We start from the raw sequence: 137,217 nt of genomic DNA, 5'->3' as shown, positions 1-137,217 counted from the left end.
CTGGGAGCTCAGCCGCAGGTTGTAGAGGGAGAAGGAGCCATGGACTTTTTAGCATCTACAAATCACAACTGATGGTTTTATTTATGTGCTTAGTGCTTTACCTATTAAGGAGTGTCGAGCATGAAAGTCCTGCTAATAACATTCAGTCTGGTTTTTAATATCTAATCCATCATGGCCAGTTAAGTGGGGAAGCAATAATCCTTGCCTGCACTTGATGAATAGCACAGTCTAAACAAGGACTGACATGCTAGTGAGGAGCTTAAACAGCTGGGATACAGAAAACCAAAAATTAACTTGAAATGACATGTACATTCTCCCAGTAAAAACGAAGCCTGCAGTGAGTTTTCTGTGCCCGTGCATGGATCTGTGCTTTGCTTCAAAAAGCCAGAGTGCCAGAGCACTCATGGCTCTTGTGCGGCATATTGAATTACTGAAATTCAAGAAGAAAAACCACCTGAGCCACAGTGTCACTGACTGCTCTCTGTATATCACATATATCAAATATTTTTGGCTTTTGATATCACAGAGTTCTCATACGAGAATTTGGAAACAGTCATGATTTCTTCTGGTTTTCCAGTTTCAAGTGGAAAAGGAGAAAAGTAATATTACCAATAGCCTCAAAACCATAATATGAAGGGTGTAGGTACAAAAATGCTGTTAGTGAGGATCTTCTTGTTATTTTTCTAAGCCCGTGAGAGACTTCTCTCTCACAGAAGAGGTAGCAGGGAATGTAAACAACCAAGCCACCTGCAACCTTGGAAAGTCTTGTTTATGGTATAGTAGAAAATATTTTGATAGTGGATGTTTTAGGATTTTGGCCAGTCACCCCCAAGGGGTGGCTGGTCCTTTGTCCAATTAGACTATGAAGAAAAAAGTCTATAAAGAGTTTGTAAAATAATTAAATAAAGCAATCTTGCTGCACAATTCCTGCCTGCTGGATCTTCTCCTCCTCCTCCTCCCCATGGCTGCGGGACACGGTGATATACCATAGGAACCAGGCCCGCAGTAATATTTGGTGCTGCCCGACGTGATTCTGCACTCTCTGATGTGTCCTGCTGCTGCAAGTCAAATCGAATTCCTGTAGAGGTATGCTGTTCCTCTTCCCCCCTGGGACCGGGAGGTCCGACAGGACTGAGAAATGGCGAACAGCGGCTCACAGAACGACGCTGTGGTACTGGTCTGGAAAGGTGTGTTTAGCATATTGTGCACCTCCATTCCTGAAAACTCAGTTCGGGAATTATTAGACTGGGCTGCTTTAAAAGGGATTTCCATGGGACAGAGATACTGCCCTGGACTTTTCCTTATGGCAGGAGCTCGGATGCACTGTCCGACACGAGCTCCCGACTGGGGAGCCGGCAGCGTTAGAATTATACAAAACCTGGCGGTCATTATTTATCCTGCTGACAGCCCTTGACTGTGATAGCGGGGCTGGATCGCCTGTCTCGGTGATGAGTGACGGAGGAATGTCCGAGGGGGGCCTCGCTGACTGGGCTTCCGGGGCAAGTGATGGTGGATTTGGAATAACCCCCCCGGCTCCACAGGCAGAGCCTGCGCCGGCTCACCCTGCACAGTCTCAGGACTCCGCAGCCCCCAGGGACCCCGCGCCGCCAGAGGCAGGGGGGTCAGGGCAGAGGCAGGGTGCACAGCCTGCCTTGCCGTTCGGTTGGATGGCGGCCACGGCTTATCCAGGGCCGCAGATCAGCGGCTTAGCAACTTGGACGCCCAGAGAGCCTCCTAGTTCGGTTCCGTATGCACCTGGATCTAACTTAGCGGGCGTAGCGCCAGGCGTGCCCTTCCCGGGACTGCCTGGCTATGGCCCGCTGCCCTCCCTGGCACTGGACTGTTCTGCGCAGTTGCAGAACTGAGCCATGGACCTTTTTTATGCAGCATCTGCCCAGCCATAAATTACTGCAGCTGGCAAAATCGACCGTACTTTCCTTGTGGCCGAGAAATAGCCGAGTGCCGGTGCAAGGACCCATCGTCTTTACGGATGGTTCAGGGAAAACTGGGAAAGCCATTGTTACCTGGAAGGAGGGATCGGAATGGCAGGTGCTGAAGGAACACGAGTCAGGCTCTGCTCAGTTAGTTGAATTAAGGGCTGTTACCATGTCTTTTCAGCAATTCTCACAGGAACCTTTGAATTTGGTTACTGACTCTGCTTATGTAGCAGATATAACCCAACGCTTAGATTGTTCACTTCTGAAGGAGGTGAACAATGCGGCTCTGTTTTCACTGTTGCAAACCTTGTGGTCTGCGATTCAGGCTCGAGTGCATCCGTATTACATTCTGCACATTCGAAGCCACACCAATTTACCAGGGTTTCTAACAGAAGGCAATGCCAGGGCTGACATGCTGGCCAATCCTGCGTTGGTAGGGCCTCAGCCTGACAAAATGGCACAAGCCAAGGCATCGCATGGTTTCTTCCATCAAAGTGCACATACCCTGCAGAAGCAGTTCCATTTAACGCCAACCGAGGCGCGCGACATTGTCAGCGCTTGTGCTGACTGTCACGGACTCGCTGCGCCTTTGCCAGCGGGGGTAAACCCCAGAGGGCTAAAAGCCTTGCAGATTTGGCAAACAGATGTAACTCACATCCCTGAATTTGGTCGGCTGAAATATGTGCACGTGTCTATTGACACTTTCTCCTCGGCTACGTGGGCTACTGCTCACACTGGAGAGAAGGGCCGTGATGTCATTGCCCATTGGAAATTGGCTTTCTCAGTCCTGGGCGTGCCAGCTTCTGTGAAAACCGATAATGGTCCTGCCTACGCCTCGGAGAAGACGCGGCAGTTCTTACACCTATGGGGTGTAGACCATACCTTTGGTATCCCACATTCTCCTACTGGCCAAGCCATTGTCGAACGCGCTCATGGTACCTTGAAGCGTGTTTTGGACAAACAGAAAAGGGGAATGCATGGAGAAACCCCACAGAGCCGACTAGCAAAAGCTTTGTATACAATTAATCACCTTACAGTACCACAAAATTCAAATAATCCTGTTATTCTGAATCATTTTCTCTCATTGCAGTCTGCAGGCGACAGACAGCTGCCCCGGGCAAAAGTCTGGGTGTGGAATTTACTCACTAACCAGTGGGAAGGCCCTCATGAGCTTATCGTTTGGGATCGTGGGTATGCTTGCATTTCCACAGATGCTGGAATACGGTGGCTACCTTCAAAATGCGTTCGCCCTGACCTATGGCACCAGAGGCAGAACAGGCAACCTCCAAATGATGACCAGAACGCCAACCATCCAAATGGCGACCAGAATGTACATCATCAGCCTAATGACTCTTCTGATGATGACCAGGATGTCAACCATCAGGCAGATGGTCCTTCTACAAGCAGAGACTGAATTTTAAATTTCTTGCTATGGAGTCAGATAGTTAAAGCCTTAAGGACATATTTAGAATTAATAACTGATGTAGATTTCTATTTAGGATTAATAGTAGGGTTGTTATCTTATAAAACAAAAAGGGGGAATTGTAGGTACAAAAATGCTGTTAGTGAGGATCTTCTTGTTATTTTTCTAAGTCCGTGAGAGACTTTTCTCTCTCACAGAAGAGGTAGCAGGGAATGTAAACAACCAAGCCACCTTCAACCTTGGAAAGTCTTGTTTATGGTATAGTAGAAAATATTTTGATAATGGATGTTTTAGGATTTTGGCCAATCACCCCCAAGGGGTGGCTGGTCCTTTGTCCAATTAGACTATGAAGAAAAAAGTCTATAAAAGAGTTTGTAAAATAATTAAATAAAGCAATCTTGCTGCACAATTCCTGCCTGCTGGATCTTCTCCTCCTCCTCCTCCCTATGGCTGTGGGACACGGTGATATACCATAGGAACCAGGCCTGCGGTAATCACTTGACAGTGATGTGAATTTTTATCTTGCAAATTAGCATTGCAATTCGCTAACTGATCTCTTTTTTCTGCCTCCAAATCAAGAGTGAGGAGTGCCAGCCAAAGGAAAGCTAATGTCACAGGTACAACTTCACCAAGGTGAGTGGCTTAGCATGAAAGATCATGAGGCTTTATTCATGTCTGAAAGCCAAAGTTTGAGATGACCCCTCTAAATCTGGAACTGGTCTGCTCACTCGGAGCTTTGATGTGAAGAGATCTGGAAATTGCTGCCTGGAAGCAGTTTGTCAGTTCAAACATTGTCTGTCATAAATGTCTTATTTGAAACAGATTTGTCACTGAATTCCTGTTCTCTGTATTCCAGCAGCACAGTATTTTTTGCCTAGGTAATAGCTAACAAACTTTCCTCTGCTGTTTATTTTCTCACTGAAAGTTTTTAATCCCATTAAAAGCCCTGGGGAACTTAACAGTTCTCTATCATTTGCTGAGAACCATTAATCAGGACTGTGTTGAGCTACAGTTCATAAAGGTAAATTAGAAGAGAACATAATACTAAGGCCCAATAATAATGTGTTTAGTTAACAGGGATAAGTTTACAGCCTCATATTCCCCTGGGAAAATGACCTAATGGTCTGCACTGTACCACTTACTAAAGCCACATTCAAATTACATTGCTTTAATGGAGGGTCTGTAGGAAAATCTTTCGCCTCACAGGGAAGAGTTGAGCAATTACAAAAAAAGGCAAAGGTAAAGCTTCCAATTTCAGAGCGGTCTATAAATCTGCCCCGCCCTGTTTCCTGCAGTCAGTTCCTTTTGCAGAGAGGTTTTAGATACCAGGACTGTATTACAGAATTTCAAGTTTTCCTCCTGCCATCTGCGAAGAGATGTTCAGAAAGACTATACTGAAATATACATGAAGAACTGGGTTTTTTTCCATAACTACTGGTTTCACACACATCTCAACTCCGGACCTATAGTCAATGCCTGATGTGTATTTCCTCACTTTTCCTCTTACCTTCTACTAAAGGAATTAATAGCCACCTGGGTGTTTTGGCACAAAGGGGAGTAAGAGTTGTCTCAACTGCATATCAGTGCACTTTCCAAAGGAGGCAAGTACAAGAAAATCTCCATTATGGTGAGCAGAAAGAATAATAATATCAATATAAAAAGTCATGTGGCTCTATTGCTATATTGGTGGCCCAAAATTCCTACCTATGGACGGAGAACAGAAAGCCAAAGGTCCAGTCATAAACCATAGAATCACGGAGTGGTTTGGGTTGGAAGGGACCTTAAAGATCATTCCATTCCACCCCCCTGCCATGGGCATGGACACCTTCCATGACCAGGTTGCTGAAAGCCCTGTCCAACCTGGCCTTGCGATGTCCTACCTAGCCCTACCAGTCCTGAAAAAAACTGTGGTAGGTGGTACCCAGGAGTTTAGGAAGGATTCCAAGGAGGAAGGAAAACTACCTCAAGTGTTGGTTGTTTGGTTTGGGGGATTTCGTTCGTTTGTTTTGATGATGTTGCTTGTTGTAAAGCATCTTAGAAGGTATACATCTCTCAGTGTATAATTCTAGCAGAACAACCACTTTGGTTGTTACTCATTTTGTGCTCAGCTGCTCAGTTGTTTGACAAATAGATAGGACCAAAATTCTTTGAAGGAGTTTGAGTATCATATAACCCAGATCACCATTTCATGGTGGGTTTATTGAGGGGTTAATTCTATGCTTTCCTACACAGGGACTTTGCCTCATTCCATGCACTGGTAAGTGACCTTCCTGAAGAATTTTTCTACATCTGTTTTCTGCTTGTCCTCTACTTTTCACCCCTTTGCTCTGCAGTCCTGAGGTGTTCTGGGATTTGGTAGAAAGAAAGTATTTGAGTATTACTGTATCTCCCAGCCGTAGGAAGGAGAGGAGAGAGATCCAGCAGGCAGGAATTGTGCAGCAAGATTTATTTATTTATTTATTTTACAAATGCTTTTATAGACTTTTTTCTTCATAGTCTAAAAGGATCAGCCGCCCCCCTGGGCTGGGGTGATTGGCTAGAATTCTAAAACATCCATTGTCAAAATATTTTTCTACCGTACCATAAACAAGGCTTTGCAAGGTTGCAGGTATTCATAGTTTATAGAACTCTACTACTGTCTTTGTGAGAGAGAAAAGTATTTCACAGGCTTAGAAAGAAGCAAGAAAAATTCTTGCTAACAGCATTTTTGTATCCACATTTGAGGAGTTCGGATGATCCAAAATCTGCACGGTGGGAACTGTGCAGACATGTACAGGCATGGCCTGCTGGATGGTCTCAGAGCAGAAAACTTCTGTGAGAAACTCCCAGTGATGTCATGTTTTCCAAGGCACCATTATAAACTTGAATTTTTTTAAAATCTTTGAATGACTCAGAAATCTGGCACTGTCTGAATTATAAGCTTGGCTGGTATGGGATGAGCATCCCCAGTGGGAGGGAAGGTAGGCTTTGACATTAGGAGTTCTACTAGTCCAGCTGAAGATGAATTTAAGGCACCAAGGTGAAAAAAAGAATCCATAAATACCAGGTGCTGGATCAGAGCTCAGAAGTCTCAGGCCAACTAATGGTCAGGGATATAAAAGTTATGACTAAACCACAGTATGTTATCTAGTACAAGGACATACTGTGGTAAAAAGCAAAAAACCCTTTATTACACTGTGCCAGCCACTAAATAGAGTATTTTTCCCAATATATTTCTGCCCCACAACCCCTCTTAAAATATAAAGTGCTTCTGGTACATACTCAAGTCATAATTAAGGAATTGATATACTCATTTATGTGAGAGAAGAGATTTTTCTCCTTGATACTGTCACATTTCCCATGTAATTCCCAACAGATTTAATCCAATTTCCCAATAATTGTACATCGTTTATATTTCATTCGCAATATGCAAGTCACCTGCGTGTTATCCCATGGATATGCAGGCAAGGAAAACTGCAGTTTCAGAGTACTTAGCAACTACTAAATAACCTGGAAAACAAGGCCCAGGCTATTCAACAGGGACAATCTTCTTTTCCCATGGAACAATCTTCTTTTCCCATGGAACAATTTTTACCTTAATCCTTATCTCTAAAATCATGGCAAAAGCACCCTTCTCACTATAAGTGGTAGAATGATACATTTTACTTTCATCTGAAAACTACTCAGAGATGATGCTGGAATTGTTAATTATATGTAGTATTGGATTGAATGTAAGATTTATTTATGGAAAATAAGTGAGGATGCTAGTAAACCAGTGGAGCTTCAGTGGGTACCATGCAGGCTCTGTGTTAAACAAAGCAGACATCTGATTAAAAATATGCGATTTTTTAATAGATCTGGGTACTTGCTAGCAAAAAGTCAGTTTTGAAGCATAACAAGTGTCAAATGTACCTTGGAATTTTTATTTTTTTTTCTTCCTATTTTTCCCTTAAATTTTCAGGTAGCTGATGACTCTGAAGGATTACCAGAGACATAGTTCCTCCACATCTTTAGCAGTTCAGAGACCCTGACTAGGTCACTTTTTCCCGTATTTATCATCTTCTCCAGCTGCAAGTTCTTCCTTAACATTACTTTGATAATTAATCTGCTCCAAACACAAGATCTTATATGTTTCCAGATTTTTTTTAACATGGGACCTGCTGCAGCATGAGGAGTTCCTCAACCTGAGCTGACTATTTCAAATTCCATCGCCATCTCAGCCCCCCCAAATAATGTCACTGAAGAATGCAAAGGGTATCATGGATATCATTGCATTGTGGTAAGGGGATGCAACAACCATAGGGAGCAGGAAAAAGTTGTATTTTTTTTTAACTGACATATAAAAGTTTGCAAATATTTTTTCTAATATGCAAAGACTGCAAAAAAATATAATGAGATGAGATAAAATCCTGGCATAATTATCATTCATGGGGGAAAGGGAAGAGAAGAAGCATTCCAGGACAGTAAAACTTACCTGTTCTACTACAGAACACAGTCTGCAGTTGCACACAAAATAAGCAAAACTCCAATAAAGAGAAGAATTTCAGATCCAGTCGCATTATTGGCTGTTCCAAGGCATCTCCTGAATACGCCGCTGCAGAGATAAAGCTGAAGGAAGTGAGAACATGTAAACACTCTGCAAAGACCGCTGTGAAAGCAGAAGGAAAGACCTACTAAACTCATAATACAAAAATTAAGCACAGCAATGGAAGCTGCCTGGTTTTGTTCTTAGGAGAAGCCAAATGAGAAGTTTTCTAGTACATCCCTGAATGTGAGACAACTTTAGACCTTTAGATATTTATAATCTCCTGGAATGCCCTTATGCCTATAAATGAAGAAGCCCAAAAGCCCTGGGCCTTGCATGGAATTATGCAGGAAAGGCAGAATGTGTTTTTTCAGACAAAAGTTTTCAAGTGTTACAGGTCTTGAGACCCATCTCCAGTAGAATAACCAGTCTCCCACTAAATAGAACAAACGCAAATTAATGAACTAAATTTTGCTAATTCTCTAATTTGTAATGTGAATCTCACAAAGCCAGGAGAGAGCTTTGAACCACTGGCTCTCATGCAAACCACGCACACACCCAAGCTGCTTGGATCACTGGGAGAGCAGATGAGTAGCAGTGCTGGTGTTTACTCCGTGACCTTTTACAGCTGCCATAAAATGGTTCATCTCCCTCCCTTAGGGCTAGTGCAGACATTTGCTTTGGCTAGTGGAGCTGGCAAGCTGCTCATGGGAGGCTCAGCAATGCTTTAAGAATGGAATTTGTCTTCGCTCATCCTTTGGGCGTGGCAGCAGTCTGCCACAAGAGGAGAGAGAGAGAAGAGGAGATAAAAAATACCACACCTGTGTCTGCAGAGGCCAGTTCTGGTGCAGTTATATGGGAGAGAGTCTTGTGTGAGTCCAGCAGAAGCACAGTGGCCCTGCTGTGCTGGTAAAGATGAGCAAGGGCAATGAAGTAAAGATGGGCTAAGCCATGCTGACCAAAAAGAACAGACCAAAAATAGACAGCAGTGGGTCAGCATCTTCATCCTGCACCAATCCTGCCCACAGCAGAGACAAACAGTGCTTTTCCAAGGGCTTGCTAAGGAACTTGAAATTTTTCTATCCCAGCAGAGGCACTGGAGAGGCTGCCAGCCTCAGGAACATCTCTAGTGCATCACTTATGGAAGGACAACTTTGCTCCCAAAGACTTTTCCTTGTTTTCAATAGGAATGCCCATGTTGTACGATCATGCTGGTAATGGTTCACAGAGCATCTACACCAGGACATCGATATTAGGTAAAAGTTTAATGTGCAACACACATTGATTTTGGTTTGATGTAAATTAGGATAAATCATGCAGGAAGATGTTCCTCTGCACGTGCTAATGACTGCTAAGGATCACCATCATCACCAGACAATGGGAGATTCAGAGCAAGTCTCTATATCAGTTTGTCCCCAAAACAGGAACACCTCTCTATTAAATAGATGAATAGAGGGTGCTGTAGGGCCCTCACCTGCTCTGCTGTGAGGTTTTGCAATTTTTTAATCTGGCTGTAACATATAACAAAGAGAGAAAAACAAAGCCAAACTGTGAGCAGAAACGGCTTATGAGTTGCAGGCTGCTGTTTGATAATGTAAATGGTTTGTAAATGTAATGATCTTTGTCAGGAAAGCAAATTTAGTAAAACCACATCTGCAGAAAGCATTCTCTGAAGAGGGCTTAAAAATCATTGTAAATAAATAAGGGAAGAAAAAGACCTGAACACATAGTGGCTGCAAAGACATTTGTATAAAAACATTTCTATTATTTCTGTGGATCCTAATGAAAAGATTACTTCTAAATTGTACCCAAATCTGACATCCAGAATTTTTACATTGTTAAAAATTTGGAGAGAGTTCAAATTTGTCACAAAGTATCTAAATTGGCAATCCCCACCACAGGATACAAGGAGAGTAACACACTGGGAGAACATCTGCCATCCCAACTGCGACCTGGAAGGGAATGTGAGTGAGAGTACTTTGGTTAAATATGAGAAAAATGCTGAATGTCTGCTGTATACTACAAGGGACTAACAAAGTCATGTGCCATCTGTTTGTGCTTCATTGTTCATTCTGTTTTCTCTCTTTGGAAAGCCATATGTTGCAAACTGGGACCTGGCCACGTGGCTTCCAGTGAGGTTGTTGTTGCCTCTTGTCCTGAGAAATGGAATTTGTTAAAACTGGGGGTACCTGTACTTGTCCACAGGTCAGCTGGAGATGAGGTGAAAATGAGTAAAAGCTTCCAGCTTGAGTTCTACAGATTAACAAACCAGGAAAGTCTGCTGCCTGCCTCCCTTGGGACTTGTGGCCTCACATCCAGGAAGAGCAAAGAATGGCTGGAAGACATAAAAAAAAGGTGGGGCAAAAAAATAAAGAAAACTTAAAATATTGTAATAGAATCATAGAATCCCAGAATGGTTTGGGCTGGAAAGGCCCTTAAAGCTCATGTTGTTCCACCCTCTGCCATGGGCAGGGACTCCTTCTAGTAGACCAGTGTCTCGGTTTGAAAGACAGGTGTCTGCTAAGGAAGGCAGAAGCCTCCCTTGGAATGGCAGATGTAACCCCTTTCCCTCCGAGTTATTATAATTTTGAAATCAAGGGCTTTTAGGCAAAGATGTGGGAAATAGGAATAACAGTTCTTTACTATTATATATCTATATGTGTATAACCAGTCAAACAAACAACAACAACTATGACAGTAACAGCACACACAAACCCAGTGCCAGCCTTCTCGGCTGTCGGGCCCTTTCCCCTCGGGTGCAGTTCCGCTCGCAGCCGGCAGGGGCGCTGGCGGCTCCCGGTGAGCAGGGCAGGTGCGATGGTTCCCCCGCGGCTGCAGGGGGCGCTCCGGAGCGAGCTCGGGGAGCACGCGGCACCGGTGCCCTGGGATCCCAGGGGAGGGATGGAACAAAAAAGCTTCACAAACCCCTGGGCAGCCGACCCCGGTGTCCGGCTGGCCCTTCGGGAATGGCAGGCTGGAACAGCAGGCTGGAGCGGCAGGGACAAACACAAATCCCGGGTGGCAGGGGCGATGTATCCAAGCGGGGAAACCCCCGGAGGTCTGGTCAGGCAGGGTGAGCACGGCTACAACACAGCGAAGGCTCGAAGCAACGGCGGGGGCAGGGCAGCCACAGCCCGGCCTCCAGCAGGGCAGGGAAGGTGGGCCGGGGATCCTGGGATCTTTCTCCGCAGAAAGGAAAGAACAGCCGAAAAGAGCCAGCAGCTTCTCTCTCTCCGAATGAGACCGACTGCCCACACACCCAGGTGAAACAAAAAGAGCAGCCAGGTCCTTTTGTTCTTCCTTAAGCACAGCCATTTGTCCCGTAGCAACATGCATATGGGAAAAAAATCCTTTAACAGGAAAAAAAAAACTAGGACTAAACTAAAACCCCAGCGACCAGGTTGCTCCAAGCCCATCCAGCCTGGCCTTGCACACTTCCCAAATTTAGGTGGGCTGAAAAGAACTCTTGGTGATTACTTGGAAGCTTATGATGCTTCCAAGTACTGTGTGGGGAATTACATCTATATTTGTGTAAATTAATTGGAAGGGAGCAACCCTGAGAGTGGTGCTGGCAAAACTCATTAAATCAAATTTACCCGTTGTGCGACCAACTTCGTTGTAAGAAAAAACACAGGTAGTTCAGGAAAATGAGGGAGAAGCTGAATATTTCTGTGGATTTGTAAAGCCCTCAAACAAGGGTATAAAATTAATACAATTGTTATCTGGTGGTGTCAGCTAAATCAGTAACATTCAATAAGGCAGCCTTCCCTGCTCCTGGGCACACCCAGCGGTATTTCTTAATTTTAACTATAGGAAAATGCAAGGACAAGCATGTATAAAGTTTCCAATACGATATTGGAGCTCTGGGAGTCACACCAAAGCATTACTGGCAATGGTATGTTTATATATTGGTGGCAGTAGTATGATATGTATTACTGCATAAAGATGTTTATGTTCTGGAGCCTTTTTGTTTTCTTAACCTTTGAAGTTAAACAGTTCAGGTGGCAAAAACTTGGCTCCCACAAGCCAGTGGCTGATGGGGAGGTGTGAAATGTGCTTTGAGAATGACTCAAGTCAAAAAGTAGTCCAACAAAAACTATATTCTAGGTTAAAAAAACACTGGGCAGTCACAGTGAGATGCTATTTTAAAGAGCATTCTGTGATTTAAAATAGTATCCAAGTCTCCAATGTTGATTTAATGCTACTTAAAATACCCTTTGCTGACAGGAATCTGAATCTTTGTGAGAAAACAGGAGCAGAAGAGATTGACATTGTCATCCTATAAAGATGTAGATTCTCCTCTGCAAACTCTCCTGGTGTTTATTTTAAGTTAACTCCATTACAAACAATTACAATTCATTGTTTAATAAATCAACATGCTAAATCTTGATTTTGCTTCTTCATGTGATTTTAAAATAACAGGCTTATATTTGGAGGTAATTTACTGTATCAAAGATGAATGTTGCAGTTGATCTACTTGGATAAATGCTTTTAATACAATAAATATAATGTTTTTAATATAATTAAACACATGATGTAAAAATTTTCCTGAGCTTCAGAATGGAAGAAATTAATAACAATTGCAGAAGCGATAGATTTCCTATTCTTTAAAGATCTGACAAGTAAAAGAATAGGAAACAGGGTATAGAATTTCCCATCCCTTCACAATCACTCAATTTTGCTGAACACTTGACTTTGTTCCTCTGATCCATCATCTGAGTGTCAGGGATGAAAATGTGGGTAGTACGCTGAGGTTCCCAGAAAGCAAAATGCAGCTTACAGGTATAAAACCTGTGTTTTTTCTTGCCTACTGAGTTCTTATTTTAATAATAATAATAATTTTTAAATCTCCTTCTTAGGTAGTTTGCTAGTGGAACTTCAAAAAGAAAAAAAATGACACTTTATCAGGAAACAGTCTATTTATAAAGTATTTTATACATTTCCCCATTGTTTATGGTATGCAGTGATAAGTTTAAAAATATCATTTCCTTTCCAAAAATGTTGATTTTCCTCTTTGCTTTGATGATCTGTAAGTAGCTGTGTGGGTGTTTACAGAGAATTTTGCATGCTTCAAACCAGCAGGATAAATTCTCTTATTATTAAAATAATTATGGGTACAGAAGGAAACAGGAATTCATTTCCTCCCAATGAATGAGGTTCCAACACTGCCTTATGGATCAGGATTAATTCTAAATTAAGTGCTTTCTTTTATTTTGCACATGCAGTTTATATCAAAGCCACTGTATGTATTTCCCAGTGACTCTGTTTGTTCTGAACAGAAATTTGACATGCGGGTGGTATTGATGCTAAAAATAAGCTTTCAGTGTTCTTGCAAGCATCTATCTAAGGATGGCTGAGTTAGAAACCTCTGAAAATTGCAGTTCATGTATGCTCTGTAGCTTTGCAGAGACTCTTTAGAGCAAATAGCTGTATTTTCAGAAGATTGTGTTAATTCCAAGTAATTTTTTTTTTTATTATTTTGGTTCTTGCCTACAGAGCCCTCAATGGCTTCTTTTGTCTATTTAGTCTTTGGTGGTGGGGGGCTTTGAGTTCAGAGAATGTCTCTTCTGTCCTCTCAACTGGTAATTGTCTGACCATCAACAGAGCGATGCAGGGAAGGATGTAATGAGCTGGGGATACCAAGACTAGAGCTGGGACATGCCGACAGACAGCCAGGGACATGGGTATGTGTCCCAAAAGCAGCCCTGTAGGACAGATTCCTTGAAGCTGCTCACCCTTCACTGTATTCTCCCTGTCATGTGTCAGGGAAGCAGCTCTGCCTAAAGTCCATGTGGGAGCAGAGACAAGTTGTTGAGATGGGTGGGAAGGGACAAGCAGCTGGGGCAGATCAGTGATCTCCAGATCCCAAAATTACATGGTAGTGTTCCCAGCCTCCAGCTGGTCATCTAGGTTTGACTCTTCTGGCATAACAACAAACCAAACTGCAGCTTGCTTGTCAAGACAAACTATTTATTTAGCAGGAGAAACAGGAGCTCTGCTCATTCAAAGTCCGTCATTGAAAAGACTGGCCTTCTCAATCAACTCTCAGAGAAGCACAGGGTGGTTTGAGCTGGAAAAGAACTTTAAAGCCATCTAGTCCAACCCCCCTGCAGTGAGCAGGGACACTGTCCACTAGATCAAGTGCTTCAGAGCCCTGTCCAGACTGACCTTGAATGTCTCCTTGAATGCCTCCTCCATTAGATGGTTGAGCTGACCTTGGCTGAGTCCAATGGCTAAGAGAGACCTTAGGCTAAGTGCATGAAGTATACAAGGCATTACAGGCTTTTTATAGGAAAAAGAAAGCTCTAAAAGAAGATCGAGTTTCTCAGAGACTGCTTTTTTCTTTTATTTTTGAAAAGCAAAGGAAAGTTCATGAAAACTAGGCTTAAAGAACATCAGGCTGACAAAGGTGAGCTCTTGTAATGAGGGAGACACTTGAACCAAGGTTGCTCTCAGTAGTCATCATGTATGAAGAAACTAAGGGTTTTACAAATGATAGAACATCACAATTCACTGCTAATGAAATTATAGTCATGGCAAGACGGTGCCAGGAAAAGACAGGCTGAGACCATAAATTATAAAGAACTGACTGGGATGAAAATTTCATCCCTGTTGTTACTCGGCAAAACAAGTTAGCCAGCTTTCTGTTGAAGCAATCTTGGGAATTCTGCTGGAAAGCCAGGAAGTTGTTAAACAGCTTCATTGTGGTCATGCACCCTACATGGTGAGATACCCATGACCACCTCCAATACACACACTACTTTCTGGGATGCATTTTATCAGGCTTGGAAGATAGCTTCACTGAGAATGTTTTGGTGTAGTGTAAACAGCTCCAGCTCATGCAGGCGAAGGATTTGTGTAGCCAAGCAAGTCGGTGAAGAACAGGACTTGGGCATTATCCAAATGGATTTGGGTAAATGAGTCCTGTTCTTTACAAAGAAAACTTAATTGTCATGTTGGAAACGTAAATATTGCTGGAATTTTTTGGTGGCAGAGAATCCACCAGTGGACCCTGTAGTACAAGGATGATGGTGGCTAAATTATCAGAGAATTTAGTGTCTTTATACTATAAATTTAATACCACATAGAAATAAATCTAATCAATTCCCCTGATGCGCTTTCATCCATGCAGTGCCGGTATACTGTCTGAGAATGGGAGGGAGAAGGGAAGGGAAAAGAAATGCTGAGGAAAATCTCTTCTCCAAGAGATCCATTGGATGTTTCAAGGCTGAACACACCTATCCATGCATGTCTCTTTCTCCATGGGAAAGGTATGGGACAGGAAAGGGGAGGGCTCAGAGAGGGGAAGGGAGTATAGTTTGGGTTGGCCTGGGTCCTGATGTTACCGCCACAGTCTAATGTATACTGTAAGATGTGTTTGATTAAATTCCGCACAGGGCTGCATGGCAGAATAAAAGCAGGGAGTAAAGATAAATTATATAAATCTTATCTGCTAGGAATAAAAGGTTATGAATTTAGTTTATATACATTAAAAAGTTAAAAGGATGGGCTGTGTTTGAATCCATAATAGGAAGATGAAAAGCTGCACAGGCCTTTCATGTTTTATTTTTGTTTTAGCACCTTTTTTCCCAACATTACCAGTATTAAGAAGAGAAAATGAGGCTACATCCCAGACCCACTTGAGAAAAGAGATAAAATAATCCACTTACATCTTTCATTTCTCCAGGGTTTGCAGAAACTTGTAAAGAAGCAGCTTACCTCACATGAACAGATTCAGAGATACATTTTTACTCACCTTTACAGCAACTACCCACAGTTGCTGTACAAGATTTTTTAGGACATTCTGCAAAAGAGTGATGAAGAAAGTAAAACCTAAATAAGCCATTTTATGAAACACCTTCTGCTTTCATGGCTAATACTTCTGTTTTTCAGTTCTATTAATGAGATTACAGTAACTTTCTGCTTCCATAAAATCATGATGCGATACGAATATTTAGTAACTAGTATGGTTGTTTGACTTATTCTGTATTTATACTGATTGTGAATACCTCAGGCCATTTACCAAACAATTTCCCATTCCTTTCACACCTGTCCTTGATTGTAGAAGAATTTCTCCTAAGCAGGATGGCTTTCAGCCCTATTTTAATACAAAATTGCATATCTCATACATTGTGACATCAATCCTACGCTGTGTTAGTCCCCAGTGCACTACTGGAAACTGCAGAGGGTTTTTTTCACATCCACCTGTAAAATCATCTGAATTTTGTCACCCAGCCTTTCTGAATTTTGACTCTTCTGCACTGACTCTTTGGTGGATCTGCTGACTCACTTTCTTTTAAGTCTTTTTGGCTGTTTGGTGGCTGTGGGGTGGATGTCTGCTGCGATTACTGTTGTTTTGATCGTGTCTGCTGAGAAAAGCAGTGGGGCCAGCAGGAAGCCCCTGCATGACAGAGAGCAGGGCAGGAAGCTGCTGGAAACTTCTTATATTGCCCAAACCAGCCAGATTATGACAAGTGACATTTCCTAAGCTTACTTGGGTGGCTCCTCTGCAGGCTGATAACTCTATGAGGCTGATGGTGAGCATGGGGCTTTTCTGTCCTTCATTTTTTAGTGTAAACTGACATCTATGTACTGGTAATGAAACGTTGGGGTGTACAACAGTTTTAATTTGGGGATCCTAAAACTATCTCTTTATGTTTATTAGCAAAAGCAGAGATTTTTTCTCTGTGGGTGTTACTTTTATCTGTTTTAATAATTGACACACATGGAGCAACCAAGGTCTGCTATCACAGTCTGAAATTTCTGAGTTTTCCTTAACATTTTCCTTTCCTATATGCACACGTATTGTCCTTGAAGAAATGCTGATGCTAAATCAGTATGGGAAGACTGAAAATTAAAATGAGTGCTGCCCCGTGACTCTTGTGAAAAACATTCTGGACCTCCTAAGCCCCAAATGGGCCAAATATCTTGGTACATAGGTGTGCTAGCACTTGTTTTGAGCTGCTGTAGAAGGACAGAGGCCAACAGTGCTCCTAATGAATTATTTCAACTTGCTTGTGGGCACACACAGCACTGTTGTTGTCATAGGTTATTAAATTTTTTTTTTCCCTAAAAGAGGTCTATTCTAAGAGTGAGACTGCCAGCCTTGGGAGTTCTGGCCTTCTGAGAGCCGACAGAATTTCCTGTAAGAGTTGCTTTTGTAAAAGCTGTTTCCTATCAGGTTTTTATGTTGTTTTTCCTTTTTGCAATTCTTCTCTTTGTTCTTAGTCTCTCCCTACTTGTTCTCAATCATTTAACCCAATCTGTGTATGTCAAAAAAAACTGAAGTAAGAACATACCCATCCCAACAGCTAACTTACAGTAACAATTAACTTACAGTCAATATGTGTGTCTGAGCCCAGCACAATCATGAACCTTATCCACAAATACCCTTATTTTACAGCTGGTTAACTGTAGGTGTCTATCCTATCAAATAGCCTGTCCTTCCTTTCAGGGCACTCCTGCCACACAGGATGACTCACTCTGCATCAGGGGAGTTACCACGTGTAACTATTTACCAATGTATTTTTATTGTTATTCCCCCTGTAAGCATTGCAAAGTCAGAGAAGTTCTCCAGGTTCTGTGCTTTTAAGGCACAGTTATTTTACACAAGGATACTTTTTTCTGTGTTGGGAAGAAAATGGGTGTAAGGGGAGTATGTGTTAATGCTTTGATAGATTATTTCAGTAGGTAAAAAAGGAAAAGGAAAGCACAAATCATGTCTTCACAGGGATATGAGATTTAATTCTGGTTTCAGTTAAATGAATGTAGGTTTACTGAATGAAATATAATTGCATCACTTGATTTGTCAGTGTTTTAAATATGTATGTTAAGGTGAAATTGCATTAAGAGTAGGGAGTGGATTTTGATAGCAAATAGTAAATATCAGCAAATATATCTTTGTTAGGATTTATTAGAATCAGTACCATGAAAATGTCAGGGAGGACTTTAAATAAACTGTGGAGCATGGTCCTATATAGGTACTTTAAAATGTTGGAAACTGAATAGTTACAAAACTCAAGTAAATTATTTGGATTAGGTACTAAGACTGTCTTTTAACCCAAGAATGTTGCATGAAGCTGAATTTTTTCCATTATGTATGGATACCTCCCACATATGGACAGATGATCTCATTGCGTCACTGATAGGGATTTGTGGCAACACCCTTTGATCCTGCTTGGAGTCCCTGCCCCCTTCTCACCTCTATACTGATCCTCACCTTCTTCACATCGAGCTGTTCCATGTGCCTTCCTTGCTGCCTGTCCTGCCATGTCCACTCTCAGCTGCAGGCACCAGGGCTGTTGCTGAACCTAAGAAGCTCCAACAGCATGTTGTTTTCAGAGCTTCTGCCCTGATGGCATCAGCTCAGCACTGCTTTCACAACAGATGGCTTGTTTTCAGAAAAGGAGGAAAAGTGGGGGAAGCAGCGGAAATCCAACTTTCCTCTGGAGATGTGTCATCCGAGCCTGAACAATAGTGAGGCAGCGGTGACTCTGTCCTTCTGCTGGCATCCCTTCTGCTGGCGCTGGGGGTGCTTGGAGAACCCTCGGCGCAGACATTCTCACCATGACCAGCTTAATGCTCTGTGGGGAGGTAAAAAAAGGAATCACCACACTGATGTTTAGTAACAACCACAAATGTAATAACAGCATCTCCCAGCAGCAGGATAATTTCTGGGCTTGCTGACCAGTATGTGCTGTGCAGACCTTGTGAACAGTCTGGCTCAGGCTCTTAAATGCAAGGACTTCTGTAGGATACATGTGTTTACTTTAAAACAACAATGTGCATTTTTTTCCCAGAACAGACTGTATTTTTTCAGTTCTTTCAGCCACAGGCTGCATTCAGGCTTTCTCGGGATATAACCAAGTTTACAAAGCCTTTCCTTGACTTCCCTATCAATTTTGTCTTGAGGAGTAGTTTCCTACTGAGAAGGCTTATGGAGGCACTTTCTCCTGTAAAAGGAGTTTTAGAGATTCATAGAATGGTTTGGTTTGGAAGGGACTTTTAAGGGTCATCAAGTCCAACTTCCTGCCATGGGCAGAGACATTTTGGCTTTACAGGATTCCTGGATTTTACACAATCTTTACACAATTCCTCAACCTGAAAAGTCACAGAGAGATCTTAGGATAGCTAAAAGCTGTCATGCAGTCTATGGCCAGGTCTGACGGAGCTGATGCCTCTAGGCAACAGAGAGATCTGGGTTAAGGTAGGGAAATAACCAAAAGTTCATTAGTAATTACAGTAGCTGAGGTGGGTCCCCTCAGATCTGCTTAGGATCATGCCCTTGGATGGCACAAACCATCCAGGTTTGGTATAGCCTAGCTGGCAACCTGCAACCAATTTTCTCGCATTTCTCGAGGAACTATTTTTTTTTTTCCCCTATGAAAAGCCTTTAAATGAAAAAAGGACCTGGTGGTGGTGGTCGACAGCCAGCTGAACATGAGCCAGTGTGTGCCTAGGTGGGCAAGAAGGCTAGTGGCACCTGCAATCAGAAATAGTGTGACCATCAGAACCAGGGAAGCGATTCTTCTCCTATACCCGGCACTGCTGAGGTACCTTGAGTGCTGTGTCCAGTTTTGGGCCCCTCAATTCAGGAAGGACATTGAGGGGCTGGAGTGTGTCCAAAGAAGGCAACAGAGCTGGGGAAGAGTCTGGAGCATTAGGAGCAGCTGAAGGAGCTGGTGGGGCTCAGCCTGGAGAAAAGGAGGCTCAGGGGGGACCTTCTAGCTCTCCTCAACTCCCTGACAGGAGGGGCAGCCGGGGGAATCGGCGTCTTATGCCAGTGAAAAAGTGACAGGACAAGAGCACAAGCTGAGCAGGGGAGGTCTAGGTTGAACGTTAGGAAAAATTTCTTCATAGAAAGGGTGATTAGACAGTGGAAGGGGCTGCCCAGGGAGGTGTTGGAGTCCCCATCCCTCAAGGCGTCCAAGCAACAACTCAACGTGGCACTCAGGCTTCTGGTCTGGTTGACAAGGCAGGGATCGGTTGCACTCGATGACCCTGGAGGTCTTTTCCAACCTGAATGATTCTGTGATTGTGTGAAAGGGGCAGCTTTGCCGGTTGTGCCGGTGCGGAGGCGCTGATAAGCCCGGCGCTCTGCCGTGGTCACTCGCGTGGCGATTCCTACACTGCCCTGAGGCTAACGGCAAGAAACCTGCCCATCCGCTAGGAGCGGCCCCACAGCTGTCATCGCCGCTTTAAGCCGGCACATTCCGCGAGGCGGGGGCGGCTTTAGCTCCGCTCCGCTGTGGGACTCCGCTCCCGGCCTGCTCCGCGCTCACGCCGCCCTGCCCCGCCCCGCCTCGCCGGGCCTCGCCTCGCCGGGCCTCGCCCGTCCAAGCCCGCGGCCGGCGCGGAGCGGCGGCACCTGGCTGGCGAGCGACGTCCCCCGTGCCCCCGCAGCCCCGCCATGGGGGGCGGCGGCGAGCGCCGGGCGCTGTGGCTCTTGGTACTGTGGCTGTGGGTGCCCGCGCGGTGCGGCGGCGCCATGGACGAGTGCGCGGAGGAGCGGAGCGGGCGGGCGCAGCGCTGCATGCCCGAGTTCGTGAACGCGGCGTTCAACGCTACGGTGCTGGCCACGCACACGTGCGGGACGCCGGCCGAGGAGTACTGCGTGCAGACCGGGGTCACCGGTGTCACCCAGTCCTGCCACCTCTGCGACGCCGCCCAGCCGCACCTGAGCCACGGTGCCGCCTTCCTCACCGACTACAACAGCCCGGCTGACGCGACCTGGTGGCAGAGCCGCACCATGCTGGCCGGCGTGCAGCACCCCACCGCCGTCAACCTCACCCTGCACCTGGGTAAGGGTGGGGAGGGGACGAGGGCACCAGGGGATGAGTAAGCCCGGGCACCAGCCCAGGCTGGGGGTGACCTGCTGGAGAGCAGCTCTGCAGAGAAGAGCTGGGGGTCCTGGTGTCAGCGAGCTGTCCATGAGCCAGGAGCATGCCCGGGGCGCACTGGTGTCCTCGGGTGCATTAGGACAAATATTGTTACCTCTTCCAGGGCTGATCCCGCCCCTGTCCTCAGGCCTAGTGAGGCACATCAGGAATGCTGTGTCCAGGTCTGGGCTCCTCAGGAAAAGAGAGATGTGGAGCTCCTGAAGCAGGTCCAGCGGAGGCTGTGGAGATGATGGAGGGATCTGAGCATCTCTCTCACAAGGAAAGGCTGAAGGAGGTTGGACTATTCAGCTTAGAGAGGAGATGGTTGAGAGGGGCCCTCATCCCTGTCTGTCCCTGTCTGCAGGTAGGGCTCAGAGGCTGGACGAGGCTCTGCTCCCTGAGATCCAGCAATGGGACAAGAGACCACGGGCAGAAACGGATGCCCAGGAAGTTCCACCCGAACATTATAAAGAACTACTTTCCTGGGCAGTGACCAAGTACTGGAACAGAGACCAGAGAGGGCGTGGAGTCTCCTTCACTGGAGATATTCCAGACCTGTCTGGACACAGTCCTGTGCCATGTGATCTGGGATGACCCTGCTTGAGCAGGGAGGTGGAACCTGATGACCCACTATGGTCTCTTCCAACCTGCCCTATTCTGTGATTCTGCAGGCTGCCTGCACACCGGCGTTGTGGGGCCTTGCCTGGGTGAGTGCCAATAAATAGGCCCCAGGTGGTCTGGTGTTCAGGGGGTGTCAGCAAATCCCTGCTCTGCAGGTCCCCAGCCATGTTCACCAGGTCTAAATCAATGCTGGCTGCACCCCTCAGTTGTGTTGGGATGTCCTCAGCCAGGGGCCTGGCCCTGCTCTGGTTCTTCACCCCTCAGGTGATGGTTTACTCACATCTGCCCAATAGTGCTTGGTATACTTGATTTTCAGCATTCTCCAGTGAATATTGCAGGGGTTGCTCCATTGCAGTCTGCATTGGTGGTGCTGTTGGTTTGCGAGAGGAGAAGCTGTGCTGCCAGAGGCAGCTGGAAGTGGAGCAGGTTGCAGTGATCATGTCCCACCCTGTGCACCAGCAATAATAGAGTCATTTAGATTGGAAAAGTACTAGGAAGAAATTCTTGTCTGTGAGGGTGGTGAGGCACTGGCACAGGCTGCCCAGAGAAGCTGTGGATGCCTCATCCCTGAAAGTGTCCAAGACCAGGTTGGACGGGGCTTGGAGCAACCTGGGATAGGTAGGAAGGTGTCCCTGCCCATGGCAGGGGGTGGAATGAGATGAGCCTAAAGTCCCTTCCAACTCAAGCCATTCTATGATTCTGTGAAAAGACCTTTAAGATCAAGTCCAAGCGGTAACCCAACGCAGCCAAGCTCAGGATTGGATTGTGGAGTTTTCCAGATAACAAGCTTGGGGGATCCAGGTGGGAGATGTTGGTTTGAAAAGTGGCAGGCACGCTGCGAAATCACGGTGTGCAAGGGCACATCTGCCGTGTATCCTCTTACCCCCGGGGCAGCGTTGTCCTTTAATTGCTGGGTGGGTTAGGTGTATCCACAGCCAGCGTTGCTGCTGAACTGTAACAGCCAGTCAAAAAAAGAAGGGGAATTTTCTGATTAGTTGTCAGTTCTAGAGGTTCCTTTGGTATAAAGTATTTTAGCCTTCACTTTGGTTTGTGGGCAAGCTTTTCTTTTCTGTTCATTCACTTATTCAAGCTGTCATGACATGGAGGAAGGGTAATCATTTAGAACTGGAAGACAAGCCAGCCAACAGAAAGTTGAAAACACAATTTGTATCCTCATGTCATTAAATCAAGTAAATATTAAAGAAAGCCCCATTTCAGCCATTCACAGCTTCTAATCAAGAGCAGCTGTTTAGCATCAATAACAGTGTAATTCAGCGGAAAAATTGTCAGGGCTTGGAGAGCTGGATCTTGTGAGAGCTCCCACCTGCATTGGTGAGATGGTGTTGATGGCATGGAGTCCTGTGCCAGTGGTCACCTGATGAGCACATCCATGTGCCCCAGAAGCCTGGAGTGCCTCTCTGCCCTAAAGTGTTTCTTTGTGTTTGAAGCTTCAACATAAATATATCACATAAGTGTATCTAATTGTCCCAATAAAGAGAGGTAGTTACTAAGGCCTCTTTATCTTCTTTTCTTTGTACATTTGGAATTTTTATACAGGGCTCCTGGAAAGCTAAGGTTTGATCTCAACTTCTTTTTTAATAAGAATCATTGTAATTCTCATTATCAAGGCAAAACTTATAGACCCATCTGTATTACTGCTATCCTTGGCTTTGCACACTCATATGTATATGGCTGTTCTTTGAAAAACTGTGTTTCTGAAGTAACTGGGAGCAGTGTGCTGTGTCCTGGGTTTTGAAGAAATGCACACATTTCTTTGCTGAAAACAACTGCATCTTTGAAATACTGTAGCATTGCAACACTTTCACCTGTGTTCTGGGTTTGTTTGCAGGCTCTTGGAGCTTTGGGAATTTGCTTTGCCATGGTTTTCGAGTGGAGTACAACTTGAAAGCAGAAGCTGCCTGGCAGAATTTGATATATTTGAGGGTTTTTTTTGGTCTGATTTTGCCTAGTTAGGTTTTTGGGTGGGGTATTTTTAGTATAAAGCCTATCAGAAGCTTGTTCTGGGCATGGTGGTGGTGGAGAAGTTGGTTTTAAGATGACCAACAGCGAAGCATTAAGCTCTCTGCATGTCTGCTGTGTGACTCTCTGTGTTGCTGAGTTCATGGCAGGTGGAAGAGCTGTTGAGTACTGACAATGCCTTTTTAGCCTGAAATGCCCCAAATTACTCTGCAGCATTGCTCTTGCCTACTTTTGTGAGGTCTTCAAACTCTATCTTTGAGTGAGCTGCTGGGTGCTGCGTTTGGGTTCTGTGTGCCTGCAGGCACTATGGTCTGTGGGACACTTAATTATTGACATCACTAAGAGAAAGAGGCAAAGAGCTTGACAAATATTTATGTACTCGGTAGGACATAAAGGCATTCTGGGTCACAAAGCCATTTCATGCAGTTAGTTCTGTGTGGTCTTTGAGGATTAAGCTCTGTGCTCACACCCGTATCCTTATTTGATGCTGCAATTGCCTTCATTTCTGAAAGCACTGGTGTCCTGAATGGTTGGTGCTGCTTTGCACCTGGTCAGGACCAGCTGCATCAACTCCGGATTTCATGCGCATGCTGCCCTGTGCTGAGTTTTTTGGCAGTTTGAGATGTCTTGATTAACATCCAGTGATGTTCAGTCCATGTAGAACAGCGTTAACATTTCAGAAGGGCCTGCAAAAGGTCAATAAGAACTGCAGGTCTGTTGCCAACATGTGAATTTCTTTGAATTTTCTTACAATTTGCGGTTCAAAACAAGTTTAAAAACCTTTAGTTTTGGGACTAGGTGCTGGCACAAAGCCTGATACAGAAAAATACAGCAGAGATCTCTACTACTGAGTTAAAGGCTCAGATCCTGGGAGTGTTTGGAGATGAGATCTGTGTCCAGAAGTTAGGGTGCTCCCTGCGGAGAGGGGTATTGGGGTAATTACCACTCCCTGCACCAGGAACATATGGAGGCTATTTTCCTTTGTATGAGCAGGTATTAAGACCCCCTAAGTAAGAGGCTTGGAGACATTAATTTGCAGCTGTAAATCAGGAGAAGGGGGAGCTGAACCTGTTCACAGGGTGGTGTCTGGATAGTTAGGTTAGTGAGTGAGAGGAGGGGAGAGCACTGCTGTGTCTTTTCTACCACTTTTCTTAGAAGTATCACTTGGCTTCCCCCATTTTCCATTTCCTCAGAATTATTACTGATTTAGACTTGACCCAGCCAGTCTTCTTTTTTTTCTTCCAACACTTCTCTCCCGCTATGTTCCCATATATTCCCAAAATAAGGAACTTTGGGGCAGCAGTGCCAGCTTTCAAATAGAAGATGGAAGCCAAGGCCTTGCAGTGTGTTGTTTTTTGAAGCTAGGGTGTCGCATTATTTTTACAGTGTTGTACAGTATTTTTACTGTGCTGTTTGCTTGTCCTGGGAGCATTGGGATAGTTCTGGCATCTCCCCAGTGCTTTGTGTACATACGCTTGAGCACAGCATTGCTGTTCACACCCCTGACACACAGAAACAACGCTGTGTGTTAAAGATGCTCCCTTGGACACTGGAAGAAGGGGAAAAGAGACAGCATGGAGGTACATGGAGTATTTTTGGTGCTGGGTGCTCTTGCTGGGGCAAAGGTTTGCATTTTTTCAGATGTCATAATTTTTCAGAGCAGATTCTCACCTTTTCTTCTGCAGCTCTAATTTCCTTGTGCTTTCTGTTGTTTCTACACCTTTTTTATCCACTTCTACATGTGCCTTTGCATTCCCTTCCCAAGCAGCTTTGATAGAGCCACCTCTCATTTTTCCCCACCACTTTTACTTTCTGGTCAGATCTGCTTGATTTCAGCTATTATGATCCCAGTGTTTTGTTCCTCAGACAAAGAGGCAGCCTCCTCAGCATGCTGGTGGCTGTTCTGTGGTGGGGTGACTCCATCTCCAGTGAGAGCAGCTGTACTTCTATCAGCAGCCTGTGAGCTCAGAACAGTCCAGTCTGGCGTTCCTGGAGTGGGAGACTGTCCGCTGCATCTCAGCAGGGATGGTGTCCAGATGTGCTTGACTGATGATGCTGGTGGCCTCAGCTATGAATTTAGGACTATCTGGAAGGCAGAAAAGACCAATTCCTCCCTCTTCTGTCATTGCCTCAGAAGAGGAGGCGGTGTTCAGTACTGGAAGCAGCCCTCTTGTAGGCTGCCTTTCAGCGAGAGATAAAATTGCTGGTTGCCTTGGTTAAAAACATGTTGGCTCCTGAAATCCTTGCTATAGATGGGCCTGGAAACTCATGTCACCAAGCTGGATGGTGTCTTGTGTATATAAAATAAAGAAAAACTTGCAAAAGCTGTTGGTTGCTAAAGAAATTAATTGCCCTTCTCCCTCACCTCCCCCTTTTCTACCCACTCAGTCCTTTATTTGGCTCTGAGGAGAGCGATGATGCTTGGTTATATATACTTTGCTGGCAAAGTGTGGTTTGGGGCATCACTGCCATTTGAAGGCATTTACAAGGAAACCCAGGCGAGTTGCCAGTTCTTGTGCTCAGCCCTGGCTTCATTAGCCTGTTGTTTTTAGCAGACAAGGTTTTTTTGAGTTAGTACAGAAAACCAGTGGCTTTTTTTCAGAAGGGAGAGCTATAAAATGTGACTTAAATCAAGTAGGTAGTTTATACCACTGGGATGCAGTTGCTCTGTTTTATTCAGTGCAGTGATGCCCTCAGTTTGCCAGTTATCCCATTAAAACTTTATGAGGCTGCGGTTTGCTGCTTTCCTTAGGGACCCACTGTGGTAAAACCAAGTGCAAGCAAGCAGGGTGTATGCACATGAAGCTTTGCCTAGCATAGCTGCAATTTAAAAACTCAGAGAGTGGTAATTAAGGCTTTGGGAGAGCATTTCCGGCTCCAAGGCCAGTGTTCAGGGTGTGTCGGGAGCCTGGGCTTTGCTGTGGTATTTGTGGAGCCCTGGGGGAGATGTTATTTTAGTTGGTCTCACAAAGGCTTGATTTACATTTTGCAGGTTTCAACACGAGTACTGAAGAGATCAGGGCTTTTAATGGCCAGCAGTTGTTCCATGCAGTTATATAAACGTATCACTTCCTGTGTACACTTTAAATTCCCAGTTTTTTCTCCTACTCTGTCTTGGGATGCTGATGCCACTGTATGATGCCTTTGGGAATACTGTACATGGCAGAGCACTTATTTTGGGGGGTGGGAAGAGCTGGAACTGTGTGGTATTTTGCTGCAAAACCAACTGCTATTTGTGGTGCTTGCCCTGAGTTGGTAGAAGAATTAATCGCAGGTTTTCACACACTTAAACAGTTCCTTTTGTAGGTTTAAACCTTCGAAACTGCTGCTCAGAATTGTTAGCATGGTGAAAAGCTTCTGGCTTATTAGGTGGCATTTCTCTTGCAGCCCAAGGCTTTGGAAGGCTCTTGTGGCCTCTCTGAGTCTGCAAGTGAAAATCCCAGGCTGCCACTTCCCATGGAAATGAAAAATGGGATTGCTCTGCAAACACTTAGAGAATTTCCAGTGCAGATGGATGGGATGGGATGGGAAACTTGGATCTTGGGTTCAGTATAATTCTTAAAAACTGGACTGTGAGCACTATCCTTAATCTTACCACCTTTGTTTGGCTGAGACCTCCTACTTGTGTCCTGGGACCCTAATTCAATGCTCACCGTCACTGGTGAGGCCATGCTGAGTGATTTTACTGTCTGGCTCCATGTTCTTCCCATAGATTAACTGGGATATGGGGTCTGGCATGTTAAACGTCACATCTAAAGTCACCATCTCTGGTCCGTAATAACTGTTGGAGGCTCAGCCTCAGCTGCTGTTCCCCATGTAAGCTCCAGCCTGCGAAGAACCATTCCAGCCTGCCGTTACACATCTCTTAACCATAAGATCTTGCTTATTGGTGGCTACTATGGTATGTTTTGATCGGAAAATAACGTGAGTTTCATAGTTTTCCAATAAATTGCAGAAATCTTGCTGGGTCTGTTGTCCCACCACACAGAAAGGAATATGTTTTTCCCCCTCCAGATACAGCATAGCCCTGTGTGTCTCTAATCAAGCTTTACATCCTTTAAGTCAAGGATGAATGTGGCTGCTTGTGTTGAGGACATCACTAACTGTGTTTGAAACTCTTTGTAATATTAGGATGATCTCTTAGCCATTTCCAAAGGATGTACTAGGGATTGCTCTCGTTGTCCACAATATTCCATTGGTAACATCAGGTTTTTAGCAGTGTGCTGGTGATGTTGGTTGTCACATCAGCATTGATGAGAGCTTCATGACAGCTGCTGACAAACCAGCTACGCCATGAGATTAGAGAGCTGTTGCTAGTAGACATGTGCACTTGTCAAACAGGACAAGGAATACTGAGAGGAGAAGCTGCCTTTTGTAGCCTGCCAGACTAAAGGTGAAAGCTGCTGGTAGCCCTGGTGGGCTTTTAGGTATTTTGAGGTAAAACATGATCATTTCTGGGAATTTCTCTAATGTAGGAGCTTGGAAAATGGTGAAAACTCATCAGCTGTAAAAGGATCTGAAATAATAAGGTAATTTTATTTAAATTTAAAGAAAGCCTCAGTCTTTTTTTCTACCAGCCCAGCCCTATTTGAGACATCTTTCATCAAAAAACCCCAAATCCCCACCAACTCCCTCATCTATTATTCAGTGGTCTTCAGCATTCTGTTTTGCAGCTGGGTGGCAAAGCACTTTTTGTTTCCATGCTTCTACTTGTTTTAGATATTCCAGTGTGATAGTCATCAAAGAGCTGTTTCCAGTGGTAATCATTCCTGCAGTTCTGACACAACACAGCTGTGTTCGGCAATGGAGAATTTCAAAATTTCCTCTTTTAGAAATAGTATCCAAAAACTATTATTGGACTTTTTTTTTTTTTCACTGGTAGGTAAGCTAGTACCATCTTGTACGTGGGAGGTACATATCCAGGGAGCTTGAGGTCTTATTTGTACAGTTGCCTGGGGGTTTGGTGTTTTTGTGGGGGAAGGGAAAGACTTCTAAGGTGTTTGTGGAGATTGAGAACTTGAAAAGACCCAGGGTTTGTGGGTTCTTGGCGCAGCTTTCTGCAGTGTTCTCATTTCTGCTATAGACTTTGGTGTGCTTGAAGAACTGTTTATCTGACTTGGCTTTGTAGTGGATCCTGTGTTTTACAGGAGAACAAGGTAAAAGGCTATTTCATCCTCAGGGGCTTGAGATGCTCCTGTGGGAAGGCCAGGGTGCAGAATTGTTGAATGGCTTCAGGAGTGGCACCTGGCCTGAAATGGAAAGGAGGCAGACCTGACCCTTACATTGCTCTTAACTCTCTGTAATGGAATGATCACCTCTTAAAAAAACCACCCCAAAGTCCTTTAAACCTACCAAATACTAAAACCTGCTTGATAACAGAGATCGTTCAGCACATGTGTGTTCAAGTAGGCACTGGATGGCTGCACATGGTAGCCCTTGGATTCCCAGTGAGTTGCCTGCAATGCTCATTCCTTTGGGCGCTCCAAGGCTGAGGGAGCGCTGTGGAGTTTGGGCTTGGCACCAGCCCAGTTCTAAGCACTCTGCTTTCTTCTTGCAAGTTTTTTTTCAAAGTCTGCTTTATAGCTCAACTTACTTGGTATCAGAAAAGACCTTGTTCCTACCTCAGTGAACAGCTACTTGTGCAGCATGTTGCACTTGGGCCGGTTTGGTTTATTTTGGTGGGGGGAAAATAGCAGGGTTGCTCAACAGGTTGTTTTTTAACTTTTAAAAAAATATATTATTTCCCTTCCCTGTATACTTTGTTTCAGGAAGGTGAATCATCTTATCTTTGAATTAAAAGATAATGTGTCTTGGAGTCTTTTTACTGAAATGGTTGCATTGAACCTCTTCAAGAGGGATAAAGGGGCTGTTTGCTTGGTGCTTTCTTATACTGTATTTACAGTGTTGTGGAGTATAAGTCACGTGCTTTGAAAGGCTCAGTTTGTGTTGGGCATATCTCTTACTGAGTTTAGTGGAATGAAAAATCAGTCCCTTCTGGAAAAAGTACTATAATGTTTCTTGATGTCAGTTTTAAGTGGGACTGTTTGACTGAGAGAAAAGAAAATGTTTTTGTCCTGGGGCCTGCATGGTCAGCTCTGATTATGATGATTATTTATAGTCCTTTCATCTGCAGTCCTTTGCATGCTCCCATCCGGTGGGATACTGCAATGGGATTTTCTTCCCAGCAGCTTGCAGGGCTGGCCCCTGGGGAGCAGCCCTGGTGAGGCTGCCCTGCCTGCTGCCCTTGCCTCTCAGCTTCTGAAAAAATGTGGGTTGTTTGTGGGGATCCAGCGTGTCTGCCTCTGTCCTGCTCCTCGACAGCCATGTCGAGTTGCTGGGCTTGGCCCAGCAACCTCCTTTTACTGTGTGACAGCAGCTGATGCTTCCCTTCCAGCTGCTGCTTCCTCTGCTTTTGCTGGCTGCCTTCCTGGGTCTCATGGCTCCTGCTATCCTGGCTGAAGTTACACAGGACAAGGGATTTCTCAATACTGAATCTGCTTGATGAACTTGTTAAGAAGCTGTTGCTGAAGTCTGTGGTCCTTCAAAGCTTGCAGATCCTCCTACTTGATTTACTTGTGTTTTCTGTCCCCCTTCTCCCTTTCTTCTTCCTGAAGCTCCTTGCAGTCTTCTCGGGCTTCCCCTCCCTCCCACTCCTGTTTTCCTGGTACTGAGATGTTCCTGAGCTGTGTAGTTTGGGAAGGTTACCCCCTTCCTGGGATGAGGTTATTTAGCTGAGATCTCCCACAGTTCTAGTCCTGGCAGCAGCCTTGGCCTGCCTGGGTAGCATTGCCACTGCCCTTGTACACTCACTGCTTTATACATATGTACAGACAAGGTGCTAGTGGTTTCATTTTGGTCAGACTCAGAAATACAATGCAAGTTCAAAATCCTTAAATGCTCGGTATTATTCCGTAGTTTTTCATCTTGCATGTGTTAGGGATTGGGGGGGATGGGAGCCCCTCATCAAAGGGCAGTTACAAGTTTTCCTCAATTGAAGCAATTTTTTTGTCATAAAACCAAGTGTTTGACACTGTTCATTCCCAGCAGGGTTGTGAAGAAGGTATTGAAAGGTTGGAGTAAAGAGATTTGGGGCTGCAGGGATGGGGCAGCTGCTGCAGAGCCAGTGCCGCTGCCAGAGTGAAATGTGAACTCTGAATAAAGCAAGGACCCACTATCATCGTGCAATGTCTATTTAATGGAATCTAGTTTTTGCCCTACTTGCCCTCCCTGTCCCTGCCTTGCTCTTCTGGGGTTGCAGGTGGAGCTGGGAGGGTTGCTGGGCACTGGGATGGCTCTTCCGTGCCCTTCATCCGTGTTCTGCAGGCATGAGTTCACTGATTACCGGCATTACACGAGTCAACGCCCTTCTGCTTTATAAGCAGAGTGACTCTGCATGCATCCGTGTGTCTGCTGCCCCTTCCTCACACCCTCCCTCCAAGGGCCGGCCCACATTGCAGGGGGGGTGAGCTGGGCCGGTCCTGGGGCAGCTAAACCCCGTTTCCTTACGGAACAAAGTACGAGTTATTTTGGAAGTAATGATAGAGAGATGAGCTTTTCCAAATGCTTTGTAGCACTTCTAGGAAATAAGGGCCTTTTTTACTGCTAGCAGCTTAAGATGTATTTTCTCTGCCACAGATTTCCTTGTAGCTGTATTTTCCTGTACTTCTGTTCCTTGTAAGATGTAGGAGGTGTGTCAGGAGAAGCCAACAGCTTTTTTGGGAGATACTGGAAAGGCTGTGAATCATGAACTTGGGGCACCCCTTTGCACCCCGGGTTGGTTCTCTCAGTTCCCTGGCAGACTGCCACCAGTTTTTGAGTACAGAGAACACAGTTTCATAAAAAAATAATCCAGGAGGCACTCTTAGTAGATCTTTAATTTGATATCCAGTGATACATTTAGAACTTTCTAGGAAAATGCATTTGTCTGTGGCTCTAAAAGTACGTGGGTAGCCCTGGGAAAGAATATTACAAGACTCCCAAAGCCAGGTTTGTTGCCTTTCTGTGCTTTGATTTTTTGCAAGTTCAAGCAAAAACGTGGCAGTAACATGTTTTTTTTAATGACAAAGTCGTGTTTTACTTATAATTCATAGTACCATGGTGTTGAAAATTGCTTGGGGCAGCTATGGTGCAGTTGTGGCACTGGCAGCTCATGAGCACCGCAGTCACCAGCAGAGACTGAGAACTTTGGGTACAGACTTTGTAAAAACTCTTGTGTCAGGGGAGGCACTGGGCTAGTTTTCTGGTGCACTTGAAGCAGTTTGCTCTGGTTTTGTTGTAGTTACTCAGCAATTTAATGGTTAATTAATCAAGGAGTTGGATATGCAGTTAGAACAGTGCTGTGGTCTGACACCGATCTCTGCCTGGACAGCGTCACTAACTATTATGTGGAAAAGGTTAAAAATGTTCATAAGAATCTCAGTTCTCCTGTTGTGAAACCTTGGACTGACTATGTCTCCTCGTTAATTTGTCTGTGAATTTATCACCTTTTTCATGTCAGCCATTCAGTCTGTTTTGTAACTTCAGGGCTGTGGTATGTTCTTTTGTGAACAGCATGTTAGAACATTAACATGCTGCTCTCGTGGGTGGGAGAGACCCTGTTTTCCAGCCTTTCTGTCCTACAAATCCTGATTTTCTTTATTGCTATCACTCAGAAAAAGTCAGTTGACTTGACAACAGTGGGAGGGAATGAAGTGTTTTGAAAGGATGGTCCCATCGATGGGAGTGGTATTGAATGCCGGGGTACAGAGAGCTGTTGTGGGAAGAGAGGTGGTTCAGCCAAAGGGATAGAATTTGGAGTTGCTAATCTGTGTCATTAGTGCTGTGTACCAGAAAGTTTGAATTGTGCCTGGCTAAATCGTATGAGGCTTTGAAATTCACAGCAGTGCTGGCAGCCCCGCTGGTGTTTGTCCTTCTTGCAAACAAACAGCTGCTTGGACCAGGCATTCCCAGTGCTCAGCACCCCACTGCTTCCTGAGGCCCCCTGAAGAAAGCTGCTCTTGGTTTTGGGGAAACCGCAGGAGACCAGTGGGAAGAAACCTCAAGGAAATGAGTTGGTGTTGCCACTGGACCCATGGAGGACGTGAAAGCATGGAGAGTTTTATTCACACCTCTACTCTCTGTGTGTGATTAGTGTAACAGGGTAAAACGTTCTCTGTCATGCCCCTCTGAGGAGTGACACAGGTGCTGGCTTGCTTGAAAAATTTGCTGGTCTGAAATGAGTCTGAAATGTGAATGGAGAAATTGAGTATGTGTTCCTGTAGCAGTCTCTGGTCTTGCTTTGTTCAGGTACCTGTGCTCAAGGGAAGCTTATTTTAAAGCATACAGTTGAAATCTATCAACTTTTGCTTTTCTCCTGCTGATGTCTTAAAGCTGACTTTCAGCAGAGGTAACTCTCCAGAAATGGTAATGGATGGCAAAAGGTTTTGGCTGGAAAGTAGGCATGGAGCCTGTTAAAGGTGTCTTATGTGTAGCAGTTCCTCATCGACTTACATGATGTTTGTCTGCCCTTGGGAAAGAAGTGGCGGTTGCTTTAGTGGTACTACGAGGTATCTTGTCAGGGGTGAAAAAAGAACAGCCTCAAAACCAAGTAAGTAAAAAAATCTGTGGTGGCTTTCTGCCTGTCCTGCTTCCTGAGGTAGATGCTGAAACCACTTCCTTATTCTTGCGTCTCCCTGCAGAGAAGAAAGCCTTTAGGACAAGTGATGGTTTGTGGAGTGGAACATCATATGCTTTTTGTCATAGAGGTAATGGTTAATTAATGAAGTTATAATAGTGGAGGTTTGTTTTGAAGTGTAAACAAGCACTGGTAGTTAAAAGAGTTCATAACTCCTAGGTCTGTGTGCTTTGTTTGCATCCTTTAGAAAGGCATGTTTAAAGATTTCAAAGGGGAAGATTCTTATCCTATTGGAAAAGATTACTGGTCATTCTGAATCAGTAATTAAAAAAGGAATAATAAATAATTGGTAAGGGATTCCTGGAACATCATTACTGTGCCTAAAGAACACACACTACTTTTTTTGATGTATGTTACCAAGGTAAAACAATCAAATCATCATTAAACTTCTTCATTTCAATACTTAGTGGGAACTAATAAGAAAGGTGGGGACAGACCTTTTAACAAGGCCTATAGTGATAGGACAAAGGGTGATGTTTTTAAACTAAAATAGGGTTGATTCAGACTAGGTATAAGGATTAAATGAGGGTGGTAAAACAGTGGAACAGGTTACCCAGAGAGGTGGTGGGTGCCCTATCCTTGGAAACATTCAAGGCCAGGTTGGATGGGGCTCTGAGCCATGTGCTCTAGTTGCAGATGTCCCTGCTTGTTGAAGAGGGTTGGACTGGGTGGCCTTTAAAGATCTCTTCCAACCCAAACCATTCTATAATTTTCCAGAATGAAGTATAAGCCATAAGGATGAGCTGGTGGAAACTTGAGTTTTCTGTCAGGAGCTGCTCCAAGACTTGCCATGTAACTCTGTACTGTATCTCCAGACCGTTTTTGTCGTACACATCTCCTGCTTCCCCTCTCTTCTTTCATCACCCAAGGCTTTCATGCTGACATTCATGCTTTGTGTTCAGTTGCTGTGACAACGGAGTGCAAGCCAGAAGCATTTTGTGTGCATGAATCGTGCAGAATAGCTGTTCTGGGGCTCAGTGGGGTGCTTGAAATCTGGGCAGCAGGGAATGAAGGTGTGGCCTCACATCCCCTCAAGGTATACTGCTGTCTCTCAGCCCTGCCCACATATTGCAGCTGGGGGCAAGGAACCACGAAGCCCTTGGCTGGTTGGATCAGTTTGCATGCTTAAGTGCCAGCAGTTAATTTGATGGAAAGATAACCTTTTGGTGGCCTTGGTGATACTGAGGTGTGCCTGGGGCCATGTAAGCGCTGGCTGGTGGGAAAGAGGCACCAGGATGCACAGCCCAGGGACAGGGGACAGACTTACACTAGTTGCAGCCAATTCTGAAAACATCCTAAAACTTTCTTTAGCAGGACCCTTGTGATGAAAATTAGGAAGAAATTCCTCCCTGTGATGGTGGTGTGGCCCTGGCACAGGGTGCCCAGAGAAGCTGTGGCTGCCCCTGGATCCCTGGAAGTGTCCAAGGCCAGGTTGGACGGGGCTTGGAGCAAGCTGGGATAGTGGAAATGTTCCTGCCCATGGCAGAGGGTGGAACAAGCTTTAAGGTCCCTTCCAACTGAAACAATTCTGAGATTCTCTGATGTTGCGACAAACTCAAAAGTGTGGACTTTGGATTATGAGAAGCTACTGTGAGCTTTCAAAACTCAGACTTCTGTAAAAGGAAGGAAACAAGCAATTTGAAATTTCCGCTTTTATGGCTTGCACATGGAAGCAGCCCATTAGGTGAAGCAAGAAAGAAAAAGGTTGAGAGAGATCAGGTAACATTTCTGGGGGAGGGCTTTCATAGAAAAGACATTAATATCTGTGTTTAAGTTAAAAAACTGAATTCTTGTAGAATTTTACTTTATGCAAAACCTCTTTATTTGGAGATTGAGCTGTCGTAGCTTGTTTTAGCTGACTTTGCATAAGGAGTAATAATGAGATATGTTTTTTTTAAATTAATAACCCACTAAATTGGCAAAGTGATCTTTATGCATTTGCTTGACTAGCCTGGAAGTAGATTGAAGGGCAACAGATTGACCTAGACTAGAAAAATGACTTGATAGATGGTCCACTTGTTTGTCTTTTTAAAGCTTTTCATCACAAAGAGCTATTAAAAAAATAATGTGAAAGTAAATATTTCCCATAAATGATGCTGAAGATGGAGATAGTGTGTTCCAATGCAATTAAAATTATAGGCTTACTCATTTTAGAATTAGTAACACTGTAATAACTTGCTTTTCTGTTTGTGGGTTCAAAGTTCTCATAGTGATGGATGAGATAAAGTCCATGAAGGAGTTTTGTGCCTCTGATATTCATTGCATATCTAAGAGTTAAACATAAGGAGAGAGGGAGGCTGAAGTGACTTGGGTTAATTGCTAAAGCAGCTCTTGCTGTTGCATCAGTGTTTCTTTCTTTTCATCTCTTAGGAAGCGTTTTAACAAAAGTCGGCATATGTGTCTCCTAGGAGGAGATTTCCTTGCAAGTAAGCTGCCACCTGTACAGTGCTGCTCTTCAAGCAAACAGAGACAACCAATGAATGGTGATAGATCTTTGCAGTTAATAGTTATAAAAATGGTAATGCCTTCTGATTTTGGGGACAAAAAGACTATTCTCTAATCCTGCAAATGAACTGTATTTATTGGTCCTAGGGAGAGGGTTGAGGTTTTTTATGCAACTTTCACCTACTTGCTTAATCTTCTGGGTACCTGGAGGAATGGAAAACAAATTTAGCGTACTTGAGGGCTTTTCTTACTGAGGTCTCCCTTTAGTGCATGTCCTGCCCACACAGAGCTAAAGATGAGCAAGAAAACCCTCAGAGCAATGCATTTTTCCATGGGTATGCAACAGTTCCTGCCCAGTCAACTCTTGCTGGAAAGATTCAGTCCATCTGCTGACCTGGAGCTTCCTCTGATGTGCCGGGAAGAGGTACTGGGATCACTGATGGGGTGTTCAGGTTGTGGGGGTGCTTGTGTAGCATGTGCACCAAGGACATTTCTGGTTTATTTCTGCTTGGAAGCAGAGCATGTGGACAGATGCTCTTTCATCAGATCAGAGAAAGCTCCTTTGCAAGGCCAGGCACAGCATTGTAGTGCAACTTCATGTTTCCCTCTTGCTCACATTTGGGGGAAAGGTGGTGAAGGGTCAGCTCCCTCCTCCCCAGATAATGCTTGAAAGCTCTCCAGAGTGGGCTTAGTTTCAAAAGCAATGTGAAGTCACTGTGATACGTAAGCTGCAGAGTCTTGCTGGGGCTTTTGGAGTGCTGAGCCCTTCCTTCCTCCTAGGAGAGACTGAAAATCCTCTGGTTCTTTTTATTTTTGATGCTGAATGCATCGTTACCTCCCAAGGCAGTGAGTTTGTGACTGCTCTGGAGCAGGGTGTCTCCAGCTGCAGCACAAGCTGAATCCTGCCAGCAAGGCAAGCAAGGGCTTGTTGGCTAAAGATAGTGTGCACACATGTACACAGACCAGGGGCGTTAAAGAGCTCTGCAAGCACTCTGATTTACAGTCATCCTAGACATCCTCAGGAAAATTAAAGGAACCAGATGTATCCAATAAATAATGAGCTATTTAAGGTCAGCTTTATCCTTTACAGCACCTATTCTCCATGGCAACCATACCAGATGACGCTTACTGCATCATATAAGCATATAGTGCACTGACCTCTGCATTGGATTCAATTCCACCATGTGCCGCCAGGTGACCAGGCATCAGTTTTTGGCATCTCTTCTGTCTTTGAGGCCAATATATGTTTGTAATTCAGTAATCCCTGCAACACATTTGGTCTGCCTACAGTTGTGGCTTGTGCTTGTGTTATTTGGGCTGGCCCTGAAAAAAGTTTTGTTCAACTCTCTCTCTCATTTAGTTATACTTCCGTTAGATTTATTAATTAGTTGTCTTTTGCATGGATGGAAAATGTTAAAAATAGAGTGCTCAAGGCAGGGCTATTGTGTTGGTGTTGACAGGTTCACTGAAAGCTGAAGCATGTCTTGTATTTTAAAAAGCACCAGGTTTTGGAAGGAGTTGTGCTCGCTGATGTCCTCTTGACCCCATACTAAGGAGCTGCTTTTCTGAGCGAAGAAGAGACTGTCTCTTGGATAAATTGGGGTTTAGTGTGCTACCATTCACTAGGTTGTGTGATTATTGTAAGTAATGGACTGAGCTTGGGATTTCTGAAGAATTGGGGTTTTTTTCTTGTTGATTGCTGTGCAGGCATATATAAGGGAACAAGGCACAGGTGATGGATGATACAGAGGAAAAAATGACAGTGTACTGATCTGTACCATACAGAAAATAAGTTTCTGCAATTTCCTTTTCCCCAGTAGTTGTAACTGCTGTAAAAACCAAATTCTTTGTTTTCAGGACCCCTAACTTTGCTGAGCTTGCCCCAAACTAAAGTCATGCTTTTCAGATGAGAAGGTAAAGGCAGGCAGGATTCTTTAACTGTGAAGCTGTGTCCCCAAACATAAACCTGAACCACAAGTATCTCTGGCCATTGTGGTTGCAGGGACAAGATTCCAGATGTAAATAGTGCATGGAATGATGGAGAGCAATTTCCTGAGCCTCCCATCTCAAGCTGTTTCCTTTACAGCAGCTGTCAGCTGTTGGTATCTGCATTTTGTCATTGTGGAAATCTTAACAGTGACCACACAGCTTTTATTGTGCTGTATCTGATGGTGTGAGCAGATACACAGGCTTATGTCAGGCTTGTAAGGGCACTTGCCAGGTATTGTCCTGTATCCATCTGTCTGTCTCTTGTGCAGCTGTGAAAGTTACCCGTAACTTGTGTGGAATTGCAATTCTGTGGAAAACTGGGATGTGGAACAAACATAAGGGAAAGGTAACAAGCTGTGGGGTTGTGTGGTTTTTTGTTTGGTTGGTTGGTTTTTTTTGTTGGTCTTCCTAAAATGGTAGGCATAAGGGGAGGTTTTCTGAGGTTCAGGTTTTGGCAACATAGTGATTGCTCCCTTCTGCCTTCCATTGCACTGCACAGCTGTCTTTTTTGCCTCCTCATGTGATGAGGATTCCCCCTGATTTAGTAGGATCATCTAATCTTCCAACTCCCAGCTCAGCAGAGAAGTGTGTATTTTGATAAGGAGCAATTAATGGTGCTTCCTCATCCAGACTCGGAACAATCCCAAAATCAGATAATACTTCATCAGGAGGATGCTCCTTTCCATGCAGCTTTGAAACTTGTGCATCAGATGGTCTTAAAAACTGAATGTGAAAAAACTTGATGAAAAGAACTGGGTTACTTCCTATCGCTTACTGGTTGTGCCTTTGTTCCAAAAGTGCTAAAGTTTGTTGCTTTCTTGGCCGTGATTGGTGTGTGGCAGTGCTGGGGCTCCAGCTGATGCACTGCTCCCTGACTTCACATGGAGCACAGCTAAATGTTTTCAGAGTGAGTGTATAGATGTACTTTCCATCTTCAGAAGTTAATTGTAAAATGATTTAAATTTATCTGGAGATTTTTAGTGGAAGAGTGACGCAGTCCAGCGCCTTAATTGTGTCTCCCCTGATGGGGGAGGCTTTTTAGAGTCTTTGCCAGGAGTCAGAGACGAACGGGACTTTTAGCCTTCTCTTTCTTCTGTAGTTGTTTATTAAGTGTTATCAGCGAAATATGAGCCACTAATGTGACCCAGACATTGCATGAAGTAGAGAATGCAAGAAAAGCCAAATTATCAAGATTACACAGCCTTTTAAAGGTATATCACCCAATGAAAACTTAAAACGAAAGATATTTTCACTTTTCTACCAATGTCTAGTAAATTGTCTGGTCACACAGAGAGGAACTGCGGAATTCTTTATCCAATCATCCCAAACTACTTCTACTACAGAATATAGAGTAGTAGAAGAAGAAGGTCTGGAGAACAACAACAATCCTCCATTTTGATGTTTCTTTGCTTTTATCTACTTACTATATTAGTAAAACCAAAACCTCTAAATTTTTCACTGTGTGGCAGTCTTACCTAGTATTCTATAACCTAGTTCACACCAGTGTAGATTCTAATTCTTCCCAGAGGGTAGGCAATTTTCTCCATGGATGAAGGTCAAAAACAGTGCTGTCCAGGGGGGTAGAACCCTTCAAAACAGGCAGAGAAATATTCTCTGCCTTCTGGGTTCCCACAGAAGAGCATTCAACTTCCTTTAAAAAAATAGTGGGGACTATAGATTTTTTTTAATGAGAAAGTGCTGTTATGCTGAGGCTTTTTTTGAAGTTCAAATGAGTAGCATGCTTCTGTAAGCTTTTTTTTAAAGCTTCTATTTGTCCTTGTGGTTGTAAGTTATGAAATAGTCACTGTCATAGGTCACAATATTTCTGTGCTAAATTTGGGAATATAACTGGCAGCTTGCTTTTTCCCTGGGAACTTTGTTGTCAGGTTGGTACAGCAGGCTTTAGCTCCTTAGCTTTTAGGGGGAAAGAGGTTTCTTCATTTCATTCCTTTTTCTTTTTTGCTTCCAGTGCATTTCTATTCCACTACCATAGCTGTGGAACACACTGAGACTCGAAGTGGTAGGACTGTTGTAGCCACTTGGTTTTAGTGTTTGTCTTGCCTCTCGTGTCCAAGACTTCCTTTCTTCTTTGTGGTTTCTTGTTGTGTTTTGCCAAACCCCTGTATTTCAGAGCTGATTCCTGGTTGTTGCTTTGTACCAGCCTGGGAATCTCCACATAATTGTTCTTTGCTTTTAGTGTGTGATAGAAGCAAAACTGTGCGGGAGGTGAAAGTGTAGACAGCAATGAAAATCTGTGAAAGAGATCCAGGGGTTTTCCGTGCTTGTTTCCAGCTTTTTGCATATGATTATTTTGCATTTAAAACCCAACAGATAACACTATTTTATTTTTTTCTCCCTATGGTATTATAGCTAGTCAAAGCTTTTTAAAAGAAATAAAACTAAGAAAGGCAGACCAGAGATCAGTGGTCTTCACCTGGCTTTGAGTGCCTGCACTTCAACAGCTGCCAAGAATTATATGGCTTCTCCTGCAAAAGTGCAGTAAAAAGCCAAGCTGCTTTTCATGCCTTCCTCTTTTGTTTACTGGTGAATTTCCCAAAATTAAATGCTGCTGGCAAAAGGGATTGCTCAACACATCGAAGTATATGTCCCACTGGGTCTTTAGGTTATCTGCCCTTCAGGCCAAGGCACTGCAGGACACTGAATGACCAGTGGTTGGCTGGGCTGCAACTTCCAGCTGGGGCATGTTGGAGGTGACACGTGGTCCAAGCACAAGCGACCTGGGATGCTCAAGCATGAAATCTATTCAAGGGTACTTCTCTAGTGAAAAGAGTAGAAATGGTACTGGACCAGCCTGAAACCTCAAGGCCAGGTCCATGCTACAAGTAGACGGTGGGTAGAAAACCACCATCTCTGGCTTGGTGCCCAAATTGCATGGTGTTGGAAATTCAAGTGTGCTGCAAAAAGTCCTTTTTACACTTTACCTATTCCTGGGCTTTCCCAAGGTGTCATCATTTGGCTGCTGCCAGCACCAGGTTGGACATCTGAACAAAAAAGCACTCAACCCCGCACAGACTAGGTTCACTTTATCCATAGTGACATAAGTGCTGTCCCTGATAGCTGGAATACCCCTTCCCAGGTTCATCATGGCCCTCAGAGGCTTGTAGGGTATGTTCCAAGGGTCTGCTCTCCAGCCCAGCTGCCCTGTGATACTCCAGCACACTGCTGGAAGCTAATAGGCTTTTCATGAAGATTTCTTAAACATGTAGGCATTAAAATTCTCTCTAAAAGCATGGGGAAACAATTAGGGGTAAAACCTAGGAAAGGAACCTGGCTATCCTATTGTTTCTGGGATCTGCAGTTTTCCTGTTTCCTCAGCCAGGCTTTCAAATTTTTGTTCTACTCCTTAGAAGTAAAGTGCAACCCAAACCAGTATTTAGTTCCTTCTGTTTTTCTTTGTATTCTAGGGACAGCACAGCCCCTTGAAAGGAGGCTTTGCAGAGGTAGAAATTGCCAGGTGCTGATTGTTACTGTGCTTTTCTGCTGGAGACTTGCTGCCTTTGAGGTGAATTTAAATGTTTAAAAAAATTAATTATATAATTATAAAGTCTTCTATATATGTATGTGTTGGGAATTGACATACAGATTCATTGCCTGACCCTGCTCCAAAAAAGTTCCATGGATGATGGAGAAGTAGAAGATTAAATGGACAGATTGAATGTCCTTTAGGGCTGTCTAGTAACTGACCATCAAAATAGCCTTTGCCCCTCTGATCCACTTGGTCTATGTGGATGAGGAGAAGGTTGTGATTTCTTGGGATCGGAGAGTGGCAGGTAGCTCTGAAATTGAGAGTTTTGTCAGCAAGCCGAGATAGCTCAGGGCTCTCAGCTAGATCCTTCCTTCCTAACCTCTTCAGCAGAGCATTCTCAGTTAAATGAAGTTTTGCCAAGATAAGCATTCCTACTTAAGAGCAGTATATCACCAGGGTTGATTCTGACTTTAAAGCCTTAGGAAGAGAAGTTGGTATGGACACTAGCACGGTAGGTAACATTTCTATGTACTTAGTTTTTTAAAGCACAATCTCTGGGTTGCAGAGACAGGGTTTCAAGTTCTTGATCTGAAATGAACTGATAGGGAAATTGCCGATTATTTTTCTGGAGTGAGAAATGTTTTGTACCTCTACCCAGCCTACTCAGGGGGTGATGCCCCTGGAAGGAGCAAGGTGCTGATCTACAGCTGTGATAACTCATTACAGTTTTGTTCCTGAAAAATGTCAGGGACATTCTGTTTCTGTCCCAGGAAAAGAACAGAAACAAACTTCAAAACCTTGGAGGTTGCTATGAAACAGAAGTGTCTTCCCCTTGGCTCTATTTAGAAAGCCTTTAAATATACTCAATGCTGAATTCCCATGCCATTGCTAGTGGGGTACAGTGTCATGTATGGCTGGTAAGTACGTATCTTCTCTTGTCACCAAACATGTCCTTGGTTGTGGATTCACTGAACTACTTCAGGCAGAATTAGGGTCCTGTGTGTTGCCTGTCCTGTGGTACTGGTACAGAGGAGGGTGCTTTTCTGCTCCTCTTTTGTGCAGGTGGAGGAAAATAATTTTGATCTTTTAATACTTCAAAAATTTTTGAAAATATACTTATTTTAGAAAATTCAACTTTCCTGCACATAACACTTCTGGTTATTTTTTTTTCTTCTCTACAGCTTTCATGGTTTCCTTAAAAGGGTTTCTGATTTCTTAGTGACTTACCTGTGGAAAGTTTGATGCAGTTTGCAGGAAGGACCATGTACCACAGATACTGCCTGTGTACTCGCTGCAAGACCCAACGTAGCTGGCACTGCCTTTGCATCTGCTGCATGCAGACTTCCTGCAGGGGCAGGTTTGGGTTTGCGGAGCAGAGGTGAGCTGAGGGTTGTGGAGCCAGCAGAGAGGATGCAGAATCTGTTTCCATCTGCAGTGTTCAGCAGCAGTCCTGTTCGTTTTGCATAATTTGTGTAAAAATCAGACCTGAGCAATCTGTTCTCTGAAGGACAACAGCCCTAATGAGGAAACCTCTCTCTGTGCTGATAAGGCCTTTTGGATCCCTGTGTGTACCCAAATGTTTGTCCTCTGCGTGGAGGGCTATGGCAGTGAAGCATGTGGGCCTGCAGCTGTAATGTGCTCTGGCTATGTTACTTGGGCTGGATCCTCTCCCAGGGGTGGGTGTCCTTTTGGTCAGGGGTAGGTGTAGCTTTTGGTCAGTGAACCCTGACACCCCTTCAGCTGACTGTCTTAGTGCGGTTGCTCTCCAAAGTTTCCTGGCTCCTTTAACTTAGGTTCCACTGATTCTCATGAGAGATCAGTCATGTATATTCTCAGTGTATCTGTCTGCAGCTTGGACCTTAATCCCTTTCTGCTTCTGTTCATAGAAGAGGTGAGTTTAGAAGGGACCACAGACCCTTCTGGATTTCTAATCCAGACTTCTGCTTGGAGCAGAACCAATGTTGAATTCAGGCCAGGTTACCCAGGGATTTGTCCAATCTCATTCTGAAAACTTTCAAGTCCTCTTCCTGATGTTTGTTCATGCAGTGATACAGTAACTCAAATTGGTGTTGATGTCAAGGGCATCTCCCTGTGTAGTTGTGCCTCTTTGGATTTGTACAATTTCTTGTTCATGACAATCATGATTTTCCCGGTAGCAGTCACAAAAGCAGACTGCTGAACCCCTGCTTGTTAAGCATTAATTATAAGGCGACTTTTCAGATTAGGTTGGTTTGGGTGCTTACATCCATGTAACACAGAGATACTGCCTTAAGAAAAACCACTTAAGTGACTGGAAAGAAGAAGGAGAAGTTGAATTGGTGACCTCTCTGCTGGGTCACTTATTTCTGTAACTGACTGCTTGGGAACATCTCATTCAGTGGTTGCACAAAGCATGTGCTAGGCAGGGTTGAGGGATGGTTTGTTGCCCCTGCTGGTCCCCTTGGTGGGATGTGCTTGCTTTGAAGGTCTCTGGACCTGATGTTTCCCTACTTGAAGATTTTGTTGTCAATTTATATTTTCTGCAGAGCTTTGTGCATACTTTCAAGGAGCAAACACCAAAGTGATGAGTTTCCAACTTCACATTAAGAAATGAGAAGTGTTCTTCTCTTTAGGTGTTCCCTGAACCTGAACCTCAGTTGCAGTAACTGTAGCAGTGAATGAGAGGTATGAATTGTCCTGTTCTCCCGAAAGAGTTATTAAATATCTGAAACATCTGAAAGACAACAGTGGTATTTGAGCCCTGGAGCAAGGGACTGCTTCTGATGTGGCAGAGCCTAGCATGCATGTGAGTGTTGCACAACTGAGTGTTAAGAAAGAGTAGATGGAGTGGACCCTTCTCATAGGTGAGTGTGATGGGGCAGCTATTGCATCGTGTTACTGGAGCTCGGAAAGACCCTGAGCTGTTCTGAGGTGCCTAAAAAGCCTTTATTCTGAGTCTTTAGAGCTTGGAAGTTTTAAGATGTTTGAAAGTAAAAAGAGGTGGGTAGAAAAAGACTGGAATGAGATTTCCCCTTCAGGCAGTTTAGAAGCCCTCTCCACATCACATCTCCCTGGGCTGATTTCTACTACTGTTAGTAGCAAGCTTATCTCTGAATTTGAGAATTTGAGTTTTTCTACTGTGTTGGAAAGCAGAAACTGCAGTAGAAGTAACAGCTCAAGAAAAGTAGGAGGTGTGTATTGAGTGTTGGCTGAACAAGCCGATACTTTGTGTGTGTGTGTGAAGGTGAGGGTGATGCAGAAGGCACCTCTCCGCTCCACATCACTAGAGCCTGGTACAAAGAGCTCACCCAAGCTGGAAGGGAGAGCCAAGCAGCCCAAAAGAACAGATGGTGCTCATTTCTGAATTTACAGTGTTTCCTCCTCTGCCCCCACCCCTTGCGGACATATGAAATGACTTACGTTATTAATTCCAGAGACTTTTGTAAACATAATGTGTAAATACATATAAACATCTGCTTGATCTGCTCTGGTTTGCATGTCTAGGAGCAGTGTTTTATAAAACTTTGCTCCCAACCTCCAGGCAGAGGAGGAGGAGGAGTGGGAGAAGGATCTTAGGCTTATCTTTGTTCAAGTCCGCCTCCTCTAAAGCAGCCCTCTAAGCTGGTTTGGTATGGCAGCCCTTGCCACCCAGGGCAGGGTCACCTCAGCTTCTTTCAGCTGGGCTGGGAGGCTTAAAGCCCATCTGCCCTTTTGAAGCTTGGAACAAAAATGGTCTGTTGTGATGGACTGGGAATGAACCTTGGTCATAGTTTCATCTGCCTTCTTAGCATCCTTGGGACAGATCAACATGTGCTAGTCTCCCTTTCCAGGTCACCATCCTTGTTTTTGCTGATGTTTTGATTATAGCTGGTGATGTTGAGCTCCTGAAGAGTGGATGTCATCAGTTAAATGGGTTTGTGTCACTCAACACTGCAGGTGTTGGGAGGACCCCCACTGGGCAGATGCTTAGTCACTTTGATGACCATCTAGTTGGAGGCTTGTCTTGGTGTAGAGCAAGTGATGCAAAAGCTGTTTTCTGCTGTTTGTTGCTGAGCCTCAGGTGGTAAATTCTGCCAGATGCCACTGTTACCTAGGGAGGGCACTCACTGTCCTAATGAGTTTAACAGGGTTTGGGTGCAGTTATCCATCCTGGGACAGCAGTAGTATCGCCTCAAAGCTGTTGTTGCAGTGATCTTAAGGATTTTTAAAATGAAAGAAAAGAAAGCCCAGCTCCTTCCTAATCTTAGCTGCAGCCAGGAGGGTATTTTGGTGATCAGCCAAGTTGGGCTGGGAATATGGTATAGGGCAGATCAGGGCAATGATGCTTCTAAACTTAACTTGCCCCTTTTCAGTGTAATTAATAAACTAAGAAGTTGTTTAAGGTGTGTTCTGGATTAAAAAAAAAATTAGGAGATCACTTGCTAGAGCATGGGGTAGGCTTGGAAAGCTTTTACACTCCAGGTTTTGCTAGTGATGAGGAGGGAAAAACTGGTGCCGTCACTTTTTCATTAGAGGTTAGAAATAGGTTTCTCAAGAACCTCTGCTGGCATCTGTGGTTTTTAATCTCTTTAGAAAGTCAAGAGGTAATATTTTCCGATAATACAGTTACTGAAGTTGCTGCTAATGAAGTTGATTATGTGGTTTCTGAGGAACACAAAAGGCTGCAGCAAGATCGGATTGTTCAGTAGCACCTCAGCAGATAAAAATACCCCATGGGTGTGTTTTGTGTGGCGTGCTGGGAGGGAAACATTGGAGTTATTCACTTCCATTGATGAGATCCGAATTAACTCTGGGAGAAACACTTAGCCATGCAATATTTGGCATAACTCTCAAGAGCTCACTGCTGTTTGGATTTGGTGATTGAGTTTAAGAAGGTATTTGGGGAAGTGAGGGGTTGACAGCATGGATTAAACTTGAAGTTGAAAAAAGCAGGGGAAAATTAGAGAGATGGGAAGGCCTGAGATGGAAAAGTTTATGTAGGAAGGGGCACCTTGGATGTTTTTGGGAATACCACGGTGAGGCTGAATGTCACTGGAGTCTCGGTGCTGAGGTTACTGGGCTCTAGTAGCATTTGGCAGAGTACCTGGTGCAGAATACCTTTTTCCCCATGGACCACTGCTGTAGATCATTTAAACTCTGCTGACTTTATGTGGAATATCAGTTAAGCTCTTAGGACTGATTTTTTTTGAGAGAGTATGTGCCTATACAGTCTCAAAACTCCTTCCTTCTTCTGAAATTGGGATGGAGTGAATGGTAACTTACTGAAAGGAGCAAAACATCTTAAAATACTGAAGAGCTCCAACTGTTAAGATAGCAGCATGACGCTCTGATTTGCTGGATAATGCCCTAATGTTAAACAGAAGGTGCTTGAATGGATACAAAGTCTTCTGTTGATGTTCTGGGAGTAAAAAAGTGAACACTACTACCCCCTACAAACACTTCTCCTCAAGGGAGATGGCCATGAGATCAAGGACAGAAATTTCTCTTGGCTGTCCTGCCACTCCTCGTGGGGAATGTGCAAGCACACTGGAGCACACTGACTACAGCGCTGGCTGATTTCCTGTCCCTGATCTGTAGCCAGAATTGGCTTCAGCTCCCCAGCTGTTTGGTAAAGGCCTGCAAGCTGAAGCAAGAGGAAAAGGGAAGAAGCAAGTGCTTCTCATGTGCAGAAGAGGGATGGGGCATGTCCTTTATGGTGACACCCCTTTCATTTAATCCTCAAATTTGAAGCACAAGTGATTTATCTGTTGCTCATGGCACTTAGCAGTTGCCCTGTGTAATGTGGTCCTGCTGTAAGGATGGGTTCTGGACCCTTGGCTGGGGAGCTCTGGATCTTGTGCTCAGTGGGGTGGGGTGAGCTGTGGATTTGGAGCTGACACATGGGAACGGATTTACTCTACGTGCTGTTCTGCAGCTTGTGGCCCAGTGGGGCTGCTGTGAGGAGGAGGAGAGACTTCCCACTGCAGCTGCAAGTTTAAGGGGTAAACAGGAGGAAAACAAAAAATGTTAGTACAGTTTGTGCTGGATTGGGCTGTCCAGACTGTGAGTGATCAAAAGGGACCAGATGTGGTGTGTCTGAGTGGATTTGGCAGCCTTGGTCATGGACCACAGCCCTTCTTGGGCTTGCACACTCAGCTGGATGCAGGACATTAAGCTTCTGCCTTTGAACCACACTGCAAACCTGAATTGTATTCATTTCTTCTTAATTTTTTAATACTTTCCCTTTGGGAGAATGGTGACTGTCTTGAGGAGTGGTGGTGATTTGTCTGAGCAGACTAATGATTAAACCAGCTCTTTGCCTGCAAGTTCTTTATCAAGCTTTCACTGTTTTAAAATTGCCTTTTGCATAGGTTTGAAGGTACTTCTTTTTCCCCTCCTGAATGATGTTCTGGTTGAGTACACTTTTAAGATCTGTGGCTAGTGGTGGGTATTAGGCTTGAGAGATTATCCAAAGAGCTGTTGGAGCACTTCATTGTTAGACTCGGAAGTGGGAACCGGGAGAATTAGTTGCTTATAAAAGGATTTAATAGCAGTGTGGGAAAAGGGGGAGCTTTGAGTTTTCTCTGTGCTGACACTCAGCATCCACCCGGGCCTGGAGAACAAGCTCAGAGAGCTCATAACCAGGACTCACTGATTCTTTTTTTTAGTTTAGTTTAATGCTCATTTAAACACTATGTGGAGACTATCCTATACACAGAGACTTGGCACAGCTCTGTGTTGGTTTGCTATAGAGATAGAAATGATTAGGAAAACTTTGCTTAGCAAATCCACCTTTTTCAGTTGTAAAACTGTCTGTGTCAGAGGGACCTTGAAAGCTCAGTATGTTTTGGAAGGAAGGGGTTGAATCTTGAGAAGAGCTGATTACGAAAACCCAGTTATTTTCTGAATTGCACTGTAATATATATGACTGCTGCTAGACAGCACAATAATTTTCTTCTGCATCTTCATGTTCACAGATTTACCTGTTGAAGTTCATCTTATTTCCAAAGCTTATTGGTGTGTCACTGAAACTGGGAACAGCCTGGCTGTGTTTTCTCAGGAGCTGTGGGAGACTGAGATGAGGGAACATAGATTACTCTTCAACCAGCAAGTGTGGCGGAGGATATGCTCGTGTTGGGCAATGTGGTTTAAATTTGCAAGCTATTACTATCTAGTCTCTTGGTTAACGAAGCAGTGAATAATTTGTGTACTTAATGTTCCTGGGAGATTGAAATGTCCTTAAAAAGCCAATCTGTCCAACCGCCCTGTCTTTCTGCAACATAAATAAACATAAAAGGTAACCAGACCTAGTTAGGTGACCAGCTCAGTAATACCTGAGGAAACGAAGCAGTATGTGATCAGCATAGTGACTTGCTTCAGTATCAGTGACCTTGACATGGATGAAAAATACTTTGTGTACAAATTTTTAGCTGCATTCTCTCTGACTTTCATATTATGTGGGGTTTTTTTTTGATTCTTTTTTTCCCCCGGTCATATTTACTTACCTTCAGTACTTAGGGGTCTAGGTAAAAGATGATTGAGAGGAGGAAGGAAATTCCACTCTTGGAGCTGAAGTGAGAGGTAGGAGGCTAAGCATGAATGCATCCTGAAACTCCCTGAAGGTCTCTTCCTACATGTTATTCAGAGTAAACTCTGCTTAGTCTAGCAGTATTTTACCAGAGTGATACTGCACTGTGAGTATAGGGAAAGCTGTTCCCTTTTCCTCAGCAAAATCAGCTATTCCAGGAAAATGCTCCCTGCTAAATTGTCAACACTGCCAAGTTCTTATCCCTCATCTCCACCATCATCACTGTCCTTCAGAAATCAGCAGCGCAGATCTGGATTTCTTTATACACTTGCTAAAAGAAATGTAAATTGCTGGGTTTTAATGGACTGAAAATTAACTTCTTACTGCTAGCCTTAGACTGGCAAAAGGTAATTGAGATAAAAGTTCTGATAACTTCTTGTAAAAGTACCCCAATGTGATCTGAAAGCTATTAGATCATTGCTGGTATTGATTTAAGATTTTCTTCTTGTCATCTGTGTGAAATCTAGATCTAATCATGGGCCCATGGCTTTTTTTTTTTTTTTTTTTTTTAAATAGCAATGCTTTTCTCTGCTTTGGCTTGTATAGGGAGACCTGAAATTAAACTAGACTGTACTTGAGCCTTTTTTTGTGTATTAAGAAAATCCAGCAAGTATCAGGGTGGTACTACGTGCTGGTAGTGGAAATGTTGAATGAGCTTAAAAATTACTTTTTTTCCTGACTTGTAAAAGAAAATAGAATATTTATTTCATAAAAAGGCTCGTTGAGGTAAAAGACTACTTTTTTTTGGTAGTAATACAAATCATCTACAGCAAATATAGGGTCATCACACCTTGGTGGAAGGAAATCTGAGCATGCAACTTGTCCATGCATTTGAAGTACTTGAAGTGCTCTTTTTTGGAAACTAAAACTGCTCTCCAATTCTTCAGAGGAGTGAGACATCCAAGAAAGTTATCACTGTCCATTTACTCATCCAGAGGGAGGCTGTTCTATCTGATATTGCTGCATAACTTTTTATGTTAAAGCTTTTTTCATGACAGTGCCCCTGAGAGGCATATGGAGTTATTTGCAGTGACTGAGGCAAGCATGGCTGTTAGCTGACTCTCTGCAAACAGGAGGCAGTTGTTCCTCTTGCTGGAATGCATTGCCCTATGGAAGTAACACTTACCTAGAGTTTGGTCTGTGCCCTGTCATGTCTTACATAGCTTCTGAACCCTTTGCTCTTCTGCTTGAATGGGTAGAATGAAGAAGCTCTCCACAATAATGACAGTTCTTTTTAGTGTTAGGGAAAAAAATCAGCCTAAGAGGGAACTGGGATTCAAACATGCATCTCTCACAGCTTTTGACTTCTGCAGTCAGATGTGACTCTGAAGATATATATCCAGTATCCATAAAGACTTCCCTCATAAAACTCAACCCAGAAGCTGGTATGTAGGATACCCTATGTTGTTAATTCCTCTGCTCCTAGGGCTCCTTCTCACCCACCCCTCGTGTTTTAGCAAAACCAGAAATTGAATGTTATTTTGGGTGATTGGCTGCAAATGTCTCACTTTACCCACTTGGATATTGGCAATCATTAGTATTTCTTTAGCTTGTGTCCATCTGCTGCCTTGCATTTAAGATGGAGTCCTTCATAAGCTTTTAATCTCTATCAGCTCTTCTTTGCAAACTGAAAACATTGTAGAGCAAGGCTTTTCACTTTTAATTTAGTGTGAAGTTCTTTGAGGAGAAGTTTGAGGGTAGAAGGCAGTGTCAGTGTTGCATGTGTTTGTGATGAACCAAGATCCTTCCACCGCTGGTCAACTGCATTTACAACATTGCCTTAACATGGACAGACCCTGGGTTTGACTCATTTTCTCCTTTCAGAGGCTCTTGCAACTGCTGAATCTCCTTTTTTGTCTCTAAATTTTATGTCATTGAAGTAGAGACCCATCATGAAATGCATTGTGCCAGAAGAAGACAGTTATCTTACTATGGCTGATGTATGCTGCTGTTGAGGGTTTAAAATTAGGTTTTGGGGTTTTTTGCCTATGAGTGCAAATTTTGCCCTATTAATTCCTTTAAGGATAAGGACTGATATTCATTTGATATCGGAAGTTTACTGGGAAGTGGTGAACTTTAAAAAATAATTATCTGATCAGACCATCAAGGAAACAAGCCTCTAGAATTTGTACCGTTTGGTATCTTTTGGATTTTGCTCCATTTCTATTGCACTGTTGTATAGATCTTTTTTTGAAGTGATACTGTGAAGATTAGCATTTGGGGTTGTGTGGTGGTAGCTTTCTGTGACTCCTGAGTGAGGTACCTGTCTAGGCAGGTATAGGGGAACAGAGACACGGAATCAATACTGTGGAGCCTTGGAAGTCTGCGGTTTTGGAGAGGCCAAACCCTTGTTGCTGAGCCTCAGAAATAGATTGAAGAGCGTGATGCTCTTCAGCTTTCTTGGGGTGTCTGTAGATTGAAGGGGACCACAAGCAGGTTGGTTTGGGTTTGACTTGTCACTAAATTTAAGAATTTGGTGAAAACAAAGCCTTGAGAGCACTGTATTCTTTGAGACTTCCCAGAGGCAGAGGCTTTACAGATGGGCCTAAGTGGCTGTTTCTTCCCTACCCTAAAAAATACTGTCAAAAAGTGGCAGCATGCAAACTAAGGACCCTGAAAGGAGAGGGGAAAAAGAATTCTCTCGACCTCTATTTCGTGGGCTTCTACTGATGGCCAACAAATTACTTGAAGTTTTAATGCATGGTATTTTACATTACTAACAGAGTTATGAGAGTTGATATCTAACTTCAGAAAGAGCTTTTTCATTACAAAAGGATTCAGCATTTTTTAAATGAATGTAACTGCCTTAGTAGTACTAATTAGAAAATGAATTTTTAAGTTTTTCTCCTGGGAAAAGTATCTTCTCTCTGGTAGAATTCCTTTAGGCTTCACAGCAGTGTAGTGTGCCTGAAGAAAATCTCATCACTTGGCATTCAGTGCAGATGGTTAAACTCATTTTCTGTGCAATCACCCTCTTTTGGGCAATGCTGTTACCTAAGGAAATCCCAAGATGTTCTCCTTGAAGAATGTGTGCAGGATTGGGGAGGGTGTGGTGTGATCTAACAAGCTGTGTGGCATGTACCTCTCAACACAGGGCTAGGGCATGGGAGGTTTGTCCTCCTGTGTGCACGGTGGTCCTTGGCATTTGTTGGGAGGCTCTGAACCATCTGGGAATGAAATGCATTTCTTTGCATAGGTTCCACCAGGCTGCTCAGGCTTTGCAGCACAGCTGCCTCTCTGCTCTGCTGCTAACAAGGTGAATTAATTGCGCATCTGGAATTCCCAGGGTTCCATTGCATTCCTGCCACTGGGAACCAGGCGCTAACATTTAGCTTCATATCACACTGTATGGCCCAAGTTTCAACACCACTACATAAGCTCAGCAAATTAGAAGTTCCCACGGAAGGTTTTTTAAATGCATTAATGTTTATTCTTTTTTTTTAATATGCTGGGGCTGTTGCAGGAAAGCACTTTTTCCAGGAAACTCATTTGACATCATACTATCTCAGCAGTATCCCAGGAGGTATTTGGTCCCACTTCAGCAACTCCATTGTTACCTTCTTCTCAATCCATCATTTAAAAAGCAGAAAAGTAATGTCTCAGTCTGGAAATCCCCCTCATACAAAACAGTAAGGAAGGACTGTTTGTGTACCCATTCTTTTTCTTTTTCACAGTTTTCTCTGTTCCTGGATGAGCAGCCTTTAGCCTGTGGAATGAATTTTGATCTACATGTAGCTTTCCAGATCGAGGTCTCGTGTGGATACATTTAGGTGTTTTGGAGCCTGATGTGAAGCAGATCTGGCTCTGTTCTAATCTGTCCATTAAATCAAGAGCTGCAGATTTTGCAGTTGGAAGTATCAAGAAGCCTGGACTTAGCATTACCTCTGAAGGGTCAGCAGGAAGCATCCAATTTTATTTTCTTTATTCATAGTGTTCCAAAATAATCTAACAGAATTGCTTCTGTCCATTCATGCTAAGCCATGCTACCTTCTTGAGTACTTGTGTTTTTTGGCTAAACTCTTTTCTTAGAAATAGTCACTGCATTTAGTAGTACTTTGTCCTTCATGTGTCTCCAGATGGGATATGTGGGTGAACATGAACTCACACACTTGCGTGTTTACCACACCTTTGCAACTTCCACAAGCACTGGCAGTGTGTACAGGTTGTTCTCCAGAGGCAAAGTTGAAGGCATATGCTGGCTGTTACGTGTGAGTTGGGAACTGGAGTGCAGTTCTTCTCTCTTCAGTAAAAATTTGGAAGAGCTTTGCTTTTGTCTTTCCAAAACATATTTGAAACATAACTCAGTGGCAAGCTTTGTTTTGGAAATGGCCTTGCTCCAGCAATGGTTTTGTCGAGTCTGTTTATCCCAATTTCTTCCCCAGTTTAATAGGCTGAGAAAGTAAAACCATTGTGCATGTGGGTGGTTGAAAATGGGCTCTATGGATATTGCTGCAATTTGTCTTCCATAAATAATGGTAGCTTGTGCATAAGCCTGTAATTGACTGAAAATGCATTACAAGTTAGCATGATGGCAGGTCAACTTCTGCTTAAAATCCATCGCTGGAGTCTCTTGGGAGGAGGGGAGAGACAGGAGATGTGCAAACTGTGCAGAGTCAAATAGCACGATTCAAATGTGCTCAAAGTTAGTTTTCTTAAATGTTTACTGAAGAGGGCAAAACTTAAATGCTTGAGAAAATAAAGCTGTTGAGTCTGCATCAGGCCAGGTGATGGATGCTCGCAGCAACAGTATTATTCCCAAACAACAGTGCTGTTAATTATGACCTGTCTGAAAAAAGTCTGGAGCTGGTGAGTGGGAGTTGGAAAGGCTGGAGGGAGAGTAAAATACCAAAATTCCAGAGAATTCAGCATTCTGTGCAGGGAACATTTCTGGCCTTTCTGTGGCTGTACTGCCAGCAGTGTGTGAGTCAGTCTGGAGGGTCGTGTTATTCCCAGAGCTGCTGAACTTGCTGCTGCTTAGAGCACTCGTTGTATATAGACATATCACTTAATTTGTTCTTAATTAAGCTCAACAATACAAGCTGTGTGTTTTTGATATCTAATTCAGATAGGAGCAAAGCCAGGTGTTAGAGCTGTCGCAGGTTGTGCGCATATGTGGATCAGGAATGAGTGGAGAAAGTGCTGCCTTTTGACAGGGGAAAAAGGTTCAAAAGGTTATTTCATAGAAATTAGTGGCTGATTATTATAAGTGATGAAGCCATTGAACTGGGTGGAGTGGCAGCGCTCCAGTGGGAGCTGGTGTGCCCACCTCCAGGAGTTCAGGGCCTGGAGCAGGGGGCATCTCACCCACACATATGGGCACCATCCAGAATAATTTTCATGCTGCCTTTGGTCAGGACATCTTTGGCTCTGGTCATCTGGGTTTGCTGAACTTCTGAAACTGAAGCATCACACATGCTTTGAGTGTGCTGGTTGAAAGAGCAGGGGGAGAACATTGAGCTGCTGGAGGGTGAGGCTCCTGGGAGGGCATGCAGAAGGAAAACAGGCCTCAGGAAAACCTGCTGAAATTCCTGCACTAACAACATTCACAAAATGCTTTTTATTTGATGTTTTTCCCCTCAAAAGTCAATAAGATCTAGTTGTTCTTTAAAGAAACGGTTTCACAATTCTCACCAGATTACCTGGTATTACATTTCTTGCAAGGTACTGCACTACAGTCCAATAAATTTATTTTCTTTTTACAAGAAATCATGTTTCTGCCAATTGGCTAAATACCATATTTAAAGAAGCTGTGACCTCAGTTTTCTTCAGCTATTTAAACTTTTGGAGTTTAAAAGTAGTTTTTAGTCTTTCTTCTCAGTCATTCTTCCAGCCCCACATCTCCACCTCTGAAAAGGTACAGTTGGAGCTGAACGTCAGGAATACTCCCTCCAACACCTCCTACTGTCAAATTAAAATCTCTGAGGGTAAATTACTGAAGTGGGATTTGCTCTTTAAGTTGAATACTGTGAGAATGACTTGAAAGTAGGTAAGATTCATTGATTTCTTGTGATTGCTATGGAGATGTGTTCTTACACAAGACACATTCATGAGAGATGCTTTGCCATGTTGCCAGGAATCAAGGATGGAAAGTGTCCAATTTGATGGAAAGCTTTTTGGGGCATCTTCTCTGGCCTGCTGCTGCCACCAGCTCTGATCTTCATGGAGCTGTGGTGGTGGTTGCTTGCTTCAGATTTTACTGGATGGTATTTGTATCTCCAACTTGAAAAAAACTCTTAGGAAAATGTAATCTTGCTTGGACCCCAAGGTCCCACAGTGACTTGGAATGGGTGGGAATTGTCACTTTTCAAGGGTTGTTACTACTGCATGCACTGTTGGTGTTGTCATTGGACTGTAAGTAATGAAAGGATGGTAATAACTGTGCATTCTTCTGCCAAGAATAAAAGGCAAAAGACAACTTTTTTGTCTTTTCTGCATACATAAATTTTTCTGATCAATTTTTTTTCCTTTTTTCTTTGCTTCTTGGGTAAAACTCCTGTTTTCTGAGGGTAAACTCCCACTTTCTTGTGTTCCTTCGTTTGTGGGAGTGACCTTGTTTTCATCCATACCTATTGTGTATGGGTCATGAAGGAGCTTCTGGAAACTTGATACAAGCAAATGAACTTTACAAGGATCGCGACCCACAGTAACCCCAATCTGGCTTGTCTTGGTGCTGATACTGGTGGCAGGAGGTAGCTTTGCAGTCCAGAATCCAGGTACGTGAATGAGATGGAGCCCTCCCCAAAATGGCCCATGGCATTCTTGATCATCTGTGATCTGCTGTGCTTGCTAAGCGTGAAGTGCCTTTTTAAAATGAGCTTTTATTGTTTGTGCTGAAAAAGGACTTTGAGGCTTCCTGTGCAGTTAGGACTTTTGTGTTGGACATGAGATCTTTCCAGTCCCCAGTGAATAAACACAGCTGGCTGTTTTGGGAAATGAACTTAACATCTTTGCATCAAAGCTGTACAAATAAGGCATCAAGCTGTACCAAATTAATGGGTAAGGTTTTCTGACTTTTACACTGACTTAGAAGTGATCAAATGAAAAAATGCATTTTTTGCAAGGCTGCCTTCAGCCCAGAGCAGGGGGAAATAAGCCTCCCCTCTTGGGAAACATGACTAAAACAAGCAGCCTCGATGACTTACCAATGTTGGATTACCATGCAATAATTTACTAGGCAGCCTTTTGCTGTCCGGAGCCACCCACGCGCAGGAGTCAATGGTGCCTTTGTTCAGGAGCACTGGAAGAATGCATGATCTAATGGGGTGGTGGGAGTTCGCCTTTTTTCCAGCCCGCTCCAGGCTGTGCTCATTCCCCCAGTGTCCCAAATACATTTCCTTCCTGTGTCCCCATCTTAGAATGGGCTCCCAGGGAAAGCAATCCATGTTTGTGTCTCTGTCAGGCTTTTTTAAAACCCCAGCACCCGTCTGTGGTAGAGATCCACATGCCAGAATGTTTGGTTTGGTGGGGCGTAGCTTAAGAAAAGACTGTTAAAATCCTTCAGGCCTTTTTTGTTCATGATATATGCACATGAATCTTAAGACTCTTCAGGTGAGGACAAGAAAATAAACTTAAGATTTATTATTGCCAGTTTGTGTTCCTATAAAGGCCACAACTAGGCATTTGAGAACTGTTGTCTGTGCTTCTGCATGGAGTTATTTCCCTAGTGGCATTCCTCAGAAAGCGGAAATCCTTCATTTTCTTTTTTCAGATGCTGGATATCTTCCTCCTCCTCTACAAATTTTCTCAGAAAAGCTAGGGTGTAGTTGTAGAACTACAGAAGTTTCTTAGTTTCGGTCAGAAGTTCGGCTTTTTGATGCACATGTGATGCAAGTGACATAACTTAGCACTTATGTGTCTTGCAGGTGTTGGGCTGTTTCATGAAAGTACTTTACTCCTAAAGAACAAGTGACTCAGGGTGTTCCTCACTCTCCTCCCCTCCTTATAAGGTTTGTCCTGCTCTTGTTGCCCATGCATGCTGAAAAATCCTATCCCATTCCATTAGATGGGATAACTCATTCTCCTTAAATATTGCCCTCTCATTTACTGCCCCTGTGATCCAGGAGGGAAGGCTCTGGCGGGTTTTCTAGCCTGAGAGGCTGAACAAAATACTGCAGTATGAGAATTTGGAGTGGTCAGTTGGCTCAAGGTGCAGCAATTGGTCTTGAACAAGATCTTGTGAGCTTGCTGGCTTCTGTCTGCTGACATCCAAGTTTCTGTCCCCTGCAGGCTACATACTGCTCGTGTGAGGTTCTGGGGTCTGTGTGTCTGGAAGCATCAGAGCCAGTCTGTTTTGCTCATGGCTGGTCTGGCATTGTGCTGGGTGCTGGGAGAGCTGATGGTTCAAGAAGGGCAGAGTAGAGGCAGGAGTAAGGGTGAATGGCATGGAGCGCATTTCGGTCTAGTAACTTGGGAAAGCTGGCATCTCTTCCTGGGAATGATGGGTAAACAGGTCAGAATTAAAAAGCAAAATGAAATATCAGTTGTAACTGATTGCTGTCTGCCCTGTCACTGCAAAATGGAAATGAAATCCAGTCAAAAAGTACTAAGTAGGCTCTATTTGTTACTGGGTTTGTTTTCATTTTTTTTAACCTTTACTAAGACATAGGTTGTCAGCAAGTACCTGTGTGAGAAAAGCTGCCTTGAAACAGGAGCTAACCAAAGGAAAAACAGTAAAATTTAACCATTTCATTACTGCCCAGTGGATTTTGTGGAAAACAAATCTGCAAAGATTTCCTTCTTTGCCCAATGCATCTTCTCAGGTGGATTATTTTTACCCTGGGCAGCAAAACTCAGTGGCTGTATGCAGGAGAGGTAGCATCGACTCTTCCTGTGTGCAGGGGATTTGAGTGGACGGTTAATGAAGGAGGCTGAGTGTCCTCTGGGCTTATCTCACCCAGGCATCTGCTCACAATTCAATACTTGTAGTCATCGTGCCAGCTGTTGGGACAGTTTTCCTGATGTAAATTATCCATCCATTCTGAGGGGCCTGAATACAAGGAGGCCTTTTGTTTGTAGAATGAATTCCTAACTTCAGGGAAAAGGGAGGAGTTTCTAAAGATCTAAATGGCATTTGCTTACAATTTCCTGGTGGACCTTGGTATACTGAATTTGGTGATGACCCAGCTGAGGGAGGGCTGTAATTGCTGATGACAGCTGGCCAAGTCCAACAATGTGAGCAGGTCGTTTGGGGCAGTATCCCCTGAATCAAACAGTGTTGAGCATTTTCAAAAAAAAAGGGCTCTGGCAGTAGCCAGAAAAAAGTAGTTCTTTTCCACGGCAAGCGGCCACTTCTGCTGCCTCTCCAGGCACCCAGGACTTGTTTGGTCCTTTGAATCTGTAATTGCAATATTGTCTTGAAGGCTTATATGTGTGCTTGCTTATAGTAGAGAAAGATATTAAAGGTTTTCTGCATCATCCTGAATTTTCACAGGGGGCTGGTTATTGTGTCACCTTGTCACTTGCTGGTGAACAGCTCCATGCTTCGGAAAAGATGGATGCAGTTTTAAAAGGTGTGGCTCATGATTTTGAGCTCTGGATGCTTTAAAACACAACAGGTTGCACTTGTTAAGTAATGTAGAGGATTGAGTTCGAAACCGGGCAGAAAACACCAATTAAATGTAGTGGTTTTGGTTCAAAATATTCATTACTTACTTATTTTCCTTCTGTGAGATAAGAATTAGGAGAAAAGCAAAGCAGGCACAAACCTTAAACAGTTGCAGTACAATGAAAGAGTTTTATTACTAATAGAATTAAAAGTAAAGAGACAATAACAAAACAAAATTAAAGCAAATCTCCCCCCCCCCCCCCCCTCTCCAGCCAGCACTTCTCTCCTTTTACCTAGCTCACACAAGGGATAACAGAACATGGGATGTTAGTCAGTGTTCCAGTTCTTGAAAAGTCTCTCTCTTATGCTTAAGGGAAAAAAAAAGGTTTTTCCTTCAGTTGCACGTGGTTCCCAAACTGCCACCAACAGCAGATCCGCCCGGAAACAAACAATCTGCTGTGTGTAGAACATCTCTCCCATGAAAAATCTCACAGTTCCTTCACACTGCAAAACATGGGCCATCACATGGGGTTATTCATCTTTTTAAGGATAAGTTCTTTTGGCCTGCACACAAAGGCTCTTCTTCGCCACAAGTCTCTAGCAGCCTCTTACTACTATATAGCCTGGCATTGGCATTCTTCACAATCTTCACAGGCACACGAAGATACTCCATCCCCCCATGTTCTTCAAATGGATTAAAGAGACAAACAGTTTGTGGTATTACAGTTTCTTACCACGGCATGCAAGAAGGTTTCTTTTAAGCTGCCCGCCAGAATCGCGGCACCGCCCTCTTTTCTCCCAGTCGCTATTTCCAGCTCCGTCCCATGTGACTCACTTCTCTTTCTCTCTGGCTCTGACGCCGCCATGCTGAAGGGTGTTTTTGTTCGGGCTTTACGGTGGGGAAAGCCTCGCTCCCTTTGTGCTGCTGGCTGCGTGGTGTCTTCTTCAGTTCAGCACGAAGTGTGCTGGCTGCAGACAGGAGGCTCTGCCGGCTCCCGTTGACTCCGCCGGCTCCGCATGGAGAGGAGAGGGACCCGCCGGTCCCCAGAAGCCGCGCTGGATGGGTTTAGCTGTGAGCAGTCCATGGCTGGTTTTAGCTGCCTGCGGCTCTGAGGCAGTCCCCCCAGCCACCCAGGGTCCGTGCTGCGGTGTTGGGAAAGGGGGAAAGGGGCAGTGGCCCCGGCCCGGCCCGGCGGGGCCGGGAGGCTCCGGAGCCCCCACCTCCCAGCAGGCGAGCTCCGACCAAAAAGGGGAAGTCCCGCCTTTCTGTGCGGTTTAAATATGTAAATTGTGAGAAGCGTAATTGGTCTTAAAGACTGTCCATCAACTCAGGGTCAACCCAATACATTCCACCCCTCGCTTCTTAAAATTTACATATCCAAAAGTTACTTAAAATAGCAAAACCAGAGCTAAAAGAAAACAAACTACATAAACCTCCACCCCTAGAATATTTACCACTTCTACAAAGCAAATTTCTTCTATTATTCTTCTTAATTTTATAACTTTATACTTGCTTTGCTTATTATTTTCTCCTAATTAATCTTCATCTCACAGTGCCCATTAATTGCCCGCATTCTCCACCATTTAATGTAGCGGGTTGAGTTCGAAACCGGGCAGAAAACACCAATTAAATGTAGTGGTTTTGGTTCAAAATATTCATTACTTACTTATTTTCCTTCTGTGAGATAAGAATTAGGAGAAAAGCAAAGCAGGCACAAACCTTAAACAGTTGCAGTACAATGAAAGAGTTTTATTACTAATAGAATTAAAAGTAAAGAGACAATAACAAAATTAAAGCAAATCTCCCCCCCCCCCCCCCCCCCCCCCCGTCCCACACGGCTCACTTCTCTTTCTCTCTGAGGTTAAGTGCTGAGCTCATGGTCACTGGTTCCAGCATCTGGAGTTCCTCCTGCAAAACAGATCTGCCACAGATCTGCCACTTCTCAATACACACAGGGAAATGCTACCTTACACCTTACACTATGAGGCACTTCTAAGCCAAACTGAGATCCAGTCAGTACTGGCTTCCAGGAACAGAAGAACAATGTCTTTTTGTCTTCTAAATGTAATGTTTAAAACTGCCTTTCACCTGGTTATTGCTGTCACCATTTCTTAGCGTAATAACTGTATATGTTTATTCAGCCTGGCAAGGCATGAAAGCAACCTGGGCTGCTTATCTTTTCTAGAAAAAGGCTCTGCAACCTCAAAGAGCTGCCAGGTTGCTAAGCACAGCATGTATGTTCAGCATGAACAGTGGGGAAACACATTTCTGCACTGTGTCAGCTGGTCTTGGGTAAACTCCATTGTTCCAGCAGTATTTACCCGGCAAGGCACCACACAGCTGCTCTCTGTGCATTAACTGCATTCCTCTTTAATGCCATTAACTGCACTGCTCAAGGAGTTATGCTGCCAGCTGCCATAAATGTCTTTTTCACGTGGGTTTCTCAGTTGGGAGGGGTTTGGATGCATTTTCTTGGCCTGCCATGTAAAACTGGAGATGAAAAAGGGAAGGGTCCTTGCCGTTTAGCAGAGGGGGTTCCATGGAAATGTTCTCATGCTGCCCAGAGTGCAGTTGGCGTGTGCTGTGCCTTTAGCTGAGCTGGGGCTTTCACAAGGAGCTGTGGGAGACCTTGTTGGGAAACAGGGATCATAATTCAGTTATAGTGGAGAGTGAAAAAAGTAGTTCTGTTCCAGGGCAAGCAGCCTGTGACCCGGCCTTTCATCTAGAGCAGAAAGTTGCATGTGCGTGAAAGCACATGCTTGGCCCCCTCATCATTCCCAGGATTCTTTTGAAGCACTTGCTCCCCAAAACCATCTTGATGAAGCCTAAACACAGGGGTTTTGCTTCACACCAGAGAAATGCAGAAGAAGAAAACTAACCACCCCAATTCAAAAGATCAGGGTATTCCTGACAATTCAGCTGACACAGTTTAATGACGTGATCTTCATTGTTGTCTCTGGTTTATTTTTCATCCCCTCTTGACTCAGGGAATGGCTGCTCTTGCCTGATGTTTTCCTATTTTCATTTGTCATTAAAGTTGCCCAAAGAAATCCCACCGGGGCTGATTTTCAGCCTTAGATTTTGCTTTATCTTACCATGTGAGCTCAAAGAAAACTTTCTCATTAAGCTGATGACACTTTTACTAGTGATAAAACTATGATAGTAGTTGTGGTTTTTAGTTGCTCTCCATCCAAGATGTTAGTGAAGTTCTGGGATAGGCTGCCGAGTTGCAGGTCAACACACTGGGGTATTCCTGCAGAAGGAGGAGGAAGTATTTGCTTCCTGGGCCCCTTGCCTTTACCTGAAAAAGATGTGAAGTCTGTCCTGGGTTTGTTTACCATGGACTTGAAAAAGATATTTATGTGTGTCCAGCCTATTGTCTTGTGTCTGTCTTGAGTTCCTGTGTGTGCATGTTCTTCCTACCTCAAGCATATTTTGCCTTCAGTGAGGAGCTCTCTTTGAGAAGAGCCCATGTAGCAAGAGAAACAGGAAAGCTGTGAGGGTCTGATTTGTACACAGGATGCCTGCTTCTTGCCTTCATTGCGATTCATGAGAAAAACACTCCCAAATACATGGAAACAGGATTCATTTCTTGTACTGGGTAGCAAGAGGAGGGAATGCGTAAGCTAAGTTAGTGCTGAGTGTTGATCCTTTGGGAGAAAGCAGTTTGGCATTAATGGTGGTGCTTCCTTCTCACTCACCTTCTGTAAGAAAATCTCATCAAATAATCAACCCCAAACTAACAGAGAGCTGGTACTGAGCAAGAACCACGATTGTGAATGTCTAGCTTCCAGTCTTGTGCTTAGGTCATCCATAACTGCACACATGATATAAATAGGAAAGGGTATTTAGTGGGAAGTATTGGTGGGCTTGTATTTGTGCAGTGCCCCAGCTGTCCTGCATGTCACACACAGACAACATTACTTGGTGGGTGGTTTAAACACTTGACTGGTCTTTTTCTATTCTTGGGACACATAATTTTTCAGGTGCTGTATATCTTGATTTTTACTTCATTTTTTTTGGGTATGTTGATTTCTGGACCCTTTGCTGTGCTTCTCCTGCTGCTTTGGTTCCTCCCTCATGCCAGACAGACTTAGAGTGTGACATGCCTATTGCAGGCTGGCCCCCGGCCTAATCACAGTGGGGCCTGCAGGGCAGAACTGTGGTTCGTGACCTAATTCATGGCTGTCAGGTTGTGCGTGTGTCCTTTGAGCGCACTCTGTTCTTGGTGCCTGGCGCCGTCTGGTCTGCTCTCACTTGTGAAGGAGGTGAACACTTCAGCAAGTGCAAAGCCTCGTGTTAAAATTTAACATGGTACAGTTTATTCGTTTTACAAGTTAAGGTTAAATCCGTGTGACTTCTGCAGGCTGAAAAAACCCCTTTCTGAATCAGCTGAAACTCTTCTAGTAGTGGGGTTTTTTTTTGATCAGCGAAAGAACCAGTGGTGGCTGCAAGTTCTGCTTAGAGCACTGTTTTTCTTGGAAGTTGTGGGAGCATAAAAGAGCATGGCAGGGACTAAACACCCAAGGTTTTATTCCAAACAAACTCCAAGTTGTTTTAGTAAGCTCCCTACATGCTCCAGGGTGTCCTGATCGTACACAGTCTGTTTGCTGAAGTGGAGCAAGAACAGCTGGCACACAGCTGTATACCTCCTCCTGGGAACCCTTGGCCATCCCCTTGGCCAGGATGGATAGCACATGAAGGTGGCTGAAGAGTGTTGTGGTCCTCTTGAATGGGGTAGATGCTCAAGTCACTGGAGAAGAGTCATTATGGCAGATGACGTGCTGACTGCCACAGACCAGTTAGGAGGGGAACAGAGGGCAAGGAGGTGGATTTTCGTTCATCCTTCTAGGAGATGGAGAGCTTGTAAATCATTGCACTCTGATCTGAAAAGTGCCTTGGTGACTTCAGGTGTGGGAAACTTAAACCTCGTTTTGTTTTTCCTGGGGAATGAGTAGAAGAGGGCTGTAGTTGGTAGTTCCGTGCTGGAGGAAAAGCTTTGTGAGCTGTAGAAAGAGACTGAGGTATTGTCTATTTAGGGAGGAAGCACAGGTACAAACCAGGCTCTACAGTGTGACTTGTACCTCTCTGGTTAATACTGTTTCTCCCACACATATATTTGGGAGAAATATCATCAAATATCATGATTGACTTGGGCCTGGCCTTAAATACACACAAACTAATCATGGGTCTGATGCAGTCTGTCATGTGTTAGGGATGTATGTGGAAGAGAATTGCAGCTTTTGAAGTGTGTTTGGTTGCACAGAAACTTGTAGGTCTCTTTATTTATCTACTCAGCCTGCTCTCAACTTCTGCTTTTGGTTCTTTCCCTTTGTCTTTGCTTGGAGATACAGTACGGGACTGGAAGAGATACTTCTGGTATTGCTGGACATGCTCATCCTTCTGGATAGTGCTGGGAGATATTTCTCCAGAGAGAGAATTGCAGTGCAGCTCTTTCCATTCCTCTCTGTTTCGAGTCTTTCTCATGTGTCTCCTCTCCCCCCCAGGAAAAGCCTTTGACATCACGTATGTGCGCCTGAAGTTCCACACCAGCCGGCCCGAGAGCTTTGCCATCTACAAACGCACACAGGAGGACGGCCCCTGGGTGCCCTACCAGTACTACAGCGGATCCTGTGAGAGCACCTACCACAAAATCAACCGTGGCTTCATTCGCACTGGGGAGGACGAGCAGCAGGCACTCTGCACTGATGAGTTCAGCGACATCTCTCCTCTCACTGGGGGCAATGTGGCCTTCTCAACGCTAGAGGGGCGTCCCAGTGCCTACAACTTTGACAACAGCCCTGTGCTGCAGGTATGTGAACAGGACTATCTCAGTCAGGTGGTCTGAGTTGTGTCTGTGGATGGTGGCTTTGTGCCTACTGGGCTTGCACTACAGCCCTTACTCACAGTGAAAGGCCCTTGCACAGCTAAGTTGGGATGGACAATCCACAGAGACGCTTTTGAAGGAAGAGTTGAACTCTTGAGTCTATTGATAGGAAGTTTATGGTATGAAAAAGCAAACTAAGTGGCATTAAGGGTGATTTGTCAGTAGGTATCATGGAAGTCCAGAGGATGAATGTAAATAAATCTCTGCCTGTTTAGAAAGCAGCTGTGGACATTCTGCTGTTGTTTCAGATACAAGGACAGAGGAAGGTAAAGTCTCAGTCCAGGTAATATTTGAGGCATCTGCATATGTATTTCAAGGAGAAAAAAGTAAGAAATGTAAGATTCTTCTAAATACATAAAGCGTTACAGGAGTCCCTACCCTGTTCTCTTATATGTGTGTTGAAGCAGAGGAGTTTGATTTTATCCTTGGTATTTTTCTCTTACAAGTGGCTTGGCAAGGGGGTTTTGGCAGGCTTTTTTTGTTGTTGAACATTTTTGAATGTTTTTTTGCATTCACAGGAGTGGTTGGGCAGTGGTCAGGAGCATACTAGGAGTACCAGTTTATCTGATTTACTTGCCAGTTTCTGTGTTCTGCTTGATGACGTCTTCAGTTTATATTGCAACAAGAAGCTAAAGCTGTGGGGTTTGCCTTACTGGTGCTCGTTGTCTTCCTTTCAGAGCTGTAATTGCCATCACCTACCTTTGCTCTTAGAGCAGCAGTAACAGACTGAGATGAGCACCCAGCAGGCTCAGGGCTCGCCTGTCACCAGTTCCCAGGCAGGAGAGCAGAATCTGGTGGGGTTGCTTCTGCAAACAAAAGTGAAATGAAAAATAAAGATTAATGGGAAAGGACGAAGAACTTCTGAAGTGGAAAAGAACCAGTTTGGCCACCTTGTTGGTGTAGCCAACCCTTGCAGAAAACGGTGTCTTATCATTAAGATGAACAGGGAGATTTCAAGTTAGTTAGCAATGTGTATAATTTTCTGATAAACTTATCTATGTAAGGATTAGTGACCTGACCACCACTTTCCTAAAATCTGTACCAACCCCTGGTGTTGCTTTCCAGAACTGAAGTAAATGTGTGTGTTGTGGTTAGCATTTCCATGTGTTTGTCAGTGTTTGTAATTCAGTAAATAAATACTATGTTTCTGGCTGAGCAGTGACACAGGTGCAGCACAGTTGTACATACAGGAATGTTTCTTTGTGTTCTTTTTATGGTGTTTGAAGGAAAATAGCATTGTAAAAGGTATAATAAAACCAAGGAGGTGCCAACATCAGTGGCTGTCAGAAGGTGATACAAAATTTGGCAATAGGCTGCATTTGCTGGCTGCTGCTGAAGGAGGGCAGGGCAGTGTGTTGAAGATGCTGTGTAAATACTATGAAAAACTCCTATGTTGCAAGTCAGATCTGTCTGTTTGTCTTCCTCAGCCTCTCCCAGCCTCACTCATTTGTCTGTGTCTTTTACTCTGGTGCAATATGTCTGCAGACAAATGTACCCTAAAGCTTTTCCCACTGGTGCTGCATAGCTTTGCAGGACAACTACAGCCAGGCAGATACATACAATTAGCAAGCAATTGCCTGCCCTGAACTTTTTGCTGGAGAGGTTACTCAGTGCTTCCCAGTTGAGAGCAGTCAGGATGCAAAGAGGCATTGGAAAGGGTCTCCAGAGAGGAGCAGGGTCAGGAAAACCCATTTGAACCAAGAGGAGGTGGCATAAGGCTTCTGGAGCGGGAACGTGTGAGCTCCTGAGGTGCAGAGGGGAAAACAATGAGGAAGGAACCTGCTGCTGCTGAATGACTTCGTTAATAGAACTGTTAATGACTGGTGCTCTCTCAAGGGGTATCTTTGGTGTTTCATCTGATGGGATTTCTGTCTGCTCTAGGAATGGGTGACAGCTACAGATATTAGAGTGACTCTCAACCGTCTGAACACATTTGGAGATGAAGTTTTCAATGACCCAAAAGTTCTTAAGTCTTACTACTATGCAATTTCTGATTTTGCTGTGGGTGGTAGGTGAGTAGACAATAAAACTCTGTGCTTAGAAAAGTTTTTTGTTAGGTATACTAGACTGCTTTAAAAATACTGATTGTATTCACATGATATCATTAGGCTCTGGTCTTTATTGACTGTCCTAAATCAAAAATATGTTAGAATGAATTTTACATAATTTGCAAATATTGTGTATAAGCTTTTGTGGCTATTACTTCAGGGCTGACAGAGATCAATTTTTTTTCCTTGATTAGATGAAATATTAAGTGATTTGGATAAATGGTAAAAAGAGTAACTAAAATGGAAAACAAAAGAAAAAGAATTTTCTGCTCTGTGGTTTGTGTGGTTTTTAATGTATTTTAAAATTGTTTTCTGCCTGTATCTGTTCTCTAGAATAACAGTAAGTAGAAAATCTCGGTGTCTCTACTTCACATATATTGAGGAAGCTATCTCCTTTGGAGGTCTGGAACATGGTACAACACGGTTGTGGTTGTCTGTTCCTTTTGCCAAAGTCTATTGTAGAATGTTTAAACCTTAAGTACTTGATGATAAAATGTTTTAATAAACAGAGATGAGACCACTGCAGAGTTTTAGGCTGTTTGCCGATGGCAGTCCTGAGACTGGGATTTGGCCACATGGGGATTTGTATTGCCTGCACCACCAGTCTGGAGGTCCTGGGCTTCTGTATTAGTCACCTTTGTGCTATTTAACTTCCTGCTGATACCACAATAGCCCACACCCAGTGAACATACTGTGCTCTAGGCTCTCACAAGAGAGAAGTTCTGGGAAATTTACTAACCTAAAGCCAGCTAAATCTTTGCTTCTCCTACTCAGCTTAGTCTGAAGACTGCAAAGGAGTTAGTTAACTTTCTTCCCTTTCTAAATGCCTACCTGGAGCAGGCTGCGCCTCTGTTTCATGGAATGGTTTGGTTTGGAAGGGACCTTCAAAGATCATTCAACCCCCGTTGCGGGCAGGGACACCTTCCACTAGCCCAGCTTGCTCCAAGCCCCATCCAGTCTGGCCTTGAACACTTCCAGGGATGGGACAGCCACAGCTTCTCTGGGCAACCTGTGCCAGTGTCCCACCACCCTCATTACAGAACATTGATTCGTTATGTCCAATCTAACCCCACCATCTTTCAAATTAAAATTTGAAAAATTTCAAATTTAAAAATTGAAAGATGTTTAAAATTACTGCCACTTGTCCCATCACTACAGGCCCTGATAAAGAGTTTCTCTCCATTTGTAAACCCCTTTTAGATATTAGAAGGCCTCCATAAGATATCACTGAAGCCTCCTCCAGGCTGAATGGATGATTTTGTTGTGATCATCTACCTTCAATTTCTCTCATCTCACATTTTGAGAGTCCCTGTTTTTTGGGGTTGCTTTGTGAGTGACTTGGAGCCCTGGAATTTTAATACCTTTTCCTTGCTTCTCCTGAACCAGGTGCAAATGCAACGGGCATGCGAGTGAATGTGTGAAGAATGAGCTTGGGAAGCTGGTCTGCAACTGCAAGCACAACACCTTTGGGGTGGACTGTGAAAAGTGCCTTCCTTTCTTCAATGACCGCCCGTGGAGGAGAGCGACTGCAGAGAGCGCCAATGAGTGCCTGCGTATGTGTGGCTGCACCCAGGGACAGCCTGTCCAGAGCAGGGTTGTCCCCTGCCTCTGCTGGCAGCCACAAGTTGGCCCTGCCTCGTTTTAACTTGTCTCAGTTGCAGTTAGCCTGCATTAAGCACAGTTCATGGGACTATTGGGCATTCCACTCCTATCCTGTAGGAGCTTTCTGGTAGATCCCTAGGAATGGGTATCTCCTTCCTGGAGAAGGATGGGAGCCACCTGCAGGAAAGAGGTGTCCTGCAAAAATGTACAGGCTTGTACTTTATGGGACCCATGGGAAAAAATATCTGTTTACTATGCTGCAGTGTAATTGCCCTTTCAAAAGCTCCTCATTTAGCATCAGCTGATTTTTGTGTTTGGGTTATTGGTTTTTACAGTTACTTGTTGATTATTTAATCTAATTTCTGGACTGCAAATGCAGCTCTCTGTCACGGAGCACCAGTTTCCTTGATGTTTTGTCCCAGACCACAGCTCCTGGTAGCTTACTTTATGGGGAAGCTTTTTCAGACAGAAAAGCTTTATTGCTGTCTGACCTCTGTGTGTCTAGACAGGTCCCAGCTGTCTGTGGCTTCCCTCAATGGGCTGGTGAAATTGGGGTGTCCTGTTGTCTAGGGATTTGCAATCCAGGGGAGAAGCTCTCATTACAGCATGTAGTAGCCTCATGTTATGTTCTCATGCTTGTTTGAATGACATAGATCGGTGTTGCTGCGTGGGAGGACAGCATTTTGGCTGCAAGTGGCAGTCTGATGTTGAAAGAAGTGGGGTAGAAAATGCTGGTTTTCTTTTGGCATTGATGAGAATGGTCTTGAGTTTGTTTCAGGTCTTGGGAGTGGTTAAACGCTCCTACTGCAGCTTCTCTACAGCTGAACTATGCAGGGTGGGTTTTGTGCTGTGAGGTCAGGCTGGTCACTGATGGTGCCCTGTCTTTGCAGCATGCGACTGCAGCGGGTGGTCCCAGGAGTGCTACTTTGACCCCGAGCTGTACCGCGCCACAGGCCATGGTGGCCACTGCACTGCTTGCGCCGGCAACACAGATGGGCCCCACTGCGAGCGCTGCCGGGACAGCTTCTACCGCCTGGCCAGCGACAAGGCCTGCCTGCCCTGCAGCTGCAACCCAGTCGGTGAGCAGTGCTGCAAACATGGCTGCTTGCAAACATCCATGCACAAAACCCACCTCTTCTTTGGGTCATGCAGCTCATTGCAAACTCTGGGATAAAGAGGGGGGGTTGTTTGGATTTCCCCCCACTCCCCCCATGTAGGAAATGTTTATTGGGTTGTATTTTGGTTTAAGTTATCCTTGGATCTAAATGGGGTTGGCAGGGGCAGATGGGTCACCTCTGCAGCACTTACTCCTTCAAATATATTCTGAAATAGATTTTTTTTCCCCACTGTGTATGTGTTACCCTGGATGCTCCCAGTACTAAAGGACTCATTTGAATTGTTAATAATGAAGATGATGTGAGTAGGTATTTCTGGAAGTTGTTCATGCTGAGAAATTGTAGTGAACTTTAGCTGTTGCATCAGTTTCTCCTACCAAGTATCCAAGCACTATAAATAGAAACCAGTGAAACATTAAACACAAAAGGGGGTGGGGTGAGATAAAGTAAACTCAAAATATGTAGTTATATTCCTTTTTAAAAAACGGGGAGGGGGGTAATTCTGGCAGGAGAATAAATCTTTTGTAGTGAAGGGAACCACTTAACCTGTAAGGAGTGATCCCATAACTACACCAGCTCACAGCAAGTAAGGGAGAAGGAGTGAAAAGGATTAACACATAGTAAGATATGACATGAGGTTTCAAAAGAGTAACTGGAATTGCTTGTAGCATGCCCTAAAAGCAGCCAGGGAGAAGTCTGCCGGGGTGCATCTCCTATCTAATTTGGTCAGGGAGTCATTCAGTTGTAAAGTTTTTGACCAATAAAGGACCTTCTTCTTCTGACTGCTCTCCTGGGTCCTTGTGTCAGACCTTATTTTAAGAGGGGTGAGGGTTGGTATCTGCTGAGACAGTCGAGAAGATCCAGGGAGGTGACTTCTCAGGTCTTTAAAATGGCTTTCAAAGGCTTTTGTAACTTAGCCATTAACTTGTATGCCATGACACACTGGTGTATTTGAATCTCCTGGATATGTTTGGATTGTTATTTTTTGTCCAAGTACTCTTTTTTTCCTAAGTAATCCTAAGTGGGACTGCAAAGGGGATTTGAACTTTGGCTGTATATGGTAAAGGTTTTGTGAGTTCTTCTGTCCCATCCAGCCTAATCATCTTTACTCTTCATTTGCTATAATCTTCTGGTGTGGATTGAAGTGGAAACAAGCAACTATTTCTGTATATTAAAATATTTTTCTTCTCTAGTTAACTCTTACAGTGCTGGCAGCTCCGAGGCTGCCAGCCACATGGATGTTTGTGGGAATGCATTTTGTCCACTATGGATTAAAGAAACCTGTTACTGCTTGTAGTGGTTTGGTCCAAAATACTCATTACTGCTTTTTGTGCAAGACCACTTGAACGGAGCAGTACTGAGGAAGGTGTCCTTCCAAAAATGGGGGTTTTGCTCAAGAGTTTACTAGGATTCATAGCGGCACGTGCAGCCTTGCTCCAAGGAGGCAGTTTAGTCTTGAAATGCAACTTAGGAATCAAGGAAGGAAGCTGGAGTGTGAAAAGGAGAGGTCAGGGAAAGGGGAGATGGCAATTAGGGGGAACACAAGGGATTCAGGGAATAAAATCTTGGAAATTACATATTGCAGAGTAAAACAGATATGGAATTGGAGGCATGCAAATGTAGCACTAAGGATATGAAGCAGGAGAAGGCAATTTGAAGTTAAAATATATTTTATATATAAAAAGGTTGGTTGGTTGGTAGGAATAAAAGGCTGAATATAGTTTGGGAAGACTAGATAACAAATCATCTGTCTAGACCTGCCAGGGGAAAAATCCCTGTGAACTAGAGGCAGTCTTTAGATAAGCTGTCACTCATCATCTTGAGGCTGTACTTCTTGCTTTCTTCTTCCTTATTTCTTGCCTGTGTTGTAAAGTTTGAATAGATGATGGAACCATATGTGTGTGCTGAGGTGCCTGTCCCTGCTGTCCCACAGGCTCCCTCAGCACTCAGTGCGACAGCTACGGCCAGTGCAGCTGCAAAGCTGGCGTGATGGGGGAAAAGTGTGACCGGTGCCAGCCAGGGTTCCACTCCCTCTCTGAAGCTGGGTGCAGGTAAGGAGGATTGCAGCTCTCTAAAAGGAAAACTAGACTTTCTGTAAAGCTTTCTCTATGTGGCTCTCACTGAACTACCCTCTCTCCTGATTCTCCCAGGTCCTGTTCTTGCAATGCTGCTGGCAGCACAGGGGAATGCAACGTTGAGACAGGGCGGTGTGCGTGCAAGGACAACGTGGAAGGATTCCACTGTGAGAGGTGAGTTTTTCTTCCCGTGGCTTTGTTTCAAGAATGAAAGACATTCGAGTGAGGATCTGGGGTTAAGCATCAGGGAAATTAATTCTCTTTCCTTCACATCTTCAGATGCAAACCTGGATTTTTCCATCTGGATTCTTCTAATCCAAGAGGCTGTACCCCCTGCTTCTGTTTTGGACACTCTTCAGTCTGCACCAATGCTGTGGGCTATAGTATCCATAGCATCACCTCCAACTTCGAGTTTGGTAAAATTGAGCTTTCTTTTGTATCTTTTGTATCTTTTGTTGGGCTGTAGACTCAAGTCAGAAGTGATTCAAAAAAACCCAACTCCTTCCTTTCTGTGCAAGACCACAAACCTTGGGCAGGCAGGTCTAGGACCCCTCTTTTGGAAATGCTGAAGCTACGTGGAGCTTCCATGTCTGCAGCTTGTTTGTTCAGATTAGGGGGGAAGGAATTCACAGCTCTGGCCTCGGGCATGCAGTTATTGTACACCGTGCAGGTGCAAGTGGGAATTGCAAATAGAAACCTTTTCTAGCCTGAGAGGTGTGCTGACAAAGCAGAATTTCCTCAGTTCTAGAACCAAATCAGACCTTCTGATTGAGAGGATCAAAATCACTTTAGATTTGGGGTTTACATGGCTCTGAATAAAACACAGTTGTGTTTCCAGTGAGTCTGTAAGCCCAGGAAAAACCTGTTTTATTCATGCAGTCAGTTTCCTGTGTATGCATGTTTTCGTGCTGTGTACTCTGAAAAGAACATCTTGTAAATTAAAATTCCGCTGGAGAACAGTTCATACAAAGGCTGCAACTCTTAAGTCATAGGGGACTGCAGGTTTTCCTGTCTCTGCTTAAGCTCTTTAGAAAAGAAGGTTTTGGACAAGTAGTCGTCATAGAGTTCAAAGTTCAGTCAGCACTTGAGTTAGGGGCTTAAATTGGAAAGATGGTGTTTACTATCTGAATTCTCTGCACAGCTGCTTTCTGCAGCCTGTCAGTGCCCGTGCACATTAGATTAACTAAGACATGAACAGTGTGACATGAGAAGTGTGTGCAAATCTCCATATTCCAAGGGTGTTGATTCTTGCCTGTCTGATTCTTCAGGAGAGGACGAGTGGCGTGCTGAGCAGCGTGATGGCTCAGAAATCATGCTCCAGTGGAGTGCCGAGACCCAGGATATCTCTGTTATCTCGGACACATACTTCCCCATGTACTTCGTTGCACCACGTAGGTCATTCTAAAATCATGGCTTTCTGTGCTGTTTGTGCCCTTTGTGTTCTGTCCTCTAACTGTAAGGATTTCTTCCCCTTTCAGGCAAGTTCTTGGGCAACCAGGTTTTGAGTTATGGGCAAAACCTGACCTTCTCCTTCCACGTGGACAGGCGGGATACGCGCCTCTCTGCAGAGGACCTGGTGCTGGAAGGGGCTGGGCTGAGAGTGTCGGTGCCACTCATTGCCCAGGGCAACTCCTACCCCAGTGAGAATATGCAGGCCTACACCTTCAGGTATGGTGGGAGCAGCTGGCACCTGGCCTGGGCTGCCTTTGGCCTCTGAGCTCTTGTGAAAACAGATATCATTAAGTTTAAGCTGATGTGGATGATGTTGCAATAGCATGGTGTTGTTGTGAAGGGAACTTTGAGAGGTTGCAGCTGTTAGCAGCTGAAAGCTGTGCTAATGATGCATGGCTCTTCTCCCCAGGCTCCATGAGGCTGCAGATTACCCGTGGAGGCCTGCTCTTACAGCATTTGAGTTCCAAAAGCTTCTCCACAACTTGACTTCCATCAAGATCCGTGGGACATACAGTGAGAGAAGTAAGTCACTGAGCAGAACGTCGCAGAAGAGGGGGCAAACTCATTTGTCTAGTGCTTGGGTTGCTTCATTGTAGGGCCCAGCCATAAATAGCTGTGGCAGCTTATTTGGCAAAGCTTGTGCCAGTGGCTTTTCATCTGGCCTTCCTGTGTAGCATCTTCTCCCAGGCCTCCTGAAGAGGATAGGGGAAAGAAAAATGTTGTCTTTGAATGTCTGGAAGCTGAACGCTTATCAGCTGCTGATTCCTTGCTCTAAACATGGGAATTTTGCTTTGTTGTATAGCCACTGTCCTCCAGTTGGTAAAAATGCATAGTGCAGAGTCCTGAAGGACACAGTAGGATGTAGGAAGTTTACAACACTTGGCTTTAAGTTTCACTACATTAGGAATGGTTACATCCCTCCTCTTTCTGTGTCTTGCCTTGACATGCAAATGGGAAGGACAAGGTCCCTAAAGTTCTGCCTGTGCAGAACCTGAGTGAAAGTTCCTCATAATGAAGATTTATAAAAATGGGCATGAATTAGAATATGTCCTTAGGTATTTCTGTGATGAAGAATTTTTGCAGAAAGATGCAAAGGATGGATTTGCATTTGGGAAAGGTGGGAAAACTGCAAGTGTTTTTAGAGGGGTGGCCCATAATGAGGAATGTGGGGTTGTGAAAATAAAGGGAAGAAAGGTGTGGAGCAAACCATCCCTGAGTGCTGTAACCACTGCTAGTGTGTGGGAGCTGGGGCTCTGCTCAGTGCACTGGATCTGCTGCAGTGGTACAAACACATAAGTTAAAAGCCAGTTATGTTGTGTCTGGGCTCTGTTTCACTCCAGGGAAGGGGCTGGGACTACAGGAGGGAAGTGCTGAAATGACAGAGGAAGGAATGGCTTTAGAGGAATAGTTGAAGAGTTTGTCCTGAGGTGTGGTTTGCAGATGGTGTATTAAAATTGCTGGAGACATGGTCTGTTCTGTCTTGAAAGCCAGGAATTGGTTTTGGTATTTGATTTGAAAATGGAAACATGTAAAATATAACTTAATTTTAATTGATTGTACGTGCTCACCTGCTGTTCTCAGATTCTCCTCTGTATTGTCATTCTCATCTTTCCTGCCCTGCTTGTTCCCTTGGTGAGCTCTAGTGCATCTTTTCTCATCTCTCTAAACCTTCCTGGAGGGTTTTGCATCTTGATTCACCTTACCAGCTGCAAGCACCCACCTGTGTCCCTTGTACTGTTCAGCTGTGTTTGGGGAGGCAGTGATGATAGCCTTTGTGGTTACAAAGGGTTTGCCTCTTGGTGCTTTCTAGGTGCTGGTCACCTGGATGATGTCACTATCACAAGTGCTCGTCCTGGACCTGGTGTGCCCGTGGCCTGGGTGGAGAGCTGCTCATGTCCAGTGGGGTATGAGGGACAGTTCTGTGAGCGCTGCACCTCTGGGTACTGGCGAGAGACCCCAAGCCTCGGACCCTACAGCCCCTGCGTGCCTTGCACGTGCAATGGGCACAGCGAGACATGTGATCCCGAGACGGGTAAGAGGGAGCAGCAGGAGGGTGGTTCTTCCTTTCTGGGTTGGACAATGAAGCAAAACTCATATCCCTCTCTATTCCAGGCATGTGCAATTGCAGGGATAACACGGCAGGGACTCACTGTGAGAAGTGCAGCGATGGGTATTACGGTGATGCCACGGCTGGCACAGCCTCGGACTGCCAGCCCTGCCCATGCCCAGGCATCTCGAGCTGTGCCATTGTGCCCCGCACCAAGGAGGTTGTGTGCACCAGCTGCCAGGCTGGCACTACAGGTGTGTTCCTACAGAAAACATCTTTTTCTACATGCACATGGTTGTGGAAATGTGTCTCCTGCTAGTTCTTGTTCTCTGATCCACAATGAATAGGTCTTAAAGCTGCTGTGTCTTCTGGTTCAAATCCTTCTCCCTTCCTCAGCCCTGTTTTCTCTCCTGTGTGAGGCTTGGGGCTTCACATGTATTTCATGCCTGTTTCTTGAGAGCAAAAGGCTTGATCTGCAAATTCTGACCATTTCTGTGCTGTATAGGAGAGCCATGCTGCCTTCTAATGGAGCTCTGATGATGGCATGGTGTTGGGCAGAAAGTAGATTTGAAAGAGCCAGGAAGGCAGGTCAGACTGAAATAAAATTAAAAGGTGCAGTTTGCCAGCAAGTGAGGCACTACAGGATGCTTCCTAGGAAGAGCAGGAAGGCTGCAGTGACTCACAAACACTGCCCAAAAAAATACAAGATCAAACTAGTGCTCAGCAATGTTAAGGAGAAATATGTGAACAGATACAGATCTTTTTATCTTAGCAATAAGTGGTGAAGTCCAAGTATGTAGCTGAGTTGTTAAGCAGAAGCTTTTGTTCTGTCTGCAAACAGCAAGGAAGCCATAGGATGGTTGGCAGCCTTCATGCTTCTCTGCTGATTTTATGCTTTGCATGGCAGAATCCAAAGTACAGAACACCTGTAAATTCTTGTGCTTATGAAAGCCTCTGACCAAGCACAGAAGCAGCTTGTGGGGATTCCTGTGGGTGCCACTGTGTTGGGAACCAAAGCAGAGTCCAGGGCCCAGGTTCCCTTCAGCTCAGGTGTCTGTAGCTATGTGATTGCAGAAGAGTTCCTCCTTTCTCCCACCACCTTTTTGGGATGTGAGGAAAAAGGAGGTTTTTATGTGGAAGAACTGCCTAAGAAATGGAGCTCATAACTGGCTGGGGAGGTCAGATCTGCAATAAGTATAGGAAGCTGCTGAATCAGATTCTTCAGTGGCTGCCTGTGGAGGTTTGGCAGGTCTCATCGGCAGTGGAGCTTCCTGGAGCAGTGATGCCCCACAGAGCTCTGCCTATTTGGATTCTTAAATTAACAACAAATTGCAGCAAATAGGCTTGGTTTAAAGGGATAGGAGAGGAAGAGTGGAAATATAATGCAAAGTTCCAGTGAATAAACAGCTTGAATATAGAGATGAGGAGGGATTTGTGTCTGGCCCCAACAGAAGGATGAAAGGGAAGAAGCTGAAGGGTTTACTTTTCAGAAGGGACTGCAAAGGGGATTCATGTGAGATGGCAGCAAAGGGCTTTTTGCTGCAGCACTCATGTCTGTGTTGTGTCCCAGGAAAGAGGTGTGAGCTGTGTGATGATGCCTATTTCGGAGACCCACTGGGCAAAAATGGTGCTGTGAGGCCCTGCCGCCTGTGCCAGTGCAACGACAACATCGACCCCAACGCCGTGGGCAACTGCGACCGCCAGACTGGCGAGTGCCTCAAGTGCATCTACAACACCGCTGGCTTCTACTGTGACCGCTGCAAGGATGGCTTCTTTGGGAACCCCTTGGCCCCCGACCCTGCCGACAAGTGCAGAGGTGAGACTTGCTTCTTCTTGCATTTAAAAATCGTTTTGTCCCCAAGAGCTTCTGTCAGGCTGTTGCTTGTGCCCGTCAGCAGCAATGTGTGGCTTTAGCCTGGTTTGGTGGTTCTAGTTTGCTAAAATCCTTGTGTTTGTGGGCACTTAGTGCCATCAAAGCAAAAGCATTGTGTGATGCAGGGGCTGGGTGGCCATGTGGTTTGGATCTAGGCCCATTAGGGTAAGTACCAACACCACAAGGGATTTCTAACTTTGTGCATGTCTCTCCACACCTTTTTATTTTTGCAGCTTGTCACTGCAATCCTTACGGCACCGTGAATCAGCAGACGATCTGCAATCAAGTGACTGGGCAGTGTGAGTGCTTGTCTCACGTCACTGGGAGGGACTGCAGTGCTTGTGAGCCTGGATTCTTCAACCTCCAGAGTGGACGTGGCTGTGAGAGGTGAGGCTTGCCTTGGCTTGGGGCAGAGAGACCCTGGTTTTGGAGGGTCTGTACTTACACTGTGCAAGAGTGTGATGTTTGTCACAAGTGACAGGTATGCCTCAGTGCTGCTGTGGGTGGGGAAGAGCAGTAGTCAGGGAGTAGCTACTAAGGCTGTACAAAAAGCCTGACTTATAAATAGCTTTATAAAGAGCTCTAAATCAGGGTTTTAAATAGAAAACTGCTGCATGACTTTGTGACTGTAGCAGGGGAGTGTGGGTTCCTTTTTTAGTGCAGGCAGCAAGTGACCTTGCATGGTTCAAAAGCTCAGTGCCTTGCCTGCTGCATCTGCACAGCAAGAAAAGCGACTTTGGGAAATGTTGAGCTGCGCTCTTCAGAGAGGTCCCTTCTGTGTCACATCTGATGTGTGCGTGCTTCCCCCAGGTGCAACTGCCACGCGCTGGGCTCCACCAACGGGCAGTGTGACATCCGAACAGGGCAGTGCGAGTGCCAGCCAGGTGTCACCGGTCAGCACTGTGACAGATGTGAGGGCAACCACTTTGGCTTTGGCTCCGAAGGCTGTAAACGTAAGTCTTGAGGGGTGAGAGCAAGGCAGATGGAAAGAATGTTGCACACCCAGCCTTGCCTTTGCTTTCCTTCTCCCTCTGGGAAGGTATTTTGTCATCCTGCTCCTCATCACAGCAGAAGTTGGCACTTTATGTCCACACTGTGTGTGATGAAATTTGATTTCTGTACTATAGCTTATCCCCTTCTTTTGTTACCTTTTTCTTGTCTGACTTACTAGATATCCAACCTAATAGATACCTACTTCTCCTTGGTGTAAATACATTCTCTGCATCTTGGCCTCCAACAACCCTGTTTCTTAATGTGTTCCTGCACAGCTACTCTGTAGATGGCCTCAGTATACAGATTCTTTCTTGAGGAGCAGCTGATCTTGTAAACATGATTGCAAAGAAGGATGATCCAAACTTTCCTCGTTGATATCCCTGCCTGTAAAGAGCAGGAGAACTAACTGCAGTTGGTTACAATGAAATGGGGTAGAGTGATGCTTTGTAGGAGAGGTAATAGCAACACTGAGTGCACACAGTGAATGTTGGATCCTGCTTGTGAGTAGAAGCACTGCAATCAGAAGTGAGGTCCAGCTGTGGGTTTGTGCCCCACAGCTCTTGCAGATGTTTTAGGGTATTAAGGATATCCTCTTTTCCTGTGAGTTTTAGGGTATTTCTGCCTCTTCTACAGTCTGATTGAGGTTTAACTTCCCTGCAGCCTGTGACTGTGATCCTGAGGGCTCACGGTCCCTGCAGTGCCAGGAGAATGGCCACTGCGAGTGCAAGGAAGGCTTTGTGGGGAGCCGCTGCGACCAGTGTGAGGAGAACTATTTCTACAACCGCTCATGGCTGGGCTGTCAGGAGTGTCCAGCCTGTTACAGATTAGTGAAAGATAAGGTAAGGCCACAAACACTGCTGTTGGCAGCACTGGAGATGGTGGCATGTGTCCACTTGTGCAGCATTCTGGCCCGTGGCTGTTGGTGGTTGCTGAAAGCAGAGAGGCTCAAGGTGCTTTGCTGTGTCATAGCTGTGCTCTGTCCCTCTCCTGTAGGTGGTGGAGCAACGTCAAAGGCTGTGGGAGCTGGAAAATCTTATAGCAAATCTGGGTACCAGAGAAGAAACTGTAACTGATGAAGCCTTTGAAGAGAGATTGAAGCAGGCAGAAAGAGAAGTTATGGAGTTGCTCCATGAAGCACAAAAGAGCAAAGGTGAGTTGACCTGATCAGATGTGGACTAACTAAATGAGTTCTTTGCCTGATGTTCCTGTTCCCTTTGGAGACAGCGTGTTTTACTTCAAGCCAGTGCTGTGCTCCAGGATTGACACCTATTTCAGGCAGCACTGAATACTATTATCAAAACAACAGTGCCTGTGCTTTTATCCATGCTGTTCTACCAGTGGTCTCTGTTGTACATGGAAGTAAAGATCTGCCTCTAGCTGTGTATGGATGCAAGTGTTTTACGTTACCCTCTTCTCTGGATGAAAAGGAGGGTTTTATTTGTTAAACAAGCAGAAAACTTTCAGGTATACTTATTATGCTTTAAATTTGCTCAGACATCTTGGGATCAAATCGTTCTTGTTGGGATATCATCAGCAATCAGAATGAAGGCTTCAAAATCCTGATGGCAAACATAATTATCCCACCATAAAGTGTAGAATGTTCTGAAGAGTGCCGTTTTTCCTGTTAAACTCTGCTTCAAATTGATTCTTGTATTGTCACCCCTACCACAGGATGTCTGTGAGAAGGATGTTTCTCATGACTGTGACAGTGGTTTGTCCTTAGGGTCTCTTTAATGTATAAGATGATGCATGTTTTCGCAAAGAGAATCTTGAAGAAGACTATTGTCTTTGCAGTAAAATATGTTCCCCTGGGAGCTGGTTCAGTGATTTCAGACCACCTTGGGAAAATTTGTCCCCTTTGTGTGAAGCTGGGAGAAGGCTAACATGCATCTAATGCTGGCATTTGCTTGGGAAGATTCCTGCCAGTGAGAATGGTCGCTTAAGCTTTTCTCAGCTTTAGCTGAGGTTGATTTACACTGCCTGCTTGGCATCTGTGCCTAGATAACAGTCCTACGTAAGGGTGGGGATTGGAGAAAGATGAGGGAATGGATTCAGTTTTGTGGTGAAATTTGATCTCTCTTTCCATGTCTCGAATCATAGAATCATTTAATTTGGAAAGACCGTTAAGATCAAGTCCAACTGTTCCCTACCTCCCAGCACTGCCAAGGCCACCAGTAACCCATGTCCCCAAGCGCCACATCCACACAGCTTTTAGGATCCCTCCAGGGGTGGTGATTTCATCATTTCCCTGGGCAGCCTGTGCCAGGGCTGGACAGCCCTTTCAGTGAAGAATTTTTTCCCAAAACTTTCCCAGGCACAGCTTGAGGCTGTTTCTTCTCATCCCGTCCCTGTTCCCTGGGAGCAGAGCCTGATCCCGCTGGGAGCACTGTCCTGTCAGGGAGTTGTGGAGAACCAGAAGGTCCCTCCCTGAGCTTCCTTATCTCCAGGCTCAACCCCTCCTAGCTCCTTCAGGTGCTCTTCACCAGACTTGTGCTCCAGACCCTTCCCCAGCTCCAGGTTCTTCTCTTACTAAGAGGGCAAGGTAAATGCAAAAAAATCTACCCTTGCAAAAATCTGTGCACATCTCTAGGAGTTATTTCTGGTTTTCTGTGGTATTATGTTTTTGAAATGTGTCAAATGTTCATGTTCAATACTTAAGATGTGCTGCAAGGTATTTGGGAAAAATCTTAATTTTGGAGTTCTGCAGGCTTCTGCTTGCACTTTAATTCTTGGTAGCACTCTCAGCTTTTCAAAAGGAACTGCCTTGATTGTGAGGCGCATACCTGTGCTGTGATGCCTCCATTATTAAGATGCTGTTGTGGGGAATTACCTGGTGGTCCAAAAATTAGAGGAAGTTTGGGTGCCTTATAAGTCCTACATATGAAAGAACCAAGGCTCTATCCTGCTGGCTTTTGTCAGCCCTTTGGTTTGGGGGGAGTTTGGAGTGGGTTTGCTATTCCACACAGCTCCTAGGTGTTCCCTATGGAGTTCCCTGTGCCTTTCTTCAGAGTAGCCATTGTTGCTCTGAGTGTGGAAAAATGTACATCTGCACTATTCCTCAGTTTCTGCTTAATTTCTAGGAGTTAAGCTAAAGAGAATTCACAAAACTCATTGAGGAGCAGCTCCATAGTCATTTTAAGTCAGTGAGACAGGTAAAAAACATGATTCTGAACACAAAATCCCCCATCAGAGTCAGTTCCAACACCCAGTGGGATTGTCTTATTACTAGTTAATGGCTTTTCATTTCTCCTGTTTGGTGCACATTCTGATTATGACTTTGATCTCAAGCGAAGTAACTTGTGAAATGGCTTGCTGGTTCCCTTTCAGTAGGGGATTAACCTACCAACACAGTGCCTGCAGTGGTAAGCTGCTGCTCCAGCTTCTCTTCCTGCTCTGATTAATTTTGTTTCCTCTCTTTTCTGTTGTGTGTTTCAGATGTAGATCAGGGCCTCATGGATCATCTGAAAGACATCAACAGCACCTTAGTGAGTCAGCTCAACAGGCTGAGGATCATCCAGAGCACAGTGCGGGACACGGAGAACCTGGCAGAGCAGGCCCGGGTGCGGGTGGAGGACACCGAGGACCTGATCAGCTTGGCTTCTGATATGCTGGAGAAGGCCAAGGTGGCAGCTGACAACGTGGTGAGTGTGCTGCTGAGATCCCACACAGCTGGGAGAGGGTGAGGGCCTTTCCTTTGGTGCCTCTGGTGTGTTTCTCCACTTGCTCTCTCCCTTATACAGCAAATTTGCATCAAGATCATGGGAAATCAGTGAAGAAAGTTTGCCACTGTCTGTCACAGATTGTATCTCAGCCCAAACCAACATAAAAAGTCCTAAATAAATATTAGCACTGTTGTTTTTCAAGGGATAACCAGTGGTGGAAACTGCATGGCCTTAAGAAAAACATACAGAGAATGAGAAGTAGGTTAGATACATCTCTAAGCATTTAGATCATGACAATAACTATTTAAAGCAAAGATGAAGAAAAGATGTAAAAAGAGCCTTAAGGGTTTGTTTTTTCTTTCTTTTCCAGTCCATTACACCTCCGGAGCAAAGCGGGGACCCCAACAACATGACTCTGTTGGCAGAAGAGGCCCGTAAGCTGGCAGAAAGGTAGGCTGTGGCAAGACACACTCAGTGTGGCCTAGGTCAGGGCCCTGCTCTTCCCTACAAGGGGGAAGCAGAATTCAGTTTGCTGGATATCAGACAGACACCCTTTGCAGTGTAAGAGACTGGTGCTGTGGGATGATGGCTGTGTAGCACTGATGGCAAAGATTAAGCATGTGGATGACAGAAATGGCAACCATCTTCCATTGCAAATGTTTCAGCATCTCCCATGTGTAAATCTGGGGGGTGAGGGGGGGAGGAAGGAAGGAAAAGTAAGAGAGAATATAATCGAGAAGTGAGGATAAAAACTATTGGCTGACAAATCTAGTGGCATTATTTTTCTTCTGTCATCTTGTCCAGGCACAAAAAGGAAGCTGATGAGATTGTTCGCACAGCCAAGGCTGCAAATGATACTTCCACGAAAGCATATCAACTGCTGCTGAAGACCCTGGCTGGAGAAAACCAAACTGCAATTGATATTGATGAGCTCAACCAGAAGTGAGTCAGTAACAGAAAATTGTTTTTATTTCCTGACTTTAGAGCAGTGCTTAAAACTAAGACAACCCTCTGTATGCTTTGGATTTTACAGGAGGTGATGTTCAATTTCTTAGCCTCACTACTCTCTTACTAAGTTCAGTTCTACAAAAAATACTGTAACATAACTGGATCCTTGGGGATTTTTTAGGTACAATCAAGCAAGGAATATTTCTCAAGACCTAGAGAAACAGGCCAACAAGGTGCTTGTGGAGGCAGAGGAAGCTGGAAACAGAGCCCTGCAGATCTACGCTAATCTCACCAGCTTGCCTAATGTGGATTCCACAGGGCTAGAGGTACATGTGGGCACCATTGTGCAGTACTTCCTGAAGATTGCTGGTTTGCTGGCATGCCTTACATGTGCTCTGCTAATGTTCTCTGCATAAGAATGGTTTGTGAGTTTTTTGTCCATCCAGGCATAATCCAGCTTTTATGCAATTCCAACATTTATGCAGGAGATTTAAATGCAGAAAACCACCTACATAAACCCCACCTCCCTCAGTCTCTGAAGGACAAAAATCTGAGTGAAATGTTTGCCAAACATCTTGGCTTGAATGTAGAAGTGCAAAAATTTACCACCTGCTCAGGAATTCTTTAACATTCAGGAATCTGTGTGTGTGATTTCCACCTGCAGAATGAAGCAAATAAGATCAAGAAGGAAGCGGAGGAACTGGATCAACTAATTGTCAGGAAGCTAAAAGATTATGAGGACTTGAGAGAAGACATGAAGGGAAAGGAGCTAGAAGTAAAGAACCTCTTGGAGAAAGGGAAGACAGAGCAGCAGGTCAGTTCCACTTTGTGCAGGCTTTTGTTTCCCAGGAAAAAAAAAAAACAAGGAAGACAAGTAACTGGCCAGATGTGAAAGATCTCATCTCATTCGGTCTTAGTATTACTTATTGATTATGAGAATGCTGAAGAATGGCCCCAGAAAGGAGATGCAGAAAGCTGTTAAAAGCAACGGCTTTGAGGCTGTATGGGAAAATAGGAGATATTTGTCAGATGTGGTGTCAACTTTGTATTCAGAACAGTATTCCCAAAGTACATACACTCACCTGGTCTCAGAAGAAGTACTGCTCTTCTGGATGGCATTGTTGTTTGAAGCTGAGCAGTACTTTTTCATACATGAACACAATTGTTCTTCAGGAAGTGAGAATACATTGATAATGTCATGTCTCCTCAGACTGCAGACCAGCTCTTGGCTCGAGCAGATGCAGCAAAAGCCCTGGCGGAAGAAGCTGCTCGGAAGGGCAATGGCACACTACAGGAGGCCAATACCATTCTCAGCAACCTGAAAGGTAAAGAGAGAGGAAGCACTTGGAGTGAATCCTTCAATTCCGGTGTGACAAGTCACTTGGCAGTAGGATATTCTGGTTAAAGAGGCCCTGCTATTGCCCTTACCCTGAGTATTGGGTGTGTTCTTTTGGTTTGTTTTTCTTTAAAGAAAAAATATAAGTGTTTTCAGGGACTGGAAATTTCCTTTTAACTTCCTTATTTAGCATCAGAAGATGTGCAATAGGGAGAGCTGACCCCAGTTTCCTCTTGATCCCTCCAGTGTGCGGGTAGCAAAGCCTTGGGTAGCTTGGTCAAAGGAGCATCTCAAGGCTCTTCTGGAGCACGTGATAAGGATCTGCTTTTCCCCCTTAGACTTTGACAAGCGGGTAAACGATAACAAGACGGCGGCTGAGGAGGCACTGAAGAAGATCCCTGCCATCAGCCAGACCATTGCAGAGGCCAACAATAAGACACGCCAAGCAGAGCTGGCGCTGGGCAATGCTGCTGCTGACGCCCGCGAGGCCAAGGCCAGAGCAGATGATGCTGAGAAAATCGCCAGCTCCGTTCAGAAGGTGAGTCTGCTGCAGCTCACTCCCTCTGAGATACTGTTGTGTGATCGGATAAACTCCTGTTCCAGTATTTCCTGGTGAGCCCCGTGTGCTCTCTGCTGTATTCTCCACTGTGAATGCAAAATGTGGCAAGATAGGAAATCAATGCATTTTGATGAGAAGGATTGAAGGAAGTTCTGCACTTTCACCACCTTTTTCCATTCTCTCCCACCTGTTGGCTGCAGAGTGCTGCTGCTACCAGAGCCGAAGCCGACAAGACCTTTGCTGATGTGACGGGACTGGTCAGAGAAGTGGATGACATGATGAAGCAGCTGCAGGATGCAGAAAAAGAGCTGAAGCGGAAGCAGGCAGATGCTGAGCAGGATATGAAGATGGCAGGCGAGGTAAGTACTGCTGGCAGGTGACAGCAGTGGCTATGAACTGCCTTCTCCCTGCTGTCCTGGCAATGAAGGCTTTCCTCCTGCTCTCCGCTTGCAAAGATGGTGCTGGGTCCAGCCAGTGTTCTGACTCTTCCAAGTTTTAAGTGGGACTGAAAAGGAGACAAGTTCTGGTGCATTAGCATAGGCTCCCTGTTGGAATTTGAGAGCTACTTTTCCTTTTATTTTAACTAAAACCTGACTGTATCCCTATTGATTCTATCCTGGCTTTTATTGCAAAATCCTGGTTGGTGTTCAGGGATCCCCATCCTGAAATACTCAGAAAACCGATTACTTGAAGATTGTCAGTCTTCTCCCCAGCCCTGTGATAAAGATCTTTGTGCAGGATTGTTACCCTGGAGTGAGGAGGCAGTGATGCGGTGACTAACTGCAGAGGAGAGGCAACAGTTTTGTAATCCCTACACCTTTTTTGTCCTCTCACTTATTTTTTTTATATCCTGCAGGCCTCACAGGCTGCCCAGGAGGCAGAAGACAATGCAAGAAAAGCTAAGAACTCTGTGAACAGCCTACTCATTGTCATTAATGATCTGTTGGATCAACTAGGTAGGACTGTCTTTAATGTGCTCTATGGCTTTGAGTGTTTTCCTGATGTGTGCTGGCTTTCCTGCCAGTGTTGCATGAGAAACCAGATGGATCTGTAGACCTCTTGAAATGGGGTTTGTGTGGTTTTGGCAAGGACTTTGAGTTTTTTTCTTTCCTGAGCAGCCTCAGAGCTTGTTGTGCAATGTTCATTGTTGGTTTTCTGCAAACTGAAGACTTCTTGAGGCAGTGGAGATGTCACCCATATGGTTGGTCCTGTTTTAGATGCTGTCTCTAAATACAGAGATGGCCCGATGGAGGTCTGTGGGTCTATGGAGCTGTGGCCTCAGCCATGTGAGCACCTAGGGGTGTCAAAGGCGTTTTAATGCACTTCACTATTTGCTTCTGGCTTTTCAGGGCAACTGGAGACGGTGGATTTGAACAAACTGAATGAAATTGAAGGTATCCTGAACAGTGCCAAAGATCAGATGAAAGATAGTGACCTGGACCAGAAAGTGTCTTTCCTTGAGAGAGAAGCCAAGAAGCAAGATGATGCGATACAGGCCTACAACAGGGACATTGAAGAGATCCTGAAGGACATTAGCAACCTGGAAGACATCAGGAAGACCTTGCCATCTGGCTGTTTCAACACCCCGTCCATTGAGAAACCCTAAGGGTGCGCCGGGGGTGGGGGGAATTGCCCTGGTGAGCGGTGGTTCGGCCATGGAGTGCCTTAACACACATTACCTTCTCCAAATCCCCAACTCTTCGCTGCTTGCAGCCACTGTTTTCTTTTCAAATCAGGATAAGTTGAAAGGTTTTTTTTGGTTTTTTTTTGTTTTGTTTTGGTTTTTTTTGTTTTTTTGTTTTTTTTTTTTTGAGAAGCAAATTAAATATCCGTCTTTGGGCATCGAAGGGGTTTTTTTATATAGATGGTTTTCCTGAGCACTCCACCTTTGCCCCTTCCTCAGACACAGTTTCCTTTTGATTAGTGCAAGGATGAGAGATGCTCTGGACTCTTTATACTGTGGTTCAGAAATAACCATGTGAGCTGTATACAGCAAGGCAAAACTAACCCAACTTTCTCTCCTGTCTTCTCCCTTTGACTGTAAAATCTCAGTCCTGGAGCTCTTTGTCCCTATGAAGGAAGGGGATGGCTACCAAAGTATTACTGTGATGGCCAGTATAGCTGCACTCGATTCACATTGTTCTTCCCAACTTCTAACCCTGTGAGTTTATTTTTTTCATCATTACCTAGTGGCCAATCCAACAGTGTTGGTAGCCTTTGACAAAATAGCTGAAGCCTCTTTCTGAAATGCTTTCTGTGATGATGCATTGCTCTGAGAAAAGGGCAGCCTCTGATTGGAGCTCTTTGGGAAGATGGGATACTGGTGGAGTAGTGGGTCTTGCCAGCCCCACTCCTGTTCTGTGGAGAAGTTTTGGGTCCAGTCTGAAAGCTACTACCTGCTGGGTAGTCCAGACTGCCAGAGTGTGGAAGTTATGAGCTGCATTCCCATCTGTTGCTACTGAATTTGCAGAGGATCTGGTTTTCTGGGCTCGGAATGTCTGGCTGACAGATGAGCTTGTTGAAGCAGGACAAGTCTTGCTGAAGAGGAGAGCTGCCATCCGGAGAGCTCCAGCAGCTGCACTGCCCCCCCTGCTGAATGTCTGTAGGTGGGGGAAGGAAGGTGGCACGAGTGGAAATGGAAAGGTCTTTCTTTCTCCCCATCTTTTTCCTGAAGGAGGACAGCGACATTTTTATCTCTCCTGCCATTGCTCTGGCATTTTGCTTGTTTTAAAGCTGGCAGGAAGAGCTGGAATTTCCTGGTGCCCTCCTTTCTTTTTGCCTCCAGATCTCCCTGTCACCGTAAAGCTACCACAGCACAGGGACCTCAGGCCAGGCTCAGGTGGCAGCTCTGCCTTACACATCACTCCCACCTCCTCCGCACAGGCTCCCTCCCCAGGCAGTGCTCACTGGTGCTGGGTGGGAGTGGCGGGGGGAGCCCCTTGCTCCGAGACAAGAGCATCCTCTGCAGCTTCCTCCTTGCCTCCAGCCTGGCATCTCTCCCCCCCCTTTCCCTGAGATCCAGTATATATCTATCCTTAAATACTATGCAACTTTGTACGTTTGCGTAGCGGGGAAGAAATTATTATCTGACACACACTGGTGCTATTAATTATTTCAAATTTATATTTTTTGTGTGAATGTGATTTTTTTTTTCCATTTTTTAAAATCATGATTATAGTGTGAGGAAGTCTCCTGTGTGTGTGTATGTGTGTGTAAATATACTCAGCCATATTTCCAGAGTGGCACAGCCTGGTCTCCTCTGTGTGCTTTCCCCTGTAGCCATCGGGGCATATGCACCGTGTATCCCTTCTCTCCATATCATTCCCTTAAAACTTGGGATTTCTCCTCGCTGGGCTTGTGCTTGCTTCCCTCTACTGTATCCCCAGCACCCATCCATAACCACTTTGCCTGTTGGGTGGATGTTTTCCAGCCCTGTTCTGTGTCCCTTGTCCCCTGCCGTGCTGTGCCAGGAGTGGGACAGGGGCTGTGGCTTTGCAGCTGGGCTGTGAGGAGCTGTAGCACTGTTGGGAGCCTGGACCCAGCACTGAGGTGGTCAGAGAGCTGCATTTGGGAACATCTTGATACACTGTGCAGGGCAGGAGGCTCGGTGCAGACAGTGCTGCTGGGTAGGGGGTGTTCCCAGCAGACTCTGCCTTGCTCTTGTATCCCTTCCCTTAATGATTGTGGGATTTCCTTCCTGCCTGGAAACCCCCCTGGAGGAGAGCTCCCTGTGCCTGCACACATAGGGACATTGGGTCGCTCTGGGAAGATGGCTGTGACCATGTCACCTCTGCCAAGGCTGTGAGAAGAGCAGATGTGAAGATGTGCGCATGCCCTGGCTGACCTCAGGCCTAAGGTTTCCTTCTTTCTTCTCCTGGGTTTTTGTTTTTTTCTTTTTTTTTTCTCTTAAGCTGTTTTTAACAGAATTTTATTTTTAAATAAAAAAAATCTTTATAAACGATCTCTTAATCAGTACTGCATTACAGCCATTATTCATTGTATAATGTCCAGTTATTTCTTTACGTAATGTGATGATGTGACAGCTGCTGGTGGAGTGCTGGGTGTCACGGATGACACGTGACATTCCTTCATCACCTTATTCCTGATTGTGATCCCCTCAGTATGTGCCTTCACTCCAGCTTTTTTTGCCTTAATCTGTGGTCTTGCTGTCTGGGCCGGTGAACAAAATGCAACACTTGCAGTTTTTATGTATAAAACAGTATTTCTTATTTATAATAAAGTCTGAATATTTGTAACCCTCTATACCTGGGCATTCTTTTGACTACTACTTTATTTTTGGTGGTGAGGTATTGATGGGGATGTGTCTCAGTTGCAAGATTCACCTATTGCTCCTTAGACAACCTGGTTTGGTATGGGAAAAATGAAGAAGAAACTCAGAAATGCATGTGGTGGGATACAGATGACAAGGATGATGGTTTTTCCTTGTGTCCACTGCTCCACTGCCATGATGGATTTTAAGCTGCTGGTTTTCCAGGACTTAAAAACATACTATGTTGTTGGTGCTGATACTATTGGAGTGGCACTGTTTTCCTGGAAAGCCCTGAGGAACTGGAGGAGTTTATTTACAGTAAGGGTAAACTCCTTTTTAGTAAACAGGTGGAAAAGGATGGGGGTCCTGGGAAAAGAAAACAAAAACCCTGAATAAAGAAGCTGAAATTACTGAGAACTGCCACAAATCTGGGTGTGCTGTGTTTTTCTTGGGTCCTGTCTCCCAGAGCCTGGGATAAATCTTATTCCTGAATTAAGCAAATTTTTAAGGACAGATTGCAGTGATAAGAGACTAGGCGGTTCTGCATTCACACTTGTCTTACAGCTCCAGCTGGATTTGTTGTTTTTCTCAGCAGAGGAAAATGCACAGGTCTTATTAACTTGCATCAGAGCTAATCCTATCTCAGCTGGTAAATTCTTATTATTTTTGCATCTCAGTTTGTGTACTTTCAACCTTTCATTCTTCAGTAGTCACTAATGAATTTGTTTTCTAAAATGCCTCTTTGTTTTTCTTGCCAATGTTTTTGTGGAGCAAATCCCAGCTGGTAAAATTGGCTGAGGTTTCAGCTGGAGTGTGGTGAGCAGTCCAGGAGCAGAGAATTGGATGGTGGGATGGTTCTGACTTTGCATGGGCTGTAGGTTGACATGGAGCCTCTTAGCATTTTGAGGCTAAAATGCTTAGTTTAGGAAGCAACTCTGTGTCCTTTATTTTATCTTCAGGACTTTTATCTCCGGAAGTTTTTTGTGGGCATTGTGCAAATGTATGTCAGAGGTGATCTTGAAGGACCATGAGCCTCGTGTTCATGCAGTTTTCAGAGGTAATGCTCGAGGATGGTGGAGGGTGATGAGGTAAGAGTAACCTAAGTAGATACTCAGAAATCTGTTACAGGGAGGAGCAGACCCAGCTCCAAGGGACCATGGTCATGGCTTACAGGTTGCCAAACTGTTTTACCAATATTTTGAAGCCCATGTAGAGATGCCCTCCTCAGATACTCTCTGCTCAGTGTAGCCTGTACCTGATACCAAGGTGGGTGAGGAGGCACCTTGCTGAGCAGTGACCAAGTCATGCTCTGGTAGCCTTTATTCTTCAGTTCCCTGTGTTTCTTCTCAATGCCCAAGTTCAAGCTCCATCATCTCTCATGTGCTCTCTGGAGAAGCAGGAGGCTGCCAGGCGACAAGGGGCCTGGTGAGAAGGTGGCAGTGGGGAGGGCTTGGACAGACCTGAGCTGGGTTCCCTCTCACTTCTGGGGAGGACAAGACATTGTTACAAGTTAAAAAGTCCTGGGAACAGCTGCCTGGAGATGTCTCAAGTGTGTTTGTGTGGATCTGAGGAAGTAGAGGAGGTCATACAGCTGTCAAATTGAGCTGGCAGTGTTCTGTGCTCCTATCTCCAGCCATGCCATGTTGGACCACATTCTGGTTAGTTATTTTTTCTAGTTGGCTGCTGGCCTGATGCCTTCATTGTGCCCCCATCCCAGAACTATCAGGAATGTCACATAAAAGTTATCCCACAGAGGCTGGGCATAGGGACAGAGAGGGGAATGCAGTTGGATGGCAATGCCTTCTTCCTCTGTCCCTGTCTGTCTCATCCCTCTCTGGTCTGGGCAGGGCACAGGCAAGACAAGGCCAGACACGACAGCACTTCTTGCTGTGCTACTGCTACTGCCCTGCCCTGCCTTGCTTCCTCACTACCGGCCTGCTCCCTGCCTGCCTCTGCCCATCCCAGTGGAGCTGCTGCCTGAATGATCTCCTCTGCTCCAGGTGGCTCTGGCTGTCATGAGGACTTTTTCCCAGGGCACCCAACTGTCAGAGGAGAGACTGAAGTCCAGTCTCCATTGCTGCACTGGTGTTTGGTGATACCAGCACATCATGATCACTGATTTTCCACAGAGGAAATCCCAGAGAATTTCCTCCTGGAGGACATGGCAAATCAGATGGTCCCTTGCAGAAGGAGGCTTGGGGATGGGAGGGTTGACCTGGGCTGCAAGGACTCACAGCATCATGGTGTTCATCTGGTATAAGTCACCAAGATGGGTTTTCTCCTTTGGTTACATTAATAGAACCATCACTTCAGAGTTTTTACACATCCATCACTTTTCACCAGCAACCACCAGCAAAATTTAGATTATTATGCTGTTTCAGACTGATTTTGGAGAGGTTGATTCTGCCACAGCCACATCCTCAAGGACTGATGTACTTGTGATCCACGGTGGTCGGCCTGCAGTAGCAGCTTTTTTGGCTCTGTTGTGAATGAACATAAAAACTGTTTCATTGCAGTGTCTGATAAGGACAGCTGTTCTTTATGCCTCCCTCTGCTTTCACTTTTGCTTACTCTAAAAGGTAAAACATTTTTGTTAGCCATGTTGGTGTGAGACCTTTTAAAGGGTGCTGCCATAGCAATGGGTTGCAGTGGGACATTTGCTCTGTGGAGGGTGGTGGGCAGCTGCTCATTCCAGATCGGGTGTGTTTAGAAAATCAGGGCCCCAGGAAATATATTTTTGGTAGTCTCATGGCATGTGGTTTTCAGAGGTCATCCTGAAGCATAGTGGTGGATGACAAGGTGAGAGTAACCTGAGTCAATAAGCAGAGATGACTGAGGAGCGAGCTTTCAGGGCCTTGTTTGCACAAGTGGAGTGAGAGGTGGGGTGGTAATGGTGAGATAAAATGGATAACATGGAGGAGATAGATAAGGGAAAAGCTTCCTGATGAGGAGGGCTGGTTTTCCAAGAGGTAAGTCAGCCAAGGATGTGGTCTGGGTGAGGTCTAAGGGAACTGCTATATGGACCACGTTGCTGGATATGAGCTTCCCAAGCAGAGGGGTGTCAGGAGGTAGGAAGGACACAGCAGAGATATTTTGGGCAAGTGATGTACTTAGGAGCAGAAAGGATTTTGTCTCCTTAGAGGTATGAGTGGATCCTGAGAACTGCTGAATTGGTGGGAACACCATAAATAATTTTATCCCACTTAAACAGTAATGAAAACCAGATAAAACGACCTCGGATGCCAAAACCCACCATGCCACTATCGTGTTCAGGAAGCTGTGTTCCTTGTTGTGAGCTGTGTTAAGATCCAGCAAGTGAAATGGAAAGAAACCTGTTTTATAAAAGTGAGTTGACTCAATCAGCAGCAGCAGGTAGGGTTGGCAAAGGGAGGTGCAGAGATGTGGTGAGTTCAGGCTGGCTGTGCCCATGAGATCACCAGGAAAGAGGAAAGCCCTGTGAGTCATCTCCAGGTGGTCTGGAGTGTCTGGAGGCTCAGACAAGGAGCTCAGTGTTAATCACCCTGGTCTGTCAGGCCTAAAGTGAGCAGGGTGTCATGCTTTGGGTTGAGTTTGACTCCTTAATGCAGAAGGGGAACAAAAAGGCAATTTGTGTCTTTGGGTACAGACTTTTTAGGTGTTTTCATTCTATTTAAAGGTGCTCCTGGACCATTCACAGTCACTTGTGACAGTAGGAGTCCCATGGCATTAGGCAGGGAAGCTGCTGTGATGCAGCAAGAGGGCCCATCCTTCACTGTGCCCCTCTGGTGGGCTGCTTTTGCAGGGCAGATGGATATGCTGGAATCCTGCTTGTCCTGATGTGTGCAGGATGTGGAGAACCTCTGCCTCCAGATTTCTCTATTCCCCTGTAGAAGTGGTCATGTCCTCCTGCAAGGCAAAGGCAAGGAGCAAGATGGAACTGGCCCTTCATGCCTTATGTGGCTTGTCAGCTACCCTTGAGAACAAAGTGCTAATAGACCTGGGGCTGTGGAGCCTGGCATCTTCCTGGCTCTGTCAGCAGCCTCAGACAAGCATTTTTCCCCTCTCTGTCTCCACTCCTCATCCTTCTTCTAGCATAAAAATGATGTAGTAGGTGAGGCCAAGGACCCATCTAACCTCATTTTCCATCTCAGGAGCAAAAGCAGACAAATCTGTGTGATGATTCCCACCTCCACCTCATTTCCAGGTCTGGGGATTTCCTGAACTTGATGCTTATCTGGTAAATCGATCTGCTTTCTGGCATTTATCCAAGCTGACCTTGGGTTTCTTCGCATCCCCAGTCCTGCAAGGCACCTGAAATGATCCCTGCTCTTGCAGGTTGGCTGGCTGGACCTGGCTTGCGAGCAGACAGCTCCCATCCACCCTCCCCAAGCTTTCTGTGAGCTCATCCTTTTTCATTTTGTTCCGTGCAAGCCTCCGGCGTGCCGGGACAGCCCGGCTCTCCCCAGCCAGCACCGCTGTCCTGCCTGTGGAGGCAGCGGCGGCTGGGGGATGGAGCTGAGCGAGCGGGACGGGCAGGAAGAGTGTCTTCAGGAGCTGCAGCTATATTTTATTTTCCTAGGACGGTGCATGCAGGAGGTCCTCGGGGTGCTGTGCCCCGTCAGTGCGTCTCTCCCGATGGGGCAGGCGCCTGTCTGCGCTCCCTGGGCTGGGCTCTTGTTGTGAGTCAGCTCACGGCACACGCGCTCTTCCTGTTGGGAGTGACTCAGGTGGAGCAGCCGATAAAAAACGCACGAAAAAAAGGCCCCAGGTAGCTGGTGTGGAGCCCCGTCGGAACAGGCGCCTGGTGCTCCCCGGCACAAGAAATGGCCGCGTGCTGGCTCCTGTCCCTCGCCTGCCTCGCCGCGTCCCTCCGGCCCGCAGCCCTGAGCACACGCAGCGGAGAAGGTGAGGCTTCGGGAAGGGCGGCTGTTCCTGCTCTGATCCCGCCGGCAGATTGGGTCGCAGCTCTCTCCCCGTGCTGGAGAGTGCCGGGCGCGGGTTTGGGTGCGTGGCACCCTGCTAGGGCACTCTTCCCCTCTTGCCTTCGGGATTGATAGTGGATCCGCAGGTGCTTCTTAATTTTCCTCCAAGGTAAAATATCCCACGGGCAGTTGGTCTTAGTTTTGTCACTGGCATCCCCTTTCAATAACTTATTTATATGCAATTACCTTATTGCTGTCGGTATAGAGCTTTGCTCCCAGGGTAGGATGCAGGTATGAGCACGAGCATGGCCCAGGCAGTGGCTGATCTGCCCATCATTGCTGGAACCAAAACCTTCCCTGAGCCTGAAGAAGAGCTGGAAGCATCCAGGATCCAGTTTGCTCTAATAACATGGTGATGTTTGGATTTTGTGCAAGTCTGTGGGGCTCACAAGGTGCCACAGCCCTCCTGCATCTCATGAGAGACAGGAGTCTCCTGTGGCCCACAGACAGATGGTGAGCTTTAAAAATCCAGCAGATCCTCTTGCACATGCAAATCTCACATAGTGGAGTGTCATGGAGGGAGATTTAAACATGTTCAGCCCAGTGTAATTCAGCAATCAGAATTTCAGTCTCATTGGCCTGTAGTCTGGAGATGGGTATGTTTGGCCAAAATCAGATTTTTGCATGTATTTTGTAAATACTGAGTGATTTAATGTTTTTTTGGTCTCCAGTACTGATGTTCTGAAATAAGCTTCCTGGGCTTGAAGTTGAATTTTATCAGTTCTAAGTGTGATGCAATGGGAAATAAGTGCTGAATAAGTGTTTTGGTTTGGGTTTTTTTCAAAAGAAACAAAAAGACCTGCTTTGTTTTACATGCTAATTGGGTTAATTATTACATCAGCCTTAATTACATGCAAGTTTTAAAATACTGGTATAAATTCTTCCCCTGTTCTTTCCTGGCAGTGTGTAGGAAACTGCTGCTTTCCCAGCGACTCTTGAACCCATTTCTCTGTGTGTGTGAAGCTGACGGTCGACACCAGCCATGTTTTTATGCTGCAGCAGACTTTGAGTGGGTTAGGTGGTGTAACTTAGTCTTCTGAGGGAGCCCAGAAGCGCCAGGCAGGTCTTCCTGCAATAAGAAAGTTGTGAAGTCGGGCAATGGGGACACCCAGCCTTGAGGCAGCAGATGGGGCAGCCTTGTGGCTGTCCCAAGAGCACAGAGCAGGGAATGGCTTGTATTGACATGGAGACTTCATTGCATGCAAATCTGTGTTGTTCTCCTGATGGAACAAAGGATCTTTGCAGGTTGGCTCATGTGTACAGAGATGTTGGATCCTGACAGACCCAGGGCCACCCTCATTGTCTGGTTTTGTGAATTTAAGGAGACCCCTTAAGAGGCCTGAAGCTGCCTGTCTCCTTCTCCAAGCCTTTCTGATGTGAGAATTCACCTCAGCACAGCCATCAAGCATTTTTCATGCTTTATTCTGCGGGTGGGAGCTGGGGGAATGACATCTTCTTGGATGTGTGCCATGGATCTCCTGCATCCTGACATAGTGCTGAAAAAACCCAGCTGCAGAGCTTCTCAATTGAACATGCTCTTTCCCAGGGATAATCTCAGAGCAGAGCCTCAGGGCACCTGGATACAGAAGTGATCCTGTCCTCAGTTGGTCCTCATCCTCCAGCAGCTCCTTCCTGCCCCATCTCATTATCAATTCCAGTGCCTTGCTCTAGGTATGGATTAGTCTGCCTGAGCTCCTGGGTTTCTGGGAGATGACCAGGAGCAGACAGACCAGTGCGGTGGCGGCACTAACCTGCCACAGCATCTTAAATGGCTTTGAATCATCGAGACAGGAATTTGTTCCAGGGCTGGAGAGCTGGTTCCTAATGTGCTGCAGCAGTAGAGCAACATTGGTTGTTTTCATTCCCTGGGGGAATGGTGTTCATGCCTATAATTTAGGAACCTAGTAAATCCTCTGGACTGCGTAGACGTAGGGTGATGCATGGCTGGAGTTCAACTCAAAGAACCTTATGGGTCCCTTTCAACTTGAAATCTAGCTGGAGTGTGGAGGGATGGGGAGTGGGATCAACCCAAGTGAGATCTTTCTGCTGTGAAGGTGAGCACAAATACTTGAAGAAAGTCTCACACTGCTGCTCTCCACGGGTCCTTTGTGTTGTCCATGCCCTTTGGTCACTGGTAATGCTCTCTGAGGCTGGAGTTGCTTTCCCACACCCTAGAGGCATTCTAGAGGAATTCTGTGCCCACAGGTCCCCCCGCAGCAGGCTAGGGTGGCAGAAGATCTCCTGAGCTTGGTCTCTGTCTCCTGGCAGCCAGACTGCAAGAGAAGAGCTGTGTTTGCCAAAGTTGGAAAAATCTCTCTCCCCGTTTGCTGGTGCATGAGGTCATCTCTCCTCTTGGCAGAGGCTCTGCTGAGTGCCTCCCTCTGGAATGTGGGTGCTGATGGGTGTGTGGGAGGGTGGTGCCCAGGTGTGAGCACTGAGAGCAGAAGGCTTTGCCTGGTCCCAGGAATCACAGATGATGCAGAGGACAGGGACGTTGTACCCTGGGGCTGAGCTGTGCCAGAAGAGAGAGGGGAAGGAGGAGGCTTGGTGTGTATGAGTACAAGGTACTGTCTGCATCCATGCAGCAGGTTTCTGCCCATTTTTGGACTCCCTCCACCTTCTGTGCCCTCAGAGGTGACCTGAACAGGGTTTGGGTAGCTGGGGATGGCCTTTCCTGCCCCAAGAAGGCCAGCAGTGAGCAGAGCTCCTCAGAGGGAGGTCGAGGCTCCCATGGCAGCCACCATCAGGGTGGTTTGGAGCAGTTCCTCAGCAGGCTCTGTGCCCTGAGGACCTGGGTTTTTCCCTTGGGATGTTTCTTTCTCCTGCCTGTCTTTGCCAACTATTCTCTCAGCTGTGCCTGCTCTCCTCAGTGATCCTGAGGAGCATGTCTGGAGTAAAGGTCCTCGAGATTAAATGCTCCAGCACTGGCCACTGAGGGATTGCCAAGTAGGGGAGAGGTTGCTTCAAGAGAGCAGCTGGACAAGGCAGTGTAGTGCTGGAATGGGCACATCTGGTGAGATGCCTGAGTCTGACGTCCAGGGGGATCATCTGTCCTGGCTGTAGAGGAATGTAGAATCTCATGCCTGTTCTTCCTGCCATCCTCATGGAGCAGTGTGGGCAGCTGCAGTTTTTCTTCATGCTGAGGGAGGGTGGGGTGAGGTGACTTGTCCAATCCCGCCCAAACCTTCCTTGTTAATCTCCCTCTTGGCTGGCATGCTTCCGCCAAACTCCTTGGATCACAGACCTCTCCTCACCACCCTGCACTGCAGAGCTGGGTGGGGAGACCGGGTGGAAGTTGGTTGAGCTTTTCCTACTCAACACACTCCTGGTCAGAGGCTGGGTGAAACAAAGGATAACCTCAGGAATCTTTCCCTTTTCCCCAGAAGGTAAGCCATGCTTTTCTCAGGACAAGACTAGGGTTTTTTAAAAACCATCTCTGCTTATTCAATGTCCTGGTTGTGTTGCAAGTCCCGTGAAAGGATGGAGAACAGCCCTGGCCATGCTGTTGTGTGGATTGTGGCTACTGGGCTTAGGTCTGTCCATCCTGAGCAGTGAAATGGGGAATTCCTCCCCAGTGTGGGGATGCAGAGCATGGTGTGGGCACTGGGGTGGCTGATGGACACAGACATGGCAACAAACACAGAGGTGTGGGGAAGCAGCTCACTGTTAGCAGAGCGGGAAGGGGAAGTTTGCACTGCCTGCACTTGTTCCTTGCCCCTCAGGGTGGGATTGCTGCTGGTGCCTTCATCTCTAGGCATCATCTGAGATGTCTCTCTGCTCTCCTCTCCCCAGTGTGTGACTGCAATGGGATGTCCAGGCAGTGTATCTTTGACTGGCAGCTCCTGAGGGAGACGGGAAATGGGTACCGCTGCCTTGGCTGCCTGGGCAACACAGAGGGTGCCCACTGTGAGCGCTGCAAGGACGGCTTCTTCCGACGGTGGGGGGAGCAGTGCTGCCTGCCTTGCCTCTGCCACACCTGGGGTACGTGCACAGCTGCTGGGTGGGGTAAGGGGGCTTAAGGCACCTGCTGAGCACTTGAGCAGGTCAGGCTCTGGCTCTTTACATACCAGACCATGGGTTTCAAGACCCACTTGCCCTCTGAAATAATCACAAACTCACAGAATGGTTTGGGTTGGAAGGTGCCCATCCTAACCTGTCCCTCTTGTCTTTCTGCAGGTTCCCTCAGTCCACAGTGTGACGGTGATGGCCGGTGCAGCTGCAAACCCGGAGTGATGGGGGACAAGTGTGACCGGTGCCAGCCGGGCTTCGAGTCCCTGTCCAAGGCTGGGTGCTGGAGGAGTGGGCAGTGAGTGCTGGCCACCATCGGTGGCATGGGGCCAGCGGGAGGGCCAACCTCCAGAGTTCTTCTGGGGCCTGTGCTGGCTGAAAACACCCCCTGCAAAGGCAGAGTTGTTTTCATGGCAGCTCACGGACAACCTTAAGCCAACCATGCTAGGAGAGAGTGGGCCTGAGTGAGGCTGGACCTCTGTGCCAACCTGCAGGGATTGGTGTCCTGCAACACTATCCAAATCTGAACTTAGCCACTCTCTGAGGTGATGGTTTTATTACCCAGATAATGCTCAACAGTCGACAGCCATGTAAAACAAAACCTGCCCACTGTGGGGTTGTCTCGTGTTGGTGCCACTCACAAGGAGATGTGCATGCAAAAATCAACCCCTTCCTTTGCATGAAGCCCTGTTTAAGTATCTTTAGAAATGTTTCTGATCTGACTTCCTCAGCTGTGTCTTCTTCTTCCTCACCTCACCCTGCCATTGCTCCTTTCGGGTTGCTGGCAGGCAAAGGGTGTTGGCGAGAGAGGGCTGCCTGTTCCCCAGGTGCTGCTGCTTGGTGGAGCTCAGCCAAGGTCTGTTAAATTCAGCCAGGGTTTATTAAGCTCAGCAGAGCTTCACTTTGCTCTTGTAGGCAGGTCTGATGCTCTGGGATGCCCTGGAGTAGTAGCAGTAATGGGCACTGGCTCAACCTGGCACCCACAGTGCTGAAGATTCCATAAAGAGGTGGCTCTGCTGCTTATTTCCCCACTTCTTGCATAGGAATGGTAGCTGGGAGGGTTCTCCACTGTCTTGTGTAGTAGCAGGAAGCACTGAGCTCCCAGGTCAAGCTGGAAATTCAGGTAGAGGTTCCCACTGTACCTTTGCAGGAGCCTGCAGTGTGAGTGTGACCCGGCGGGCAGCACAGGAGACTGTCACTCCGGCCGCTGTGTCTGCAAGGAGAGTGCCACTGGAGAGCGGTGCCAGAGGTGGGTGTCAGGAGGATGTGCTGGACACTGCCTGACACAAGCCTCCTTCTCTCCACAGTTGCCTCCCTGGCAGTTCACCAAGTCTTAGAATGGTTTGGGTTGGAAAGGATGTTAGAGCTCATCTCATTCCACCCCCTGCCATGGGCAGGGACACCTTCCACTATCCCAGGCTGCTCCAAGCCCCATCCAGCCTGGCCTGGGACACTTCCAGGGGTCCAGGGGCAGCCACAGCTTCTCTGGGCAACCTGTGGCAGGGCCTGCCCACCCTCACCAGTTTCTTCCCAGAATCCAATCTAGCCTTGCCCTCTGTCAGGTTGAAACCATTGCACACACCCATCTCGCCATGGCGATGACCTTGAACCCTGCCAATGGCTGTATTGCATCAGAGGAATGGTTGTGTGGGCCAGTAGAAGGAGAAAATTATTTGAACACTGTCACCTTCTTGCATTTTCCCAGGTGCAAGCGACACTTCTATAACCTGGATGCCAGAAACCCTGCAGGATGTTCCCCCTGCTTCTGCTATGGGCACTCAGTCACGTGTATCAGTGCGGACAACCACAGTGTCCACAACATCACCTCTACCTTCCAGCAAGGTGAAGCCCAAGCAGGACATTCCTATGGCTCCTGGGCATGTTTGCCATCCCTTCTCTTCAATGGGCTGGAGGAACCACGTGGTTCACAGCCCTGCTGGAAGTCAGCCTTGGGCTATGCTTGCTCCTTGGGTGCTCATCCAACCTGCCTGCCGGTGGCTGCAGCAACCCTGCTTTGATGGGATGGCTTGGTCATAGGCAGAAGTAGGGTCCAAGTGTTGCAGGGAGCATAGGGTTCCTTCATTATGTCTTTCCTGCCACTTGGAAGTGCTCAGCCTGGCTGGTTTACAGAGGTGTGGGCACAGGGATACTTGTGCTACCCCATCAGAGGTCAGGGGTAGGAAGCTGGAGAATTTTGATAAGACAGCTCAAGAAAGTTTCTGGAATCCTAGAAACACCTTCCCTGTCCATGCTGACTGCTCCTTGTTGGTGCTCCAGGTACCGAGGGCTGGCGAGGTGTCCATGAAAGTGGCTCCCCAGCCCAGCTCCAGTGGTCCCCACGCCACCAGGATGCCTTCATAGCGGCAAGGAGATCAGAGCCAATATACTTTGTGGCGCCTGGTAGGTGTGGGATCAGTGGTGGGCATGGTCTGATCCCATGAACTGAGCCTTTAGGAGGAAGATTTTAAGCCTTTGATTTGCTTTTGCAGCAAAATTCCTTGGGAACCAGCAGCTGAGCTATGGCCAGATGCTCTCCTTCGATTACCGCCTGGACCGAGGGGGACGTCAGCCATCTCCATATGACGTGGTCCTGGAAGGACATGGCCTGAGAGTCACTTCTCCCTTCTTGCCCCAGGGAAGGGTCCTGCCCTGCGGCATCAGCCAGACATACACAATCAGGTAAAGTGGGAAGCTGGGGTGTTTGGGGCAGGGGGAGCAAGAATGGTTGTGGCTTCAAGGAGCTCCTGGGTTCAGCTGCGATCCCTTGGAGGTGGCAAATGGCTGCCTGGTTTGGGTTGGATGCATCTCAGGTGCTTCTGTCCTGGATAAGGAGGTTACTTTGTGAGAGGAGCAACAGAAAATGTGGCTTGAGGCTGGGTTGGGTTCTTGGCTCAAGATCAGTTGCATGCATGGAGGTTGTTGCCCAAAGCCTTGAGCTCCCAGGAGGAAGATGGGCAAGGGCTGCTGTGTTTTTTTGGAGGAGGTATCTCATTTTTTTGAAACCAGTTTCACTTCCCCCCTCTTCCGCGGCAGGCTGGACGAGCACCCAAGCAGCAAGTGGAGCCCAAGACTGAATCACTTTGAATTTCGCAGGCTGCTGGGAAACCTGACAGCCCTCTGGATCCGAGCCACTTTTGGGGAGTACAGTAAGTACAGAGAGCGCTTGCAAGCACGAGCTTGGCTTTTCCTCGTTGTTGGAGACAAGAAGTCTCTGGATGGATACATCTTTGCTAAAATTTATTAAAACATAATAGTAAGTGCTCCAAGGGGGCAAAATTAAATAGCAAAGAGATTGAACAGGATGGCAACTGATTTGGTTGCTCCATTTGCCCATGGGCATTGCAATAGAATGTACGACCTGTGCAGGTCCTGGCTGTGGGGGTTGTGCAGCTGGAGCTGCTGTTCCCCGCGGGTGACTGGCTGTACTTCCGTCCAGGCACCGGCTACATCGACAACGTCACCCTGGTGTCGGCACAGCCCGTCCCCGGTGTCCCCGCCCCGTGGGTGGAGCGCTGTCAGTGCCCGGCGGCGTACAGGGGGCAGTTCTGTGAGAGCTGTGCCCCTGGCTACCGCAGGGACGCCCCCGGCCAGGGGCCCTTCGGCATCTGCGTGCCCTGCAATTGCCAGGGGGGAGGAATTTGTGATCCTGACACCGGTAAGAGAAGCCAGCACCACACTGTGCTTGTAGGCTGTATGGGCACGCAGGGAAGCTGCCTGTGTCCCGAGAATAGAGCTGTGGGGAGTCGAGACTACTAACTTCACAGAAATTTCTTCACGGTAGGGGTCATTAGATATTGTAAGGGGCTGCCTAGGGAGGTGGTGAAGTCATCATCCCTGGAATGTCCAGGGAAGGACTGTACGTGTCACTCAGTGCTCTGGGCTGGTTGACAAGATGGGGATCTGCCACAGGTTGGAGTCAATGATCTTGGAGGGCTTTTCCAACCTTAATCATTCTGTGATTCTGTGACTCTGTCTGTGATCATGATTCTGTGGCTTGGGTCTGAAATGTGGGGACCATCTGAGACAAAACTCCCCAGAGCCTAGAAGCACTGCAGTCAGATGCATTTGGAGAAAACTGGATTTAGATGATGCATGTTGGAGAGAGAGAAAACATCTCCTGCTGCCCAGATAGCAATATTTCTTCACTTCTGACTTCTTATTTGAAAGTTAAGCATGGCCTTAGGTTGGATAGAGCTTGAGTAACCTGGTTTAGTTGAAGAAGTCCTTGCCTATCACAGGGGAATTGGACTAGATGACCTTTAAAGGTCTCTTCCAATGCTAACTACTTCATGATTTTATGTGCTGCATGGTTTGGGCATGGTGGGGATCTGAAGAGATCTCGTGGAGGTTGCTGGACCATGCGTGCTTGTGTTGCTGTGGCTGGAGTGGTGGAGTGGTAGAGAATGTCCCACCAGGAATGTGAGTAAACTGCCCTAAGCCCATTCCTTGCTCCTCCAGGTGAGTGTTACTCAGGAGATGAAAACGTGGGCAATGGTGTCAGCTGCCCCTTTGGCTCCTACCGAGACCCCCAGCAGCCGCACAGCTGCAGGACCTGCCCCTGTGGGCTTGGCCAGGGCTGCTCCGTGGGGCCAGGCAACGAGGAGGTCGTCTGTGACCACTGCCCTCCTGGAGCTGCTGGTAATGCCCTTCTCCTTGCTTCTGCTCTGCCTTTTTCTACAGGGCTGCTTGGAGCTGGGCAGATCCACACCATCCTCTCAGCTGGGCTTGCCTACGACACTGCCACTCCTGCCTGTGGTGGGGTTTTTGAGCCCCAAGGGCTGGGTAAACACACCTTGTCCTGCTCCGGGCAAAGTTCTCATCTAAATGTAACATGGATGGGGAAAGGATGGGTGGGAGAGGGAGTGGAACAAAAAATAAAGAAGAAACCAAATAGGAAATTACTTGTACAAGGTCATTTGTGGCACCCAACTTTCGAGAGCGTCGTGTGTTGACCGTGGTGGTGATGATAGCGGAGCAGCTGTTGTGCCACCCCTGATGGGGTTGAACGCCCCCATTTCTGCCAGCCTCTGTCCCCGGGAACAAGCATTAACTTCTGCTCATCTCTCCTTTCCCAGGTGCCAATTGTGAATACTGTGCTGATGGTTATTTTGGAGATCCAGCGGCTTCCCAGCCCTGCCAGCTGTGCCGGTGCAATGGCAACGTGGAGCCCAACGCCGTGGGCAACTGCGACCGCCGGACTGGCGAGTGCCTCAAGTGCATCTACAACACTGCTGGCTTCTACTGTGACCGCTGCAAGGATGGCTTCTTTGGGAACCCCTTGGCCCCCGACCCTGCCGACAAGTGCAGAGGTGAGACCCAGGCACAGTCTGAGCTGGGGATGAGTAAGAAGCTCCATGACCAGCTATGGAGTGGTTTGATGGGAAGGAGGATGCTGGAAAGTGGGAATGGTGAGCAGGAACCAAAGCACAGGGCTAAATGGTGGGAGGGAAGTAGGGAGGGATGTGCTGAGGCTTGAGGTGGGTCCCAGCCCCCCTGAACCTGTGTTGCTCCGACCTGCAGCCTGTGCCTGCGACTCAATTGGTGCTGAGCCCCTGAAGTGCAGGAGTGATGGGAGCTGCATCTGCAAACCTGGCTTTGAGGGTCCTCGCTGTGAAGAGAGGGAGTGCCCAGCTTGCTATGGCCAGGTGAAAGTGCAGGTGAGCATCTGTGCCAGCCTCAGGGCCACTGAGCAGCAGGGAGTGCAGGGATTCGCTCACCCTGAGTGTCTCCTACTGTGCTCCTCAAGCATCTTCTCCTGGTACAAGTGAAATGTGAATTCAAACCTTGGCTTTGTATCTGATTCAACCAATCCTTTGTGCCCCATCCTAAAATGAGCCTTCATTTCGGTCTCTGTCCTCGGGCCTGACTGTGGCCCTGGTTCCCACCCTGGTCTTTCCCCCATGGGTTTGGTGTCCCGCTGGCTGATGGCCTGGTCTGTGGTTGCAGATGGAGCTGTACCTGCAGCAGCTGGCGGAGCTGGAGCTGCTCTTCTCAGAGGTGCGAGCTGGTGGTGGGACTGAGAACCAGGAGCTGGAGGGGAGGATGCTGGTGGCCGAGGAGATGCTGCGGACCATCCTCAGGGAAGCTGTGAGCCTGCAAGGTACCACCCGCCCACCACCCTTGGATGGGGCCATCTGGGCTGTCTCAGGGAGGGTTTTGCTGCCTGGGCATTTTTGCTCAGCAATAAGTTTCTCTTCAGCCTTTCTCATTCCTTCTCACCAGCCTCCGACAGGTCTCTGGAAGGCCGTGTGGCCAGGATGAAGGGGCAAGGATCCAGCTCCCAGAGTCACTTGGATGAAACCAAGGCAACAGTGCAGAGACTGAGGTCTCTGGGGAGCCAGTATGAGAGGCAGGTGCAGGAGACCCGTCAGCTGCTGGAGAGAGCCAGGCTGGACCTGGATCACAGTGGAGCCACTCTCCGTCAGGTGGTAAGAACATCCTCGTATGACACGCTCCTAGTCGAGCTCAGGGCTGGAAAAAAAATCAGCAGAGAAACTAAGGATTTAAAGAATTACATGTTGTTTTGTGAATGTGGGTGTTCTGGTGGTCCTTTCTTAGGGGTTGGAACCTTGAGAGGAGCTGGCAGGGGTCTTTGGGGGCGGTGGAGGTTTAACAGGCTGTAGTTGCCTCTTTCACTGCCACATTGTATGGAGAGCAGGGAAGAGCACTCACACCTCTCTTCCTTCCTCCCTCCTCAGACCATTCCTGTTTCAAGCTTTCCTGGAAGCTCAAATCAGTTCTTGCTGCTGGCCCAGGAGGCTCTGAGACTGGCCAACAGGTGAGTTGCTCCCACTGTTAGGCGAGAGGAGGGGAACTGAGATCCTGCTAGGTGCCCAGAAGGTGCTTTTTTGGAGGGTCCTTGCCTAGGTTCTGGTTGACATCTGCCACAGCCTCTGTGCCAGCCCTGGAACAGGGGAAGATGGAGCTGCTGGGCAGTCTTTGCTGCCCTATAGAGTTGTCCTCAGCTGTCTTTAAAGGTTGGAATTGGATGTGATTTAGAAGCATCTTTGGGATCAGAGTTTGGCCCTTGGATGTCCAGTTGGAACAGGGAGCTTCTGCCATCCCCAATGTTCCTCTATCCTTGGGAGATGCAGGAGGAACAAGCAAAATACAGGTCCCCTTTGCAGACATGCTGTGTTTCCCAAGGAGGTGCGATCCAGCATCAGTGAATGCAACAGCAAAGGAAGGTGATGGAGAAAACCTGGGTGGGAACCCTTTCTGACAAGCCCCCTCTGCTCTGCAGCCACATACAAGCAGCCAATGCCATTGACCAAGCTGCAAAGGTGGCGCGGGAGGATGCGTGGCAGGCACTGGAGCTGCTGCGCGCGGCCACTGGTGGAGAGGCCGCCTCGGGTTCCCAGCCAGGGCTGCTCGAGAGGTGAGCATGGGCTGCCTCAGCCTGAATGTCATGTGTGGACATGGGAGGGAGGAGGGGGAGGGTCAAGAATCTGGGCCCCTTTCCTGCCTCCCCATCTGAGCTGCAGAAATGTGCAGTTGGAGGCAGGGAATTCGCTGGCACATCTGAGGGGTGGAGCTGGATGGTTGGCAGCTCTGTGGAGCATTTGCTTCCCACCTCACAGCCCTCAATGCTCCTGGTATCCTGCCTGCAGCTGGGGGAAGGGGTTTAACACCACATGTGTGGACAGGCTTCTGGGGGTGAATTCCATGTGTGGTTGAAAATCTGGGCTGGGTTTAGCCTGAGGGTGAATTTAAGCCCATGGTGGCTCTTTTGGTCAGACTTGGCCTCTCCAGAGCCCACCACAGTGGTGCTGGGACTTAGCACACCATGGATGGGATGTGAGCAACTGCCTTGAGGGAAGTTAAGAAGTTGAACAGGGATGTGCAGGAGAAAACATACAGGCAGGGATTAGCAGAGCCACCCTGGAGCCTGTGAGGGTTCAGCTATGTGAAACAACCTTTGGTTTTGGAGTGGGAGTAAGGAGCCAGCTGATGCCCTGCTCATTGGAGGGATTGGGATGCAGGGAATGTTTGCAACTGGTTTTTTCTGTGTGATAAATCTTCATGGGGCCTTGGAGAATGTGAACGAGTCAATGTAGATGGTAGTATTAATGCTGGGGTGGGAGGCTGGTAGCTTGGCTGGTACCAGGCTCTCCAACCTCACATCTGTACAGATATGAGGAGCTCAAGTCACTGGCTGGAGGCCTGAAGGCTGATGCTGATGGAATAGCCTCCGAGGCAGACACAGCTTATCAGGGCAGCCTGGTGCTCCTCAGCTCCCTGTCCCACCTGATAGAGACAGACATCGGGTCCTTTAAGGTGAGGGTTTTGTGCCTGTCAGACCAGGAGATCCCCTTTTGCTCTTCCTGATGCCCTCCCTGCTATCCTACCACCAGCTCAGCCCTTCCCAGGGTTCCATCCCTGTTGGAGAGCCACTAGATAGGCATCTTCCTACCCTTTTCCCCCTTTTGCCCATGGTTCCTGGTGGGCACTGTGGAGATGCTGGGGACCCCACTGTGTCTCTGTTTCAGGAGGAAGCCTCGAGGCTGAAGCAGGACGCAAGTGCCCTGTTGGTCCTGGTGGACACCTCCCTGGCCCAGTACCGAGGGCTGCAGAGCCGCATGGGGCACTGGGAGGAGGAAGCCAAGCAGCTGCTACGAGGGCAAGAGGGCGAGAGAGCGGTAAGAGGTTGGCTGGCGAGAGGTCATCCCCAGCAGAAGCTGCAGCCTTGGGAGGATGCCTGTGGCTCCCCCCACACTGTCCTTGCTCAGCTGTCAAAGGCAGCTTTGCCTGCCTGGTGCAGGATTGGACCCTTCCTTGGGGCTCGTCTTCAGACCTCAGTGTGTGCAGGGAGCTGATGGTGCAGGGTCTCACCTGCACGTCTCCTCGATGTAAGGCAGGTCGAAGGCTTGCTCCTGCAAAGATTAGGGCTAAGATGACTCGGGATGGCTGGAGCTGGTTGAGGAGCACCGGCACAAGCTTCTGATGGCAGATCAGGCTGTTGTAGTCTTGATTAAGGGGCAAGAGCAAGCCTTTTTGGGAAGTCTGTTCCCCTCATTGGGAACAGACTGATGGGTCTCTTCCAGCCCAGCTCCTCCCAGACTGCTCTGGGACCATGTGATGCTCCCACACCATGTCCTTCACCCAGCCTTTGTGTCCCTTGATATGTTGCAGAAGCTGACGCAGCTGCTGTCCCAAGCCACCCTAGCCAGAAGCACAGCCCTGCAAGCTGTGAGCGCTGGCAATGCCACCTTCTTCGAGGTGGAACAGATCCTCAAGAGCCTCAAGGGTAACATCCTAGAAACCCTTCCTTTTCTTTTCCGTGTGGGATCTCACAAAGGTAGTATGGCTTCATTTCCACATGCGTTTCTTCCAGAGTTCAACCTGCAAGCAGGTGACAAGAGGAGGGAAGCCAAAGATGCCATGAGGAGGCTGCCCATTATCAGCAGTATAGTCACCAGTGCCAGGGAAAAGACAGACCGAGCCGTAGGGATCCTGGGCAGCGCCGCTTCCGAGTCCAAGGCAGCCAGCAGCGTGGTGGGAGAGGTGAAGGAAATCACCATGGCGATCCAAGAGGTGAGGACAGGCTCTGGTGCTGTTGCTGTCAGAAAAGGATTTGGAAGGGGAAAAACATGGAACAAGAGGAGATAGTTGGCAACTTCATGGTGGACCTGATGGGTTGATTTTAGAGCTGAAGTTTCTCTACAGTGGGTCCTGCAGATACCAGTTTGGCTGTAGATGATCTCTGCACATTTCTTCCATGAGGATCTCTGTGGCATCTCACTGTAGCCGCCTTTCCGGGACCAAGGGGATTTTTCCACTCCTGCAGCCAAAGTCACTGGCAGGCTTATGAGGTCCCAAAACTGGTGTTTGTGGGTTCACCTCCCAGATGTGTGTTGTCATTCCCCAGGGATTTGCTGATGTGTGAGGGAGGGATTGAGCCATGGACATAAAACAACTCTGGAGCAACTGGTGGGAGAACATGAGGACAGCTTGTGATACTTTTAGGTCCCTTGTAGAAGGAACCAGTTTCTACCACCTCCCTATTCTGGTGCACCCAAAATGATTTTGGCTGTGTTCTGCCCCTCTGAAAGTGCCTTTTCCTTCCCTAGGAGATTGCCCAGCTGAAGGTGGAAGCCAACAAGACGGCTGATGGCGTCCTTGCCCTGGAGAAGGCAGTGGCCATCCTGCGACATGAGGCCAAGGAAGTAGATGATGAATTTGAGAGGAAACTCTCAGAGGTTGAGGTGGATGCTGCTGCGATAGAGAAGGTGCGTTCCTATCTCCTTTGCTTTGTCCCCTTCCCTGTTGACTTGTGGGCTTGATTTCACCTTACAGCTGCTGCCTTTCCTCCTTCAGACAGCTCAGGAAGCTCAGAGGGTCCATGACAAGGCTGGCCAGGCAGGGGCAGCTGTGCAGCAGATGCTGAGTGCCCTGGAAGAGCTGCTGCATCTGATGAGTAGGTTTTGCGATGCCACTGTGGGATGTGGATGGAGACAGGCCCCCACTGGGGTCGAAGCAGGGCTTCTGGGAATTGAGTGGGAAGCTGAATTACATGATGCCTGTGAACAGGCTGGGCAGCAGGGTGGAGATGAAGTATCTAGAAAGATCTAGTCCTCAGCCTCCATCCATGCTTTCCTATTCCTTGTTTTCCTTTTGTGCAAAAGACCAGCCTGGTGCTGTGGATGAGTATGGCCTGAGGCAGCTTGAGGCGAACTTCAGCAAAGCCAAAAGCAGAAGCAAGCAGCTGAAGGCAGAGATGTCGGAGCTGGAGCAGACGGCTGTGCTGCAGAAGGTCTGGGTGCGCACGCTGGAGAGCAGCATTGATCACATCCTGGCTGATATTAAGAACCTGGAGGATATCCAGAAGAGTCTTCCTCCAGGCTGCTACAACACAAAAGCCATTGAATTGCCATGAGCGAGCTCTGGAAAGGCTGCAGCACCTGCCAGGCTGAAGGCAGGAGGGCCTCCCCAAATCTGGCAGAACTGGCTGCATGTGGTTGTGTTAAACTGATCCTTACACTCAAGATCAGTGTGGCAGATGAAGTTCACAGTGTCCCGCTGGCCCTGGAGAGTCTGTAATTTTTCAAAGTGCTCCGTCCCTCGCTCGTGGGAGGAAGGAGACTCCTGGTTTGTGAAGGTGCTACTGTCTGAAGAACAGCCCATTCCTACCATGTTTCTCTGAGGTGCAGAGTTAAGTGTCAACCTTGTGAGTTTGCACAGTTCAGAGCCTGAAGTTCATGACCAAGAGGTTCTCCATCACCTGTGGATACCCTGTCCTGATCTGGCACACACAGAAGGACTAGAGTCTCTGTCCATACTTTTGACACTGCCACCACCAGCTCCTCCTCCTGTTCTCCATGGGGTTTTCCTCACCTTCGGGAGCTCAGGAGGCAGGGAGCAAGCAGCATGAGAGGCTGCTGGGGGAGATGGGTTCTGAGTTGTGGCACTGGTGATGCTTCATGTGGTAACTCCTCCCAGGCTGGTAGTCCTCCCCTTGCTGGGAGTGGTGCTGGCATGCTGTGGCTCTTGAACTTGAGAACCCTGTCCCATCCTGCTGTAATCTGATTTCATTAGTTTAAAAATACTGAAAATGTCCTGAATGTGTCTCCACCTCTGGTTTGGTGCTGCCTGTCCTCCCTCCCTCATGGTGCTGTATGTTTCTCAGAGGCCACCATCACCACTATGGTAGTTCTCCGCAGTGGTGTCCCGCTGTTCATCTCAGCAGAGCTCAGAGGAGCCAAAGACCATAGTGCTCCCTTCACCCTTCACTGCAGCTTTCATGTGGGTCCAGCTGCATTCTGACACTGCTCCCACCTTCCTTCAGATGCCGTGCAGGGGAAAAAAGTTTCAGGGGAAGTAAGTGCTACCAGATGCTGGAAGCTGAAGCTCTATTGGAGCCCCTCCCCTGCGTGACGGTGAAAGGGGAGGTCCCAGATGCAGAAGGACTCACTCATCCCTTCGTATCTCTCAAGTCTTTGATAAAGCAGCATCTATGCTTTTGCTTTGTGATGTACCGAGTATCATGTTTGCTTTACACTTTAAGTGAGATGTATTTTAGCCCCTGGCATGTGTCCCTTCTCCTATTGTACAGCATAGGGAGAGCTATTATGGGCCTGACTATTTTTCTATGAGTTGGGTTTTTTGAAAGGTAGGAGGTCAGTAAATGATAAATACTCTTGGGTAGATCTTGCCTACCACTTTATTTTTTCAGGCTCCCTCATTTGGGGGGATTTGGCCATGGGTTATGCCAGCAGTGCAGGCATTTGCTTTTTTTGTGCTGACTTGGTCTTGGGGCTGTTTTAAAATCACACCAGTAACATCTCTGTTTTGTTTTGTTTATTACATAATTTAAACATTTTGCTGATAAAGTATTTTTTTGTCAATGACCATTTTTTCATATAGCAACAGGAAAAAAAGAAAAAAAGGCTCCAAAACTTTTGACAAAGGTGAAACTGGTGGCATGGCAACTTCAACCCCTTTCCCTCCCCCCTTTATTTATTTTCTTTCCCCAAAAGACGTTTGAAGTTCATTTCACTTTCAGCAAAGTGCACTGTTTAAAAGGGGAGGTTCAAAGACCAAAACCCATGAGCTTCTTCCCACACCTCCCCTGCAACCCGGAAACCCCAATCCTCACCTCCCCAGAGGTCACAGATGATTATTTTCTTCCCATGCCCACCCAAAGACATTTTTCCAAACCAGTCCCAGAGCTGAAGGCCCTGTTACAAATCCCCTGTGCCTCCCCCCGTCCTGTGAGTTTTACTGAGCAGATACATGAAGGTAAGAACAGTAGGACAGAACAAACTCATCATCCCCACAACTAAGCCACGCCATCCCAACCACGTGGATCAGGAGGCCATGGCATCCCCATGTCCTCTCCCATGTACTGGAGGGAGGGAGGGAGGGAGGATCAGAGAGGGCTCTCAGATGTGATCCTTTCTTCCCTTCCTTCCTCCCTTCCTCCCTCCCTCCCTTCCTCCCTTCCTCCCTTCCCTTTCCTTTGTTTAATTTTCTGTGTCTTTCCTCGGGGAAAACCCACTGTCTTTGCTCCCTCTTCAGAGGTGTTGCTCCCTAGGAGGTTCAGTTCCTTTGTGTGTTTTGGGGTCTGCTTGCCACCGTTGCTGCTTCTTCGGCTTGGAGCTAAGAAACATGGGACATCTGGCAAGGAGGAGAGGCTGCTGTCTGGGATAACTTGTGTGTTGGAGTGCAGAGGGAGAGGAGGCTGACAAACAGAATGTGTGAGAACAGCAGGTGGAGAGGAGTCCAGTGAGTGGCTGACATACGCTGGGTGTCTCAGGATGAGGTGTCACCACTAAGGGAGCTCGGTGGGGTGGTGGTGGTGACCAGCTCAGACTGGCTGAAGGCCTCCCTGAAGCAGAGTCCCCCACACACCTGCTACCCTCTCTGCTTTGGCATCTCCGTATCTCCTCATCCTATGGGATACGTATGCAAACACCTGGAGATACCAGAGCTGGCTCTGAGGGATTCAGCTGCCAAATTTAGAAGAGTTCCCAAACAAATCTCTCCGTGCAGAGAGAAATCCCTGACAAGGAAAGACCTCTTCCGGCCTTTGGGTGAGTCACATCACTTCTGTCCTTCTGAGAAGGGCTGTTCCCTCCTGAGAAGTTGTCAGCTACTGCTCCTAAAATCCTGTCTGCTGCAAGGACCCTGTGGCTGTGGATTTCCTTGTTTGTCCAAAGCTGCTTGCTGTTCCCAGGATGCCAGCAGCACCCAGCAGGTCACCAAATTTAGCACAAAGTCCCACCTTTGGAGCTTGCCTGAGAGCTACTTGTGACCCTTTGAGGACTTTTAAGGGACCAAAAAAAAAAAAAAAAATCGTATCTTTCCTTGAAACACCCTGGAAAACTCTCAGCCACAGGCTGCGGGACTCTACCCAAAGTGATACAAGTCTCCAGGGAGCAAAGGGAGAGGAGAAAGTGAGGGCTAAACCTTCCTCATGGCTGTGACCTTCCTCAGGAGCTGTTCAGGGTGCTTGTGCCCTAGGGATAATCAGCAGGACAAGGCCCTGCTCCAGCAACCCTCCTCTCCACAACAGTAACTGCACCATGTTACCTGTCCTGCTTTTACTGTGAGCATCTCCAGTAGGGTCCATCCCCGGCATTGGGGAGCATATCACAGGCAGGAGCAGGACCCTGGCTTGTCTCAAGGGATGTGCAAAGTAGCCAAAGCTGGTTTGGGAAGGGGAGGTTATCATGCATTTAATGAACTCTTCAAGGAGAGGAGGAGAGTAGGAGTGGCAACAGAAGACGGACTGAGCAGAAATGGAGATCTGGAGGCTAGAGGATGGGGATGGACACAGCCAGGTTTGGGGCAAATTCTCACCAGAGGCTTTGGCTCACCACCTACTTCTTTCTACCTCATTTCTTGGCCCCTCATTTCTTGGCAGATTCCTTTCTAGGTGCTGTGGGATGCCCCCTCTGACACTGAGTAAGAATAGAACATCACCCCAACTTCACATACCTAGGGAGTAGTTTGAGTTCTTGCAGCCAAGGGAAGGTGAGACATGACATTCTCCCCAAAATGCTTTGGTAGGAGTGCTTGCCAAGGCCTCTGTTCCCCTTTAGAAATGCCCTCTCCATGACTTTTCAGGGGCAGGAGGAGGATTTTGTTAGCTGGGTTGTCTCATGGCCGGCCTGAGGTGGTTCCCCTGCTGTGGGGCACCGAGCTGGTTGGGTTACAACTGCCCACTACCAACCAGGGTTTGGCTGGTCACTGTGTTGAGAGGCCCAAAGGCCTCACACTAAAGCTACTTAATAATAAATAAAACCCAACCAGATTTATTGAGCCTAAGTTGTGTAAGATGAAGAAGAGGCAGCCCCTGCTCTGAGCATGCTGAGAGGATGGACTGGGGGGGACCATTTCCCAGGGACATGCTGGGAGCACACAGAGCATGTCACTCCCTGACCAGCCCCTCCTCTCTCCCCATGCATGCAGGGCAGGGCAGTACCACAGAAAAAGAGACCAAACCGTTCCCTGGACATGGCTGCACAACAGAGCGTTGGTGCCTGGGATGAGAGGCAGACACAGACAGGAGGCCATGGGATAGGGAGAGAGATGGAGACACTGACTGAGAGAAAAAAAGATGATGGAGAGCTGTAGGCAGGCATGACATGAAGACTGTCTTGGTGCAAGACCTCAGGCACTTAGCCAGAGGCATTGATGTACAGCTGGCTCTTGAGGATGTAGTCAATGACAGGCTGGCAGAGGTAATCCACGACATGTCCATCCCCATGCTGCAGGGCCAGTCTGGGGGCATGGGAAGAGAGAAAAGTGTCAGAGCCCACTTGTATTGGTCAGGTGCTCCTGCAACTGGAGGGGCTGGCTGGGGACACCCTGCTCCCTGCTCTGTAGTGGGAGTAGCCCTGCTTCACCCACCTGCTTTTAGTGGAGCTGACAACCGACATGGGGTGGTTTGAGTCGTCCTTCACCACCAGGATGTTGTTCTGCAGGGGAAAGAGGAAAACAGGAGTGAAGGGATGGCTTGAAAGCAGATATCTGCCCTGCCAGCCTCTCCACCCTGCTGCATGGTGACCCATTGGTCATCCTACCCAGCAGCTGAGAGCACCTAACCCTGAGATACTTTGTGTCTCATGACAGAAGTGTCCCCATGGGTGAAGAGAGACTGTGGATCTTCTCACAGCCTTCCCTGGCCACATGTGCACCCATTCACTCACTTTGTACTTGCGGAGTATGGAAGAGTGGTTCATGATTCGCTCGGGGTCTGCTCCATCCCGGGGCACCACCACGATCCCAAACTCCCCGACGATCACCTCCATCTGGGAGCAACACAAAGTGTGGAGAGCTTTATAGCCACCATAGTGACAAAACCTGCCACTGTCTGCCAACCCCACTCTGCCCTGTGAAAGCTGGACCATGGTCTGGAGGGAGATGGAGAGTGATTTTGAGGCTATGTCAACAGCCTTTGGCAAAAGCATGGAATTATCTGGGCAAGTGGTTAGCAGTAGATGAAATAAAAGGCACAGGGTTAAATCCTATTAGAATATATTGAGGTCAGGCTTTGAGGAGAACTTGTGGTAGAAGGAGGTGACAGCAGAAGAGGTTGCCTGAGGTGAATGTGGCCTCTGCCCCACTGGAGGGGTTCATGAACAGGATGGATGTATTGGTCCTGACAGAGGTCTGGGAGGATTGTTCTTCCAAGATTGTTTGGCCAAATATGCCACTGCTGGGGACAGCTCATATTGCTCACATCCTTCTCAGGTGAGACAAATCAGGCTCATCCAAAACAGCTTTGAGTCAGCAAATTCAGGCAGCAGGAGCCTATGAGGAGGTGCTGCTGCAGAATGCCTTTTCTGCCTGTGCTTTGATGTCGTTTCTGCATCCTTTGTGCTGGGCTCCAGGGCTTCCAGCCCATCAAAGGAGATACCTGCTGCCTAAATGCTTTAAAAACTTAGGACTGAAGATGTGGTAACTGATTTTTGAAGGTTGAGAAGTTCAAGGAGGGAGGTTTGTGCTGACTGACCAATTTCAGTGAGGAGACAGGGGAGCCCCCATAGCCAGCACAGCTCTGACTGCCAGGAGCAGCTAGTGGGTTGGTAGCCCAGCCTGTCTCCAGGGCTGGTGTTCTCCCATGAAAATATGGCTTCTTCCAGCAAGGACCAACAATGAAAGCTGTTGATTTGACTCTAAATGTGTTTAATTCCTAACATCTGGACCACTCCTGTAAATACCTTATTTCCTACCTGCATGCCTCACTCAGCATCAAGTAGATTGGCATCTACTTGATGCTGGCTCCTTCCAAGGGACAAGGAGTAGGAGCACAGCCTTTGGAAATGCCTTGAGACGGCATTTCCAAAGCCACCCCAGGTGACATCCTCTGCATGAACAGTGAGTGGGAATGGGACTTGGGACCATGGAAGCCCTGCGGAAATGTGTAGGGGAGATGACAGTCAGGGTTGGGATGGAGGAGGCAGTGGAGATGGTGGGCACAGCTCCTGTCATCCCAAGGGACCTAATGGCTCCCACAAGCACCAGCTGTGGGAAGGAGGAGGAGCATGGAGGAGTGCCCAGCAGTGGTGACTCACATCCGCCTCGTTCCAGAGGCCAGGGATGCAGAAGGACTCCAGCAGGTCGCTGCCACAGAGCAGCAAGATGCGAAGCTCTGGAAAAGAGAGGAGAGAAGCTCAGAGGTGGGAGCACATGGGGCTGAACAGGCACCAGTCCCCCCACTTTGAGGGTTGGCTTTGCAGCTCAGCGAGAAAATGGTGCTGTGGGAAGGAGTTTTCTGCTCTGACAGGCCCATAAAGATTAATTTATTTGCACAACTGCCAGAGAAAAGCCATAAACCCCACCCCCAGGGGTGGGAAGAGGCTACATGGGAAGATACCTCCCTGTTTGGCATTCCCAGGTGGCCAAAGTCTTTGGGCTCTGCGTAGTGCTAGTGCTAGGATGGCTGTAGTGCCAGGCTGTGCTTGAAATGGGTCTCAAAACCACCAGCAAGGTCCCCATGCAGAGCTCTGTGTGATGTCTGGGTGATGCTAAAACCCCTAAAAGTCTTTGGAGCAAGAGGCACCATGGCTGGTCAGGCAGCCAAAATCTCTCCTGCTGCTGTGTGAGGCTCTGCAAGGCTGCAGGCAATGTGGGGATGGGGTGACACCACCATGGGAGCCCAAGTTTGATGGCACTTGAGGGGACTCTCAGGACAGGATGCCATGGCAGGTTTGTGCCAGTTCTGGGAGCTGTGTCCCCAGTGCACACTCTCTTATTTCAGGCTGCTGTCTGTCAACAGAACCAGGCTCAGCCCAATTAAGAGCTGTTTCTGTTTCATCCCTGAGCCCCAGTAGCTGGCACCAGGGTGAAATGATCCTGTATCTGCCAAAGCTGTCATGCAGATGTTCCCAAGGCATGCAGCGCTGGCCCAGAGGAGTAGGAGCAATGTGGAGAGGGGCTGTGTACTTACCGATCTCCTCATATCTCATCACTGTCCCCAAGTTGGCATTTTCATCTAAGAAAGGGAAGCAAAAGAGAGGTGCTGGTGCCCAGCCTCAAAGAGGGGTTGAGAGGAAGGCTGGGAGCTGCATCTCTAGAGGTGATGCTGGACCTTTCCTCTACATACCCACAAAGGTGAAGCGCTCCATGGGTGGGCGAACACAGCAAATCCGGCTCAGGCTTTCTCCCACCTTCCCCAAGATCTTTGCTAAAGGGGAAGAAAGAAAATTAATGGGAGAGAGGCTGTCCAATTAACCTGTCCAAGCGCCTCAGCTGCCCTGGTTCTGCAAAATGCTCCTGTGCCTGGGTGTGAACTACTCCCAGTATCTCCCAACACCTCCTCTCATGGTCTTAGCTCCCGAGAGTGCTCCACTGTGCCTTGAAGGGACCAGCTAGACAGCTGAAATCATGAAGAAAATCGTAAGATGCCCATTTTAATGGGATTTAAGTAATGTTCCCTCTTCTCAGCTAATACCTTTATGATCCACATCCCACTGTCTCATAGGGGATCCCACTACATCACCTCTCCTGCCAGTTCATCCCTTGCATGCACCCTGTGTGTACTAGGTAATCTTTCCTTTTGCTGGTCTCACTGCCTAGGCAACATCCAGCAGAAGTCCAGGCAGATTTCACAGCCATTTTAAGCTGTTCTTGGCTTCTGCCCTTGCTGTGCTGGATGCTGACTCCTGCATCACACCCCTGCCCCACCTTGGACTTGGTGCACCAAGACTGGTGAGACGCCCATCCAAAAATAAGGTGATGGAGCACAGTTCTAATATTTGGCAGCCCTGGCTGGGAGGTGCAGGGTAAGTAGTCATCCCTCTCTTCTCTACGCCTCTGACACCTACCTGCGGTGGGCTTGCTGGAGATGTTGTCGTTGTTCTGGTAGATGTTCTGTGAGGACTCGTTCTGGGGCTGGCCGATAACAGGAGTGATGGAGGGTGTGTTGACATTGGAGAGGATGCAGCCAGTCACTCTCTGCAATCAGGGAAGGATGTAGTTGGAACAGTGTCTTCACCCAGCACCCTCCCAAAACCTTTCTGATCCTATAACAAGCCTCTGCACCCCTGGTTGAAGGTCATCTTTTGTGATAGGTACATCCAAGCTCACTTTAGGGTCCCCAGTCCCATCTGACCTCACCAAATGGGCCTGGGGCTATCAGGACCCTGTGGATAATGACTTGTGCTTAAGGTATCAACTTTTTTGTGTGGGCTAGCAAGGAGCAAACATGTCCTCTTCTCCTCCACCTGCAGGAGAAGGAAGGCATCTCCTTGCAACTCCTTGGCTTCAACATCACGGTCCCTGGATGCAATGGACATTCTGCTGGGCTGGCTAACGCTTCTCCTGTGCCTCCTGTCTGGGCTGCTTGTGAGTTTGTACAATGCTCTTTCATCCATTTCCTATCTTTGGTTTTCTTCCTATATCCGAGTATACCAGCAGCTCTGCTACCCCTGTTCCCTTGGTCACCCAGGGGCAGTCACCTTCCTCCTTGGCTTTCAGGCCTGCCTGGAACTTCTCCTCTTGGTGCTGTGCTCCCTGGGGACTTCCCAGGTGCTGAATTTTCCTGTTAAATCTCTCTGTCAGGTTCATACAGTAAATCTGGCTCAGCTGGTAAGCGAGGAGGCCCATCCATCCCTCCCTCCCCTCAGGGAGGAGCAAGCAGGGTGAAACTAATGATGTGGTTTATGCCCACTCCTGCTTTGACTCTGCCTTAAGCCCTGCTGCCCTCCTGGTGTTCCTGGGTCCAAGATGGCTGCTGGGTCCAGGTGGAGGGCTCCATTTCCTTCCACCATCAGGGCCCAGACCTCAAAGCAGCTGTGACAAGGTCTCACCCCTTCTAGGTCAGGATCTCACTGTGTTCCTGAAAGTCTTCTCTCTGTTAATCTCTGGTGTATTTTGGTTGTTGATGTGCATGAGCTGGTGGAAGAGCACCCCCACCCCTGCACTCTCCCCATGCCCTCACCCTCCTGCACCCATGGCGTAGGGGCTGCCTCACCTTCATCAGGTCACGGTGGTGCTCCAACACACTGCAGGTGGTTTGCCAGGTGTCCTGGTAGCACTCCCAGGGGTCAACCCTGTGTGGAGCCCAACAAAGCAATAGCGTCACTCATGGCCACTGCCTGGACCTCCTGCCCATGCCACCTCCTCCCCACTGGGCTGGCCATGAGCAGCCATCATTGCTCCCTCAGCCCTGCCATGGACCATATCCTTCCTGCAGCCTTCCCACGCAGTGATCCCTAAGAGCTCTGGTGACCTGAATGTGTGCCTGGGCATCTTTCCATGCTTGGTACCCAACTAACCAGCTTTTGTTTGGCTTGGATGTGACTATGTGTGTCATAACTCTCTTTCTGAGGGCAGCCCAAGATACTTCTGGTGTCACTTCAGCCACCAGATGCCACATGGCAGTGCTGGGAAGGTGAAAGTCTGCAGGCTGGTGCTACATGTGTGGAAAGGGAAGGTGCCACAGCACAAGGCTGGAGTGACCTGAATGACTTTGGGTCTAACCCAGACACTGCAGGCTCAGTGAGGGGCTTGAATGACTCCCTGAATCCTGAGGGCTCCTTTGAAGGGTGGTGTAACCCTCCTTGTCTGTTCTCTGCTGGACTGGGAGGGGAAGGTCTCTGATTTTTAATTAAGCTTGGGCTGGGAGAGAGAAAGTTCATCCTGGAGCTCTACCAGTTGGTGGCATCTCCACTTTGCATGCAGGACTTTGCCCCCACGGTGCAGAGAAGGGGCAAGGGCTGCTGGTGCCATGGCAGGTGCCCACTCTGCCACCCACCTGATCCAGTCGGAGGACTGCACAGCCAGCTGGCACATGGTCAAGCGGTGCCGGCTCGAGACTAGCCCCTGCATGAGAGGGTGAAGGAAGAACAGTTACAAAGCCTTGTGCTCTGGCCAGCCTGGGCTTGCAAACCTTTCTGGGGCAGAACATTAGGCTCACTTATGTGAGACAGGCCAGAAGGATTCCTTCCTGCCCACAGAGGTTTATTTAAGATCCTCTTTGCTGGAGGGGAGGAGTCCCTGCTGGGCTCAACCCTGGCTACGTGCTTGGGTGCTGAGATAGGCTCAGCACTACCAGCCCTGTCCTGTAACAGGGCCAACCCGAGGGTGTGGTTTCTTGATGATATTCCTCCAGCTTTCAGGAGACAAGTGAGCTCCCCACTCCTAATTTGACAAGTGCTTCTAAAGGTCACTTGTTTGCATCATTTCAGTCCCCACACACCAAAAAAAATCGGCTTTGAAATAATTCAAACAAAAAAACCCCCACCAACCTACCACTGCTGTTTTGGGTGGGGATGTTTCTTTTTGCTGTCTAGTACTTGGCTCATTTTATCTGCAGTTTTAATCTAAAGACTGAGAGGTTTCATCCTCTCCTTCCACCCTGCGACTTTCCCAAGGTCAGGAGCTGCCCTGGGCAGAGGAGGGCCATGAAGGGACCACAGGTCAGGCAGCGCTGCCCAGCGCTCACCCCTGACTTCAGAGATACCATCTCACACGGGAGGCAGTAAGAGGAAATAGGGACAACCCACCGTTTTCCCATAGGAGTCGTGCACGGGCGAGACAATGCCGCCAATGACAATGAAGCGTCCGGTCTTGTGCAGGTAATCCCGGGCTCGCTCTGGAGAGAGACGACAAGGAAAAGGGTGCAGGGGGATTTAGCAGGACCCACTGAGCCCTGCAACACCACAGCACCCACCAGCCATGGTCCAGCCAGTCCCTCTGCAGCTGCACAGCTGTTACACCCCTCCCTGCCTGTGTCAATATCATGTGCTGCCCATGTCCCACTATGCTAAGAGATGCCCAGTTTCAGTTTCCTAAAGGTGGCATTTGAGGATAAAAATGCTGGCAACAAATTGCCAAACTCACCTGGTCTCCTACATATCTACCCCATCTATTGAGGTAGTAGCAAGGGAAAAGAAGATAGGGAAGCTAAAAGCAAAAAGGGAGATAAGATTGATGAGTGTCTTTGGGTGACTTTATGATGTTATATCCCATATCACTGTTCTATGCCTTCTCTGTTCCTTTAAACTGAACCTGAGAGGGGGGAGAGGAAAAAAACTGAGAGAACTTTCAAAGCAGTGTTTCAAGGACACACAGATATACACAGACTCCTCTTGCTTCCAACAGCAGTGGCAAGAGTGGGAGGAAGCACCCGGCTTGTTTTTTTCAGCCAGCTTTCGGCCAGTTTTTCAGCTCCTTTTCCTCCGGAGAGTTGAACTTTGTTTTCCTGGGACTCTGATTTTTCCCTTCTTCTCTGCTGGATGGTTTCAACATCAGAATACATCGGGAGGACTTTCCACCGAGGCCTTGGCCCTGGAGGTGGGCCCACCACCATGACCCAGCTTCAAGAAAGGGGAGAGAGATCTATGGAAGGACTCTGAAATTTTCCCAGGTTTTCTCTCAGCAGAGTGAGAGGTTTTATTATTTAGCATCATTATCCTTTTCCTGTGTCTTTGTTAAATAAATAGCTTTCATCTCTTTCACTTTCCTTCGAGGAAAATTTATTTTTTCCTGAACCTGGTGGGGGAGGGATGGTTGTAACCTGCCTTCTCTCAGAGGATATATTTCCAAATTTGCCCAAACCAGCACAATAAGCCATTAGAAAGAGCATTTTTTCTTCAAGTGGAAGGTCTATAAAGTATTTTGGATTTGCAAATGAAAGGAGCATTTCTGAAACCGAGGTGGTGATTTTGGGATACATCAGCCATCCCAAGATGTCGCTGTGCATCATATCCTTCAGCCACTGAACTCAGCGGCTGGTGTTGCCCTGGAGGATGGGGAGAGGTCCTTCAGGAAGGGCGGGTGCTCTCACTATGGCAGTGGCTGCCACATCCCTGGAAGTGTCCAAGGCCAGGTTGGATGGGACTTGAAGCAATCCCAGCCAGTGGAAGGTGTCCCTGCCTATGGCAGGGGGTGGAATGGGATGAGCTTTAAGGTCCCTTTCAACCCAAACCATTCCAGGATTCTAAGTCACTTGGGCAAAATTTTGAAATTTCCTCCAAATTTTGAAATTTCTGCTCGGGAATATTGTTCAGTTACTGTGTCAGTTAAAAGTCAATTACGGAAATATAATTGCCGTGGACCTTTTTTTCCCCCTCAAGGGCATTGAGCAGCCTCAGGCCTCTGTGACAGCCTGTAGGAAATTTACCAGCCTCAATACAGCCTCTTCCTCAGACTCACCCGAAATCCTCACTCTGGCTGCCTTCCCAGCTCTTGTGCCCTGGACACACCAGCCTCCAGAGAGGGAAAAGTGGGCTTAAATAATTTGATCGGTGCAGGGAGTAAAATTTGATTGCCTGAATTGGATCCACCAAAATTATCTTTCCCTGCCCTCAAAATCCTGTGAGAGCACATGCGAAAAAGCACAGTATGCTTGCGTTTATTTGTTTGGTTTTTTTTTGCACGGGCAGGGCGACCAAGATTGATGAATCAGCGTTTACCTTTTTATCACAATGCAATTTTAAATGCAAATCAAAATAAAAAGGAAATTCCCTAACAAAAAAGATGCCATTGAGTTTTAAATTAACATTTCCTTTCATTATTTCCTGGTTTGCCCTCATATGATTTTCCCTGCCAAAAGAAGATTAAAAACACTGATCTCTTCATCTTCACATATGGCCTCTTTAAAAAGTTCATTTTTCAGAGGAGCTGAACTCTCTGCTTCAAGCTCTCAAAGGTGGCTGATGGTATTAATTTGCCTTGAGTTCTTGATGGCAAAAGCCAAAGGTTTTTCCTGGCTACCAATATCTCAAAGTCTGTATTTAAACAGCCTGGCACCATCTCCACATCTTCAGGCACTGTGACCCATGCTGCTAGCCTGTCGTCTCAGCTCCAGCTTCTAGGAGCTCACACCAAATATCCACCACCACCTTCTGCCTTAAAAAAACACTTCTGCAGAAAATAGGCACTGGCACAGGGTGCCCAGAGAAGTTTTGGATACCCCATCCTTGGGAGTGTCTAAGGCCAGGTAGGCCGGGACTTGGAGCAACCTGGTCTAGTGGAAGGTGTCACTGCCCATGGCATGGGTCCGAGGGGATGCTGATGGCCTCACAACACCCAGGGAGAGCTCTGCTGCTGGCAGGAGAAGGGTGCTGCTACCCTGTATCACCATCAAAACTGTTCATTTGGGTTTTAACCTGAACAATTTTTAGAGAAACCTGTAAAAATGAGGCTGCTTCCTACGTTGAGATCTGCATTTTCAAGAGCTTGTTGTCTACCTCAGAAACACCACATATAATTTAAATATGCATGGAGAAAATAACACATTTATTGACAATTAGATCCCTGCAAGGGAAGTATTTGGGCAAATGTGGGCTAAGAAGCAGCAGTACGGTGTAGGGAATGGGAAGACCTGTCTTCTGGTTCTGCCTTGCCCACAGCTTGCAGAGCACCCTTTCACATCACAAACTGGACAGTTCTCACTTGGTTTTGGGGTAGAGCACATTGCTTGCAGGGCTGTGTCTGTCAGGAGACTCTGCTGTCTTGCTTGTTTATGCAACCATCAGCTGAGCCAGCCCTTCACAGTTACCCACTTCAAAGCAAAAGCCTTTAAAAAGATCACATTTTCTTAAATTACACATCAAATCCTGTTTGGAGAGGAGCTGTGCCACTGGTAGGGCTGGCATGGTGTCAGGAGCAGTTGCCCTCACTGCTGGGATGGTGGCAGAGGATTCAGGGCAGGTCGCACCATGACTTCAGGGTGACACAAGAAAGACACTGAAATGCTATAGCATGTCCAGAGAAGGGAACAGAGCTGGGGAAGGGTCTGGAGCACCAAGAGTGGCTGAGGCAGCTGGGGAGAGCTCAAGCTGGAGAAAAGAAGGGTCATGGGGGACTTTCTGGGTCTCCCCAATTCCCTGGGGGTGGAGCCAGGTGGGGGTCAGGCTCCGCTCACAGGGAACAAGGGACAGGACAAGAGGAAATGGGTTTTGGATATTGGGAAAACTTTCTTCATGTAAATGGTTGCAAAGCCCTGGCACAGCTCAACTGCCCAGAGCAGTGGTGGAGTCCCCACCCCTGGAGGGATTTAAAAGCCGTGTGGATGTGGCACCTGGGGACAGGGCTTAGTGGGGGCCTTGGCACTCAATCTAAAGGGTATTTTCCAACCTAGATGATGACATGATTTTGTGATTCTAAAATTGCAGTGTTAGTTTGCAACATCTACATGTGTCCTCACTGCAATCATGCTGCTGTGTTTATAGCTTATTTTTATTTTTTACAGTTTGAATCTCCTTAGACTGACACACTCTTCAGTGGCTAAATGGAGAGGGCAATAGGCCCTCATGGCCAAGTGTGTCCTGACCCATTAGTTCATCAGGCCTTGAGTACTCCCCTCCGCACAAGGCCAGACAAAACTACTTTAGCTCTTGTAAGAGAACTTGGGGATGTTGGTGGCTCATGGCCCACCCTGGGCTGAGGGTGCAGTGCCTCCTGCCATGGTGTGTGCCCCTGGCACAAGCTGGAGGTGTGGATCCCAGCAGCAGTCATTCCTCTGGGTTTCTGGAAACAGGACACTGGATTTGGGGGGTCATTGCTTCAAACACTGTGGCTGCTTTGGTCTTGCAGTGCTTCCTCCAAGCCCCCAGGTCCATGTTCTCAGAAAAGACCTTTTCCTTTCACAAAATTTGTTATGCCTTTCATGTGAAATATGCTGCTTGTGAGGATCAGGTTCATGGTTGTTGGGGTTTTAGGAGCTCTCCTGGTTTTTCTTTTTTTCTGTTAAAGGAATTTCCCCCATACATGTTGCTAGGGGAACAAATACCTGGGTACTTCAGAAAAACAAAAGAGCTGGCTAGCTTTTTTGTTTCACCTGGGTGTGTGGGCAGTCGGTCTCCGGTCCCGTGTTTGGACAGAGAGGGAGGCTGCTTTCTTTGGCTGTTTTTCCTTCTGCTGGAGAAGCCCCGGGATCCCCAAGCCCACCTTCCCTGCCCCGCTAGGAGCCGGGCTGTGGCCGCCCTGCCTCGCCATTGCTTCGAGCCTTCACTGTGTTGTAGCCCTGCTCGCCCTGCCTGACCAGACCTCTGGAGGGTTCCCCATTTAGATATATCTCGTCTGCCACCTGGGATTTGTGCTTGTCCCTGCCGTTCCAGCCTGCTGTTCCAGCCTGCTGTTCCAGCCTGCCGTTCCCGAGGGTCCGGCCGGACACTGGGATCAGCTGCCCAGGGGTTTGTGAAGCTTTTTTGTTCCTTCCCTTCCCGGGATCCCAGGCCGCCATTGCCGCGTGTTTCCCGAGCTCGCTCCGGAGCGCCCCCTGCAGCCGCGGGGGAACCATCGCACCTGCCCTGCTCACCGGGAGCCGCCAGCGCCCCTGCCGGCTGCGAGCGGAACTGCACCCGAGGGGAAAGGGCCCGACAGCCGAGAAGGCTGGCACTGGGTTTGTGTGTGCTGTTACTGTCATAGTTGTTGTTGTTTGTTTGACTGGTTATACACATATAGATATATAATAGTAAAGAACTGTTACTCCTGTTTCTCACATCTTTGCCTAAAAGCCCCTTGATTTCAAATTATAATAGCTTGTAGGGAAGAGGGGTTGCATCTGCCATTCCAAGGGAGGCTTCTGCCTTCCTTAGCAGACACCTGTCTTTCAAACCAAGACAATGGTCTCCTTGCAGACATGGCTAATGCCAAAGACATTGCAGTAGTTTTGTATTCCTATCCCCAGCTGTATTCCTTTTCATCAGTTGTCTGCAGCTCCCAACCTTCCCTCCCTGCTTGTGCAAAGATTTTTGCTTGGCAAAAGTAGCTTTTGGTCTGAAAAGTGCTAAGTCTTTGGCATCTTAATTCCACTTCTCTGACAATTAGTTGGGTTTCTGGCCCATTTGTTGTCCTTGAGCTAAGCCCTCTGTCATGGCTTCCCAGCCCTTTCCCAGCCCATTTCTTGCCTGTTGAATACCTGTGATATCCACAGATTGTGCCAGACCCCAGAAAATCCCCTCCAGTATTTTCTTTTTCTACGAGCACTTTATATCCTGCCACACCAATGCAAGGATGTCAGCTTGTAAGCGAAGAGCTCATTCCTTTTCTGGTGTAAATCATCTGTAATGCTCCAGGCTGCCTCAATGGCTTTTAAACATTGTTGACATAAATAACCTCAGGGTGATGGCCCTGCCAAGATATGCATTAGCCCCCCAGCAGCCTGCTTGTGGGATGGGAAGCTTTCAGCCATGGCTCCGTGCCTGGCTGCTGCTAGATGACCTTAGCCTTGCTGTGTTGGGGAGGGAAGGGACAGGGGTGACACTTGGACCCATCCCGAGCACTGGTGACACTTTCCCACTTTCCCAGCCCAGCTTTGCTCATCTGTTCTGCAAATGCACTTCAAGTATTTTCATCTCTGCTGCTTTCCTGAGAGATGATGGTAGGGAAAGACCAATCAAAGGATATGCTCCAGGGCTACAAAACAAAAAAGTGATGGTTTTGTCCAGTTTGAATGAAAAAATAGCATCCCACTTCCCCAATAGGAAATCAGTCTTTATTTAAGAGACGTTTCTTTTTGGAGGTTCTCACTGAGTATATTTATTCGCAATGTTTTGGCTCCCCTGGTGCTGCTCCATCATCTAAATTGACGTTAATGAAATCAAATATTCCTCATGTTCAACTTTTCAAGGTGTAATTTCAAATGGTATTTGCTTTGCCTTTGTACCTGGTTCATCTGCACCCCTAAGACTTCCTTTTTTCTGGGTTTTTTTGTTTTTTTTTTTTTTTTTTCAGAGTAAAGCCAGCTCTGATTTATGCCCTTCTCCCCACAGGGGATTGAAGCTGCAGCTTGCTCACACTGTGCCAGCTCTCTGAAAACACACACAAGGTAGCCGGTAGGAAAGAAAGCTTTGCAACAGCCTTCATTGCAGTTCCCTGAGAGTTGGTACAAGAAGGTGTGCAGCCACAGGTGATGGAGAAGGCAAAACCATTTCCCAAGTGTCTCATTTTTATTTTGAGCAATTTGGCCTCTGATATCCTTGGACAGGAGGTGGGACATGGCCATGAGGTGCCAAGGGCAAGGGAGGCACTTTCCCACTGTCTAAAATCCCTTCTCCTGCAGGAGAGAGTGACCCAGATACACCAGCACACTTTGTTTTATTCTCAAGCTAGCAGCACTTGCAGGATCTAAATGGTGCTTCCAGAGCTCAGTGTGGGCAAGGAGCCAGCAGTTACTCGCAGTCTAACTGAATGGTGGTGTATGTATACATATATATATATGTATATGTGTATATATATATATATATGTATATGTATATGTACATGTATATATATGAATGTGTATATATATAAAAGCCCTCTGAATGCTAAATCAGGGATGTATTCATCAGAGGTGTCCTTCTCCCAGAGCCCAGCTCTCCTGCCTTCCCCAGAGCCTTGTTCTTTGTCCCAACCAGTGTCTTCATCCACAGTCAGATCTTGGTTAGAGCTGGGGAAACTGTTGACATCTCCCTTCCCTGGGCTCCCAGAAGAGACATTTCTACTACAGCAAGCCCTGGCTGCTCTTCAAGGAAGGTTCCTCCTTTGGGAAGAAGCAGGAGAGTGATTCTTCACAATGGGGTTGACCATGGCAAGCCTGGCTCAGAGATCCCAGTGTCCCACTGACCCAAATAGCCTGTCCTGCCTCATGCTCAGTGCCTCTTAGACAATCTCAGTCAGATTCCCAGAAGACTTGTAGTTGGTAGAAAAATCCCATTAAGCCCCCTAATGCTTAATGATTTTCATCTCTGAGTTAATTGCTCTGTTACACTTTCCCCCACTCCATTAGCCCATAGCTGTACCCAGGCACTGCAGAAATAACAAATTGGGGAAGGGCTTCAGGTGTTGATGCACATTTGTTTTATCAGCTTTTCATAAGCACAAAAAAAGCACTGGCCGCCAAATGCCTCAAGATCTGTGGTGGAAGCGGAGGCAGTGAAAGGCCCTGAGAGGTGATGCTGGAGCACCTGACCCTCCCAGCCCACCCAGGTCCCCACCAGTGTCCAACTCAGAGCCACACAAGTGATAACTAATGTGACTCCTTCTATCACCATCTCCTGACCACTCCTGGCTTCAAGCAGGAAACAAACAAACAAACAAACTAACTAAAATAATAAAAGTAGGAGACTGAGTCACAGTAAGCTGACCTAGAAATAGCAGAGCATTTCCTGGAGCCCCAGCTAGGTGGGCCTGGGCAGGGGTCCTGGCTGGTCCCAGGGAATCTGGGTTTCGCCTATGAAGCTGTAGAGGGACAACCTATTTGATATCATCAAAATTGAAAGTGAAGATATCTTATTTTTCCCTCTTTTATTAGAAGTGAAGTATTGCAAGGGTCAGTGTGTCTGAGAAGTTACACAGGAGCCCAGGAAGAAGAGTTCTCAGGTCCTAGAGCTTGAGAAGGAGCATTTGAGGAAGAGCCTGGCCAAGATGCTTTTCCCTCCTGTAGCTGCTAATCCTGCTGCAATGGAGCAGAAGGGAGCAGGCAGTGCCCATCAGGTGAGCAACACGAGGAAAAGTACAGGGAGCTGCTTCTTGAGTTGAAGTGCCACCAGCTCCTCCAGGCAGGGACTGGACCTACTTTTCTGTCAGACAGGTGATCAGCACAGTGCTGCCACTCTCTCTACTTCTACAGAGAAGTAATATAACTTATTGCTTGGAAATCTCCACTCTGGTATCGCAGGGAGAGCAGGAACGTTCTCGAAACCATGCTGGATCTCACCTGAGGGGTGCGCAGCTGAGTGGGTGGACATGTTAAATACCTCCATGAGGTGTTCAACACCCAGGGCTTCTACCTGAGTATCTTAGAGGTCTTGGGGCTAATGAAATAAGGGAAAGCATCTAATGAAGTAAAAGCAACTCTTAGCAGATTGTTGGATGGGGCTTTGAGCAACCTGGTCTAGGGAATGGTGTCCCTGTCCATGGCAGGGTGTTGTAACAAGATGATCTTTAAGGTTTCTTCCAAATAATTCTGTGATTCTAAAAATGGATGAAGAAGAGGGCTTCACCTAAAGCAGGTTTTTTGAACTCTATTCTTCAGGGCAGCACTGAAACAGCTTGCTTAGAAGCCCTAAGAGAAGGATTAAGCATCTCTAGTTAAGAAGATTTTCTGTATGTGTGATATTGAAGTGGAAAGTGAAAAGTCATGTACCTTTCCTTGTCTGATGCAGCAGCTACCACCCCACAAATCAGCAAGAGCTGTATATGGTGTAGTGTGGTTGAGGGGAGAGAGTTTTCCTCTTCCAGTGTAGTGTTTTCCTTGTTTATAGGAAGAAATGTGTCAAAATGTGGATTTGCCAGTGGTCAGTGTAAAATGCCCCTGCATTTACATAAAATGCCAGCATTTATGTAAGCACAAACTAGGGGAGTTAAGATCCCTGTGGCTGGCTGGGAGAAAGCAGTCAGAGCTACTTCGGCTGAAATCTGTCTCTCCTCCAGGATTTTTGAGGCTAATGGCTCTCCAGCTGGTGTAAGATGATGTAACATGCCACCCACAGAAAGCAACATCAATTTATGGTGCGAATCTGGCCCAAAGCTGGCATTTTGTGGTTGTATACCAACTTCGATGAGAGTCTAAATATCAGGAGAGAAAACTGTTTGGCAAGCAAACAGGAAGGTATTCCAGATAGTCCCAACTGCTCCACTTTGAAGTGATTTTTGTTATCCTGGGCCCATGGATAGAGTCACACAGCAAAAGGGTAGCAGCAAAAGGCAATATTTTCATTACTCTGCCATGGTTTTATACATCGCTTTCATCCAAAATAGGACAGGTACATCCCTGGAGAGGTCCCAGTCCCCATCTCAGTTAGGGAAATTGGTGTCACTCAGTGCCTTTAAAAAAAAATGAAGGGGAAATAAAACCCCAGCAGATTTCCACACTTGTTTTCCAGTGCCCTAATTTCCCTGTGGAACCATTCTGTTTGTTTTCATTTCCAAGCTGTTGTAGTGCATCAAAGGCAGTGCTTTTTATGTCCTGGCATGTGTCGTGCTGCTCCTTTGGGCTGACATGTGGCAGGATCACAACCTTACCAGGAGCAGAGGATTTATGGTTCTCAGTTCCCCATGGAGCAGAGATGAGGAGCCTTTGCCCAGCAGTTCGTCGCTGGTCTTGGGCTGCCTCCACATGGGGCTGACCCCTGTGTGTCTGACCCAGGGCAAAGCATGTGAAGATACTGACCTTGTCTGGGATCTGTGTTGGCTCAACCAGGACTGTGCAGGCAGAAAACATCCCACCTACAGAGAGGCAGAAAGGCTGAGGGGAGGCTGGTGAGGGCGTGGGCCAACAGAGCCACGGTAGGATTTCAGGCTCAAGGTGACACCAGAGGGATGTCACATTCCAGTTACTGCAGCTGTATATCAGCGAAACCGTGTCTCTTTGCAGACCCATTCCCCCATTTTCCCCAAAAAGAAACATCAACCATATCTTTGCACAAGGCAAAGGTGCCAGAAGCAAAGTTAAGTGTTTAAGCATCTCCAAACCAGCTTGTGTTGGGAAGACTGGATTTTCTGCTTTTCCTTGCCAATGAAACACAGAGAAACATCATCTCCTCAGGGAAGGCTTAAGCTCAATTAGGGGCTGATGGATTTTCAGTGAAAATAGAAACCTTTGTGGAGCAGGGGCTGAGCAAGTTCTTCCTTGCCTGGCTCAGAGATGGGTTCTCCACCCATCCCATGGGGAGCACCTCTGCCTGTGCTTCCTATTCCAGCCTTGAAACAGACTTATCTCAATTAATCTTCTCTTGGGGCAAGCCCTACAGTGGCTTTTGAAAATGCACATTTCTGAAGAATCTAGGCTTTTCTGTACCCAAATATTGATTTAGCAAATTTCTGCTGGTATGACCGAGATATATCCAGTGGCTCAGGCTTACTGAAGAAAACTAGTTGATGCTGAAAAGGGAGAGGAAAATAAAGTGTTTCTGACCCAGGTTGCCTTTTCCAGCAACAATGGTGCTTCAGTGCAATGAGAGCTTGTGCCTTGGCCCTGGTTTATTTCAGGGTTGTGATGGGCACTACTGACTTTCTCCACACAGGGCATCCTGAAAATCTAGCCCTGCTTGGCTGGGCACTGGTGGCATCATGGAAGTGCTTGGATTGAGGGGTTATAAATACCAGAGAGGGCATGCTCATGTCAAAATCCAGAGGTGCCCTGGCTTTATCTCTATCTTAGGCTGATTTTTCAGTCTTTAGAGAAAGATAGCTGCTTTGGGCTCCCTAGTCCCAGGTGGGGGTTCAGGTTAGGGTTAGGGTTAGGATTAGGGTTAAGATTGGAGTTACTTGTGCTAAACATTCAACACAGCTGGACTTCCTTGGCTCAGAGGACCTCTTGCAGTGCCCCAGACTTGCTGCCAGAAGGGATTTTGGAAGCCCAAGTGTGCAGAGGTGAGGATGCCCATTTTGGGCCAGTTGCTGCTCAGATGCACAAAGATCAGCACAGTCATGACCTACTCCTACCTCTGGCCCCTATCACTGTGGTACCCGACCCACAGCAGCCTGGCAGGGAAAGGATGTGGCTCTCCCCATTGCACCAGTCAAGCAGTTAAATGAGCTGCCCAGGGTCACATGAGAGATGTGGGCTGCCCCTGCTGGTGTTCAGCATGCAGTTAATTGATACCCTTGGCATTGCAAAGGTTGGTGTTAAAAACCATCAGAGAAGACAGTGCAGGAGGTGAAAGCATCACAGTGAGTGCAAATGGTTTTTAAATAGAAGCAAAGCCCCTGTTTCCTTCTAGAATGAGGTTGTAGGACTGGATTTCTCACTGCCAGGTTTCTTTATAGTCAGTGGCAGTAAAATAAGGTATGTGGCACATTTTGGGAGGTGGCATTATCATAAAGACAATGTGATGTCTCAGAGACCATAATAAATACTGCTAAATATTTAAGAGCTAATAAATGTTTTAAAAGAATCCCTGAGAAGTTATTGATGGAGTTTAATCTCGTGCTCAGGAAAACTTCTCACTTTGGGTCATGAAGAGGAGATGCTTGAGATGCAGGAAGCTAATGAAAAAGGCTGTGAAAAACGAGTCTGTATGGGGTGCAGTGATGGGAATGTGACATCTACTGATATATAACGACCCCCAGAAGAGCCATGGGTGCTGCAGTCCTGCCGGTGCCGCTTCGTCCTCCCAGCACAGCAGCCAAGAATCTGCAGTTTTTCAGTGTGTTTCGGGCAAGTGCGGGGCGTGGAGTTGTGTCGGTCACTCAGCCACCGCGGCACAGGGCTGGGCTGGCGGGAGTTGCTGTCGCTGCCACGCTGAGCCAGGGGCACTTGGCGCTAGGCACAACTTGCCCTCCTAGACCCCTCCACCGAAGAAAGGTTTTGGCTGTTTGCTGTGATTTTAGCGGCTTGGATATCAGTGGAAGCTCCTCCGCTGTGTTACAGAGGGGTGAGCAGGGATGCCGCAGCTCCCCGTGTCAGATACGCCACCCCGGGTATTTTAAGTGAGATCTGTCCTGGCTCTGCCCCGGTGAAGTCGTTCCCGCTGCGCTCTGCCAGTGCTGCTGAGCTCCAGTGCCGTGCGGAGCCAAGCCGGAGCTCAGTCAGCCTCTCCTTGTCCGTCATGTCCTCCCAGGGCCCCATTACACCTCCTACTCCATCGATCGATCCCTCCAGCTAATTACGCATTCAGATTTCAGCCGGGGATGAAATGGAACCAGGAGGCAGCCTTGCAGGGACCCACACTTCTTACTCATGTTGCAGACAGCAGAGCAAAGTCTCTCTCAAGCTCCTGACCAGCTTTTGTTAGATGGAGGGGGAAGGAATTTTGCTTCTGGACATTTGCCGATGTATTCCCATTCAAGCAAAGGGGAAAGGGTGAGCTGTCATTCCACTCAGGCATTTCTCCCAGCTCTGTCCCAGGCAGTGACACTCTCATTAAACTGTTCCACAGTTTAGTCATGTCAATCAAATAAGAAAAAGTGATTCTTGAAATTCAGGATATAAGAACAACCTGTCATTAACAAAAGCCTCAGCTCCTGCCTCTTCATCCCTCTTTACTTAGAAAATTCCATCCTTTCATCTCAAATCCCTTGCTATGGGATGCAGTAGCCCTCAGTGCTGCTCCTCTACAAGGACTGCAGTGGATAATCAAAGAGCAGCCTGCTGAGATTTTTAATTGCTCAAGTTTTCTTAAGAACTAAGCAAGAGAGTTTTATGTTTGATAGCAGGAGTCCATTTTCATTGTTTTCCACCAGAAATGGTTTTTACCCAGCTGTTGGTTGGGATATTAACTCTCTTCAATAACAGATGCACATAGGGTCTAAGGAAAATTTAATTAGACAAAAGGGAAGAATAGTGGGCATTTGCTGATTTTCAGGATTCAGGCTGTCAGGAAAAACAGGAGCACTGTTTTTCTGTGCAAGTCCAGGTCCTGGGCACTGTTTGAAATGAGGTAGGTGGGGAAACTCCATGGCCAAACAGGTTTAAAATATCTGAAGTACCAGAACTCCCTATGAGAGGGCCACATCTGAATGGGCATCTCACAAATCTCTTCCTCCCAAAGAAAGTAGAAGTGGACCTGGAGCAAACCATCACCCATAAATCCATGTGCAGGAGAGGAGGCAGTCTGGATACAGGTGGATGATATAGATTTGATTAGGACCATCTATTTGCCAGTACCCAAAAAATAGCTGTAAAAAGAGCCAAGTACCTGTGACTGAGTCAGACAAAGTCCTGTGTTTGGGGATGGGGGGGGGGGGGGGGGGTTACCCAACCTGCTGCCTCTGAGCCCCACTCTGAACATCCCCATGGACCCCAGACTCCACATTGCTGGACCTTTTGGGCACCGTGCATCCAGAAGGGGGAAGGAAGGCTGAAATCTTCTTCTGCAAGAGCAGGAAGGCCCCAGTGAAGCTCTGCTACTTGCAGGCTGATAAGCAGAGGGTGAAAGGGGAATTGAGGGGTCATCCAACCCTGGATATGAAGCTGTTTGTAGAGCTGGGCAGAAATAAAATTGTGGCTGATGAGCAAGGCTTTGTGATTGAAGATAGAAGTTTGCACATGAAAAGAATGGATTGTGGAGAAATTCAGAACCTTAAAAAGGCAGGAAAAAAAGTGTCTAAAGTGCCAAAATAGGGGATGTGGGCAATTCCAGAGGGGGTCTTTTCTTCTACAATTGAAGAAAAATTAATAAAAGAAAATAGAGAAAAAAAAATCAGTATCAAAATACAGCACATTAATCAACCAGATACCATTTTACCCCACCAAACCCCTCATTTCAGTTTGAAGAAATCATCAGAACAATCCTCTAATTCTCACATATCCACAGGACAGTACAAGCCATTTCCTCTGTAGAACCTACAAAGAAGCAAATCTCAGCACCTTCCTTTCAAATCCAGATATTTGTTGGCTCCGTCTCCAACTCTGAAACACCATGACAGAGAACCTGGAGCCTCTGACCTTGTCTGGTGATACCTTTAATCCCGGTATTTTATCCAAGACCATCTTCAAAATGAACTGTATTTTTTTGATTGAAAAAAATTGCTTTCTACCTTGCTCTACAGAGCTGCCTTTTGGTTTGCAAGCTCTGGACACAGTTGTATTAGGGCTCCCTGAGCTGGGGCCACACGGGGAAGTGATTTAATAGTCAAAGCAAGTAAAAGCTCATTGTCTGGTAGAGTGCCAGCATGGGCTTTGGCGTGTTAGCAAAGCTGCATGGATTAGGTTTTGTTTTTGACATTGGTGCCTTGGCTCTTGTCCTTTGGGTGGCATCGCTTGCATGGGAAGGAAGGAGGAGGGAAACTGTGAGGAGGCGAAGATGGAAGAGATGCACTTTAAGCAGCAGATCCCACTGCTGGGTGTCCATGCTGCTCAGTGTGTCCCAGCACTTCGCACTGACATCCAAAGCCAGTGCGGGGATGTCTCAGAGGTTCCCCTCCTGAGCTGGCTGCAGGGCAGGAGGGTTAAACAGTGGCCCATGCTCAGTGCTCCTCTTAGTGGCAGTGGGAAATGAAAGTAGGCTGGTTGGAGTTTGGTGTGTGTTGGCCAAGGTGAGCAAGTGGGTTCTCTGCGTTGAACAGCGGTGGGGATTTCATGTGGCTTTGACGCAGGACTTTGTTCTGAGTCTTATCTTTATTCAATTATTAAGATTTTTTGCATGGGCTCTGTTTTTTCTCCTCCATACCTCCTTAGGATATAAATGGAGTTTCATTTTGGGTTAAAGGCCACCAGTGTTTGTGTCAAACTTTAGAAACAACCTCTGCCCTCTCTATTCTTCTGTCTTTCCTCCCCTCCACAGTACCATCCCAAACTTTTTTTCATAGCCACATAAAGCTAGAAAATACAACTTAAATTTGTGACTCAGAGCACCTCTCAAAGTGCAGCTGATATTACAAATAACTCTGAGTGTTTTCAGGACTATGTGGGTGTTTGTCTCAACCCCTTGGTTGGGATGGCTGTACATCACTGTGTCTCACCTACTTTTTTGTTAAATGTTATATATCTTGGGCAAAGTATTAATTTATATGTATGATATTAAATTTGGATACACAGACACAATTCAGCCTCACTTGGGGAGCCCCAGTGATCCAGGATTTTAACTGGCAGATGAAGCAGGGAGCTCTGTTGCAGTAAGTTCAGCTCGTCACAAGGTTCAGCGGTGGGATGCAGTTGCAGATTTGGGGTTGTAAGAAGAATCCGAGCTTTCTGGAATCCCAAGGATAATGTTGAGTCTTAAATCCATGTGACTGATGGAATGAATAACCCAATGGGAATCTTTCCCCCACTAGAAGAGACTTCCACATAATTAACTAATCTCCTATTCAGGCAAAAATCCTATGGGAAAAGGTTGGCTTTTGGTCTGAATAAAACATGGTAAAATCCACACTGGGAAAAATGATGGTTGACATACAGTGGTGTGTCTACAGTGACATATCCATGCAAATATTGTACTTCCTTTTGGCTTAATTAGTGCCATTTGTTAAAGAGATAAATTGTCTCTCTCTATGTTAAGCAAAAAATCCTGCTATTAGGTTCTCAAAGCACAAATATTTGTCTGAATGATGAAGACAATATTTTTGCACGAATTCAGCTGTTTGAAATACATCATTTACAGGGTAGAGCACTGTTTTGGTTGGACTCTATAGAGCAGAGCTAGAAGAGTAACACAGATTTTGGTTGAGATTCCTATGGATTCACAGGATTATACTTTCAGACTTGGGGAGAAGTGTTCCTCAAACAAAAATGATCAGGGATTTAGAAGCCAAATTCTGTGTCCTTTCCTCATGGAAGTTTCATTTGTCACTATCAGTATCTCAATGTCCCTGTCTCAAGTATTGTATTCCAGGAGCTCTACAGGATGCATGCATAGAAAATTTCCACATCTAGCCACCCTTTCTGAGCTAAAACCTGTCTTCCTGAAAGATGTCTGAGTGTTCATTTACTGCCTTCATGTGACAGAGAATCCATCAGGTAACCAGGCACTTTCTCCTATTACTTGATTACCTTCACTTGAACCCACACAACATATTTGTAGTTTGAAGTGGTGTGGGATCCACTCTTAGCATCTCACCAGTCCTTATTCTTCTGAATAAAGTTGCCCACTTTCATCACATATCACATATTCGTCCCCCAAGCAGATCAAGACACTCCTTAACGTCTTTAAGGATGAGCTTAGACTGAGCCTCCCTAGTCTCCCGCCACAAAGCCTGGCTTCCGAAACTAATGTAATTCTTGTCACTGTTCCACAAAGAAGGGTTTTGCTAATGCTGTACATGAAAAGGATGCAACCTTTCTTCTTCTGCTTGATATTCCACTGCTCATATCTACAAGGATCACATTTGCTGCTTTATTTACAGCACCACACAGAGTTTGCATTCAGCAGGTTGTGCACAATCCCCCCTCTGTCCTTGACACTGCCGCTGTTTGGCAGAAGACATTTGCCTATTGTTTATATTTGACGTGCGTTCTTCCTCATTGGGCATATGACTTTGCCTTTGACTTCGCCTTTGACTTCACTGTTGAACAAGCCCTTTTTATCAGACAACCAGAGTCAGGCAGCACAACTGACTCATTACCAGCAGGAATTGCTATTCTGTCCACTTTGGGGTCATGGCCACTTTTTACTGTCAGGGATTATATATTTTCTTTCACCTCTTTGGTAAAGATATTGAACAGTACTGAGCAAAAAGAAAATCTCATTGCGAGCCTATAAGAACACACAGTGCATACCAAAATGTCACTGATCCTTATTTTCTAAAATACATTTTGTTACTTGTTGTTAGTCCACTGAATAAGGGCCACACAGATATCTTTAGTATTACTTAATCAAAATAAGACTAAATGTGAATTACAGACATCTTTTTCATCAGTGGTTGTTTCCATCAAACTACTCCCTGTAATTTGATTTAATATTGTTTTTGTTTTTAAATAGTTCCGCTTGATCCTTGTTGGCAATTTCTTTTTGCTTAGGGAACAAGATTTTTTTTTAAATTTCAAGCATATTGGTGCCCAATTTTGCTGGCACTTATGAAATGGAGTAACAATGTGATCCTTTGCATCTAGAAAACCATCATTTTCTAACCTGATGCCCAACTCATTATGTTCTAGAAAAACAAGGTCTGATGCAGAAATACCCCAAGCTGATTTCAGTTATTTTTTTGTAGTTTATATACTTAGAAACTTATATACAGCTTTTAGAAACCCCAGGAATGCTTCTCCACTGGTAGCACAAGATCTTCTGTATCTGCTTCCAAGCCTTAATCTCCTATCAGACATAGAGGATGAATCCTGTCTCTGCACTCCAAGAAGGGATATTAGAGGAGCTGATCTTTGTACTCCCATTTTTTCAGTGGTCTGCAGTGGACACTTCACTCTCACAGGACTCCTCCCCAGCCCAGTGAGCTGCTGTTTGCATAGGGATTTTGAGCTTTAACCAAACCATCAGTATTTATGGCATGTCAGACTGCCTTTGATGGAGACTGCCCTTTCTCCCTCCCTCCTTCTCTTCCTCCTTCCCTCCCTCTTGTCTTGCCTAAGCAGGCTGTAGCAGTAATTCTAGCATCCCCATCATCTGTATCATCAAAAGGATGCTCGGTAATATCCATTATCTCACACGAACATTTCCTGTTCCTTCGACCTAGTATCAATCTAATGGTTGGGTACTCCAGTATCTCCATTAAGTGCCTGCATTTTTGTTGACTTTTGTAGCTGGCTGTGGCTGCTTGGCTCTATCTCCTCCTTGGTCAGAGGAAATGGAAGTGCTGCAGAGGCTGCAGACTCGCAGACCCGAGGGCGAGTAGCAGCGGACAAACAGCGCCAGGACCGACGCCGGGGGCTGCGGGGGAGGGACAGTGAAAAGGTGAGTGCAGAGCGGGTAACCCGGCCATCCGAGGGGAACAGCCCCAAGGGTCTGGGGACAGCTGCCAGGAATGGATGACAGGTTCGGGAGGCCCGGGAGGTCCCCGCCCGCGGCGCCTTCAGCACCATCAGCCGCGGACAGCGCCCGGCCCCGCCGCGGTCCCCTGGAGCGGGGCTGCGCCCCAAAACGCGCCCCGACCACCTCCCCCCAGCGCCCCCATTCCCACTCCGGGGTGCAGCCCCCAGGCACCTCCTCTCCCTCCCGGCCCGCCCCGCCGCCGCGGGCACTGACCGAACATCTGGATGTGCCCCTTGGTGATGGGGTTGAAGCTGCCGCAGGCCAGCAGGATGACGTGGGTCTTGGTGGTCTCGGTCATGATGCGGCCTTGCCCGGCCCCGCCGCGGTCTGTTGCTCGGTGCGGCTGCGGGAGGGAGGAGGGCGGAGGGATGGAGCGGGGGCGGGAGGGAGCGGGGGCGGCGCCACGGCTGCGGGAGCGGGGCCGGGGCCGCCCATCGTCAGCACGGCCCGGGGCGTGCCCCCCGCGGGGTCGTACACGCGCTTGTGTGCGTGTACACTCATGTGCACACCCCATGGGCACACATCCATCCCCGCGGCAGGGAGAGGGGCACACGCCCCGGCACAGATGTGCCCACGCACACACACACAGATGGGCACACATCCGCATCCGCTCTATACACACACACACACACAGAGGTGCAGCAGGGACACACTGGCATCTCCAGGACTGAGGACATGTAATAAGAGGTTTAGCTTGCAGATGAGGAGGCTGAAAGGTGACCTTATCACACCCTACAACTCCCTGAAAGGAGGGTGAAAGCAGGTGTGTGTGGGGTCAGTATTTTCTCCCAGGCAACCAGCAACAAGACAAGGAGACAAAGTCTTAGGCTGACAGACATCAGGAGGAATTTCTTCACAGAAAGGGTGATCAGACATTGGAATGGGCTGCCCAGAGAGGCAGTGGAGTCACAGTACCACAGGAGGTGTTTAACGAAAGACTGGACGTGGTGCTTAGTGCCATAACATAGTTGATGAGGTGGTTATCAGTCATAGATTGAACTTGATGACCTCAGAGGTCTTTTCCAGCCTAACTGATTCTGTGATCTGCACAACTCGGGGCTCATGAGCAGCTATGTGTGTTCCCCCTGTCCTGCTCAGGTCTTCCCAG

General features: G+C 46.8%; 3 protein-coding genes across 3 annotated transcripts; 2 read left to right on the top strand and 1 right to left on the bottom strand.

Moving 5' to 3' along the window:
- Positions 1-20,185: 20,185 nt before the first annotated feature.
- On the top strand, positions 20,186-87,888 carry LAMC1 (laminin subunit gamma 1). The gene is made up of 28 exons (XM_082287457.1): positions 20,186-20,664; positions 63,536-63,840; positions 65,797-65,927; positions 67,350-67,516; positions 68,456-68,644; positions 70,614-70,731; positions 70,831-70,929; positions 71,035-71,171; positions 72,024-72,146; positions 72,234-72,423; positions 72,617-72,729; positions 74,018-74,239; positions 74,320-74,508; positions 75,825-76,070; positions 76,361-76,514; positions 76,938-77,080; positions 77,781-77,959; positions 78,114-78,270; positions 80,556-80,761; positions 81,153-81,232; positions 81,587-81,724; positions 81,912-82,056; positions 82,395-82,544; positions 82,941-83,055; positions 83,405-83,604; positions 83,826-83,984; positions 84,482-84,581; positions 84,975-87,888. Exons 1-28 carry the CDS (start codon positions 20,274-20,276, stop codon positions 85,229-85,231), a joined length of 4,803 nt encoding a protein of 1,600 aa, XP_082143583.1. The 5' UTR covers positions 20,186-20,273; the 3' UTR covers positions 85,232-87,888.
- Positions 87,889-92,697: 4,809 nt separating this feature from the next.
- On the top strand, positions 92,698-107,740 carry LAMC2 (laminin subunit gamma 2; the record flags this gene model as incomplete). Its single annotated transcript, XM_082287348.1, has 23 exons — positions 92,698-92,779; positions 96,649-96,837; positions 97,033-97,162; positions 98,015-98,113; positions 98,570-98,706; positions 99,142-99,264; positions 99,354-99,543; positions 99,898-100,010; positions 100,301-100,519; positions 101,323-101,502; positions 101,940-102,173; positions 102,385-102,521; positions 102,811-102,964; positions 103,087-103,292; positions 103,563-103,642; positions 104,108-104,242; positions 104,997-105,141; positions 105,354-105,503; positions 105,997-106,111; positions 106,199-106,398; positions 106,935-107,093; positions 107,182-107,281; positions 107,490-107,740. 23 exons carry the CDS (start codon positions 92,698-92,700, stop codon positions 107,738-107,740), a joined length of 3,528 nt encoding a protein of 1,175 aa, XP_082143474.1.
- A 4,246-nt stretch (positions 107,741-111,986) lies between these two features.
- On the bottom strand, positions 111,987-136,407 carry NMNAT2 (nicotinamide nucleotide adenylyltransferase 2; the record flags this gene model as incomplete). Its single annotated transcript, XM_082286901.1, has 11 exons — positions 111,987-112,089; positions 112,219-112,286; positions 112,518-112,619; positions 113,886-113,962; positions 114,761-114,805; positions 114,917-114,997; positions 115,638-115,767; positions 116,786-116,864; positions 117,569-117,636; positions 118,320-118,408; positions 136,323-136,407. 11 exons carry the CDS (start codon positions 136,405-136,407, stop codon positions 111,987-111,989), a joined length of 927 nt encoding a protein of 308 aa, XP_082143027.1.
- Positions 136,408-137,217: the final 810 nt, after the last annotated feature.

This window comes from Coloeus monedula (assembly GCF_965178545.1).
Source record: "Coloeus monedula genome assembly, chromosome: 9".
In the NCBI taxonomy this organism is placed as follows: Eukaryota; Metazoa; Chordata; class Aves; order Passeriformes; family Corvidae; genus Coloeus; species Coloeus monedula.
This window is presented reverse-complemented; position numbering and strand designations above follow the sequence as displayed.

Coding starts and splice junctions, on each gene's coding strand:
- LAMC1 (XM_082287457.1), top strand. CDS start 20,274: ATGGGGGGCGGCGGCGAGCGCCGGGCGCTGTGGCTCTTGGTACTGTGG. Junction 68,645..70,613: donor CTGCAGCTGCAACCCAGTCG/GTGAGCAGTGCT, acceptor GCTGTCCCACAG/GCTCCCTCAGCACTCAGTGC. Junction 82,057..82,394: donor TGGATTCCACAGGGCTAGAG/GTACATGTGGGC, acceptor TTCCACCTGCAG/AATGAAGCAAATAAGATCAA.